The sequence below is a fragment of the Syngnathus leptorhynchus genome, unplaced genomic scaffold (genome assembly GCF_054491065.1).
Source record: "Syngnathus leptorhynchus isolate UIUO unplaced genomic scaffold, UIUO_Slep HiC_scaffold_26, whole genome shotgun sequence".
NCBI classification, from domain to species: Eukaryota; Metazoa; Chordata; class Actinopteri; order Syngnathiformes; family Syngnathidae; genus Syngnathus; species Syngnathus leptorhynchus.
In genome coordinates, this window is record NW_028231993.1 from 824,872 (window position 1) to 969,050 (window position 144,179).

The following is a 144,179-nucleotide window of genomic DNA, read 5'->3' on the forward strand; positions in this document are numbered from 1 at the left end:
TTTACAACGGCGTGTCCGCCAGGCGGCGACATTTCCCCGTTACCGGTGGCTGCGCGGCGGGTGAGTGACAGAGCTTATCCGAGCGGCTGGAACTCTGCGCCGGCGTGGTCGAGCGTGAGGCCTCGGCCCTTTGGCTGCCTGGTACCTAAAACACTTCCATTGATCCAGCCACGGAGGGTGCTGGCTGGTGGCTCCATACCTCCATAGCTCCATAGCACCAGAGCTCCATAGCTCCATAGCACCAGAGCTCCATGGCTTCAGAGCTCCATAGCACCATAGCTCCATACCTCCAGAGCTCCAGGGCTCCATAGCTCCATACCTCCAGAGCTCCATACCTCCAGAGCTCCATACCTCCAGAGCTCCATAGCACCAGAGCTCCATGGCTTCAGAGCTCCATAGCACCATAGCTCCATACCTCCAGAGCTCCAGGGCTCCATAGCTCCATACCTCCAGAGCTCCATACCTCCAGAGCTCCATACCTCCAGAGCTCCAGAGCTCCATAGCACCAGAGCTCCATGGCTTCAGAGCTCCATAGCTCCATACCTCCAGAGCTCCAGGGCTCCATAGCTCCATACCTCCAGAGCTCCATACCTCCAGAGCTCCAGAGCTCCATAGCACCAGAGCTCCATGGCTTCAGAGCTCCATAGCACCATAGCTCCATACCTCCAGAGCTCCAGGGCTCCATAGCTCCATACCTCCAGAGCTCCATACCTCCAGAGCTCCATACCTCCAGAGCTCCATAGCTCCATAGCACCAGAGCTCCATAGCTCCATAGCACCAGAGCTCCATAGCACCAGAGCTCCATAGCACCAGAGCTCCATAGCTCCATAGCACCAGAGCTCCATAGCTCCATAGCACCAGAGCTCCATAGCTCCATAGCACCAGAGCTCCATACTTCCAGAGCTCCATAGCTCCATAGCTCCATAGCACCAGAGCTCCATAGCTCCATAGCACCAGAGCTCCATAGCTCCATAGCACCAGAGCTCCATACTTCCATAGCTCCATAGCTCCATACCTCCAGAGCTCCATAGCTCCATAGCTGCATACCTCCAGAGCTCCATAGCTCCAGAGCTCCATAGCTCCATAGCTCCATAGCACCAGAGCTCCATAGCTCCATAGCACCAGAGCTCCATACTTCCATAGCTCCAGGGCTCCATAGCTCCAGGGCTCCATACCTCCAGAGCTCCATAGCTCCATACTTCCAGAGCTCCATAGCTCCATACTTCCATAGCTCCATACTTCCATACCTCCATAGCTCCATACTTCCATAGCACCAGAGCTCCATACTTCCATAGCACCAGAGCTCCATACCTCCAGAGCTCCAGAGCTCCAGCCTGGGTGGCTGGTGGCTCCATAGCTCCATACTTCCATAGCTCTAAGTCAGAGAGTTGGCGAAAATTGCACTAAGTGCGAAAGCCCATTCATTTACAACGGCGTGTCCACAAGGCGGCGACATTTCCCCGTTACCGGTGGCTGCGCGGCGGGTGAGTGACAGAGCTTATCCGAGCGGCTGGAACTCTGCGCCGGCGTGGTCGAGCGTGAGGCCTCGGCCCTTTGGCTGCCTGGTACCTAAAACACTTCCATTGATCCAGCCACGGAGGGTGCTGGCTGGTGGCTCCATACCTCCATAGCTCCATAGCACCAGAGCTCCATAGCTCCATAGCACCAGAGCTCCATGGCTTCAGAGCTCCATAGCACCATAGCTCCATACCTCCAGAGCTCCAGGGCTCCATAGCTCCATATTTCCAGAGCTCCATACCTCCAGAGCTCCATACCTCCAGAGCTCCATAGCACCAGAGCTCCATGGCTTCAGAGCTCCATAGCACCATAGCTCCATACCTCCAGAGCTCCAGGGCTCCATAGCTCCATACCTCCAGAGCTCCATACCTCCAGAGCTGCATACCTCCAGAGCTCCAGAGCTCCATAGCACCAGAGCTCCATGGCTTCAGAGCTCCATAGCACCATAGCTCCATACCTCCAGAGCTCCAGGGCTCCATAGCTCCATACCTCCAGAGCTCCATACCTCCAGAGCTCCAGAGCTCCATAGCACCAGAGCTCCATGGCTTCAGAGCTCCATAGCACCATAGCTCCATACCTCCAGAGCTCCAGGGCTCCATAGCTCCATACCTCCAGAGCTCCATACCTCCAGAGCTCCAGAGCTCCATAGCACCAGAGCTCCATGGCTTCAGAGCTCCATAGCACCATAGCTCCATACCTCCAGAGCTCCAGGGCTCCAAAGCTCCATACCTCCAGAGCTCCATACCTCCAGAGCTCCATACCTCCAGAGCTCCATAGCTCCATAGCACCAGAGCTCCATAGCTCCATAGCACCAGAGCTCCATAGCACCAGAGCTCCATAGCTCCATAGCACCAGAGCTCCATAGCTCCATAGCACCAGAGCTCCATAGCTCCATAGCACCAGAGCTCCATACTTCCAGAGCTCCATAGCTCCATAGCTCCATAGCACCAGAGCTCCATAGCTCCATAGCACCAGAGCTCCATAGCTCCATAGCACCAGAGCTCCATACTTCCATAGCTCCATAGCTCCATACCTCCAGAGCTCCATAGCTCCATACCTCCAGAGCTCCATAGCTCCAGAGCTCCATAGCTCCATAGCACCAGAGCTCCATAGCTCCATAGCACCAGAGCTCCATACTTCCATAGCTCCAGGGCTCCATAGCTCCAGGGCTCCATAGCTCCATACCTCCAGAGCTCCATAGCTCCATACTTCCAGAGCTCCATAGCTCCATACTTCCATAGCTCCATACTTCCATACCTCCATAGCTCCATACTTCCATAGCACCAGAGCTCCATACTTCCATAGCACCAGAGCTCCATACCTCCAGAGCTCCAGAGCTCCAGCCTGGGTGGCTGGTGTCTCCATAGCTCCATACTTCCATAGCTCTAAGTCAGAGAGTTGGCGAAAATTGCACTAAGTGCGAAAGCCCATTCATTTACAACGGCGTGTCCGCCAGGCGGCGACATTTCCCCGTTACCGGTGGCTGCGCGGCGGGTGAGTGACAGAGCTTATCCGAGCGGCTGGAACTCTGCGCCGGCGTGGTCGAGCGTGAGGCCTCGGCCCTTTGGCTGCCTGGTACCTAAAACACTTCCATTGATCCAGCCACGGAGGGTGCTGGCTGGTGGCTCCATACCTCCATAGCTCCATAGCACCAGAGCTCCATAGCTCCATAGCACCAGAGCTCCATGGCTTCAGAGCTCCATAGCACCATAGCTCCATACCTCCAGAGCTCCAGGGCTCCATAGCTCCATACCTCCAGAGCTCCATACCTCCAGAGCTCCATACCTCCAGAGCTCCATAGCACCAGAGCTCCATGGCTTCAGAGCTCCATAGCACCATAGCTCCATACCTCCAGAGCTCCAGGGCTCCATAGCTCCATACCTCCAGAGCTCCATACCTCCAGAGCTCCATACCTCCAGAGCTCCATAGCACCAGAGCTCCATGGCTTCAGAGCTCCATAGCACCATAGCTCCATACCTCCAGAGCTCCAGGGCTCCATAGCTCCATACCTCCAGAGCTCCATACCTCCAGAGCTCCATACCTCCAGAGCTCCATAGCACCAGAGCTCCATGGCTTCAGAGCTCCATAGCACCATAGCTCCATACCTCCAGAGCTCCAGGGCTCCATAGCTCCATACCTCCAGAGCTCCATACCTCCAGAGCTCCAGAGCTCCATAGCACCAGAGCTCCATGGCTTCAGAGCTCCATAGCACCATAGCTCCATACCTCCAGAGCTCCAGGGCTCCATAGCTCCATACCTCCAGAGCTCAGTACCTCCAGAGCTCCATACCTCCAGAGCTCCATAGCTCCATAGCACCAGAGCTCCATAGCTCCATAGCACCAGAGCTCCATAGCACCAGAGCTCCATAGCACCAGAGCTCCATAGCTCCATAGCACCAGAGCTCCATAGCTCCATAGCACCAGAGCTCCATAGCTCCATAGCACCAGAGCTCCATACTTCCAGAGCTCCATAGCTCCATAGCTCCATAGCACCAGAGCTCCATAGCTCCATAGCACCAGAGCTCCATGGCTTCAGAGCTCCATAGCACCATAGCTCCATACCTCCAGAGCTCCAGGGCTCCATAGCTCCATACCTCCAGAGCTCCATACCTCCAGAGCTCCATACCTCCAGAGCTCCATAGCACCAGAGCTCCATAGCTCCATAGCACCAGAGCTCCATAGCACCAGAGCTCCATAGCACCAGAGCTCCATAGCTCCATAGCACCAGAGCTCCATAGCTCCATAGCACCAGAGCTCCATACTTCCAGAGCTCCATAGCTCCATAGCTCCATAGCACCAGAGCTCCATAGCTCCATAGCACCAGAGCTCCATAGCTCCATAGCACCAGAGCTCCATACTTCCATAGCTCCATAGCTCCATACCTCCAGAGCTCCATAGCTCCATAGCTCCATACCTCCAGAGCTCCATAGCTCCAGAGCTCCATAGCTCCATAGCTCCATAGCACCAGAGCTCCATAGCTCCATAGCACCAGAGCTCCATACTTCCATAGCTCCAGGGCTCCATAGCTCCAGGGCTCCATACCTCCAGAGCTCCATAGCTCCATACTTCCAGAGCTCCATAGCTCCATACTTCCATAGCTCCATACTTCCATACCTCCATAGCTCCATACTTCCATAGCACCAGAGCTCCATACTTCCATAGCACCAGAGCTCCATACCTCCAGAGCTCCAGAGCTCCAGCCTGGGTGGCTGGTGGCTCCATAGCTCCATACTTCCATAGCTCTAAGTCAGAGAGTTGGCGAAAATTGCACTAAGTGCGAAAGCCCATTCATTTACAACGGCGTGTCCACAAGGCGGCGACATTTCCCCGTTACCGGTGGCTGCGCGGCGGGTGAGTGACAGAGCTTATCCGAGCGGCTGGAACTCTGCGCCGGCGTGGTCGAGCGTGAGGCCTCGGCCCTTTGGCTGCCTGGTACCTAAAACACTTCCATTGATCCAGCCACGGAGGGTGCTGGCTGGTGGCTCCATACCTCCATAGCTCCATAGCACCAGAGCTCCATAGCTCCATAGCACCAGAGCTCCATGGCTTCAGAGCTCCATAGCACCATAGCTCCATACCTCCAGAGCTCCAGGGCTCCATAGCTCCATACCTCCAGAGCTCCATACCTCCAGAGCTCCAGAGCTCCATAGCACCAGAGCTCCATGGCTTCAGAGCTCCATAGCACCATAGCTCCATACCTCCAGAGCTCCAGGGCTCCATAGCTCCATACCTCCAGAGCTCCATACCTCCAGAGCTCCAGAGCTCCATAGCACCAGAGCTCCATGGCTTCAGAGCTCCATAGCACCATAGCTCCATACCTCCAGAGCTCCAGGGCTCCATAGCTCCATACCTCCATAGCTCCATAGCACCAGAGCTCCATAGCTCCATAGCACCAGAGCTCCATGGCTTCAGAGCTCCATAGCACCATAGCTCCATACCTCCAGAGCTCCAGGGCTCCAAAGCTCCATACCTCCAGAGCTCCATACCTCCAGAGCTCCATACCTCCAGAGCTCCATAGCTCCATAGCACCAGAGCTCCATAGCTCCATAGCACCAGAGCTCCATAGCACCATAGCTCCATAGCACCAGAGCTCCATAGCTCCATAGCACCAGAGCTCCATAGCTCCATAGCTCCATAGCTCCATAGCACCAGAGCTCCATAGCTCCATAGCACCAGAGCTCCATAGCACCAGAGCTCCAGGGCTCCATAGCTCCATACCTCCAGAGCTCAGTACCTCCAGAGCTCCATACCTCCAGAGCTCCATAGCTCCATAGCACCATAGCTCCATACCTCCAGAGCTCCAGGGCTCCATAGCTCCATATTTCCAGAGCTCCATACCTCCAGAGCTCCATACCTCCAGAGCTCCATAGCACCAGAGCTCCATGGCTTCAGAGCTCCATAGCACCATAGCTCCATACCTCCAGAGCTCCAGGGCTCCATAGCTCCATACCTCCAGAGCTCCATACCTCCAGAGCTGCATACCTCCAGAGCTCCAGAGCTCCATAGCACCAGAGCTCCATGGCTTCAGAGCTCCATAGCACCATAGCTCCATACCTCCAGAGCTCCAGGGCTCCATAGCTCCATACCTCCAGAGCTCCATACCTCCAGAGCTCCAGAGCTCCATAGCACCAGAGCTCCATGGCTTCAGAGCTCCATAGCACCATAGCTCCATACCTCCAGAGCTCCAGGGCTCCATAGCTCCATACCTCCAGAGCTCCATACCTCCAGAGCTCCAGAGCTCCATAGCACCAGAGCTCCATGGCTTCAGAGCTCCATAGCACCATAGCTCCATACCTCCAGAGCTCCAGGGCTCCAAAGCTCCATACCTCCAGAGCTCCATACCTCCAGAGCTCCATACCTCCAGAGCTCCATAGCTCCATAGCACCAGAGCTCCATAGCTCCATAGCACCAGAGCTCCATAGCACCAGAGCTCCATAGCTCCATAGCACCAGAGCTCCATAGCTCCATAGCACCAGAGCTCCATAGCTCCATAGCACCAGAGCTCCATACTTCCAGAGCTCCATAGCTCCATAGCTCCATAGCACCAGAGCTCCATAGCTCCATAGCACCAGAGCTCCATAGCTCCATAGCACCAGAGCTCCATACTTCCATAGCTCCATAGCTCCATACCTCCAGAGCTCCATAGCTCCATACCTCCAGAGCTCCATAGCTCCAGAGCTCCATAGCTCCATAGCACCAGAGCTCCATAGCTCCATAGCACCAGAGCTCCATACTTCCATAGCTCCAGGGCTCCATAGCTCCAGGGCTCCATAGCTCCATACCTCCAGAGCTCCATAGCTCCATACTTCCAGAGCTCCATAGCTCCATACTTCCATAGCTCCATACTTCCATACCTCCATAGCTCCATACTTCCATAGCACCAGAGCTCCATACTTCCATAGCACCAGAGCTCCATACCTCCAGAGCTCCAGAGCTCCAGCCTGGGTGGCTGGTGTCTCCATAGCTCCATACTTCCATAGCTCTAAGTCAGAGAGTTGGCGAAAATTGCACTAAGTGCGAAAGCCCATTCATTTACAACGGCGTGTCCGCCAGGCGGCGACATTTCCCCGTTACCGGTGGCTGCGCGGCGGGTGAGTGACAGAGCTTATCCGAGCGGCTGGAACTCTGCGCCGGCGTGGTCGAGCGTGAGGCCTCGGCCCTTTGGCTGCCTGGTACCTAAAACACTTCCATTGATCCAGCCACGGAGGGTGCTGGCTGGTGGCTCCATACCTCCATAGCTCCATAGCACCAGAGCTCCATAGCTCCATAGCACCAGAGCTCCATGGCTTCAGAGCTCCATAGCACCATAGCTCCATACCTCCAGAGCTCCAGGGCTCCATAGCTCCATACCTCCAGAGCTCCATACCTCCAGAGCTCCATACCTCCAGAGCTCCATAGCACCAGAGCTCCATGGCTTCAGAGCTCCATAGCACCATAGCTCCATACCTCCAGAGCTCCAGGGCTCCATAGCTCCATACCTCCAGAGCTCCATACCTCCAGAGCTCCATACCTCCAGAGCTCCATAGCACCAGAGCTCCATGGCTTCAGAGCTCCATAGCACCATAGCTCCATACCTCCAGAGCTCCAGGGCTCCATAGCTCCATACCTCCAGAGCTCCATACCTCCAGAGCTCCATACCTCCAGAGCTCCATAGCACCAGAGCTCCATGGCTTCAGAGCTCCATAGCACCATAGCTCCATACCTCCAGAGCTCCAGGGCTCCATAGCTCCATACCTCCAGAGCTCCATACCTCCAGAGCTCCAGAGCTCCATAGCACCAGAGCTCCATGGCTTCAGAGCTCCATAGCACCATAGCTCCATACCTCCAGAGCTCCAGGGCTCCATAGCTCCATACCTCCAGAGCTCAGTACCTCCAGAGCTCCATACCTCCAGAGCTCCATAGCTCCATAGCACCAGAGCTCCATAGCTCCATAGCACCAGAGCTCCATAGCACCAGAGCTCCATAGCACCAGAGCTCCATAGCTCCATAGCACCAGAGCTCCATAGCTCCATAGCACCAGAGCTCCATAGCTCCATAGCACCAGAGCTCCATACTTCCAGAGCTCCATAGCTCCATAGCTCCATAGCACCAGAGCTCCATAGCTCCATAGCACCAGAGCTCCATGGCTTCAGAGCTCCATAGCACCATAGCTCCATACCTCCAGAGCTCCAGGGCTCCATAGCTCCATACCTCCAGAGCTCCATACCTCCAGAGCTCCATACCTCCAGAGCTCCATAGCACCAGAGCTCCATAGCTCCATAGCACCAGAGCTCCATAGCACCAGAGCTCCATAGCACCAGAGCTCCATAGCTCCATAGCACCAGAGCTCCATAGCTCCATAGCACCAGAGCTCCATACTTCCAGAGCTCCATAGCTCCATAGCTCCATAGCACCAGAGCTCCATAGCTCCATAGCACCAGAGCTCCATAGCTCCATAGCACCAGAGCTCCATACTTCCATAGCTCCATAGCTCCATACCTCCAGAGCTCCATAGCTCCATAGCTCCATACCTCCAGAGCTCCATAGCTCCAGAGCTCCATAGCTCCATAGCTCCATAGCACCAGAGCTCCATAGCTCCATAGCACCAGAGCTCCATACTTCCATAGCTCCAGGGCTCCATAGCTCCAGGGCTCCATACCTCCAGAGCTCCATAGCTCCATACTTCCAGAGCTCCATAGCTCCATACTTCCATAGCTCCATACTTCCATACCTCCATAGCTCCATACTTCCATAGCACCAGAGCTCCATACTTCCATAGCACCAGAGCTCCATACCTCCAGAGCTCCAGAGCTCCAGCCTGGGTGGCTGGTGGCTCCATAGCTCCATACTTCCATAGCTCTAAGTCAGAGAGTTGGCGAAAATTGCACTAAGTGCGAAAGCCCATTCATTTACAACGGCGTGTCCACAAGGCGGCGACATTTCCCCGTTACCGGTGGCTGCGCGGCGGGTGAGTGACAGAGCTTATCCGAGCGGCTGGAACTCTGCGCCGGCGTGGTCGAGCGTGAGGCCTCGGCCCTTTGGCTGCCTGGTACCTAAAACACTTCCATTGATCCAGCCACGGAGGGTGCTGGCTGGTGGCTCCATACCTCCATAGCTCCATAGCACCAGAGCTCCATAGCTCCATAGCACCAGAGCTCCATGGCTTCAGAGCTCCATAGCACCATAGCTCCATACCTCCAGAGCTCCAGGGCTCCATAGCTCCATACCTCCAGAGCTCCATACCTCCAGAGCTCCAGAGCTCCATAGCACCAGAGCTCCATGGCTTCAGAGCTCCATAGCACCATAGCTCCATACCTCCAGAGCTCCAGGGCTCCATAGCTCCATACCTCCAGAGCTCCATACCTCCAGAGCTCCAGAGCTCCATAGCACCAGAGCTCCATGGCTTCAGAGCTCCATAGCACCATAGCTCCATACCTCCAGAGCTCCAGGGCTCCATAGCTCCATACCTCCATAGCTCCATAGCACCAGAGCTCCATAGCTCCATAGCACCAGAGCTCCATGGCTTCAGAGCTCCATAGCACCATAGCTCCATACCTCCAGAGCTCCAGGGCTCCAAAGCTCCATACCTCCAGAGCTCCATACCTCCAGAGCTCCATACCTCCAGAGCTCCATAGCTCCATAGCACCAGAGCTCCATAGCTCCATAGCACCAGAGCTCCATAGCACCATAGCTCCATAGCACCAGAGCTCCATAGCTCCATAGCACCAGAGCTCCATAGCTCCATAGCTCCATAGCTCCATAGCACCAGAGCTCCATAGCTCCATAGCACCAGAGCTCCATAGCACCAGAGCTCCAGGGCTCCATAGCTCCATACCTCCAGAGCTCAGTACCTCCAGAGCTCCATACCTCCAGAGCTCCATAGCTCCATAGCACCAGAGCTCCATAGCACCAGAGCTCCATAGCACCAGAGCTCCATAGCTCCATAGCACCAGAGCTCCATAGCTCCATAGCACCAGAGCTCCATAGCTCCATAGCACCAGAGCTCCATACTTCCAGAGCTCCATAGCTCCATAGCTCCATAGCACCAGAGCTCCATAGCTCCATAGCACCAGAGCTCCATGGCTTCAGAGCTCCATAGCACCATAGCTCCATACCTCCAGAGCTCCAGGGCTCCATAGCTCCATACCTCCAGAGCTCCATAAACAAGGCGGCGACATTTCCCCGTTACCGGTGGCTGCGCGGCGGGTGAGTGACAGAGCTTATCCGAGCGGCTGGAACTCTGCGCCGGCGTGGTCGAGCGTGAGGCCTCGGCCCTTTGGCTGCCTGGTACCTAAAACACTTCCATTGATCCAGCCACGGAGGGTGCTGGCTGGTGGCTCCATACCTCCATAGCTCCATAGCACCAGAGCTCCATAGCTCCATAGCACCAGAGCTCCATGGCTTCAGAGCTCCATAGCACCATAGCTCCATACCTCCAGAGCTCCAGGGCTCCATAGCTCCATACCTCCAGAGCTCCATACCTCCAGAGCTCCATACCTCCAGAGCTCCATAGCACCAGAGCTCCATGGCTTCAGAGCTCCATAGCACCATAGCTCCATACCTCCAGAGCTCCAGGGCTCCATAGCTCCATACCTCCAGAGCTCCATACCTCCAGAGCTCCATACCTCCAGAGCTCCAGAGCTCCATAGCACCAGAGCTCCATGGCTTCAGAGCTCCATAGCACCATAGCTCCATACCTCCAGAGCTCCAGGGCTCCATAGCTCCATACCTCCAGAGCTCCATACCTCCAGAGCTCCATAGCACCAGAGCTCCATGGCTTCAGAGCTCCATAGCACCATAGCTCCATACCTCCAGAGCTCCAGGGCTCCATAGCTCCATACCTCCATAGCTCCATAGCACCAGAGCTCCATAGCTCCATAGCACCAGAGCTCCATGGCTTCAGAGCTCCATAGCACCATAGCTCCATACCTCCAGAGCTCCAGGGCTCCAAAGCTCCATACCTCCAGAGCTCCATACCTCCAGAGCTCCATACCTCCAGAGCTCCATAGCTCCATAGCACCAGAGCTCCATAGCTCCATAGCACCAGAGCTCCATAGCACCATAGCTCCATAGCACCAGAGCTCCATAGCTCCATAGCACCAGAGCTCCATAGCTCCATAGCACCAGAGCTCCATAGCTCCATAGCACCAGAGCTCCATACTTCCAGAGCTCCATAGCTCCATAGCTCCATAGCACCAGAGCTCCATAGCTCCATAGCACCAGAGCTCCATAGCTCCATAGCACCAGAGCTCCATACTTCCATAGCTCCATAGCTCCATACCTCCAGAGCTCCATAGCTCCATACCTCCAGAGCTCCATAGCTCCAGAGCTCCATAGCACCAGAGCTCCATACTTCCATAGCTCCATAGCTCCATACCTCCAGAGCTCCATAGCTCCATACCTCCAGAGCTCCATAGCTCCAGAGCTCCATAGCTCCATAGCACCAGAGCTCCATAGCTCCATAGCACCAGAGCTCCATACTTCCATAGCTCCAGGGCTCCATAGCTCCAGGGCTCCATAGCTCCATACCTCCAGAGCTCCATAGCTCCATACCTCCAGAGCTCCATAGCTCCATACTTCCAGAGCTCCATAGCTCCATAGCACCAGAGCTCCATAGCTCCATAGCACCAGAGCTCCATAGCTCCATAGCACCAGAGCTCCATAGCTCCATAGCACCAGAGCTCCATAGCTCCATAGCTCCAGGGCTCCATAGCTCCATAGCTCCAGGGCTCCATAGCTCCATAGCTCCAGGGCTCCATAGCTCCAGGGCTCCAGGGCTCCATAGCTCCATACCTCCAGAGCTCCATAGCTCCATACTTCCAGAGCTCCATAGCTCCATAGCTCCATACTTCCATAGCTCCATAGCTCCATACTTCCATAGCTCCATACCTCCAGAGCTCCAGGGCTCCATAGCTCCATACCTCCAGAGCTCCATACCTCCAGAGCTCCAGAGCTCCATAGCACCAGAGCTCCATGGCTTCAGAGCTCCATAGCACCATAGCTCCATACCTCCAGAGCTCCAGGGCTCCATAGCTCCATACCTCCAGAGCTCCATACCTCCAGAGCTCCAGAGCTCCATAGCACTAGAGCTCCATGGCTTCAGAGCTCCATAGCACCATAGCTCCATACCTCCAGAGCTCCAGGGCTCCAAAGCTCCATACCTCCAGAGCTCCATACCTCCAGAGCTCCATACCTCCAGAGCTCCATAGCTCCATAGCACCAGAGCTCCATAGCTCCATAGCACCAGAGCTCCATAGCACCAGAGCTCCATAGCACCAGAGCTCCATAGCTCCATAGCACCAGAGCTCCATAGCTCCATAGCACCAGAGCTCCATAGCTCCATAGCACCAGAGCTCCATACTTCCAGAGCTCCATAGCTCCATAGCTCCATAGCACCAGAGCTCCATAGCTCCATAGCACCAGAGCTCCATAGCTCCATAGCACCAGAGCTCCATACTTCCATAGCTCCATAGCTCCATACCTCCAGAGCTCCATAGCTCCATAGCTCCATACCTCCAGAGCTCCATAGCTCCAGAGCTCCATAGCTCCATAGCACCAGAGCTCCATAGCACCAGAGCTCCATACTTCCATAGCTCCAGGGCTCCATAGCTCCAGGGCTCCATAGCTCCATACCTCCAGAGCTCCATAGCTCCATACTTCCAGAGCTCCATAGCTCCATAGCACCAGAGCTCCATAGCTCCATAGCACCAGAGCTCCATAGCTCCATAGCACCAGAGCTCCATAGCTCCATAGCACCAGAGCTCCATAGCTCCATAGCTCCAGGGCTCCATAGCTCCATAGCTCCAGGGCTCCATAGCTCCATAGCTCCAGGGCTCCATAGCTCCATAGCTCCATACCTCCAGAGCTCCATACCTCCAGAGCTCCATACCTCCATAGCACCAGAGCTCCATAGCTCCAGGGCTCCAGGGCTCCATAGCTCCATACCTCCAGAGCTCCATAGCTCCATACTTCCAGAGCTCCATAGCTCCATAGCTCCATACTTCCATAGCTCCATAGCTCCATACTTCCATAGCACCTGAGCTCCATACCTCCAGAGCTCCATAGCTCCAGCCTGGGTGGCTGGTGCCTCCATAGCTCCATACTTCCATAGCTCTAAGTCAGAGAGTTGGCGAAAATTGCACTAAGTGCGAAAGCCCATTCATTTACAACGGCGTGTCCGCCAGGCGGCGACATTTCCCCGTTACCGGTGGCTGCGCGGCGGGTGAGTGACAGAGCTTATCCGAGCGGCTGGAACTCTGCGCCGGCGTGGTCGAGCGTGAGGCCTCGGCCCTTTGGCTGCCTGGTACCTAAAACACTTCCATTGATCCAGCCACGGAGGGTGCTGGCTGGTGGCTCCATACCTCCATAGCTCCATAGCACCAGAGCTCCATAGCTCCATAGCACCAGAGCTCCATGGCTTCAGAGCTCCATAGCACCATAGCTCCATACCTCCAGAGCTCCAGGGCTCCATAGCTCCATACCTCCAGAGCTCCATACCTCCAGAGCTCCATACCTCCGGAGCTCCATAGCACCAGAGCTCCATGGCTTCAGAGCTCCATAGCACCATAGCTCCATACCTCCAGAGCTCCAGGGCTCCATAGCTCCATACCTCCAGAGCTCCATACCTCCAGAGCTCCATACCTCCAGAGCTCCATAGCACCAGAGCTCCATGGCTTCAGAGCTCCATAGCACCATAGCTCCATACCTCCAGAGCTCCAGGGCTCCATAGCTCCATACCTCCAGAGCTCCATACCTCCAGAGCTCCATACCTCCAGAGCTCCAGAGCTCCATATCACCAGAGCTCCATGGCTTCAGAGCTCCATAGCTCCATACCTCCAGAGCTCCAGGGCTCCATAGCTCCATACCTCCAGAGCTCCATACCTCCAGAGCTCCAGAGCTCCATAGCACCAGAGCTCCATGGCTTCAGAGCTCCATAGCACCATAGCTCCATACCTCCAGAGCTCCAGGGCTCCATAGCTCCATACCTCCAGAGCTCCATACCTCCAGAGCTCCATACCTCCAGAGCTCCATAGCTCCATAGCACCAGAGCTCCATAGCTCCATAGCACCAGAGCTCCATAGCACCAGAGCTCCATAGCACCAGAGCTCCATAGCTCCATAGCACCAGAGCTCCATACTTCCATAGCTCCAGGGCTCCATAGCTCCAGGGCTCCATACCTCCAGAGCTCCATAGCTCCATACTTCCAGAGCTCCATAGCTCCATACTTCCATAGCTCCATACTTCCATACCTCCATAGCTCCATACTTCCATAGCACCAGAGCTCCATACTTCCATAGCACCAGAGCTCCATACCTCCAGAGCTCCAGAGCTCCAGCCTGGGTGGCTGGTGGCTCCATAGCTCCATACTTCCATAGCTCTAAGTCAGAGAGTTGGCGAAAATTGCACTAAGTGCGAAAGCCCATTCATTTACAACGGCGTGTCCACAAGGCGGCGACATTTCCCCGTTACCGGTGGCTGCGCGGCGGGTGAGTGACAGAGCTTATCCGAGCGGCTGGAACTCTGCGCCGGCGTGGTCGAGCGTGAGGCCTCGGCCCTTTGGCTGCCTGGTACCTAAAACACTTCCATTGATCCAGCCACGGAGGGTGCTGGCTGGTGGCTCCATACCTCCATAGCTCCATAGCACCAGAGCTCCATAGCTCCATAGCACCAGAGCTCCATGGCTTCAGAGCTCCATAGCACCATAGCTCCATACCTCCAGAGCTCCAGGGCTCCATAGCTCCATACCTCCAGAGCTCCATACCTCCAGAGCTCCATACCTCCAGAGCTCCATAGCACCAGAGCTCCATGGCTTCAGAGCTCCATAGCACCATAGCTCCATACCTCCAGAGCTCCAGGGCTCCATAGCTCCATACCTCCAGAGCTCCATACCTCCAGAGCTCCATACCTCCAGAGCTCCAGAGCTCCATAGCACCAGAGCTCCATGGCTTCAGAGCTCCATAGCACCATAGCTCCATACCTCCAGAGCTCCAGGGCTCCATAGCTCCATACCTCCAGAGCTCCATACCTCCAGAGCTCCAGAGCTCCATAGCACCAGAGCTCCATGGCTTCAGAGCTCCATAGCACCATAGCTCCATACCTCCAGAGCTCCAGGGCTCCATAGCTCCATACCTCCATAGCTCCATAGCACCAGAGCTCCATAGCTCCATAGCACCAGAGCTCCATGGCTTCAGAGCTCCATAGCACCATAGCTCCATACCTCCAGAGCTCCAGGGCTCCAAAGCTCCATACCTCCAGAGCTCCATACCTCCAGAGCTCCATACCTCCAGAGCTCCATAGCTCCATAGCACCAGAGCTCCATAGCTCCATAGCACCAGAGCTCCATAGCACCATAGCTCCATAGCACCAGAGCTCCATAGCTCCATAGCACCAGAGCTCCATAGCTCCATAGCACCAGAGCTCCATAGCTCCATAGCACCAGAGCTCCATACTTCCAGAGCTCCATAGCTCCATAGCTCCATAGCACCAGAGCTCCATAGCTCCATAGCACCAGAGCTCCATAGCTCCATAGCACCAGAGCTCCATACTTCCATAGCTCCATAGCTCCATACCTCCAGAGCTCCATAGCTCCATACCTCCAGAGCTCCATAGCTCCAGAGCTCCATAGCACCAGAGCTCCATACTTCCATAGCTCCATAGCTCCATACCTCCAGAGCTCCATAGCTCCATACCTCCAGAGCTCCATAGCTCCAGAGCTCCATAGCTCCATAGCACCAGAGCTCCATAGCTCCATAGCACCAGAGCTCCATACTTCCATAGCTCCAGGGCTCCATAGCTCCAGGGCTCCATAGCTCCATACCTCCAGAGCTCCATAGCTCCATACCTCCAGAGCTCCATAGCTCCATACTTCCAGAGCTCCATAGCTCCATAGCACCAGAGCTCCATAGCTCCATAGCACCAGAGCTCCATAGCTCCATAGCACCAGAGCTCCATAGCTCCATAGCACCAGAGCTCCATAGCTCCATAGCTCCAGGGCTCCATAGCTCCATAGCTCCAGGGCTCCATAGCTCCATAGCTCCAGGGCTGCATAGCTCCAGGGCTCCAGGGCTCCATAGCTCCATACCTCCAGAACTCCATAGCTCCATACTTCCAGAGCTCCATAGCTCCATAGCTCCATACTTCCATAGCTCCATAGCTCCATACTTCCATAGCTCCATACCTCCAGAGCTCCAGGGCTCCATAGCTCCATACCTCCAGAGCTCCAGAGCTCCATAGCACCAGAGCTCCATGGCTTCAGAGCTCCATAGCACCATAGCTCCATACCTCCAGAGCTCCAGGGCTCCATAGCTCCATACCTCCAGAGCTCCATACCTCCAGAGCTCCAGAGCTCCATAGCACCAGAGCTCCATGGCTTCAGAGCTCCATAGCACCATAGCTCCATACCTCCAGAGCTCCAGGGCTCCAAAGCTCCATACCTCCAGAGCTCCATACCTCCAGAGCTCCATACCTCCAGAGCTCCATAGCTCCATAGCACCAGAGCTCCATAGCTCCATAGCACCAGAGCTCCATAGCACCAGAGCTCCATAGCACCAGAGCTCCATAGCTCCATAGCACCAGAGCTCCATAGCTCCATAGCACCAGAGCTCCATAGCTCCATAGCACCAGAGCTCCATACTTCCAGAGCTCCATAGCTCCATAGCTCCATAGCACCAGAGCTCCATAGCTCCATAGCACCAGAGCTCCATAGCTCCATAGCACCAGAGCTCCATACTTCCATAGCTCCATAGCTCCATACCTCCAGAGCTCCATAGCTCCATAGCTCCATACCTCCAGAGCTCCATAGCTCCAGAGCTCCATAGCTCCATAGCACCAGAGCTCCATAGCACCAGAGCTCCATACTTCCATAGCTCCAGGGCTCCATAGCTCCAGGGCTCCATAGCTCCATACCTCCAGAGCTCCATAGCTCCATACTTCCAGAGCTCCATAGCTCCATAGCACCAGAGCTCCATAGCTCCATAGCACCAGAGCTCCATAGCTCCATAGCACCAGAGCTCCATAGCTCCATAGCACCAGAGCTCCATAGCTCCATAGCTCCAGGGCTCCATAGCTCCATAGCTCCAGGGCTCCATAGCTCCATAGCTCCAGGGCTCCATAGCTCCAGGGCTCCAGGGCTCCATAGCTCCATACCTCCAGAGCTCCATAGCTCCATACTTCCAGAGCTCCATAGCTCCATAGCTCCATACTTCCATAGCTCCATAGCTCCATACTTCCATAGCACCAGAGCTCCATACCTCCAGAGCTCCATAGCTCCAGCCTGGGTGGCTGGTGGCTCCATAGCTCCATACTTCCATAGCTCCAGTCAGAGAGTTGGCGAAAATTGCACTAAGTGCGAAAGCCCATTCATTTACAACGGCGTGTCCACAAGGCGGCGACATTTCCCCGTTACCGGTGGCTGCGCGGCGGGTGAGTGACAGAGCTTATCCGAGCGGCTGGAACTCTGCGCCGGCGTGGTCGAGCGTGAGGCCTCGGCCCTTTGGCTGCCTGGTACCTAAAACACTTCCATTGATCCAGCCACGGAGGGTGCTGGCTGGTGGCTCCATACCTCCATAGCTCCATAGCACCAGAGCTCCATAGCTCCATAGCACCAGAGCTCCATGGCTTCAGAGCTCCATAGCACCATAGCTCCATACCTCCAGAGCTCCAGGGCTCCATAGCTCCATACCTCCAGAGCTCCATACCTCCAGAGCTCCATACCTCCATACCTCCAGAGCTCCATAGCACCAGAGCTCCATGGCTTCAGAGCTCCATAGCACCATAGCTCCATACCTCCAGAGCTCCAGGGCTCCATAGCTCCATACCTCCAGAGCTCCATACCTCCAGAGCTCCATACCTCCAGAGCTCCATAGCACCAGAGCTCCATGGCTTCAGAGCTCCATAGCACCATAGCTCCATACCTCCAGAGCTCCAGGGCTCCATAGCTCCATACCTCCAGAGCTCCATAGCTCCAGAGCTCCATAGCTCCATAGCACCAGAGCTCCATAGCTCCATAGCACCAGAGCTCCATACTTCCATAGCTCCAGGGCTCCATAGCTCCATACCTCCAGAGCTCCATACCTCCAGAGCTCCATAGCTCCATACTTCCAGAGCTCCATAGCTCCATAGCACCAGAGCTCCATAGCTCCATAGCACCAGAGCTCCATAGCTCCATAGCACCAGAGCTCCATAGCTCCATAGCACCAGAGCTCCATAGCTCCATAGCTCCAGGGCTCCATAGCTCCATAGCTCCAGGGCTCCATAGCTCCATAGCTCCATACCTCCAGAGCTCCATACCTCCAGAGCTCCATACCTCCATAGCACCAGAGCTCCATAGCTCCAGGGCTCCAGGGCTCCATAGCTCCATACCTCCAGAGCTCCATAGCTCCATACTTCCAGAGCTCCATAGCTCCATAGCTCCATACTTCCATAGCTCCATAGCTCCATACTTCCATAGCACCTGAGCTCCATACCTCCAGAGCTCCATAGCTCCAGCCTGGGTGGCTGGTGGCTCCATAGCTCCATACTTCCATAGCTCTAAGTCAGAGAGTTGGCGAAAATTGCACTAAGTGCGAAAGCCCATTCATTTACAACGGCGTGTCCGCCAGGCGGCGACATTTCCCCGTTACCGGTGGCTGCGCGGCGGGTGAGTGACAGAGCTTATCCGAGCGGCTGGAACTCTGCGCCGGCGTGGTCGAGCGTGAGGCCTCGGCCCTTTGGCTGCCTGGTACCTAAAACACTTCCATTGATCCAGCCACGGAGGGTGCTGGCTGGTGGCTCCATACCTCCATAGCTCCATAGCACCAGAGCTCCATAGCTCCATAGCACCAGAGCTCCATGGCTTCAGAGCTCCATAGCACCATAGCTCCATACCTCCAGAGCTCCAGGGCTCCATAGCTCCATACCTCCAGAGCTCCATACCTCCAGAGCTCCATACCTCCAGAGCTCCATAGCACCAGAGCTCCATGGCTTCAGAGCTCCATAGCACCATAGCTCCATACCTCCAGAGCTCCAGGGCTCCATAGCTCCATACCTCCAGAGCTCCATACCTCCAGAGCTCCATACCTCCAGAGCTCCATAGCACCAGAGCTCCATGGCTTCAGAGCTCCATAGCACCATAGCTCCATACCTCCAGAGCTCCAGGGCTCCATAGCTCCATACCTCCAGAGCTCCATACCTCCAGAGCTCCATACCTCCAGAGCTCCAGAGCTCCATAGCACCAGAGCTCCATGGCTTCAGAGCTCCATAGCTCCATACCTCCAGAGCTCCAGGGCTCCATAGCTCCATACCTCCAGAGCTCCATACCTCCAGAGCTCCAGAGCTCCATAGCACCAGAGCTCCATGGCTTCAGAGCTCCATAGCACCATAGCTCCATACCTCCAGAGCTCCAGGGCTCCATAGCTCCATACCTCCAGAGCTCCATACCTCCAGAGCTCCATACCTCCAGAGCTCCATAGCTCCATAGCACCAGAGCTCCATAGCTCCATAGCACCAGAGCTCCATAGCACCAGAGCTCCATAGCTCCATAGCACCAGAGCTCCATAGCTCCATAGCACCAGAGCTCCATAGCTCCATAGCACCAGAGCTCCATACTTCCAGAGCTCCATAGCTCCATAGCTCCATAGCACCAGAGCTCCATAGCTCCATAGCACCAGAGCTCCATAGCTCCATAGCACCAGAGCTCCATACTTCCATAGCTCCATAGCTCCATACCTCCAGAGCTCCATAGCTCCATAGCTGCATACCTCCAGAGCTCCATAGCTCCAGAGCTCCATAGCTCCATAGCTCCATAGCACCAGAGCTCCATAGCTCCATAGCACCAGAGCTCCATACTTCCATAGCTCCAGGGCTCCATAGCTCCAGGGCTCCATACCTCCAGAGCTCCATAGCTCCATACTTCCAGAGCTCCATAGCTCCATACTTCCATAGCTCCATACTTCCATACCTCCATAGCTCCATACTTCCATAGCACCAGAGCTCCATACTTCCATAGCACCAGAGCTCCATACCTCCAGAGCTCCAGAGCTCCAGCCTGGGTGGCTGGTGGCTCCATAGCTCCATACTTCCATAGCTCTAAGTCAGAGAGTTGGCGAAAATTGCACTAAGTGCGAAAGCCCATTCATTTACAACGGCGTGTCCACAAGGCGGCGACATTTCCCCGTTACCGGTGGCTGCGCGGCGGGTGAGTGACAGAGCTTATCCGAGCTGCTGGAACTCTGCGCCGGCGTGGTCGAGCGTGAGGCCTCGGCCCTTTGGCTGCCTGGTACCTAAAACACTTCCATTGATCCAGCCACGGAGGGTGCTGGCTGGTGGCTCCATACCTCCATAGCTCCATAGCACCAGAGCTCCATAGCTCCATAGCACCAGAGCTCCATGGCTTCAGAGCTCCATAGCACCATAGCTCCATACCTCCAGAGCTCCAGGGCTCCATAGCTCCATACCTCCAGAGCTCCATACCTCCAGAGCTCCATACCTCCAGAGCTCCATAGCACCAGAGCTCCATAGCACCAGAGCTCCATAGCACCAGAGCTCCATAGCTCCATAGCACCAGAGCTCCATAGCTCCATAGCACCAGAGCTCCATAGCTCCATAGCACCAGAGCTCCATACTTCCAGAGCTCCATAGCTCCATAGCTCCATAGCACCAGAGCTCCATAGCTCCATAGCACCAGAGCTCCATGGCTTCAGAGCTCCATAGCACCATAGCTCCATACCTCCAGAGCTCCAGGGCTCCATAGCTCCATACCTCCAGAGCACCATACCTCCAGAGCTCCATACCTCCAGAGCTCCATAGCACCAGAGCTCCATAGCTCCATAGCACCAGAGCTCCATAGCACCAGAGCTCCATAGCACCAGAGCTCCATAGCTCCATAGCACCAGAGCTCCATAGCTCCATAGCACCAGAGCTCCATACTTCCAGAGCTCCATAGCTCCATAGCACCAGAGCTCCATAGCTCCATAGCACCAGAGCTCCATAGCTCCATAGCACCAGAGCTCCATACTTCCATAGCTCCATAGCTCCATACCTCCAGAGCTCCATAGCTCCATAGCTCCATACCTCCAGAGCTCCATAGCTCCAGAGCTCCATAGCTCCATAGCTCCATAGCACCAGAGCTCCATAGCTCCATAGCACCAGAGCTCCATACTTCCATAGCTCCAGGGCTCCATAGCTCCAGGGCTCCATACCTCCAGAGCTCCATAGCTCCATACTTCCAGAGCTCCATAGCTCCATACTTCCATAGCTCCATACTTCCATACCTCCATAGCTCCATACTTCCATAGCACCAGAGCTCCATACTTCCATAGCACCAGAGCTCCATACCTCCAGAGCTCCAGAGCTCCAGCCTGGGTGGCTGGTGGCTCCATAGCTCCATACTTCCATAGCTCTAAGTCAGAGAGTTGGCGAAAATTGCACTAAGTGCGAAAGCCCATTCATTTACAACGGCGTGTCCACAAGGCGGCGACATTTCCCCGTTACCGGTGGCTGCGCGGCGGGTGAGTGACAGAGCTTATCCGAGCGGCTGGAACTCTGCGCCGGCGTGGTCGAGCGTGAGGCCTCGGCCCTTTGGCTGCCTGGTACCTAAAACACTTCCATTGATCCAGCCACGGAGGGTGCTGGCTGGTGGCTCCATACCTCCATAGCTCCATAGCACCAGAGCTCCATAGCTCCATAGCACCAGAGCTCCATGGCTTCAGAGCTCCATAGCACCATAGCTCCATACCTCCAGAGCTCCAGGGCTCCAAAGCACCAGAGCTCCATACTTCCATAGCTCCATAGCTCCATACCTCCAGAGCTCCATAGCTCCATACCTCCAGAGCTCCATAGCTCCAGAGCTCCATAGCTCCATAGCACCAGAGCTCCATAGCTCCATAGCACCAGAGCTCCATACTTCCATAGCTCCAGGGCTCCATAGCTCCAGGGCTCCATAGCTCCATACCTCCAGAGCTCCATAGCTCCATACCTCCAGAGCTCCATAGCTCCATACTTCCAGAGCTCCATAGCTCCATAGCACCAGAGCTCCATAGCTCCATAGCACCAGAGCTCCATAGCTCCATAGCACCAGAGCTCCATAGCTCCATAGCACCAGAGCTCCATAGCTCCATAGCTCCAGGGCTCCATAGCTCCATAGCTCCAGGGCTCCATAGCTCCATAGCTCCAGGGCTCCATAGCTCCAGGGCTCCAGGGCTCCATAGCTCCATACCTCCAGAGCTCCATAGCTCCATACTTCCAGAGCTCCATAGCTCCATAGCTCCATACTTCCATAGCTCCATAGCTCCATACTTCCATAGCACCAGAGCTCCATACCTCCAGAGCTCCATAGCTCCAGCCTGGGTGGCTGGTGGCTCCATAGCTCCATACTTCCATAGCTCCAGTCAGAGAGTTGGCGAAAATTGCACTAAGTGCGAAAGCCCATTCATTTACAACAGCGTGTCCACAAGGCGGCGACATTTCCCCGTTACCGGTGGCTGCGCGGCGGGTGAGTGACAGAGCTTATCCGAGCGGCTGGAACTCTGCGCCGGCGTGGTCGAGCGTGAGGCCTCGGCCCTTTGGCTGCCTGGTACCTAAAACACTTCCATTGATCCAGCCACGGAGGGTGCTGGCTGGTGGCTCCATACCTCCATAGCTCCATAGCACCAGAGCTCCATAGCTCCATAGCACCAGAGCTCCATGGCTTCAGAGCTCCATAGCACCATAGCTCCATACCTCCAGAGCTCCAGGGCTCCATAGCTCCATACCTCCAGAGCTCCATACCTCCAGAGCTCCATACCTCCAGAGCTCCATAGCACCAGAGCTCCATGGCTTCAGAGCTCCATAGCACCATAGCTCCATACCTCCAGAGCTCCACGGCTCCATAGCTCCATACCTCCAGAGCTCCATACCTCCAGAGCTCCATACCTCCAGAGCTCCATAGCACCAGAGCTCCATGGCTTCAGAGCTCCATAGCACCATAGCTCCATACCTCCAGAGCTCCATAGCTCCATAGCACCAGAGCTCCATAGCTCCATAGCACCAGAGCTCCATAGCTCCATAGCACCAGAGCTCCATACTTCCAGAGCTCCATAGCTCCATAGCTCCATAGCACCAGAGCTCCATAGCTCCATAGCACCAGAGCTCCATGGCTTCAGAGCTCCATAGCACCATAGCTCCATACCTCCAGAGCTCCAGGGCTCCATAGCTCCATACCTCCAGAGCACCATACCTCCAGAGCTCCATACCTCTAGAGCTCCATAGCACCAGAGCTCCATAGCTCCATAGCACCAGAGCTCCATAGCACCAGAGCTCCATAGCACCAGAGCTCCATAGCTCCATAGCACCAGAGCTCCATAGCTCCATAGCACCAGAGCTCCATACTTCCAGAGCTCCATAGCTCCATAGCACCAGAGCTCCATAGCTCCATAGCACCAGAGCTCCATAGCTCCATAGCACCAGAGCTCCATACTTCCATAGCTCCATAGCTCCATACCTCCAGAGCTCCATAGCTCCATAGCTCCATACCTCCAGAGCTCCATAGCTCCAGAGCTCCATAGCTCCATAGCTCCATAGCACCAGAGCTCCATAGCTCCATAGCACCAGAGCTCCATACTTCCATAGCTCCAGGGCTCCATAGCTCCAGGGCTCCATACCTCCAGAGCTCCATAGCTCCATACTTCCAGAGCTCCATAGCTCCATACTTCCATAGCTCCATACTTCCATACCTCCATAGCTCCATACTTCCATAGCACCAGAGCTCCATACTTCCATAGCACCAGAGCTCCATACCTCCAGAGCTCCAGAGCTCCAGCCTGGGTGGCTGGTGGCTCCATAGCTCCATACTTCCATAGCTCTAAGTCAGAGAGTTGGCGAAAATTGCACTAAGTGCGAAAGCCCATTCATTTACAACGGCGTGTCAACAAGGCGGCGACATTTCCCCGTTACCGGTGGCTGCGCGGCGGGTGAGTGACAGAGCTTATCCGAGCGGCTGGAACTCTGCGCCGGCGTGGTCGAGCGTGAGGCCTCGGCCCTTTGGCTGCCTGGTACCTAAAACACTTCCATTGATCCAGCCACGGAGGGTGCTGGCTGGTGGCTCCATACCTCCATAGCTCCATAGCACCAGAGCTCCATAGCTCCATAGCACCAGAGCTCCATGGCTTCAGAGCTCCATAGCACCATAGCTCCATACCTCCAGAGCTCCAGGGCTCCATAGCTCCATACCTCCAGAGCTCCATACCTCCAGAGCTCCATACCTCCAGAGCTCCATAGCACCAGAGCTCCATGGCTTCAGAGCTCCATAGCACCATAGCTCCATACCTCCAGAGCTCCAGGGCTCCATAGCTCCATACCTCCAGAGCTCCATACCTCCAGAGCTCCATACCTCCAGAGCTCCAGAGCTCCATAGCACCAGAGCTCCATGGCTTCAGAGCTCCATAGCACCATAGCACCAGAGCTCCATAGCTCCATAGCACCAGAGCTCCATAGCTCCATAGCACCAGAGCTCCATAGCTCCATAGCACCAGAGCTCCATACTTCCAGAGCTCCATAGCTCCATAGCTCCATAGCACCAGAGCTCCATAGCTCCATAGCACCAGAGCTCCATACCTCCAGAGCTCCATACCTCCAGAGCTCCAGAGCTCCATAGCACCAGAGCTCCATGGCTTCAGAGCTCCATAGCACCATAGCTCCATACCTCCAGAGCTCCAGGGCTCCATAGCTCCATACCTCCAGAGCTCCATACCTCCAGAGCTCCATAGCACCAGAGCTCCATGGCTTCAGAGCTCCATAGCACCATAGCTCCATACCTCCAGAGCTCCAGGGCTCCAAAGCTCCATACCTCCAGAGCTCCATACCTCCAGAGCTCCATAGCACCAGAGTTCCATGGCTTCAGAGCTCCATAGCACCATAGCTCCATACCTCCAGAGCTCCAGGGCTCCAAAGCTCCATACCTCCAGAGCTCCATACCTCCAGAGCTCCATACCTCCAGAGCTCCATAGCTCCATAGCACCAGAGCTCCATAGCTCCATAGCACCAGAGCTCCATAGCACCAGAGCTCCATAGCACCAGAGCTCCATAGCTCCATAGCACCAGAGCTCCATAGCTCCATAGCACCAGAGCTCCATAGCTCCATAGCACCAGAGCTCCATACTTCCAGAGCTCCATAGCTCCATAGCTCCATAGCACCAGAGCTCCATAGCTCCATAGCACCAGAGCTCCATAGCTCCATAGCACCAGAGCTCCATACTTCCATAGCTCCATAGCTCCATACCTCCAGAGCTCCATAGCTCCATAGCTCCATACCTCCAGAGCTCCATAGCTCCAGAGCTCCATAGCTCCATAGCACCAGAGCTCCATAGCTCCATAGCACCAGAGCTCCATACTTCCATAGCTCCAGGGCTCCATAGCTCCAGGGCTCCATAGCTCCATACCTCCAGAGCTCCATAGCTCCATACTTCCAGAGCTCCATAGCTCCATAGCACCAGAGCTCCAGAGCTCCATAGCTCCATAGCACCAGAGCTCCATAGCTCCATAGCACCAGAGCTCCATAGCTCCATAGCACCAGAGCTCCATAGCTCCATAGCTCCAGGGCTCCATAGCTCCATAGCTCCAGGGCTCCATAGCTCCATAGCTCCATACCTCCAGAGCTCCATACCTCCAGAGCTCCATACCTCCATAGCACCAGAGCTCCATAGCTCCAGGGCTCCAGGGCTCCATAGCTCCATACCTCCAGAGCTCCATAGCTCCATACTTCCAGAGCTCCATAGCTCCATAGCTCCATACTTCCATAGCTCCATAGCTCCATACTTCCATAGCACCTGAGCTCCATACCTCCAGAGCTCCATAGCTCCAGCCTGGGTGGCTGGTGGCTCCATAGCTCCATACTTCCATAGCTCTAAGTCAGAGAGTTGGCGAAAATTGCACTAAGTGCGAAAGCCCATTCATTTACAACGGCGTGTCCGCCAGGCGGCGACATTTCCCCGTTACCGGTGGCTGCGCGGCGGGTGAGTGACAGAGCTTATCCGAGCGGCTGGAACTCTGCGCCGGCGTGGTCGAGCGTGAGGCCTCGGCCCTTTGGCTGCCTGGTACCTAAAACACTTCCATTGATCCAGCCACGGAGGGTGCTGGCTGGTGGCTCCATACCTCCATAGCTCCATAGCACCAGAGCTCCATAGCTCCATAGCACCAGAGCTCCATGGCTTCAGAGCTCCATAGCACCATAGCTCCATACCTCCAGAGCTCCAGGGCTCCATAGCTCCATACCTCCAGAGCTCCATACCTCCAGAGCTCCATACCTCCAGAGCTCCATAGCACCAGAGCTCCATGGCTTCAGAGCTCCATAGCACCATACCTCCATACCTCCAGAGCTCCAGGGCTCCATAGCTCCATACCTCCAGAGCTCCATACCTCCAGAGCTCCATACCTCCAGAGCTCCATAGCACCAGAGCTCCATGGCTTCAGAGCTCCATAGCACCATAGCTCCATACCTCCAGAGCTCCAGGGCTCCATAGCTCCATACCTCCAGAGCTCCATACCTCCAGAGCTCCATACCTCCAGAGCTCCAGAGCTCCAGAGCTCCATAGCACCAGAGCTCCATGGCTTCAGAGCTCCATAGCTCCATACCTCCAGAGCTCCAGGGCTCCATAGCTCCATACCTCCAGAGCTCCATACCTCCAGAGCTCCAGAGCTCCATAGCACCAGAGCTCCATGGCTTCAGAGCTCCATAGCACCATAGCTCCATACCTCCAGAGCTCCAGGGCTCCATAGCTCCATACCTCCAGAGCTCCATACCTCCAGAGCTCCATACCTCCAGAGCTCCATAGCTCCATAGCACCAGAGCTCCATAGCTCCATAGCACCAGAGCTCCATAGCACCAGAGCTCCATAGCACCAGAGCTCCATAGCTCCATAGCACCAGAGCTCCATAGCTCCATAGCACCAGAGCTCCATAGCTCCATAGCACCAGAGCTCCATACTTCCAGAGCTCCATAGCTCCATAGCTCCATAGCACCAGAGCTCCATAGCTCCATAGCACCAGAGCTCCATAGCTCCATAGCACCAGAGCTCCATACTTCCATAGCTCCATAGCTCCATACCTCCAGAGCTCCATAGCTCCATAGCTGCATACCTCCAGAGCTCCATAGCTCCAGAGCTCCATAGCTCCATAGCTCCATAGCACCAGAGCTCCATAGCTCCATAGCACCAGAGCTCCATACTTCCATAGCTCCAGGGCTCCATAGCTCCAGGGCTCCATACCTCCAGAGCTCCATAGCTCCATACTTCCAGAGCTCCATAGCTCCATACTTCCATAGCTCCATACTTCCATACCTCCATAGCTCCATACTTCCATAGCACCAGAGCTCCATACTTCCATAGCACCAGAGCTCCATACCTCCAGAGCTCCAGAGCTCCAGCCTGGGTGGCTGGTGGCTCCATAGCTCCATACTTCCATAGCTCTAAGTCAGAGAGTTGGCGAAAATTGCACTAAGTGCGAAAGCCCATTCATTTACAACGGCGTTTCCACAAGGCGGCGACATTTCCCCGTTACCGGTGGCTGCGCGGCGGGTGAGTGACAGAGCTTATCCGAGCTGCTGGAACTCTGCGCCGGCGTGGTGGAGCGTGAGGCCTCGGCCCTTTGGCTGCCTGGTACCTAAAACACTTCCATTGATCCAGCCACGGAGGGTGCTGGCTGGTGGCTCCATACCTCCATAGCTCCATAGCACCAGAGCTCCATAGCTCCATAGCACCAGAGCTCCATGGCTTCAGAGCTCCATAGCACCATAGCTCCATACCTCCAGAGCTCCAGGGCTCCATAGCTCCATACCTCCAGAGCTCCATACCTCCAGAGCTCCATACCTCCAGAGCTCCATAGCACCAGAGCTCCATAGCACCAGAGCTCCATAGCACCAGAGCTCCATAGCTCCATAGCACCAGAGCTCCATAGCTCCATAGCACCAGAGCTCCATACTTCCAGAGCTCCATAGCTCCATAGCTCCATAGCACCAGAGCTCCATAGCTCCATAGCACCAGAGCTCCATAGCTCCATAGCACCAGAGCTCCATACTTCCATAGCTCCATAGCTCCATACCTCCAGAGCTCCATAGCTCCATAGCTCCATACCTCCAGAGCTCCATAGCTCCAGAGCTCCATAGCTCCATAGCACCAGAGCTCCATAGCTCCATAGCACCAGAGCTCCATACTTCCATAGCTCCAGGGCTCCATAGCTCCAGGGCTCCATAGCTCCATACCTCCAGAGCTCCATAGCTCCATACTTCCAGAGCTCCATAGCTCCATAGCACCAGAGCACCAGAGCTCCATAGCTCCATAGCACCAGAGCTCCATAGCTCCATAGCACCAGAGCTCCATAGCTCCATAGCTCCAGGGCTCCATAGCTCCATAGCTCCAGGGCTCCATAGCTCCATAGCTCCAGGGCTCCATAGCTCCATAGCTCCATACCTCCAGAGCTCCATACCTCCAGAGCTCCATACCTCCATAGCACCAGAGCTCCATAGCTCCAGGGCTCCAGGGCTCCATAGCTCCATACCTCCAGAGCTCCATAGCTCCATACTTCCAGAGCTCCATAGCTCCATAGCTCCATACTTCCATAGCTCCATAGCTCCATACTTCCATAGCACCTGAGCTCCATACCTCCAGAGCTCCATAGCTCCAGCCTGGGTGGCTGGTGGCTCCATAGCTCCATACTTCCATAGCTCTAAGTCAGAGAGTTGGCGAAAATTGCACTAAGTGCGAAAGCCCATTCATTTACAACGGCGTGTCCGCCAGGCGGCGACATTTCCCCGTTACCGGTGGCTGCGCGGCGGGTGAGTGACAGAGCTTATCCGAGCGGCTGGAACTCTGCGCCGGCGTGGTCGAGCGTGAGGCCTCGGCCCTTTGGCTGCCTGGTACCTAAAACACTTCCATTGATCCAGCCACGGAGGGTGCTGGCTGGTGGCTCCATACCTCCATAGCTCCATAGCACCAGAGCTCCATAGCTCCATAGCACCAGAGCTCCATGGCTTCAGAGCTCCATAGCACCATAGCTCCATACCTCCAGAGCTCCAGGGCTCCATAGCTCCATACCTCCAGAGCTCCATACCTCCAGAGCTCCATACCTCCAGAGCTCCATAGCACCAGAGCTCCATGGCTTCAGAGCTCCATAGCACCATAGCTCCATACCTCCAGAGCTCCAGGGCTCCATAGCTCCATACCTCCAGAGCTCCATACCTCCAGAGCTCCATACCTCCAGAGCTCCATAGCACCAGAGCTCCATGGCTTCAGAGCTCCATAGCACCATAGCTCCATACCTCCAGAGCTCCAGGGCTCCATAGCTCCATACCTCCAGAGCTCCATACCTCCAGAGCTCCATACCTCCAGAGCTCCAGAGCTCCATAGCACCAGAGCTCCATGGCTTCAGAGCTCCATAGCTCCATACCTCCAGAGCTCCAGGGCTCCATAGCTCCATACCTCCAGAGCTCCATACCTCCAGAGCTCCAGAGCTCCATAGCACCAGAGCTCCATGGCTTCAGAGCTCCATAGCACCATAGCTCCATACCTCCAGAGCTCCAGGGCTCCATAGCTCCATACCTCCAGAGCTCCATACCTCCAGAGCTCCATACCTCCAGAGTACCATAGCTCCATAGCACCAGAGCTCCATAGCTCCATAGCACCAGAGCTCCATAGCACCAGAGCTCCATAGCACCAGAGCTCCATAGCTCCATAGCACCAGAGCTCCATAGCTCCATAGCACCAGAGCTCCATACTTCCAGAGCTCCATAGCTCCATAGCTCCATAGCACCAGAGCTCCATAGCTCCATAGCACCAGAGCTCCATAGCTCCATAGCACCAGAGCTCCATACTTCCATAGCTCTATAGCTCCATACCTCCAGAGCTCCATAGCTCCATAGCTCCATACCTCCAGAGCTCCATAGCTCCAGAGCTCCATAGCTCCATAGCTCCATAGCACCAGAGCTCCATAGCTCCATAGCACCAGAGCTCCATACTTCCATAGCTCCAGGGCTCCATAGCTCCAGGGCTCCATACCTCCAGAGCTCCATAGCTCCATACTTCCAGAGCTCCATAGCTCCATACTTCGATAGCTCCATACTTCCATACCTCCATAGCTCCATACTTCCATAGCACCAGAGCTCCATACTTCCATAGCACCAGAGCTCCATACCTCCAGAGCTCCAGAGCTCCAGCCTGGGTGGCTGGTGGCTCCATAGCTCCATACTTCCATAGCTCTAAGTCAGAGAGTTGGCGAAAATTGCACTAAGTGCGAAAGCCCATTCATTTACAACGGCGTGTCCACAAGGCGGCGACATTTCCCCGTTACCGGTGGCTGCGCGTCGGGTGAGTGACAGAGCTTATCCGAGCGGCTGGAACTCTGCGCCGGCGTGGTCGAGCGTGAGGCCTCGGCCCTTTGGCTGCCTGGTACCTAAAACACTTCCATTGATCCAGCCACGGAGGGTGCTGGCTGGTGGCTCCATACCTCCATAGCTCCATAGCACCAGAGCTCCATAGCTCCATAGCACCAGAGCTCCATGGCTTCAGAGCTCCATAGCACCATAGCTCCATACCTCCAGAGCTCCAGGGCTCCAAAGCACCAGAGCTCCATACTTCCATAGCTCCATAGCTCCATACCTCCAGAGCTCCATAGCTCCATACCTCCAGAGCTCCATAGCTCCAGAGCTCCATAGCTCCATAGCACCAGAGCTCCATAGCTCCATAGCACCAGAGCTCCATACTTCCATAGCTCCAGGGCTCCATAGCTCCAGGGCTCCATAGCTCCATACCTCCAGAGCTCCATAGCTCCATACCTCCAGAGCTCCATAGCTCCATACTTCCAGAGCTCCATAGCTCCATAGCACCAGAGCTCCATAGCTCCATAGCACCAGAGCTCCATAGCTCCATAGCACCAGAGCTCCATAGCTCCATAGCACCAGAGCTCCATAGCTCCATAGCTCCAGGGCTCCATAGCTCCATAGCTCCAGGGCTCCATAGCTCCATAGCTCCAGGGCTCCATAGCTCCAGGGCTCCAGGGCTCCATAGCTCCATACCTCCAGAGCTCCATAGCTCCATACTTCCAGAGCTCCATAGCTCCATAGCTCCATACTTCCATAGCTCCATAGCTCCATACTTCCATAGCACCAGAGCTCCATACCTCCAGAGCTCCATAGCTCCAGCCTGGGTGGCTGGTGGCTCCATAGCTCCATACTTCCATAGCTCCAGTCAGAGAGTTGGCGAAAATTGCACTAAGTGCGAAAGCCCATTCATTTACAACGGCGTGTCCACAAGGCGGCGACATTTCCCCGTTACCGGTGGCTGCGCGGCGGGTGAGTGACAGAGCTTATCCGAGCGGCTGGAACTCTGCGCCGGCGTGGTCGAGCGTGAGGCCTCGGCCCTTTGGCTGCCTGGTACCTAAAACACTTCCATTGATCCAGCCACGGAGGGTGCTGGCTGGTGGCTCCATACCTCCATAGCTCCATAGCACCAGAGCTCCATAGCTCCATAGCACCAGAGCTCCATGGCTTCAGAGCTCCATAGCACCATAGCTCCATACCTCCAGAGCTCCAGGGCTCCATAGCTCCATACCTCCAGAGCTCCATACCTCCAGAGCTCCATACCTCCAGAGCTCCATAGCACCAGAGCTCCATGGCTTCAGAGCTCCATAGCACCATAGCTCCATACCTCCAGAGCTCCAGGGCTCCATAGCTCCATACCTCCAGAGCTCCATACTTCCAGAGCTCCATAGCTCCATAGCTCCATAGCACCAGAGCTCCATAGCTCCATAGCACCAGAGCTCCATAGCTCCATAGCACCAGAGCTCCATACTTCCATAGCTCCATAGCTCCATACCTCCAGAGCTCCATAGCTCCATAGCTCCATACCTCCAGAGCTCCATAGCTCCAGAGCTCCATAGCTCCATAGCTCCATAGCACCAGAGCTCCATAGCTCCATAGCACCAGAGCTCCATACTTCCATAGCTCCAGGGCTCCATAGCTCCAGGGCTCCATACCTCCAGAGCTCCATAGCTCCATACTTCCAGAGCTCCATAGCTCCATACTTCCATAGCTCCATACTTCCATACCTCCATAGCTCCATACTTCCATAGCACCAGAGCTCCATACTTCCATAGCACCAGAGCTCCATACCTCCAGAGCTCCAGAGCTCCAGCCTGGGTGGCTGGTGGCTCCATAGCTCCATACTTCCATAGCTCTAAGTCAGAGAGTTGGCGAAAATTGCACTAAGTGCGAAAGCCCATTCATTTACAACGGCGTGTCCACAAGGCGGCGACATTTCCCCGTTACCGGTGGCTGCGCGGCGGGTGAGTGACAGAGCTTATCCGAGCGGCTGGAACTCTGCGCCGGCGTGGTCGAGCGTGAGGCCTCGGCCCTTTGGCTGCCTGGTACCTAAAACACTTCCATTGATCCAGCCACGGAGGGTGCTGGCTGGTGGCTCCATACCTCCATAGCTCCATAGCACCAGAGCTCCATAGCTCCATAGCACCAGAGCTCCATGGCTTCAGAGCTCCATAGCACCATAGCTCCATACCTCCAGAGCTCCAGGGCTCCATAGCTCCATACCTCCAGAGCTCCATACCTCCAGAGCTCCATACCTCCAGAGCTCCATAGCACCAGAGCTCCATGGCTTCAGAGCTCCATAGCACCATAGCTCCATACCTCCAGAGCTCCAGGGCTCCATAGCTCCATACCTCCAGAGCTCCATACCTCCAGAGCTCCATACCTCCAGAGCTCCAGAGCTCCATAGCACCAGAGCTCCATGGCTTCAGAGCTCCATAGCACCATAGCTCCATACCTCCAGAGCTCCAGGGCTCCATAGCTCCATACCTCCAGAGCTCCATACCTCCAGAGCTCCAGAGCTCCATAGCACCAGAGCTCCATGGCTTCAGAGCTCCATAGCACCATAGCTCCATACCTCCAGAGCTCCAGGGCTCCATAGCTCCATACCTCCATAGCTCCATAGCACCAGAGCTCCATAGCTCCATAGCACCAGAGCTCCATGGCTTCAGAGCTCCATAGCACCATAGCTCCATACCTCCAGAGCTCCAGGGCTCCAAAGCTCCATACCTCCAGAGCTCCATACCTCCAGAGCTCCATACCTCCAGAGCTCCATAGCTCCATAGCACCAGAGCTCCATAGCTCCATAGCACCAGAGCTCCATAGCACCATAGCTCCATAGCACCAGAGCTCCATAGCTCCATAGCACCAGAGCTCCATAGCTCCATAGCACCAGAGCTCCATAGCTCCATAGCACCAGAGCTCCATACTTCCAGAGCTCCATAGCTCCATAGCTCCATAGCACCAGAGCTCCATAGCTCCATAGCACCAGAGCTCCATAGCTCCATAGCACCAGAGCTCCATACTTCCATAGCTCCATAGCTCCATACCTCCAGAGCTCCATAGCTCCATACCTCCAGAGCTCCATAGCTCCAGAGCTCCATAGCACCAGAGCTCCATACTTCCATAGCTCCATAGCTCCATACCTCCAGAGCTCCATAGCTCCATACCTCCAGAGCTCCATAGCTCCAGAGCTCCATAGCTCCATAGCACCAGAGCTCCATAGCTCCATAGCACCAGAGCTCCATACTTCCATAGCTCCAGGGCTCCATAGCTCCAGGGCTCCATAGCTCCATACCTCCAGAGCTCCATAGCTCCATACCTCCAGAGCTCCATAGCTCCATACTTCCAGAGCTCCATAGCTCCATAGCACCAGAGCTCCATAGCTCCATAGCACCAGAGCTCCATAGCTCCATAGCACCAGAGCTCCATAGCTCCATAGCACCAGAGCTCCATAGCTCCATAGCTCCAGGGCTCCATAGCTCCATAGCTCCAGGGCTCCATAGCTCCATAGCTCCAGGGCTCCATAGCTCCAGGGCTCCAGGGCTCCATAGCTCCATACCTCCAGAGCTCCATAGCTCCATACTTCCAGAGCTCCATAGCTCCATAGCTCCATACTTCCATAGCTCCATAGCTCCATACTTCCATAGCTCCATACCTCCAGAGCTCCAGGGCTCCATAGCTCCATACCTCCAGAGCTCCATACCTCCAGAGCTCCAGAGCTCCATAGCACCAGAGCTCCATGGCTTCAGAGCTCCATAGCACCATAGCTCCATACCTCCAGAGCTCCAGGGCTCCATAGCTCCATACCTCCAGAGCTCCATACCTCCAGAGCTCCAGAGCTCCATAGCACCAGAGCTCCATGGCTTCAGAGCTCCATAGCACCATAGCTCCATACCTCCAGAGCTCCAGGGCTCCAAAGCTCCATACCTCCAGAGCTCCATACCTCCAGAGCTCCATACCTCCAGAGCTCCATAGCTCCATAGCACCAGAGCTCCATAGCTCCATAGCACCAGAGCTCCATAGCACCAGAGCTCCATAGCACCAGAGCTCCATAGCTCCATAGCACCAGAGCTCCATAGCTCCATAGCACCAGAGCTCCATAGCTCCATAGCACCAGAGCTCCATACTTCCAGAGCTCCATAGCTCCATAGCTCCATAGCACCAGAGCTCCATAGCTCCATAGCACCAGAGCTCCATAGCTCCATAGCACCAGAGCTCCATACTTCCATAGCTCCATAGCTCCATACCTCCAGAGCTCCATAGCTCCATAGCTCCATACCTCCAGAGCTCCATAGCTCCAGAGCTCCATAGCTCCATAGCACCAGAGCTCCATAGCACCAGAGCTCCATACTTCCATAGCTCCAGGGCTCCATAGCTCCAGGGCTCCATAGCTCCATACCTCCAGAGCTCCATAGCTCCATACTTCCAGAGCTCCATAGCTCCATAGCACCAGAGCTCCATAGCTCCATAGCACCAGAGCTCCATAGCTCCATAGCACCAGAGCTCCATAGCTCCATAGCACCAGAGCTCCATAGCTCCATAGCTCCAGGGCTCCATAGCTCCATAGCTCCAGGGCTCCATAGCTCCATAGCTCCAGGGCTCCATAGCTCCATAGCTCCATACCTCCAGAGCTCCATACCTCCAGAGCTCCATACCTCCATAGCACCAGAGCTCCATAGCTCCAGGGCTCCAGGGCTCCATAGCTCCATACCTCCAGAGCTCCATAGCTCCATACTTCCAGAGCTCCATAGCTCCATAGCTCCATACTTCCATAGCTCCATAGCTCCATACTTCCATAGCACCTGAGCTCCATACCTCCAGAGCTCCATAGCTCCAGCCTGGGTGGCTGGTGCCTCCATAGCTCCATACTTCCATAGCTCTAAGTCAGAGAGTTGGCGAAAATTGCACTAAGTGCGAAAGCCCATTCATTTACAACGGCGTGTCCGCCAGGCGGCGACATTTCCCCGTTACCGGTGGCTGCGCGGCGGGTGAGTGACAGAGCTTATCCGAGCGGCTGGAACTCTGCGCCGGCGTGGTCGAGCGTGAGGCCTCGGCCCTTTGGCTGCCTGGTACCTAAAACACTTCCATTGATCCAGCCACGGAGGGTGCTGGCTGGTGGCTCCATACCTCCATAGCTCCATAGCACCAGAGCTCCATAGCTCCATAGCACCAGAGCTCCATGGCTTCAGAGCTCCATAGCACCATAGCTCCATACCTCCAGAGCTCCAGGGCTCCATAGCTCCATACCTCCAGAGCTCCATACCTCCAGAGCTCCATACCTCCGGAGCTCCATAGCACCAGAGCTCCATGGCTTCAGAGCTCCATAGCACCATAGCTCCATACCTCCAGAGCTCCAGGGCTCCATAGCTCCATACCTCCAGAGCTCCATACCTCCAGAGCTCCATACCTCCAGAGCTCCATAGCACCAGAGCTCCATGGCTTCAGAGCTCCATAGCACCATAGCTCCATACCTCCAGAGCTCCAGGGCTCCATAGCTCCATACCTCCAGAGCTCCATACCTCCAGAGCTCCATACCTCCAGAGCTCCAGAGCTCCATAGCACCAGAGCTCCATGGCTTCAGAGCTCCATAGCTCCATACCTCCAGAGCTCCAGGGCTCCATAGCTCCATACCTCCAGAGCTCCATACCTCCAGAGCTCCAGAGCTCCATAGCACCAGAGCTCCATGGCTTCAGAGCTCCATAGCACCATAGCTCCATACCTCCAGAGCTCCAGGGCTCCATAGCTCCATACCTCCAGAGCTCCATACCTCCAGAGCTCCATACCTCCAGAGCTCCATAGCTCCATAGCACCAGAGCTCCATAGCTCCATAGCACCAGAGCTCCATAGCACCAGAGCTCCATAGCACCAGAGCTCCATAGCTCCATAGCACCAGAGCTCCATACTTCCATAGCTCCAGGGCTCCATAGCTCCAGGGCTCCATACCTCCAGAGCTCCATAGCTCCATACTTCCAGAGCTCCATAGCTCCATACTTCCATAGCTCCATACTTCCATACCTCCATAGCTCCATACTTCCATAGCACCAGAGCTCCATACTTCCATAGCACCAGAGCTCCATACCTCCAGAGCTCCAGAGCTCCAGCCTGGGTGGCTGGTGGCTCCATAGCTCCATACTTCCATAGCTCTAAGTCAGAGAGTTGGCGAAAATTGCACTAAGTGCGAAAGCCCATTCATTTACAACGGCGTGTCCACAAGGCGGCGACATTTCCCCGTTACCGGTGGCTGCGCGGCGGGTGAGTGACAGAGCTTATCCGAGCGGCTGGAACTCTGCACCGGCGTGGTCGAGCGTGAGGCCTCGGCCCTTTGGCTGCCTGGTACCTAAAACACTTCCATTGATCCAGCCACGGAGGGTGCTGGCTGGTGGCTCCATACCTCCATAGCTCCATAGCACCAGAGCTCCATAGCTCCATAGCTCCATAGCACCAGAGCTCCATGGCTTCAGAGCTCCATAGCACCATAGCTCCATACCTCCAGAGCTCCAGGGCTCCATAGCTCCATACCTCCAGAGCTCCATACCTCCAGAGCTCCATACCTCCAGAGCTCCATAGCACCAGAGCTCCATGGCTTCAGAGCTCCATAGCACCATAGCTCCATACCTCCAGAGCTCCAGGGCTCCATAGCTCCATACCTCCAGAGCTCCATACCTCCAGAGCTCCATACCTCCAGAGCTCCAGAGCTCCATAGCACCAGAGCTCCATGGCTTCAGAGCTCCATAGCACCATAGCTCCATACCTCCAGAGCTCCAGGGCTCCATAGCTCCATACCTCCAGAGCTCCATACCTCCAGAGCTCCAGAGCTCCATAGCACCAGAGCTCCATGGCTTCAGAGCTCCATAGCACCATAGCTCCATACCTCCAGAGCTCCAGGGCTCCATAGCTCCATACCTCCATAGCTCCATAGCACCAGAGCTCCATAGCTCCATAGCACCAGAGCTCCATGGCTTCAGAGCTCCATAGCACCATAGCTCCATACCTCCAGAGCTCCAGGGCTCCAAAGCTCCATACCTCCAGAGCTCCATACCTCCAGAGCTCCATACCTCCAGAGCTCCATAGCTCCATAGCACCAGAGCTCCATAGCTCCATAGCACCAGAGCTCCATAGCACCATAGCTCCATAGCACCAGAGCTCCATAGCTCCATAGCACCAGAGCTCCATAGCTCCATAGCACCAGAGCTCCATAGCTCCATAGCACCAGAGCTCCATACTTCCAGAGCTCCATAGCTCCATAGCTCCATAGCACCAGAGCTCCATAGCTCCATAGCACCAGAGCTCCATAGCTCCATAGCACCAGAGCTCCATACTTCCATAGCTCCATAGCTCCATACCTCCAGAGCTCCATACCTCCAGAGCTCCATAGCTCCATAGCACCAGAGCTCCATAGCTCCATAGCACCAGAGCTCCATAGCACCATAGCTCCATAGCACCAGAGCTCCATAGCTCCATAGCACCAGAGCTCCATAGCTCCATAGCACCAGAGCTCCATAGCTCCATAGCACCAGAGCTCCATACTTCCAGAGCTCCATAGCTCCATAGCTCCATAGCACCAGAGCTCCATAGCTCCATAGCACCAGAGCTCCATAGCTCCATAGCACCAGAGCTCCATACTTCCATAGCTCCATAGCTCCATACCTCCAGAGCTCCATAGCTCCATACCTCCAGAGCTCCATAGCTCCAGAGCTCCATAGCACCAGAGCTCCATACTTCCATAGCTCCATAGCTCCATACCTCCAGAGCTCCATAGCTCCATACCTCCAGAGCTCCATAGCTCCAGAGCTCCATAGCTCCATAGCACCAGAGCTCCATAGCTCCATAGCACCAGAGCTCCATACTTCCATAGCTCCAGGGCTCCATAGCTCCAGGGCTCCATAGCTCCATACCTCCAGAGCTCCATAGCTCAATACCTCCAGAGCTCCATAGCTCCATACTTCCAGAGCTCCATAGCTCCATAGCACCAGAGCTCCATAGCTCCATAGCACCAGAGCTCCATAGCTCCATAGCACCAGAGCTCCATAGCTCCATAGCACCAGAGCTCCATAGCTCCATAGCTCCAGGGCTCCATAGCTCCATAGCTCCAGGGCTCCATAGCTCCATAGCTCCAGGGCTCCATAGCTCCAGGGCTCCAGGGCTCCATAGCTCCATACCTCCAGAACTCCATAGCTCCATACTTCCAGAGCTCCATAGCTCCATAGCTCCATACTTCCATAGCTCCATAGCTCCATACTTCCATAGCTCCATACCTCCAGAGCTCCAGGGCTCCATAGCTCCATACCTCCAGAGCTCCAGAGCTCCATAGCACCAGAGCTCCATGGCTTCAGAGCTCCATAGCACCATAGCTCCATACCTCCAGAGCTCCAGGGCTCCATAGCTCCATACCTCCAGAGCTCCATACCTCCAGAGCTCCAGAGCTCCATAGCACCAGAGCTCCATGGCTTCAGAGCTCCATAGCACCATAGCTCCATACCTCCAGAGCTCCAGGGCTCCAAAGCTCCATACCTCCAGAGCTCCATACCTCCAGAGCTCCATACCTCCAGAGCTCCATAGCTCCATAGCACCAGAGCTCCATAGCTCCATAGCACCAGAGCTCCATAGCACCAGAGCTCCATAGCACCAGAGCTCCATAGCTCCATAGCACCAGAGCTCCATAGCTCCATAGCACCAGAGCTCCATAGCTCCATAGCACCAGAGCTCCATACTTCCAGAGCTCCATAGCTCCATAGCTCCATAGCACCAGAGCTCCATAGCTCCATAGCACCAGAGCTCCATAGCTCCATAGCACCAGAGCTCCATACTTCCATAGCTCCATAGCTCCATACCTCCAGAGCTCCATAGCTCCATAGCTCCATACCTCCAGAGCTCCATAGCTCCAGAGCTCCATAGCTCCATAGCACCAGAGCTCCATAGCACCAGAGCTCCATACTTCCATAGCTCCAGGGCTCCATAGCTCCAGGGCTCCATAGCTCCATACCTCCAGAGCTCCATAGCTCCATACTTCCAGAGCTCCATAGCTCCATAGCACCAGAGCTCCATAGCTCCATAGCACCAGAGCTCCATAGCTCCATAGCACCAGAGCTCCATAGCTCCATAGCACCAGAGCTCCATAGCTCCATAGCTCCAGGGCTCCATAGCTCCATAGCTCCAGGGCTCCATAGCTCCATAGCTCCAGGGCTCCATAGCTCCATAGCTCCATACCTCCAGAGCTCCATACCTCCAGAGCTCCATACCTCCATAGCACCAGAGCTCCATAGCTCCAGGGCTCCAGGGCTCCATAGCTCCATACCTCCAGAGCTCCATAGCTCCATACTTCCAGAGCTCCATAGCTCCATAGCTCCATACTTCCATAGCTCCATAGCTCCATACTTCCATAGCACCTGAGCTCCATACCTCCAGAGCTCCATAGCTCCAGCCTGGGTGGCTGGTGCCTCCATAGCTCCATACTTCCATAGCTCTAAGTCAGAGAGTTGGCGAAAATTGCACTAAGTGCGAAAGCCCATTCATTTACAACGGCGTTTCCGCCAGGCGGCGACATTTCCCCGTTACCGGTGGCTGCGCGGCGGGTGAGTGACAGAGCTTATCCGAGCGGCTGGAACTCTGCGCCGGCGTGGTCGAGCGTGAGGCCTCGGCCCTTTGGCTGCCTGGTACCTAAAACACTTCCATTGATCCAGCCACGGAGGGTGCTGGCTGGTGGCTCCATACCTCCATAGCTCCATAGCACCAGAGCTCCATAGCTCCATAGCACCAGAGCTCCATGGCTTCAGAGCTCCATAGCACCATAGCTCCATACCTCCAGAGCTCCAGGGCTCCATAGCTCCATACCTCCAGAGCTCCATACCTCCAGAGCTCCATACCTCCAGAGCTCCATAGCACCAGAGCTCCATGGCTTCAGAGCTCCATAGCACCATAGCTCCATACCTCCAGAGCTCCAGGGCTCCATAGCTCCATACCTCCAGAGCTCCATACCTCCAGAGCTCCATACCTCCAGAGCTCCATAGCACCAGAGCTCCATGGCTTCAGAGCTCCATAGCACCATAGCTCCATACCTCCAGAGCTCCAGGGCTCCATAGCTCCATACCTCCAGAGCTCCATACCTCCAGAGCTCCATACCTCCAGAGCTCCAGAGCTCCATAGCACCAGAGCTCCATGGCTTCAGAGCTCCATAGCTCCATACCTCCAGAGCTCCAGGGCTCCATAGCTCCATACCTCCAGAGCTCCATACCTCCAGAGCTCCAGAGCTCCATAGCACCAGAGCTCCATGGCTTCAGAGCTCCATAGCACCATAGCTCCATACCTCCAGAGCTCCAGGGCTCCATAGCTCCATACCTCCAGAGCTCCATACCTCCAGAGCTCCATACCTCCAGAGCTCCATAGCTCCATAGCACCAGAGCTCCATAGCTCCATAGCACCAGAGCTCCATAGCACCAGAGCTCCATAGCACCAGAGCTCCATAGCTCCATAGCACCAGAGCTCCATAGCTCCATAGCACCAGAGCTCCATAGCTCCATAGCACCAGAGCTCCATACTTCCAGAGCTCCATAGCTCCATAGCTCCATAGCACCAGAGCTCCATAGCTCCATAGCACCAGAGCTCCATAGCTCCATAGCACCAGAGCTCCATACTTCCATAGCTCCATAGCTCCATACCTCCAGAGCTCCATAGCTCCATAGCTGCATACCTCCAGAGCTCCATAGCTCCAGAGCTCCATAGCTCCATAGCTCCATAGCACCAGAGCTCCATAGCTCCATAGCACCAGAGCTCCATACTTCCATAGCTCCAGGGCTCCATAGCTCCAGGGCTCCATACCTCCAGAGCTCCATAGCTCCATACTTCCAGAGCTCCATAGCTCCATACTTCCATAGCTCCATACTTCCATACCTCCATAGCTCCATACTTCCATAGCACCAGAGCTCCATACTTCCATAGCACCAGAGCTCCATACCTCCAGAGCTCCAGAGCTCCAGCCTGGGTGGCTGGTGGCTCCATAGCTCCATACTTCCATAGCTCTAAGTCAGAGAGTTGGCGAAAATTGCACTAAGTGCGAAAGCCCATTCATTTACAACGGCGTGTCCACAAGGCGGCGACATTTCCCCGTTACCGGTGGCTGCGCGGCGGGTGAGTGACAGAGCTTATCCGAGCGGCTGGAACTCTGCGCCGGCGTGGTCGAGCGTGAGGCCTCGGCCCTTTGGCTGCCTGGTACCTAAAACACTTCCATTGATCCAGCCACGGAGGGTGCTGGCTGGTGGCTCCATACCTCCATAGCTCCATAGCACCAGAGCTCCATAGCTCCATAGCACCAGAGCTCCATGGCTTCAGAGCTCCATAGCACCATAGCTCCATACCTCCAGAGCTCCAGGGCTCCATAGCTCCATACCTCCAGAGCTCCATACCTCCAGAGCTCCATACCTCCAGAGCTCCATAGCACCAGAGCTCCATGGCTTCAGAGCTCCATAGCACCATAGCTCCATACCTCCAGAGCTCCAGGGCTCCATAGCTCCATACCTCCAGAGCTCCATACCTCCAGAGCTCCATACCTCCAGAGCTCCATAGCACCAGAGCTCCATGGCTTCAGAGCTCCATAGCACCATAGCTCCATACCTCCAGAGCTCCAGGGCTCCATAGCTCCATACCTCCAGAGCTCCATACCTCCAGAGCTCCATACCTCCAGAGCTCCATAGCACCAGAGCTCCATGGCTTCAGAGCTCCATAGCACCATAGCTCCATACCTCCAGAGCTCCAGGGCTCCATAGCTCCATACCTCCAGAGCTCCATACCTCCAGAGCTGCATACCTCCAGAGCTCCAGAGCTCCATAGCACCAGAGCTCCATGGCTTCAGAGCTCCATAGCACCATAGCTCCATACCTCCAGAGCTCCAGGGCTCCATAGCTCCATACCTCCAGAGCTCCATACCTCCAGAGCTCCAGAGCTCCATAGCACCAGAGCTCCATGGCTTCAGAGCTCCATAGCACCATAGCTCCATACCTCCAGAGCTCCAGGGCTCCATAGCTCCATACCTCCAGAGCTCCATACCTCCAGAGCTCCAGAGCTCCATAGCACCAGAGCTCCATGGCTTCAGAGCTCCATAGCACCATAGCTCCATACCTCCAGAGCTCCAGGGCTCCAAAGCTCCATACCTCCAGAGCTCCATACCTCCAGAGCTCCATACCTCCAGAGCTCCATAGCTCCATAGCACCAGAGCTCCATAGCTCCATAGCACCAGAGCTCCATAGCACCAGAGCTCCATAGCTCCATAGCACCAGAGCTCCATAGCTCCATAGCACCAGAGCTCCATAGCTCCATAGCACCAGAGCTCCATACTTCCAGAGCTCCATAGCTCCATAGCTCCATAGCACCAGAGCTCCATAGCTCCATAGCACCAGAGCTCCATAGCTCCATAGCACCAGAGCTCCATACTTCCATAGCTCCATAGCTCCATACCTCCAGAGCTCCATAGCTCCATACCTCCAGAGCTCCATAGCTCCAGAGCTCCATAGCTCCATAGCACCAGAGCTCCATAGCTCCATAGCACCAGAGCTCCATACTTCCATAGCTCCAGGGCTCCATAGCTCCAGGGCTCCATAGCTCCATACCTCCAGAGCTCCATAGCTCCATACTTCCAGAGCTCCATAGCTCCATACTTCCATAGCTCCATACTTCCATACCTCCATAGCTCCATACTTCCATAGCACCAGAGCTCCATACTTCCATAGCACCAGAGCTCCATACCTCCAGAGCTCCAGAGCTCCAGCCTGGGTGGCTGGTGCCTCCATAGCTCCATACTTCCATAGCTCTAAGTCAGAGAGTTGGCGAAAATTGCACTAAGTGCGAAAGCCCATTCATTTACAACGGCGTGTCCGCCAGGCGGCGACATTTCCCCGTTACCGGTGGCTGCGCGGCGGGTGAGTGACAGAGCTTATCCGAGCGGCTGGAACTCTGCGCCGGCGTGGTCGAGCGTGAGGCCTCGGCCCTTTGGCTGCCTGGTACCTAAAACACTTCCATTGATCCAGCCACGGAGGGTGCTGGCTGGTGGCTCCATACCTCCATAGCTCCATAGCACCAGAGCTCCATAGCTCCATAGCACCAGAGCTCCATGGCTTCAGAGCTCCATAGCACCATAGCTCCATACCTCCAGAGCTCCAGGGCTCCATAGCTCCATACCTCCAGAGCTCCATACCTCCAGAGCTCCATACCTCCAGAGCTCCATAGCACCAGAGCTCCATGGCTTCAGAGCTCCATAGCACCATAGCTCCATACCTCCAGAGCTCCAGGGCTCCATAGCTCCATACCTCCAGAGCTCCATACCTCCAGAGCTCCATACCTCCAGAGCTCCATAGCACCAGAGCTCCATGGCTTCAGAGCTCCATAGCACCATAGCTCCATACCTCCAGAGCTCCAGGGCTCCATAGCTCCATACCTCCAGAGCTCCATACCTCCAGAGCTCCATACCTCCAGAGCTCCATAGCACCAGAGCTCCATGGCTTCAGAGCTCCATAGCACCATAGCTCCATACCTCCAGAGCTCCAGGGCTCCATAGCTCCATACCTCCAGAGCTCCATACCTCCAGAGCTCCAGAGCTCCATAGCACCAGAGCTCCATGGCTTCAGAGCTCCATAGCACCATAGCTCCATACCTCCAGAGCTCCAGGGCTCCATAGCTCCATACCTCCAGAGCTCAGTACCTCCAGAGCTCCATACCTCCAGAGCTCCATAGCTCCATAGCACCAGAGCTCCATAGCTCCATAGCACCAGAGCTCCATAGCACCAGAGCTCCATAGCACCAGAGCTCCATAGCTCCATAGCACCAGAGCTCCATAGCTCCATAGCACCAGAGCTCCATAGCTCCATAGCACCAGAGCTCCATACTTCCAGAGCTCCATAGCTCCATAGCTCCATAGCACCAGAGCTCCATAGCTCCATAGCACCAGAGCTCCATGGCTTCAGAGCTCCATAGCACCATAGCTCCATACCTCCAGAGCTCCAGGGCTCCATAGCTCCATACCTCCAGAGCTCCATACCTCCAGAGCTCCATACCTCCAGAGCTCCATAGCACCAGAGCTCCATAGCTCCATAGCACCAGAGCTCCATAGCACCAGAGCTCCATAGCACCAGAGCTCCATAGCTCCATAGCACCAGAGCTCCATAGCTCCATAGCACCAGAGCTCCATACTTCCAGAGCTCCATAGCTCCATAGCTCCATAGCACCAGAGCTCCATAGCTCCATAGCACCAGAGCTCCATAGCTCCATAGCACCAGAGCTCCATACTTCCATAGCTCCATAGCTCCATACCTCCAGAGCTCCATAGCTCCATAGCTCCATACCTCCAGAGCTCCATAGCTCCAGAGCTCCATAGCTCCATAGCTCCATAGCACCAGAGCTCCATAGCTCCATAGCACCAGAGCTCCATACTTCCATAGCTCCAGGGCTCCATAGCTCCAGGGCTCCATACCTCCAGAGCTCCATAGCTCCATACTTCCAGAGCTCCATAGCTCCATACTTCCATAGCTCCATACTTCCATACCTCCATAGCTCCATACTTCCATAGCACCAGAGCTCCATACTTCCATAGCACCAGAGCTCCATACCTCCAGAGCTCCAGAGCTCCAGCCTGGGTGGCTGGTGGCTCCATAGCTCCATACTTCCATAGCTCTAAGTCAGAGAGTTGGCGAAAATTGCACTAAGTGCGAAAGCCCATTCATTTACAACGGCGTGTCCACAAGGCGGCGACATTTCCCCGTTACCGGTGGCTGCGCGGCGGGTGAGTGACAGAGCTTATCCGAGCGGCTGGAACTCTGCGCCGGCGTGGTCGAGCGTGAGGCCTCGGCCCTTTGGCTGCCTGGTACCTAAAACACTTCCATTGATCCAGCCACGGAGGGTGCTGGCTGGTGGCTCCATACCTCCATAGCTCCATAGCACCAGAGCTCCATAGCTCCATAGCACCAGAGCTCCATGGCTTCAGAGCTCCATAGCACCATAGCTCCATACCTCCAGAGCTCCAGGGCTCCATAGCTCCATACCTCCAGAGCTCCATACCTCCAGAGCTCCATACCTCCAGAGCTCCATAGCACCAGAGCTCCATGGCTTCAGAGCTCCATAGCACCATAGCTCCATACCTCCAGAGCTCCAGGGCTCCATAGCTCCATACCTCCAGAGCTCCATACCTCCAGAGCTCCATACCTCCAGAGCTCCAGAGCTCCATAGCACCAGAGCTCCATGGCTTCAGAGCTCCATAGCACCATAGCTCCATACCTCCAGAGCTCCAGGGCTCCATAGCTCCATACCTCCAGAGCTCCATACCTCCAGAGCTCCAGAGCTCCATAGCACCAGAGCTCCATGGCTTCAGAGCTCCATAGCACCATAGCTCCATACCTCCAGAGCTCCAGGGCTCCATAGCTCCATACCTCCATAGCTCCATAGCACCAGAGCTCCATAGCTCCATAGCACCAGAGCTCCATGGCTTCAGAGCTCCATAGCACCATAGCTCCATACCTCCAGAGCTCCAGGGCTCCAAAGCTCCATACCTCCAGAGCTCCATACCTCCAGAGCTCCATACCTCCAGAGCTCCATAGCTCCATAGCACCAGAGCTCCATAGCTCCATAGCACCAGAGCTCCATAGCACCATAGCTCCATAGCACCAGAGCTCCATAGCTCCATAGCACCAGAGCTCCATAGCTCCATAGCTCCATAGCTCCATAGCACCAGAGCTCCATAGCTCCATAGCACCAGAGCTCCATAGCACCAGAGCTCCAGGGCTCCATAGCTCCATACCTCCAGAGCTCAGTACCTCCAGAGCTCCATACCTCCAGAGCTCCATAGCTCCATAGCACCAGAGCTCCATAGCTCCATAGCACCAGAGCTCCATAGCACCAGAGCTCCATAGCACCAGAGCTCCATAGCTCCATAGCACCAGAGCTCCATAGCTCCATAGCACCAGAGCTCCATAGCTCCATAGCACCAGAGCTCCATACTTCCAGAGCTCCATAGCTCCATAGCTCCATAGCACCAGAGCTCCATAGCTCCATAGCACCAGAGCTCCATGGCTTCAGAGCTCCATAGCACCATAGCTCCATACCTCCAGAGCTCCAGGGCTCCATAGCTCCATACCTCCAGAGCTCCATAAACAAGGCGGCGACATTTCCCCGTTACCGGTGGCTGCGCGGCGGGTGAGTGACAGAGCTTATCCGAGCGGCTGGAACTCTGCGCCGGCGTGGTCGAGCGTGAGGCCTCGGCCCTTTGGCTGCCTGGTACCTAAAACACTTCCATTGATCCAGCCACGGAGGGTGCTGGCTGGTGGCTCCATACCTCCATAGCTCCATAGCACCAGAGCTCCATAGCTCCATAGCACCAGAGCTCCATGGCTTCAGAGCTCCATAGCACCATAGCTCCATACCTCCAGAGCTCCAGGGCTCCATAGCTCCATACCTCCAGAGCTCCATACCTCCAGAGCTCCATACCTCCAGAGCTCCATAGCACCAGAGCTCCATGGCTTCAGAGCTCCATAGCACCATAGCTCCATACCTCCAGAGCTCCAGGGCTCCATAGCTCCATACCTCCAGAGCTCCATACCTCCAGAGCTCCATACCTCCAGAGCTCCAGAGCTCCATAGCACCAGAGCTCCATGGCTTCAGAGCTCCATAGCACCATAGCTCCATACCTCCAGAGCTCCAGGGCTCCATAGCTCCATACCTCCAGAGCTCCATACCTCCAGAGCTCCATAGCACCAGAGCTCCATGGCTTCAGAGCTCCATAGCACCATAGCTCCATACCTCCAGAGCTCCAGGGCTCCATAGCTCCATACCTCCATAGCTCCATAGCACCAGAGCTCCATAGCTCCATAGCACCAGAGCTCCATGGCTTCAGAGCTCCATAGCACCATAGCTCCATACCTCCAGAGCTCCAGGGCTCCAAAGCTCCATACCTCCAGAGCTCCATACCTCCAGAGCTCCATACCTCCAGAGCTCCATAGCTCCATAGCACCAGAGCTCCATAGCTCCATAGCACCAGAGCTCCATAGCACCATAGCTCCATAGCACCAGAGCTCCATAGCTCCATAGCACCAGAGCTCCATAGCTCCATAGCACCAGAGCTCCATAGCTCCATAGCACCAGAGCTCCATACTTCCAGAGCTCCATAGCTCCATAGCTCCATAGCACCAGAGCTCCATAGCTCCATAGCACCAGAGCTCCATAGCTCCATAGCACCAGAGCTCCATACTTCCATAGCTCCATAGCTCCATACCTCCAGAGCTCCATAGCTCCATACCTCCAGAGCTCCATAGCTCCAGAGCTCCATAGCACCAGAGCTCCATACTTCCATAGCTCCATAGCTCCATACCTCCTGAGCTCCATAGCTCCATACCTCCAGAGCTCCATAGCTCCAGAGCTCCATAGCTCCATAGCACCAGAGCTCCATAGCTCCATAGCACCAGAGCTCCATACTTCCATAGCTCCAGGGCTCCATAGCTCCAGGGCTCCATAGCTCCATACCTCCAGAGCTCCATAGCTCCATACCTCCAGAGCTCCATAGCTCCATACTTCCAGAGCTCCATAGCTCCATAGCACCAGAGCTCCATAGCTCCATAGCACCAGAGCTCCATAGCTCCATAGCACCAGAGCTCCATAGCTCCATAGCACCAGAGCTCCATAGCTCCATAGCTCCAGGGCTCCATAGCTCCATAGCTCCAGGGCTCCATAGCTCCATAGCTCCAGGGCTCCATAGCTCCAGGGCTCCAGGGCTCCATAGCTCCATACCTCCAGAGCTCCATAGCTCCATACTTCCAGAGCTCCATAGCTCCAAAGCTCCATACTTCCATAGCTCCATAGCTCCATACTTCCATAGCTCCATACCTCCAGAGCTCCAGGGCTCCATAGCTCCATACCTCCAGAGCTCCATACCTCCAGAGCTCCAGAGCTCCATAGCACCAGAGCTCCATGGCTTCAGAGCTCCATAGCACCATAGCTCCATACCTCCAGAGCTCCAGGGCTCCATAGCTCCATACCTCCAGAGCTCCATACCTCCAGAGCTCCAGAGCTCCATAGCACCAGAGCTCCATGGCTTCAGAGCTCCATAGCACCATAGCTCCATACCTCCAGAGCTCCAGGGCTCCAAAGCTCCATACCTCCAGAGCTCCATACCTCCAGAGCTCCATACCTCCAGAGCTCCATAGCTCCATAGCACCAGAGCTCCATAGCTCCATAGCACCAGAGCTCCATAGCACCAGAGCTCCATAGCACCAGAGCTCCATAGCTCCATAGCACCAGAGCTCCATAGCTCCATAGCACCAGAGCTCCATAGCTCCATAGCACCAGAGCTCCATACTTCCAGAGCTCCATAGCTCCATAGCTCCATAGCACCAGAGCTCCATAGCTCCATAGCACCAGAGCTCCATAGCTCCATAGCACCAGAGCTCCATACTTCCATAGCTCCATAGCTCCATACCTCCAGAGCTCCATAGCTCCATAGCTCCATACCTCCAGAGCTCCATAGCTCCAGAGCTCCATAGCTCCATAGCACCAGAGCTCCATAGCACCAGAGCTCCATACTTCCATAGCTCCAGGGCTCCATAGCTCCAGGGCTCCATAGCTCCATACCTCCAGAGCTCCATAGCTCCATACTTCCAGAGCTCCATAGCTCCATAGCACCAGAGCTCCATAGCTCCATAGCACCAGAGCTCCATAGCTCCATAGCACCAGAGCTCCATAGCTCCATAGCACCAGAGCTCCATAGCTCCATAGCTCCAGGGCTCCATAGCTCCATAGCTCCAGGGCTCCATAGCTCCATAGCTCCAGGGCTCCATAGCTCCATAGCTCCATACCTCCAGAGCTCCATACCTCCAGAGCTCCATACCTCCATAGCACCAGAGCTCCATAGCTCCAGGGCTCCAGGGCTCCATAGCTCCATACCTCCAGAGCTCCATAGCTCCATACTTCCAGAGCTCCATAGCTCCATAGCTCCATACTTCCATAGCTCCATAGCTCCATACTTCCATAGCACCTGAGCTCCATACCTCCAGAGCTCCATAGCTCCAGCCTGGGTGGCTGGTGCCTCCATAGCTCCATACTTCCATAGCTCTAAGTCAGAGAGTTGGCGAAAATTGCACTAAGTGCGAAAGCCCATTCATTTACAACGGCGTTTCCGCCAGGCGGCGACATTTCCCCGTTACCGGTGGCTGCGCGGCGGGTGAGTGACAGAGCTTATCCGAGCGGCTGGAACTCTGCGCCGGCGTGGTCGAGCGTGAGGCCTCGGCCCTTTGGCTGCCTGGTACCTAAAACACTTCCATTGATCCAGCCACGGAGGGTGCTGGCTGGTGGCTCCATACCTCCATAGCTCCATAGCACCAGAGCTCCATAGCTCCATAGCACCAGAGCTCCATGGCTTCAGAGCTCCATAGCACCATAGCTCCATACCTCCAGAGCTCCAGGGCTCCATAGCTCCATACCTCCAGAGCTCCATACCTCCAGAGCTCCATACCTCCAGAGCTCCATAGCACCAGAGCTCCATGGCTTCAGAGCTCCATAGCACCATAGCTCCATACCTCCAGAGCTCCAGGGCTCCATAGCTCCATACCTCCAGAGCTCCATACCTCCAGAGCTCCATACCTCCAGAGCTCCAGAGCTCCATAGCACCAGAGCTCCATGGCTTCAGAGCTCCATAGCACCATAGCTCCATACCTCCAGAGCTCCAGGGCTCCATAGCTCCATACCTCCAGAGCTCCATACCTCCAGAGCTCCAGAGCTCCATAGCACCAGAGCTCCATGGCTTCAGAGCTCCATTGCACCATAGCTCCATACCTCCAGAGCTCCAGGGCTCCATAGCTCCATACCTCCATAGCTCCATAGCACCAGAGCTCCATAGCTCCATAGCACCAGAGCTCCATGGCTTCAGAGCTCCATAGCACCATAGCTCCATACCTCCAGAGCTCCAGGGCTCCAAAGCTCCATACCTCCAGAGCTCCATACCTCCAGAGCTCCATACCTCCAGAGCTCCATAGCTCCATAGCACCAGAGCTCCATAGCTCCATAGCACCAGAGCTCCATAGCACCATAGCTCCATAGCACCAGAGCTCCATAGCTCCATAGCACCAGAGCTCCATAGCTCCATAGCACCAGAGCTCCATAGCTCCATAGCACCAGAGCTCCATACTTCCAGAGCTCCATAGCTCCATAGCTCCATAGCACCAGAGCTCCATAGCTCCATAGCACCAGAGCTCCATAGCTCCATAGCACCAGAGCTCCATACTTCCATAGCTCCATAGCTCCATACCTCCAGAGCTCCATAGCTCCATACCTCCAGAGCTCCATAGCTCCAGAGCTCCATAGCACCAGAGCTCCATACTTCCATAGCTCCATAGCTCCATACCTCCAGAGCTCCATAGCTCCATACCTCCAGAGCTCCATAGCTCCAGAGCTCCATAGCTCCATAGCACCAGAGCTCCATAGCTCCATAGCACCAGAGCTCCATACTTCCATAGCTCCAGGGCTCCATAGCTCCAGGGCTCCATAGCTCCATACCTCCAGAGCTCCATAGCTCAATACCTCCAGAGCTCCATAGCTCCATACTTCCAGAGCTCCATAGCTCCATAGCACCAGAGCTCCATAGCTCCATAGCACCAGAGCTCCATAGCTCCATAGCACCAGAGCTCCATAGCTCCATAGCACCAGAGCTCCATAGCTCCATAGCTCCAGGGCTCCATAGCTCCATAGCTCCAGGGCTCCATAGCTCCATAGCTCCAGGGCTCCATAGCTCCAGGGCTCCAGGGCTCCATAGCTCCATACCTCCAGAACTCCATAGCTCCATACTTCCAGAGCTCCATAGCTCCATAGCTCCATACTTCCATAGCTCCATAGCTCCATACTTCCATAGCTCCATACCTCCAGAGCTCCAGGGCTCCATAGCTCCATACCTCCAGAGCTCCAGAGCTCCATAGCACCAGAGCTCCATGGCTTCAGAGCTCCATAGCACCATAGCTCCATACCTCCAGAGCTCCAGGGCTCCATAGCTCCATACCTCCAGAGCTCCATACCTCCAGAGCTCCAGAGCTCCATAGCACCAGAGCTCCATGGCTTCAGAGCTCCATAGCACCATAGCTCCATACCTCCAGAGCTCCAGGGCTCCAAAGCTCCATACCTCCAGAGCTCCATACCTCCAGAGCTCCATACCTCCAGAGCTCCATAGCTCCATAGCACCAGAGCTCCATAGCTCCATAGCACCAGAGCTCCATAGCACCAGAGCTCCATAGCACCAGAGCTCCATAGCTCCATAGCACCAGAGCTCCATAGCTCCATAGCACCAGAGCTCCATAGCTCCATAGCACCAGAGCTCCATACTTCCAGAGCTCCATAGCTCCATAGCTCCATAGCACCAGAGCTCCATAGCTCCATAGCACCAGAGCTCCATAGCTCCATAGCACCAGAGCTCCATACTTCCATAGCTCCATAGCTCCATACCTCCAGAGCTCCATAGCTCCATAGCTCCATACCTCCAGAGCTCCATAGCTCCAGAGCTCCATAGCTCCATAGCACCAGAGCTCCATAGCACCAGAGCTCCATACTTCCATAGCTCCAGGGCTCCATAGCTCCAGGGCTCCATAGCTCCATACCTCCAGAGCTCCATAGCTCCATACTTCCAGAGCTCCATAGCTCCATAGCACCAGAGCTCCATAGCTCCATAGCACCAGAGCTCCATAGCTCCATAGCACCAGAGCTCCATAGCTCCATAGCACCAGAGCTCCATAGCTCCATAGCTCCAGGGCTCCATAGCTCCATAGCTCCAGGGCTCCATAGCTCCATAGCTCCAGGGCTCCATAGCTCCATAGCTCCATACCTCCAGAGCTCCATACCTCCAGAGCTCCATACCTCCATAGCACCAGAGCTCCATAGCTCCAGGGCTCCAGGGCTCCATAGCTCCATACCTCCAGAGCTCCATAGCTCCATACTTCCAGAGCTCCATAGCTCCATAGCTCCATACTTCCATAGCTCCATAGCTCCATACTTCCATAGCACCTGAGCTCCATACCTCCAGAGCTCCATAGCTCCAGCCTGGGTGGCTGGTGCCTCCATAGCTCCATACTTCCATAGCTCTAAGTCAGAGAGTTGGCGAAAATTGCACTAAGTGCGAAAGCCCATTCATTTACAACGGCGTTTCCGCCAGGCGGCGACATTTCCCCGTTACCGGTGGCTGCGCGGCGGGTGAGTGACAGAGCTTATCCGAGCGGCTGGAACTCTGCGCCGGCGTGGTCGAGCGTGAGGCCTCGGCCCTTTGGCTGCCTGGTACCTAAAACACTTCCATTGATCCAGCCACGGAGGGTGCTGGCTGGTGGCTCCATACCTCCATAGCTCCATAGCACCAGAGCTCCATAGCTCCATAGCACCAGAGCTCCATGGCTTCAGAGCTCCATAGCACCATAGCTCCATACCTCCAGAGCTCCAGGGCTCCATAGCTCCATACCTCCAGAGCTCCATACCTCCAGAGCTCCATACCTCCAGAGCTCCATAGCACCAGAGCTCCATGGCTTCAGAGCTCCATAGCACCATAGCTCCATACCTCCAGAGCTCCAGGGCTCCATAGCTCCATACCTCCAGAGCTCCATACCTCCAGAGCTCCATACCTCCAGAGCTCCATAGCACCAGAGCTCCATGGCTTCAGAGCTCCATAGCACCATAGCTCCATACCTCCAGAGCTCCAGGGCTCCATAGCTCCATACCTCCAGAGCTCCATACCTCCAGAGCTCCATACCTCCAGAGCTCCAGAGCTCCATAGCACCAGAGCTCCATGGCTTCAGAGCTCCATAGCTCCATACCTCCAGAGCTCCAGGGCTCCATAGCTCCATACCTCCAGAGCTCCATACCTCCAGAGCTCCAGAGCTCCATAGCACCAGAGCTCCATGGCTTCAGAGCTCCATAGCACCATAGCTCCATACCTCCAGAGCTCCAGGGCTCCATAGCTCCATACCTCCAGAGCTCCATACCTCCAGAGCTCCATACCTCCAGAGCTCCATAGCTCCATAGCACCAGAGCTCCATAGCTCCATAGCACCAGAGCTCCATAGCACCAGAGCTCCATAGCACCAGAGCTCCATAGCTCCATAGCACCAGAGCTCCATAGCTCCATAGCACCAGAGCTCCATAGCTCCATAGCACCAGAGCTCCATACTTCCAGAGCTCCATAGCTCCATAGCTCCATAGCACCAGAGCTCCATAGCTCCATAGCACCAGAGCTCCATAGCTCCATAGCACCAGAGCTCCATACTTCCATAGCTCCATAGCTCCATACCTCCAGAGCTCCATAGCTCCATAGCTGCATACCTCCAGAGCTCCATAGCTCCAGAGCTCCATAGCTCCATAGCTCCATAGCACCAGAGCTCCATAGCTCCATAGCACCAGAGCTCCATACTTCCATAGCTCCAGGGCTCCATAGCTCCAGGGCTCCATACCTCCAGAGCTCCATAGCTCCATACTTCCAGAGCTCCATAGCTCCATACTTCCATAGCTCCATACTTCCATACCTCCATAGCTCCATACTTCCATAGCACCAGAGCTCCATACTTCCATAGCACCAGAGCTCCATACCTCCAGAGCTCCAGAGCTCCAGCCTGGGTGGCTGGTGGCTCCATAGCTCCATACTTCCATAGCTCTAAGTCAGAGAGTTGGCGAAAATTGCACTAAGTGCGAAAGCCCATTCATTTACAACGGCGTGTCCACAAGGCGGCGACATTTCCCCGTTACCGGTGGCTGCGCGGCGGGTGAGTGACAGAGCTTATCCGAGCGGCTGGAACTCTGCGCCGGCGTGGTCGAGCGTGAGGCCTCGGCCCTTTGGCTGCCTGGTACCTAAAACACTTCCATTGATCCAGCCACGGAGGGTGCTGGCTGGTGGCTCCATACCTCCATAGCTCCATAGCACCAGAGCTCCATAGCTCCATAGCACCAGAGCTCCATGGCTTCAGAGCTCCATAGCACCATAGCTCCATACCTCCAGAGCTCCAGGGCTCCATAGCTCCATATTTCCAGAGCTCCATACCTCCAGAGCTCCATACCTCCAGAGCTCCATAGCACCAGAGCTCCATGGCTTCAGAGCTCCATAGCACCATAGCTCCATACCTCCAGAGCTCCAGGGCTCCATAGCTCCATACCTCCAGAGCTCCATACCTCCAGAGCTCCATACCTCCAGAGCTCCATAGCACCAGAGCTCCATGGCTTCAGAGCTCCATAGCACCATAGCTCCATACCTCCAGAGCTCCAGGGCTCCATAGCTCCATACCTCCAGAGCTCCATACCTCCAGAGCTCCATACCTCCAGAGCTCCATAGCACCAGAGCTCCATGGCTTCAGAGCTCCATAGCACCATAGCTCCATACCTCCAGAGCTCCAGGGCTCCATAGCTCCATACCTCCAGAGCTCCATACCTCCAGAGCTGCATACCTCCAGAGCTCCAGAGCTCCATAGCACCAGAGCTCCATGGCTTCAGAGCTCCATAGCACCATAGCTCCATACCTCCAGAGCTCCAGGGCTCCATAGCTCCATACCTCCAGAGCTCCATACCTCCAGAGCTCCAGAGCTCCATAGCACCAGAGCTCCATGGCTTCAGAGCTCCATAGCACCATAGCTCCATACCTCCAGAGCTCCAGGGCTCCATAGCTCCATACCTCCAGAGCTCCATACCTCCAGAGCTCCAGAGCTCCATAGCACCAGAGCTCCATGGCTTCAGAGCTCCATAGCACCATAGCTCCATACCTCCAGAGCTCCAGGGCTCCAAAGCTCCATACCTCCAGAGCTCCATACCTCCAGAGCTCCATACCTCCAGAGCTCCATAGCTCCATAGCACCAGAGCTCCATAGCTCCATAGCACCAGAGCTCCATAGCACCAGAGCTCCATAGCTCCATAGCACCAGAGCTCCATAGCTCCATAGCACCAGAGCTCCATAGCTCCATAGCACCAGAGCTCCATACTTCCAGAGCTCCATAGCTCCATAGCTCCATAGCACCAGAGCTCCATAGCTCCATAGCACCAGAGCTCCATAGCTCCATAGCACCAGAGCTCCATACTTCCATAGCTCCATAGCTCCATACCTCCAGAGCTCCATAGCTCCATACCTCCAGAGCTCCATAGCTCCAGAGCTCCATAGCTCCATAGCACCAGAGCTCCATAGCTCCATAGCACCAGAGCTCCATACTTCCATAGCTCCAGGGCTCCATAGCTCCAGGGCTCCATAGCTCCATACCTCCAGAGCTCCATAGCTCCATACTTCCAGAGCTCCATAGCTCCATACTTCCATAGCTCCATACTTCCATACCTCCATAGCTCCATACTTCCATAGCACCAGAGCTCCATACTTCCATAGCACCAGAGCTCCATACCTCCAGAGCTCCAGAGCTCCAGCCTGGGTGGCTGGTGCCTCCATAGCTCCATACTTCCATAGCTCTAAGTCAGAGAGTTGGCGAAAATTGCACTAAGTGCGAAAGCCCATTCATTTACAACGGCGTGTCCGCCAGGCGGCGACATTTCCCCGTTACCGGTGGCTGCGCGGCGGGTGAGTGACAGAGCTTATCCGAGCGGCTGGAACTCTGCGCCGGCGTGGTCGAGCGTGAGGCCTCGGCCCTTTGGCTGCCTGGTACCTAAAACACTTCCATTGATCCAGCCACGGAGGGTGCTGGCTGGTGGCTCCATACCTCCATAGCTCCATAGCACCAGAGCTCCATAGCTCCATAGCACCAGAGCTCCATGGCTTCAGAGCTCCATAGCACCATAGCTCCATACCTCCAGAGCTCCAGGGCTCCATAGCTCCATACCTCCAGAGCTCCATACCTCCAGAGCTCCATACCTCCAGAGCTCCATAGCACCAGAGCTCCATGGCTTCAGAGCTCCATAGCACCATAGCTCCATACCTCCAGAGCTCCAGGGCTCCATAGCTCCATACCTCCAGAGCTCCATACCTCCAGAGCTCCATACCTCCAGAGCTCCAGAGCTCCATAGCACCAGAGCTCCATGGCTTCAGAGCTCCATAGCTCCATACCTCCAGAGCTCCAGGGCTCCATAGCTCCATACCTCCAGAGCTCCATACCTCCAGAGCTCCAGAGCTCCATAGCACCAGAGCTCCATGGCTTCAGAGCTCCATAGCACCATAGCTCCATACCTCCAGAGCTCCAGGGCTCCATAGCTCCATACCTCCAGAGCTCCATACCTCCAGAGCTCCATACCTCCAGAGCTCCATAGCTCCATAGCACCAGAGCTCCATAGCTCCATAGCACCAGAGCTCCATAGCACCAGAGCTCCATAGCACCAGAGCTCCATAGCTCCATAGCACCAGAGCTCCATAGCTCCATAGCACCAGAGCTCCATAGCTCCATAGCACCAGAGCTCCATACTTCCAGAGCTCCATAGCTCCATAGCTCCATAGCACCAGAGCTCCATAGCTCCATAGCACCAGAGCTCCATAGCTCCATAGCACCAGAGCTCCATACTTCCATAGCTCCATAGCTCCATACCTCCAGAGCTCCATAGCTCCATAGCTGCATACCTCCAGAGCTCCATAGCTCCAGAGCTCCATAGCTCCATAGCTCCATAGCACCAGAGCTCCATAGCTCCATAGCACCAGAGCTCCATACTTCCATAGCTCCAGGGCTCCATAGCTCCAGGGCTCCATACCTCCAGAGCTCCATAGCTCCATACTTCCAGAGCTCCATAGCTCCATACTTCCATAGCTCCATACTTCCATACCTCCATAGCTCCATACTTCCATAGCACCAGAGCTCCATACTTCCATAGCACCAGAGCTCCATACCTCCAGAGCTCCAGAGCTCCAGCCTGGGTGGCTGGTGGCTCCATAGCTCCATACTTCCATAGCTCTAAGTCAGAGAGTTGGCGAAAATTGCACTAAGTGCGAAAGCCCATTCATTTACAACGGCGTGTCCACAAGGCGGCGACATTTCCCCGTTACCGGTGGCTGCGCGGCGGGTGAGTGACAGAGCTTATCCGAGCGGCTGGAACTCTGCGCCGGCGTGGTCGAGCGTGAGGCCTCGGCCCTTTGGCTGCCTGGTACCTAAAACACTTCCATTGATCCAGCCACGGAGGGTGCTGGCTGGTGGCTCCATACCTCCATAGCTCCATAGCACCAGAGCTCCATAGCTCCATAGCACCAGAGCTCCATGGCTTCAGAGCTCCATAGCACCATAGCTCCATACCTCCAGAGCTCCAGGGCTCCATAGCTCCATATTTCCAGAGCTCCATACCTCCAGAGCTCCATACCTCCAGAGCTCCATAGCACCAGAGCTCCATGGCTTCAGAGCTCCATAGCACCATAGCTCCATACCTCCAGAGCTCCAGGGCTCCATAGCTCCATACCTCCAGAGCTCCATACCTCCAGAGCTGCATACCTCCAGAGCTCCAGAGCTCCATAGCACCAGAGCTCCATGGCTTCAGAGCTCCATAGCACCATAGCTCCATACCTCCAGAGCTCCAGGGCTCCATAGCTCCATACCTCCAGAGCTCCATACCTCCAGAGCTCCAGAGCTCCATAGCACCAGAGCTCCATGGCTTCAGAGCTCCATAGCACCATAGCTCCATACCTCCAGAGCTCCAGGGCTCCATAGCTCCATACCTCCAGAGCTCCATACCTCCAGAGCTCCAGAGCTCCATAGCACCAGAGCTCCATGGCTTCAGAGCTCCATAGCACCATAGCTCCATACCTCCAGAGCTCCAGGGCTCCAAAGCTCCATACCTCCAGAGCTCCATACCTCCAGAGCTCCATACCTCCAGAGCTCCATAGCTCCATAGCACCAGAGCTCCATAGCTCCATAGCACCAGAGCTCCATAGCACCAGAGCTCCATAGCTCCATAGCACCAGAGCTCCATAGCTCCATAGCACCAGAGCTCCATAGCTCCATAGCACCAGAGCTCCATACTTCCAGAGCTCCATAGCTCCATAGCTCCATAGCACCAGAGCTCCATAGCTCCATAGCACCAGAGCTCCATAGCTCCATAGCACCAGAGCTCCATACTTCCATAGCTCCATAGCTCCATACCTCCAGAGCTCCATAGCTCCATACCTCCAGAGCTCCATAGCTCCAGAGCTCCATAGCTCCATAGCACCAGAGCTCCATAGCTCCATAGCACCAGAGCTCCATACTTCCATAGCTCCAGGGCTCCATAGCTCCAGGGCTCCATAGCTCCATACCTCCAGAGCTCCATAGCTCCATACTTCCAGAGCTCCATAGCTCCATACTTCCATAGCTCCATACTTCCATACCTCCATAGCTCCATACTTCCATAGCACCAGAGCTCCATACTTCCATAGCACCAGAGCTCCATACCTCCAGAGCTCCAGAGCTCCAGCCTGGGTGGCTGGTGTCTCCATAGCTCCATACTTCCATAGCTCTAAGTCAGAGAGTTGGCGAAAATTGCACTAAGTGCGAAAGCCCATTCATTTACAACGGCGTGTCCGCCAGGCGGCGACATTTCCCCGTTACCGGTGGCTGCGCGGCGGGTGAGTGACAGAGCTTATCCGAGCGGCTGGAACTCTGCGCCGGCGTGGTCGAGCGTGAGGCCTCGGCCCTTTGGCTGCCTGGTACCTAAAACACTTCCATTGATCCAGCCACGGAGGGTGCTGGCTGGTGGCTCCATACCTCCATAGCTCCATAGCACCAGAGCTCCATAGCTCCATAGCACCAGAGCTCCATGGCTTCAGAGCTCCATAGCACCATAGCTCCATACCTCCAGAGCTCCAGGGCTCCATAGCTCCATACCTCCAGAGCTCCATACCTCCAGAGCTCCATACCTCCAGAGCTCCATAGCACCAGAGCTCCATGGCTTCAGAGCTCCATAGCACCATAGCTCCATACCTCCAGAGCTCCAGGGCTCCATAGCTCCATACCTCCAGAGCTCCATACCTCCAGAGCTCCATACCTCCAGAGCTCCATAGCACCAGAGCTCCATGGCTTCAGAGCTCCATAGCACCATAGCTCCATACCTCCAGAGCTCCAGGGCTCCATAGCTCCATACCTCCAGAGCTCCATACCTCCAGAGCTCCATACCTCCAGAGCTCCATAGCACCAGAGCTCCATGGCTTCAGAGCTCCATAGCACCATAGCTCCATACCTCCAGAGCTCCAGGGCTCCATAGCTCCATACCTCCAGAGCTCCATACCTCCAGAGCTCCAGAGCTCCATAGCACCAGAGCTCCATGGCTTCAGAGCTCCATAGCACCATAGCTCCATACCTCCAGAGCTCCAGGGCTCCATAGCTCCATACCTCCAGAGCTCAGTACCTCCAGAGCTCCATACCTCCAGAGCTCCATAGCTCCATAGCACCAGAGCTCCATAGCTCCATAGCACCAGAGCTCCATAGCACCAGAGCTCCATAGCACCAGAGCTCCATAGCTCCATAGCACCAGAGCTCCATAGCTCCATAGCACCAGAGCTCCATAGCTCCATAGCACCAGAGCTCCATACTTCCAGAGCTCCATAGCTCCATAGCTCCATAGCACCAGAGCTCCATAGCTCCATAGCACCAGAGCTCCATGGCTTCAGAGCTCCATAGCACCATAGCTCCATACCTCCAGAGCTCCAGGGCTCCATAGCTCCATACCTCCAGAGCTCCATACCTCCAGAGCTCCATACCTCCAGAGCTCCATAGCACCAGAGCTCCATAGCTCCATAGCACCAGAGCTCCATAGCACCAGAGCTCCATAGCACCAGAGCTCCATAGCTCCATAGCACCAGAGCTCCATAGCTCCATAGCACCAGAGCTCCATACTTCCAGAGCTCCATAGCTCCATAGCTCCATAGCACCAGAGCTCCATAGCTCCATAGCACCAGAGCTCCATAGCTCCATAGCACCAGAGCTCCATACTTCCATAGCTCCATAGCTCCATACCTCCAGAGCTCCATAGCTCCATAGCTCCATACCTCCAGAGCTCCATAGCTCCAGAGCTCCATAGCTCCATAGCTCCATAGCACCAGAGCTCCATAGCTCCATAGCACCAGAGCTCCATACTTCCATAGCTCCAGGGCTCCATAGCTCCAGGGCTCCATACCTCCAGAGCTCCATAGCTCCATACTTCCAGAGCTCCATAGCTCCATACTTCCATAGCTCCATACTTCCATACCTCCATAGCTCCATACTTCCATAGCACCAGAGCTCCATACTTCCATAGCACCAGAGCTCCATACCTCCAGAGCTCCAGAGCTCCAGCCTGGGTGGCTGGTGGCTCCATAGCTCCATACTTCCATAGCTCTAAGTCAGAGAGTTGGCGAAAATTGCACTAAGTGCGAAAGCCCATTCATTTACAACGGCGTGTCCACAAGGCGGCGACATTTCCCCGTTACCGGTGGCTGCGCGGCGGGTGAGTGACAGAGCTTATCCGAGCGGCTGGAACTCTGCGCCGGCGTGGTCGAGCGTGAGGCCTCGGCCCTTTGGCTGCCTGGTACCTAAAACACTTCCATTGATCCAGCCACGGAGGGTGCTGGCTGGTGGCTCCATACCTCCATAGCTCCATAGCACCAGAGCTCCATAGCTCCATAGCACCAGAGCTCCATGGCTTCAGAGCTCCATAGCACCATAGCTCCATACCTCCAGAGCTCCAGGGCTCCATAGCTCCATACCTCCAGAGCTCCATACCTCCAGAGCTCCAGAGCTCCATAGCACCAGAGCTCCATGGCTTCAGAGCTCCATAGCACCATAGCTCCATACCTCCAGAGCTCCAGGGCTCCATAGCTCCATACCTCCAGAGCTCCATACCTCCAGAGCTCCAGAGCTCCATAGCACCAGAGCTCCATGGCTTCAGAGCTCCATAGCACCATAGCTCCATACCTCCAGAGCTCCAGGGCTCCATAGCTCCATACCTCCATAGCTCCATAGCACCAGAGCTCCATAGCTCCATAGCACCAGAGCTCCATGGCTTCAGAGCTCCATAGCACCATAGCTCCATACCTCCAGAGCTCCAGGGCTCCAAAGCTCCATACCTCCAGAGCTCCATACCTCCAGAGCTCCATACCTCCAGAGCTCCATAGCTCCATAGCACCAGAGCTCCATAGCTCCATAGCACCAGAGCTCCATAGCACCATAGCTCCATAGCACCAGAGCTCCATAGCTCCATAGCACCAGAGCTCCATAGCTCCATAGCTCCATAGCTCCATAGCACCAGAGCTCCATAGCTCCATAGCACCAGAGCTCCATAGCACCAGAGCTCCAGGGCTCCATAGCTCCATACCTCCAGAGCTCAGTACCTCCAGAGCTCCATACCTCCAGAGCTCCATAGCTCCATAGCACCATAGCTCCATACCTCCAGAGCTCCAGGGCTCCATAGCTCCATATTTCCAGAGCTCCATACCTCCAGAGCTCCATACCTCCAGAGCTCCATAGCACCAGAGCTCCATGGCTTCAGAGCTCCATAGCACCATAGCTCCATACCTCCAGAGCTCCAGGGCTCCATAGCTCCATACCTCCAGAGCTCCATACCTCCAGAGCTGCATACCTCCAGAGCTCCAGAGCTCCATAGCACCAGAGCTCCATGGCTTCAGAGCTCCATAGCACCATAGCTCCATACCTCCAGAGCTCCAGGGCTCCATAGCTCCATACCTCCAGAGCTCCATACCTCCAGAGCTCCAGAGCTCCATAGCACCAGAGCTCCATGGCTTCAGAGCTCCATAGCACCATAGCTCCATACCTCCAGAGCTCCAGGGCTCCATAGCTCCATACCTCCAGAGCTCCATACCTCCAGAGCTCCAGAGCTCCATAGCACCAGAGCTCCATGGCTTCAGAGCTCCATAGCACCATAGCTCCATACCTCCAGAGCTCCAGGGCTCCAAAGCTCCATACCTCCAGAGCTCCATACCTCCAGAGCTCCATACCTCCAGAGCTCCATAGCTCCATAGCACCAGAGCTCCATAGCTCCATAGCACCAGAGCTCCATAGCACCAGAGCTCCATAGCTCCATAGCACCAGAGCTCCATAGCTCCATAGCACCAGAGCTCCATAGCTCCATAGCACCAGAGCTCCATACTTCCAGAGCTCCATAGCTCCATAGCTCCATAGCACCAGAGCTCCATAGCTCCATAGCACCAGAGCTCCATAGCTCCATAGCACCAGAGCTCCATACTTCCATAGCTCCATAGCTCCATACCTCCAGAGCTCCATAGCTCCATACCTCCAGAGCTCCATAGCTCCAGAGCTCCATAGCTCCATAGCACCAGAGCTCCATAGCTCCATAGCACCAGAGCTCCATACTTCCATAGCTCCAGGGCTCCATAGCTCCAGGGCTCCATAGCTCCATACCTCCAGAGCTCCATAGCTCCATACTTCCAGAGCTCCATAGCTCCATACTTCCATAGCTCCATACTTCCATACCTCCATAGCTCCATACTTCCATAGCACCAGAGCTCCATACTTCCATAGCACCAGAGCTCCATACCTCCAGAGCTCCAGAGCTCCAGCCTGGGTGGCTGGTGTCTCCATAGCTCCATACTTCCATAGCTCTAAGTCAGAGAGTTGGCGAAAATTGCACTAAGTGCGAAAGCCCATTCATTTACAACGGCGTGTCCGCCAGGCGGCGACATTTCCCCGTTACCGGTGGCTGCGCGGCGGGTGAGTGACAGAGCTTATCCGAGCGGCTGGAACTCTGCGCCGGCGTGGTCGAGCGTGAGGCCTCGGCCCTTTGGCTGCCTGGTACCTAAAACACTTCCATTGATCCAGCCACGGAGGGTGCTGGCTGGTGGCTCCATACCTCCATAGCTCCATAGCACCAGAGCTCCATAGCTCCATAGCACCAGAGCTCCATGGCTTCAGAGCTCCATAGCACCATAGCTCCATACCTCCAGAGCTCCAGGGCTCCATAGCTCCATACCTCCAGAGCTCCATACCTCCAGAGCTCCATACCTCCAGAGCTCCATAGCACCAGAGCTCCATGGCTTCAGAGCTCCATAGCACCATAGCTCCATACCTCCAGAGCTCCAGGGCTCCATAGCTCCATACCTCCAGAGCTCCATACCTCCAGAGCTCCATACCTCCAGAGCTCCATAGCACCAGAGCTCCATGGCTTCAGAGCTCCATAGCACCATAGCTCCATACCTCCAGAGCTCCAGGGCTCCATAGCTCCATACCTCCAGAGCTCCATACCTCCAGAGCTCCATACCTCCAGAGCTCCATAGCACCAGAGCTCCATGGCTTCAGAGCTCCATAGCACCATAGCTCCATACCTCCAGAGCTCCAGGGCTCCATAGCTCCATACCTCCAGAGCTCCATACCTCCAGAGCTCCAGAGCTCCATAGCACCAGAGCTCCATGGCTTCAGAGCTCCATAGCACCATAGCTCCATACCTCCAGAGCTCCAGGGCTCCATAGCTCCATACCTCCAGAGCTCAGTACCTCCAGAGCTCCATACCTCCAGAGCTCCATAGCTCCATAGCACCAGAGCTCCATAGCTCCATAGCACCAGAGCTCCATAGCACCAGAGCTCCATAGCACCAGAGCTCCATAGCTCCATAGCACCAGAGCTCCATAGCTCCATAGCACCAGAGCTCCATAGCTCCATAGCACCAGAGCTCCATACTTCCAGAGCTCCATAGCTCCATAGCTCCATAGCACCAGAGCTCCATAGCTCCATAGCACCAGAGCTCCATGGCTTCAGAGCTCCATAGCACCATAGCTCCATACCTCCAGAGCTCCAGGGCTCCATAGCTCCATACCTCCAGAGCTCCATACCTCCAGAGCTCCATACCTCCAGAGCTCCATAGCACCAGAGCTCCATAGCTCCATAGCACCAGAGCTCCATAGCACCAGAGCTCCATAGCACCAGAGCTCCATAGCTCCATAGCACCAGAGCTCCATAGCTCCATAGCACCAGAGCTCCATACTTCCAGAGCTCCATAGCTCCATAGCTCCATAGCACCAGAGCTCCATAGCTCCATAGCACCAGAGCTCCATAGCTCCATAGCACCAGAGCTCCATACTTCCATAGCTCCATAGCTCCATACCTCCAGAGCTCCATAGCTCCATAGCTCCATACCTCCAGAGCTCCATAGCTCCAGAGCTCCATAGCTCCATAGCTCCATAGCACCAGAGCTCCATAGCTCCATAGCACCAGAGCTCCATACTTCCATAGCTCCAGGGCTCCATAGCTCCAGGGCTCCATACCTCCAGAGCTCCATAGCTCCATACTTCCAGAGCTCCATAGCTCCATACTTCCATAGCTCCATACTTCCATACCTCCATAGCTCCATACTTCCATAGCACCAGAGCTCCATACTTCCATAGCACCAGAGCTCCATACCTCCAGAGCTCCAGAGCTCCAGCCTGGGTGGCTGGTGGCTCCATAGCTCCATACTTCCATAGCTCTAAGTCAGAGAGTTGGCGAAAATTGCACTAAGTGCGAAAGCCCATTCATTTACAACGGCGTGTCCACAAGGCGGCGACATTTCCCCGTTACCGGTGGCTGCGCGGCGGGTGAGTGACAGAGCTTATCCGAGCGGCTGGAACTCTGCGCCGGCGTGGTCGAGCGTGAGGCCTCGGCCCTTTGGCTGCCTGGTACCTAAAACACTTCCATTGATCCAGCCACGGAGGGTGCTGGCTGGTGGCTCCATACCTCCATAGCTCCATAGCACCAGAGCTCCATAGCTCCATAGCACCAGAGCTCCATGGCTTCAGAGCTCCATAGCACCATAGCTCCATACCTCCAGAGCTCCAGGGCTCCATAGCTCCATACCTCCAGAGCTCCATACCTCCAGAGCTCCAGAGCTCCATAGCACCAGAGCTCCATGGCTTCAGAGCTCCATAGCACCATAGCTCCATACCTCCAGAGCTCCAGGGCTCCATAGCTCCATACCTCCAGAGCTCCATACCTCCAGAGCTCCAGAGCTCCATAGCACCAGAGCTCCATGGCTTCAGAGCTCCATAGCACCATAGCTCCATACCTCCAGAGCTCCAGGGCTCCATAGCTCCATACCTCCATAGCTCCATAGCACCAGAGCTCCATAGCTCCATAGCACCAGAGCTCCATGGCTTCAGAGCTCCATAGCACCATAGCTCCATACCTCCAGAGCTCCAGGGCTCCAAAGCTCCATACCTCCAGAGCTCCATACCTCCAGAGCTCCATACCTCCAGAGCTCCATAGCTCCATAGCACCAGAGCTCCATAGCTCCATAGCACCAGAGCTCCATAGCACCATAGCTCCATAGCACCAGAGCTCCATAGCTCCATAGCACCAGAGCTCCATAGCTCCATAGCTCCATAGCTCCATAGCACCAGAGCTCCATAGCTCCATAGCACCAGAGCTCCATAGCACCAGAGCTCCAGGGCTCCATAGCTCCATACCTCCAGAGCTCAGTACCTCCAGAGCTCCATACCTCCAGAGCTCCATAGCTCCATAGCACCAGAGCTCCATAGCACCAGAGCTCCATAGCACCAGAGCTCCATAGCTCCATAGCACCAGAGCTCCATAGCTCCATAGCACCAGAGCTCCATAGCTCCATAGCACCAGAGCTCCATACTTCCAGAGCTCCATAGCTCCATAGCTCCATAGCACCAGAGCTCCATAGCTCCATAGCACCAGAGCTCCATGGCTTCAGAGCTCCATAGCACCATAGCTCCATACCTCCAGAGCTCCAGGGCTCCATAGCTCCATACCTCCAGAGCTCCATAAACAAGGCGGCGACATTTCCCCGTTACCGGTGGCTGCGCGGCGGGTGAGTGACAGAGCTTATCCGAGCGGCTGGAACTCTGCGCCGGCGTGGTCGAGCGTGAGGCCTCGGCCCTTTGGCTGCCTGGTACCTAAAACACTTCCATTGATCCAGCCACGGAGGGTGCTGGCTGGTGGCTCCATACCTCCATAGCTCCATAGCACCAGAGCTCCATAGCTCCATAGCACCAGAGCTCCATGGCTTCAGAGCTCCATAGCACCATAGCTCCATACCTCCAGAGCTCCAGGGCTCCATAGCTCCATACCTCCAGAGCTCCATACCTCCAGAGCTCCATACCTCCAGAGCTCCATAGCACCAGAGCTCCATGGCTTCAGAGCTCCATAGCACCATAGCTCCATACCTCCAGAGCTCCAGGGCTCCATAGCTCCATACCTCCAGAGCTCCATACCTCCAGAGCTCCATACCTCCAGAGCTCCAGAGCTCCATAGCACCAGAGCTCCATGGCTTCAGAGCTCCATAGCACCATAGCTCCATACCTCCAGAGCTCCAGGGCTCCATAGCTCCATACCTCCAGAGCTCCATACCTCCAGAGCTCCATAGCACCAGAGCTCCATGGCTTCAGAGCTCCATAGCACCATAGCTCCATACCTCCAGAGCTCCAGGGCTCCATAGCTCCATACCTCCATAGCTCCATAGCACCAGAGCTCCATAGCTCCATAGCACCAGAGCTCCATGGCTTCAGAGCTCCATAGCACCATAGCTCCATACCTCCAGAGCTCCAGGGCTCCAAAGCTCCATACCTCCAGAGCTCCATACCTCCAGAGCTCCATACCTCCAGAGCTCCATAGCTCCATAGCACCAGAGCTCCATAGCTCCATAGCACCAGAGCTCCATAGCACCATAGCTCCATAGCACCAGAGCTCCATAGCTCCATAGCACCAGAGCTCCATAGCTCCATAGCACCAGAGCTCCATAGCTCCATAGCACCAGAGCTCCATACTTCCAGAGCTCCATAGCTCCATAGCTCCATAGCACCAGAGCTCCATAGCTCCATAGCACCAGAGCTCCATAGCTCCATAGCACCAGAGCTCCATACTTCCATAGCTCCATAGCTCCATACCTCCAGAGCTCCATAGCTCCATACCTCCAGAGCTCCATAGCTCCAGAGCTCCATAGCACCAGAGCTCCATACTTCCATAGCTCCATAGCTCCATACCTCCAGAGCTCCATAGCTCCATACCTCCAGAGCTCCATAGCTCCAGAGCTCCATAGCTCCATAGCACCAGAGCTCCATAGCTCCATAGCACCAGAGCTCCATACTTCCATAGCTCCAGGGCTCCATAGCTCCAGGGCTCCATAGCTCCATACCTCCAGAGCTCCATAGCTCCATACCTCCAGAGCTCCATAGCTCCATACTTCCAGAGCTCCATAGCTCCATAGCACCAGAGCTCCATAGCTCCATAGCACCAGAGCTCCATAGCTCCATAGCACCAGAGCTCCATAGCTCCATAGCACCAGAGCTCCATAGCTCCATAGCTCCAGGGCTCCATAGCTCCATAGCTCCAGGGCTCCATAGCTCCATAGCTCCAGGGCTCCATAGCTCCAGGGCTCCAGGGCTCCATAGCTCCATACCTCCAGAGCTCCATAGCTCCATACTTCCAGAGCTCCATAGCTCCATAGCTCCATACTTCCATAGCTCCATAGCTCCATACTTCCATAGCTCCATACCTCCAGAGCTCCAGGGCTCCATAGCTCCATACCTCCAGAGCTCCATACCTCCAGAGCTCCAGAGCTCCATAGCACCAGAGCTCCATGGCTTCAGAGCTCCATAGCACCATAGCTCCATACCTCCAGAGCTCCAGGGCTCCATAGCTCCATACCTCCAGAGCTCCATACCTCCAGAGCTCCAGAGCTCCATAGCACTAGAGCTCCATGGCTTCAGAGCTCCATAGCACCATAGCTCCATACCTCCAGAGCTCCAGGGCTCCAAAGCTCCATACCTCCAGAGCTCCATACCTCCAGAGCTCCATACCTCCAGAGCTCCATAGCTCCATAGCACCAGAGCTCCATAGCTCCATAGCACCAGAGCTCCATAGCACCAGAGCTCCATAGCACCAGAGCTCCATAGCTCCATAGCACCAGAGCTCCATAGCTCCATAGCACCAGAGCTCCATAGCTCCATAGCACCAGAGCTCCATACTTCCAGAGCTCCATAGCTCCATAGCTCCATAGCACCAGAGCTCCATAGCTCCATAGCACCAGAGCTCCATAGCTCCATAGCACCAGAGCTCCATACTTCCATAGCTCCATAGCTCCATACCTCCAGAGCTCCATAGCTCCATAGCTCCATACCTCCAGAGCTCCATAGCTCCAGAGCTCCATAGCTCCATAGCACCAGAGCTCCATAGCACCAGAGCTCCATACTTCCATAGCTCCAGGGCTCCATAGCTCCAGGGCTCCATAGCTCCATACCTCCAGAGCTCCATAGCTCCATACTTCCAGAGCTCCATAGCTCCATAGCACCAGAGCTCCATAGCTCCATAGCACCAGAGCTCCATAGCTCCATAGCACCAGAGCTCCATAGCTCCATAGCACCAGAGCTCCATAGCTCCATAGCTCCAGGGCTCCATAGCTCCATAGCTCCAGGGCTCCATAGCTCCATAGCTCCAGGGCTCCATAGCTCCATAGCTCCATACCTCCAGAGCTCCATACCTCCAGAGCTCCATACCTCCATAGCACCAGAGCTCCATAGCTCCAGGGCTCCAGGGCTCCATAGCTCCATACCTCCAGAGCTCCATAGCTCCATACTTCCAGAGCTCCATAGCTCCATAGCTCCATACTTCCATAGCTCCATAGCTCCATACTTCCATAGCACCTGAGCTCCATACCTCCAGAGCTCCATAGCTCCAGCCTGGGTGGCTGGTGCCTCCATAGCTCCATACTTCCATAGCTCTAAGTCAGAGAGTTGGCGAAAATTGCACTAAGTGCGAAAGCCCATTCATTTACAACGGCGTGTCCGCCAGGCGGCGACATTTCCCCGTTACCGGTGGCTGCGCGGCGGGTGAGTGACAGAGCTTATCCGAGCGGCTGGAACTCTGCGCCGGCGTGGTCGAGCGTGAGGCCTCGGCCCTTTGGCTGCCTGGTACCTAAAACACTTCCATTGATCCAGCCACGGAGGGTGCTGGCTGGTGGCTCCATACCTCCATAGCTCCATAGCACCAGAGCTCCATAGCTCCATAGCACCAGAGCTCCATGGCTTCAGAGCTCCATAGCACCATAGCTCCATACCTCCAGAGCTCCAGGGCTCCATAGCTCCATACCTCCAGAGCTCCATACCTCCAGAGCTCCATACCTCCGGAGCTCCATAGCACCAGAGCTCCATGGCTTCAGAGCTCCATAGCACCATAGCTCCATACCTCCAGAGCTCCAGGGCTCCATAGCTCCATACCTCCAGAGCTCCATACCTCCAGAGCTCCATACCTCCAGAGCTCCATAGCACCAGAGCTCCATGGCTTCAGAGCTCCATAGCACCATAGCTCCATACCTCCAGAGCTCCAGGGCTCCATAGCTCCATACCTCCAGAGCTCCATACCTCCAGAGCTCCATACCTCCAGAGCTCCAGAGCTCCATATCACCAGAGCTCCATGGCTTCAGAGCTCCATAGCTCCATACCTCCAGAGCTCCAGGGCTCCATAGCTCCATACCTCCAGAGCTCCATACCTCCAGAGCTCCAGAGCTCCATAGCACCAGAGCTCCATGGCTTCAGAGCTCCATAGCACCATAGCTCCATACCTCCAGAGCTCCAGGGCTCCATAGCTCCATACCTCCAGAGCTCCATACCTCCAGAGCTCCATACCTCCAGAGCTCCATAGCTCCATAGCACCAGAGCTCCATAGCTCCATAGCACCAGAGCTCCATAGCACCAGAGCTCCATAGCACCAGAGCTCCATAGCTCCATAGCACCAGAGCTCCATACTTCCATAGCTCCAGGGCTCCATAGCTCCAGGGCTCCATACCTCCAGAGCTCCATAGCTCCATACTTCCAGAGCTCCATAGCTCCATACTTCCATAGCTCCATACTTCCATACCTCCATAGCTCCATACTTCCATAGCACCAGAGCTCCATACTTCCATAGCACCAGAGCTCCATACCTCCAGAGCTCCAGAGCTCCAGCCTGGGTGGCTGGTGGCTCCATAGCTCCATACTTCCATAGCTCTAAGTCAGAGAGTTGGCGAAAATTGCACTAAGTGCGAAAGCCCATTCATTTACAACGGCGTGTCCACAAGGCGGCGACATTTCCCCGTTACCGGTGGCTGCGCGGCGGGTGAGTGACAGAGCTTATCCGAGCGGCTGGAACTCTGCGCCGGCGTGGTCGAGCGTGAGGCCTCGGCCCTTTGGCTGCCTGGTACCTAAAACACTTCCATTGATCCAGCCACGGAGGGTGCTGGCTGGTGGCTCCATACCTCCATAGCTCCATAGCACCAGAGCTCCATAGCTCCATAGCACCAGAGCTCCATGGCTTCAGAGCTCCATAGCACCATAGCTCCATACCTCCAGAGCTCCAGGGCTCCATAGCTCCATACCTCCAGAGCTCCATACCTCCAGAGCTCCATACCTCCAGAGCTCCATAGCACCAGAGCTCCATGGCTTCAGAGCTCCATAGCACCATAGCTCCATACCTCCAGAGCTCCAGGGCTCCATAGCTCCATACCTCCAGAGCTCCATACCTCCAGAGCTCCATACCTCCAGAGCTCCAGAGCTCCATAGCACCAGAGCTCCATGGCTTCAGAGCTCCATAGCACCATAGCTCCATACCTCCAGAGCTCCAGGGCTCCATAGCTCCATACCTCCAGAGCTCCATACCTCCAGAGCTCCAGAGCTCCATAGCACCAGAGCTCCATGGCTTCAGAGCTCCATAGCACCATAGCTCCATACCTCCAGAGCTCCAGGGCTCCATAGCTCCATACCTCCATAGCTCCATAGCACCAGAGCTCCATAGCTCCATAGCACCAGAGCTCCATGGCTTCAGAGCTCCATAGCACCATAGCTCCATACCTCCAGAGCTCCAGGGCTCCAAAGCTCCATACCTCCAGAGCTCCATACCTCCAGAGCTCCATACCTCCAGAGCTCCATAGCTCCATAGCACCAGAGCTCCATAGCTCCATAGCACCAGAGCTCCATAGCACCATAGCTCCATAGCACCAGAGCTCCATAGCTCCATAGCACCAGAGCTCCATAGCTCCATAGCACCAGAGCTCCATAGCTCCATAGCACCAGAGCTCCATACTTCCAGAGCTCCATAGCTCCATAGCTCCATAGCACCAGAGCTCCATAGCTCCATAGCACCAGAGCTCCATAGCTCCATAGCACCAGAGCTCCATACTTCCATAGCTCCATAGCTCCATACCTCCAGAGCTCCATAGCTCCATACCTCCAGAGCTCCATAGCTCCAGAGCTCCATAGCACCAGAGCTCCATACTTCCATAGCTCCATAGCTCCATACCTCCAGAGCTCCATAGCTCCATACCTCCAGAGCTCCATAGCTCCAGAGCTCCATAGCTCCATAGCACCAGAGCTCCATAGCTCCATAGCACCAGAGCTCCATACTTCCATAGCTCCAGGGCTCCATAGCTCCAGGGCTCCATAGCTCCATACCTCCAGAGCTCCATAGCTCAATACCTCCAGAGCTCCATAGCTCCATACTTCCAGAGCTCCATAGCTCCATAGCACCAGAGCTCCATAGCTCCATAGCACCAGAGCTCCATAGCTCCATAGCACCAGAGCTCCATAGCTCCATAGCACCAGAGCTCCATAGCTCCATAGCTCCAGGGCTCCATAGCTCCATAGCTCCAGGGCTCCATAGCTCCATAGCTCCAGGGCTCCATAGCTCCAGGGCTCCAGGGCTCCATAGCTCCATACCTCCAGAACTCCATAGCTCCATACTTCCAGAGCTCCATAGCTCCATAGCTCCATACTTCCATAGCTCCATAGCTCCATACTTCCATAGCTCCATACCTCCAGAGCTCCAGGGCTCCATAGCTCCATACCTCCAGAGCTCCAGAGCTCCATAGCACCAGAGCTCCATGGCTTCAGAGCTCCATAGCACCATAGCTCCATACCTCCAGAGCTCCAGGGCTCCATAGCTCCATACCTCCAGAGCTCCATACCTCCAGAGCTCCAGAGCTCCATAGCACCAGAGCTCCATGGCTTCAGAGCTCCATAGCACCATAGCTCCATACCTCCAGAGCTCCAGGGCTCCAAAGCTCCATACCTCCAGAGCTCCATACCTCCAGAGCTCCATACCTCCAGAGCTCCATAGCTCCATAGCACCAGAGCTCCATAGCTCCATAGCACCAGAGCTCCATAGCACCAGAGCTCCATAGCACCAGAGCTCCATAGCTCCATAGCACCAGAGCTCCATAGCTCCATAGCACCAGAGCTCCATAGCTCCATAGCACCAGAGCTCCATACTTCCAGAGCTCCATAGCTCCATAGCTCCATAGCACCAGAGCTCCATAGCTCCATAGCACCAGAGCTCCATAGCTCCATAGCACCAGAGCTCCATACTTCCATAGCTCCATAGCTCCATACCTCCAGAGCTCCATAGCTCCATAGCTCCATACCTCCAGAGCTCCATAGCTCCAGAGCTCCATAGCTCCATAGCACCAGAGCTCCATAGCACCAGAGCTCCATACTTCCATAGCTCCAGGGCTCCATAGCTCCAGGGCTCCATAGCTCCATACCTCCAGAGCTCCATAGCTCCATACTTCCAGAGCTCCATAGCTCCATAGCACCAGAGCTCCATAGCTCCATAGCACCAGAGCTCCATAGCTCCATAGCACCAGAGCTCCATAGCTCCATAGCACCAGAGCTCCATAGCTCCATAGCTCCAGGGCTCCATAGCTCCATAGCTCCAGGGCTCCATAGCTCCATAGCTCCAGGGCTCCATAGCTCCATAGCTCCATACCTCCAGAGCTCCATACCTCCAGAGCTCCATACCTCCATAGCACCAGAGCTCCATAGCTCCAGGGCTCCAGGGCTCCATAGCTCCATACCTCCAGAGCTCCATAGCTCCATACTTCCATAGCTCCATAGCACCAGAGCTCCATAGCTCCATAGCACCAGAGCTCCATACTTCCATAGCTCCAGGGCTCCATAGCTCCAGGGCTCCATACCTCCAGAGCTCCATAGCTCCATACTTCCAGAGCTCCATAGCTCCATACTTCCATAGCTCCATACTTCCATACCTCCATAGCTCCATACTTCCATAGCACCAGAGCTCCATACTTCCATAGCACCAGAGCTCCATACCTCCAGAGCTCCAGAGCTCCAGCCTGGGTGGCTGGTGGCTCCATAGCTCCATACTTCCATAGCTCTAAGTCAGAGAGTTGGCGAAAATTGCACTAAGTGCGAAAGCCCATTCATTTACAACGGCGTGTCCACAAGGCGGCGACATTTCCCCGTTACCGGTGGCTGCGCGGCGGGTGAGTGACAGAGCTTATCCGAGCGGCTGGAACTCTGCGCCGGCGTGGTCGAGCGTGAGGCCTCGGCCCTTTGGCTGCCTGGTACCTAAAACACTTCCATTGATCCAGCCACGGAGGGTGCTGGCTGGTGGCTCCATACCTCCATAGCTCCATAGCACCAGAGCTCCATAGCTCCATAGCACCAGAGCTCCATGGCTTCAGAGCTCCATAGCACCATAGCTCCATACCTCCAGAGCTCCAGGGCTCCATAGCTCCATACCTCCAGAGCTCCATACCTCCAGAGCTCCATACCTCCAGAGCTCCATAGCACCAGAGCTCCATGGCTTCAGAGCTCCATAGCACCATAGCTCCATACCTCCAGAGCTCCAGGGCTCCATAGCTCCATACCTCCAGAGCTCCATACCTCCAGAGCTCCATACCTCCAGAGCTCCATAGCACCAGAGCTCCATGGCTTCAGAGCTCCATAGCACCATAGCTCCATACCTCCAGAGCTCCAGGGCTCCATAGCTCCATACCTCCAGAGCTCCATACCTCCAGAGCTCCATACCTCCAGAGCTCCATAGCACCAGAGCTCCATGGCTTCAGAGCTCCATAGCACCATAGCTCCATACCTCCAGAGCTCCAGGGCTCCATAGCTCCATACCTCCAGAGCTCCATACCTCCAGAGCTCCATACCTCCAGAGCTCCAGAGCTCCATAGCACCAGAGCTCCATGGCTTCAGAGCTCCATAGCACCATAGCTCCATACCTCCAGAGCTCCAGGGCTCCATAGCTCCATACCTCCAGAGCTCCATACCTCCAGAGCTCCAGAGCTCCATAGCACCAGAGCTCCATGGCTTCAGAGCTCCATAGCACCATAGCTCCATACCTCCAGAGCTCCAGGGCTCCATAGCTCCATACCTCCAGAGCTCCATACCTCCAGAGCTCCAGAGCTCCATAGCACCAGAGCTCCATGGCTTCAGAGCTCCATAGCACCATAGCTCCATACCTCCAGAGCTCCAGGGCTCCAAAGCTCCATACCTCCAGAGCTCCATACCTCCAGAGCTCCATACCTCCAGAGCTCCATAGCTCCATAGCACCAGAGCTCCATAGCTCCATAGCACCAGAGCTCCATAGCACCATAGCTCCATAGCTCCATAGCACCAGAGCTCCATAGCTCCATAGCACCAGAGCTCCATAGCTCCATAGCACCAGAGCTCCATACTTCCAGAGCTCCATAGCTCCATAGCTCCATAGCACCAGAGCTCCATAGCTCCATAGCACCAGAGCTCCATAGCTCCATAGCACCAGAGCTCCATACTTCCATAGCTCCATAGCTCCATACCTCCAGAGCTCCATAGCTCCATACCTCCAGAGCTCCATAGCTCCAGAGCTCCATAGCTCCATAGCACCAGAGCTCCATAGCTCCATAGCACCAGAGCTCCATACTTCCATAGCTCCAGGGCTCCATAGCTCCAGGGCTCCATAGCTCCATACCTCCAGAGCTCCATAGCTCCATACTTCCAGAGCTCCATAGCTCCATACTTCCATAGCTCCATACTTCCATACCTCCATAGCTCCATACTTCCATAGCACCAGAGCTCCATACTTCCATAGCACCAGAGCTCCATACCTCCAGAGCTCCAGAGCTCCAGCCTGGGTGGCTGGTGCCTCCATAGCTCCATACTTCCATAGCTCTAAGTCAGAGAGTTGGCGAAAATTGCACTAAGTGCGAAAGCCCATTCATTTACAACGGCGTGTCCGCCAGGCGGCGACATTTCCCCGTTACCGGTGGCTGCGCGGCGGGTGAGTGACAGAGCTTATCCGAGCGGCTGGAACTCTGCGCCGGCGTGGTCGAGCGTGAGGCCTCGGCCCTTTGGCTGCCTGGTACCTAAAACACTTCCATTGATCCAGCCACGGAGGGTGCTGGCTGGTGGCTCCATACCTCCATAGCTCCATAGCACCAGAGCTCCATAGCTCCATAGCACCAGAGCTCCATGGCTTCAGAGCTCCATAGCACCATAGCTCCATACCTCCAGAGCTCCAGGGCTCCATAGCTCCATACCTCCAGAGCTCCATACCTCCAGAGCTCCATACCTCCAGAGCTCCATAGCACCAGAGCTCCATGGCTTCAGAGCTCCATAGCACCATAGCTCCATACCTCCAGAGCTCCAGGGCTCCATAGCTCCATACCTCCAGAGCTCCATACCTCCAGAGCTCCATACCTCCAGAGCTCCATAGCACCAGAGCTCCATGGCTTCAGAGCTCCATAGCACCATAGCTCCATACCTCCAGAGCTCCAGGGCTCCATAGCTCCATACCTCCAGAGCTCCATACCTCCAGAGCTCCATACCTCCAGAGCTCCAGAGCTCCATAGCACCAGAGCTCCATGGCTTCAGAGCTCCATAGCACCATAGCTCCATACCTCCAGAGCTCCAGGGCTCCATAGCTCCATACCTCCAGAGCTCCATACCTCCAGAGCTCCAGAGCTCCATAGCACCAGAGCTCCATGGCTTCAGAGCTCCATAGCACCATAGCTCCATACCTCCAGAGCTCCAGGGCTCCATAGCTCCATACCTCCAGAGCTCCAGAGCTCCATAGCACCAGAGCTCCATGGCTTCAGAGCTCCATAGCACCATAGCTCCATACCTCCAGAGCTCCAGGGCTCCAAAGCTCCATACCTCCAGAGCTCCATACCTCCAGAGCTCCATACCTCCAGAGCTCCATAGCTCCATAGCACCAGAGCTCCATAGCTCCATAGCTTCAGAGCTCCATAGCACCAGAGCTCCATAGCTCCATAGCACCAGAGCTCCATAGCTCCATAGCACCAGAGCTCCATAGCTCCATAGCACCAGAGCTCCATACTTCCAGAGCTCCATAGCTCCATAGCTCCATAGCACCAGAGCTCCATAGCTCCATAGCACCAGAGCTCCATAGCTCCATAGCACCAGAGCTCCATACTTCCATAGCTCCATAGCTCCATACCTCCAGAGCTCCATAGCTCCATACCTCCAGAGCTCCATAGCTCCAGAGCTCCATAGCTCCATAGCACCAGAGCTCCATAGCTCCATAGCACCAGAGCTCCATACTTCCATAGCTCCAGGGCTTCATAGCTCCAGGGCTCCATAGCTCCATACCTCCAGAGCTCCATAGCTCCATACTTCCAGAGCTCCATAGCTCCATAGCACCAGAGCTCCATAGCTCCATAGCACCAGAGCTCCATAGCTCCATAGCACCAGAGCTCCATAGCTCCATAGCACCAGAGCTCCATAGCTCCATAGCTCCAGGGCTCCATAGCTCCATAGCTCCAGGGCTCCATAGCTCCATAGCTCCAGGGCTCCATAGCTCCATAGCTCCATACCTCCAGAGCTCCATACCTCCAGAGCTCCATACCTCCATAGCACCAGAGCTCCATAGCTCCAGGGCTCCAGGGCTCCATAGCTCCATACCTCCAGAGCTCCATAGCTCCATACTTCCAGAGCTCCATAGCTCCATAGCTCCATACTTCCATAGCTCCATAGCTCCATACTTCCATAGCACCTGAGCTCCATACCTCCAGAGCTCCATAGCTCCAGCCTGGGTGGCTGGTGGCTCCATAGCTCCATACTTCCATAGCTCTAAGTCAGAGAGTTGGCGAAAATTGCACTAAGTGCGAAAGCCCATTCATTTACAACGGCGTGTCCGCCAGGCGGCGACATTTCCCCGTTACCGGTGGCTGCGCGGCGGGTGAGTGACAGAGCTTATCCGAGCGGCTGGAACTCTGCGCCGGCGTGGTCGAGCGTGAGGCCTCGGCCCTTTGGCTGCCTGGTACCTAAAACACTTCCATTGATCCAGCCACGGAGGGTGCTGGCTGGTGGCTCCATACCTCCATAGCTCCATAGCACCAGAGCTCCATAGCTCCATAGCACCAGAGCTCCATGGCTTCAGAGCTCCATAGCACCATAGCTCCATACCTCCAGAGCTCCAGGGCTCCAAAGCACCAGAGCTCCATACTTCCATAGCTCCATAGCTCCATACCTCCAGAGCTCCATAGCTCCATACCTCCAGAGCTCCATAGCTCCAGAGCTCCATAGCTCCATAGCACCAGAGCTCCATAGCTCCATAGCACCAGAGCTCCATACTTCCATAGCTCCAGGGCTCCATAGCTCCAGGGCTCCATAGCTCCATACCTCCAGAGCTCCATAGCTCCATACCTCCAGAGCTCCATAGCTCCATACTTCCAGAGCTCCATAGCTCCATAGCACCAGAGCTCCATAGCTCCATAGCACCAGAGCTCCATAGCTCCATAGCACCAGAGCTCCATAGCTCCATAGCACCAGAGCTCCATAGCTCCATAGCTCCAGGGCTCCATAGCTCCATAGCTCCAGGGCTCCATAGCTCCATAGCTCCAGGGCTCCATAGCTCCAGGGCTCCAGGGCTCCATAGCTCCATACCTCCAGAGCTCCATAGCTCCATACTTCCAGAGCTCCATAGCTCCATAGCTCCATACTTCCATAGCTCCATAGCTCCATACTTCCATAGCACCAGAGCTCCATACCTCCAGAGCTCCATAGCTCCAGCCTGGGTGGCTGGTGGCTCCATAGCTCCATACTTCCATAGCTCCAGTCAGAGAGTTGGCGAAAATTGCACTAAGTGCGAAAGCCCATTCATTTACAACGGCGTGTCCACAAGGCGGCGACATTTCCCCGTTACCGGTGGCTGCGCGGCGGGTGAGTGACAGAGCTTATCCGAGCGGCTGGAACTCTGCGCCGGCGTGGTCGAGCGTGAGGCCTCGGCCCTTTGGCTGCCTGGTACCTAAAACACTTCCATTGATCCAGCCACGGAGGGTGCTGGCTGGTGGCTCCATACCTCCATAGCTCCATAGCACCAGAGCTCCATAGCTCCATAGCACCAGAGCTCCATGGCTTCAGAGCTCCATAGCACCATAGCTCCATACCTCCAGAGCTCCAGGGCTCCATAGCTCCATACCTCCAGAGCTCCATACCTCCAGAGCTCCATACCTCCAGAGCTCCATAGCACCAGAGCTCCATGGCTTCAGAGCTCCATAGCACCATAGCTCCATACCTCCAGAGCTCCAGGGCTCCATAGCTCCATACCTCCAGAGCTCCATACCTCCAGAGCTCCATACCTCCAGAGCTCCATAGCACCAGAGCTCCATGGCTTCAGAGCTCCATAGCACCATAGCTCCATACCTCCAGAGCTCCAGGGCTCCATAGCTCCATACCTCCAGAGCTCCATAGCTCCAGAGCTCCATAGCTCCATAGCACCAGAGCTCCATAGCTCCATAGCACCAGAGCTCCATACTTCCATAGCTCCAGGGCTCCATAGCTCCAGGGCTCCATAGCTCCATACCTCCAGAGCTCCATAGCTCCATACTTCCAGAGCTCCATAGCTCCATAGCACCAGAGCTCCATAGCTCCATAGCACCAGAGCTCCATAGCTCCATAGCACCAGAGCTCCATAGCTCCATAGCACCAGAGCTCCATAGCTCCATAGCACCAGAGCTCCATAGCTCCATAGCACCAGAGCTCCATAGCTCCATAGCACCAGAGCTCCATAGCTCCATAGCACCAGAGCTCCATAGCTCCATAGCTCCAGGGCTCCATAGCTCCATAGCTCCAGGGCTCCATAGCTCCATAGCTCCATACCTCCAGAGCTCCATACCTCCAGAGCTCCATACCTCCATAGCACCAGAGCTCCATAGCTCCAGGGCTCCAGGGCTCCATAGCTCCATACCTCCAGAGCTCCATAGCTCCATACTTCCAGAGCTCCATAGCTCCATAGCTCCATACTTCCATAGCTCCATAGCTCCATACTTCCATAGCACCTGAGCTCCATACCTCCAGAGCTCCATAGCTCCAGCCTGGGTGGCTGGTGGCTCCATAGCTCCATACTTCCATAGCTCTAAGTCAGAGAGTTGGCGAAAATTGCACTAAGTGCGAAAGCCCATTCATTTACAACGGCGTGTCCGCCAGGCGGCGACATTTCCCCGTTACCGGTGGCTGCGCGGCGGGTGAGTGACAGAGCTTATCCGAGCGGCTGGAACTCTGCGCCGGCGTGGTCGAGCGTGAGGCCTCGGCCCTTTGGCTGCCTGGTACCTAAAACACTTCCATTGATCCAGCCACGGAGGGTGCTGGCTGGTGGCTCCATACCTCCATAGCTCCATAGCACCAGAGCTCCATAGCTCCATAGCACCAGAGCTCCATGGCTTCAGAGCTCCATAGCACCATAGCTCCATACCTCCAGAGCTCCAGGGCTCCATAGCTCCATAGCTCCATACCTCCAGAGCTCCATACCTCCAGAGCTCCATACCTCCAGAGCTCCATAGCACCAGAGCTCCATGGCTTCAGAGCTCCATAGCACCATAGCTCCATACCTCCAGAGCTCCAGGGCTCCATAGCTCCATACCTCCAGAGCTCCATACCTCCAGAGCTCCATACCTCCAGAGCTCCATAGCACCAGAGCTCCATGGCTTCAGAGCTCCATAGCACCATAGCTCCATACCTCCAGAGCTCCAGGGCTCCATAGCTCCATACCTCCAGAGCTCCATACCTCCAGAGCTCCATACCTCCAGAGCTCCAGAGCTCCATAGCACCAGAGCTCCATGGCTTCAGAGCTCCATAGCTCCATACCTCCAGAGCTCCAGGGCTCCATAGCTCCATACCTCCAGAGCTCCATACCTCCAGAGCTCCAGAGCTCCATAGCACCAGAGCTCCATGGCTTCAGAGCTCCATAGCACCATAGCTCCATACCTCCAGAGCTCCAGGGCTCCATAGCTCCATACCTCCAGAGCTCCATACCTCCAGAGCTCCATACCTCCAGAGCTCCATAGCTCCATAGCACCAGAGCTCCATAGCTCCATAGCACCAGAGCTCCATAGCACCAGAGCTCCATAGCACCAGAGCTCCATAGCTCCATAGCACCAGAGCTCCATAGCTCCATAGCACCAGAGCTCCATAGCTCCATAGCACCAGAGCTCCATACTTCCAGAGCTCCATAGCTCCATAGCTCCATAGCACCAGAGCTCCATAGCTCCATAGCACCAGAGCTCCATAGCTCCATAGCACCAGAGCTCCATACTTCCATAGCTCCATAGCTCCATACCTCCAGAGCTCCATAGCTCCATACCTCCAGAGCTCCATAGCTCCTGAGCTCCATAGCACCAGAGCTCCATACTTCCATAGCTCCATAGCTCCATACCTCCAGAGCTCCATAGCTCCATACCTCCAGAGCTCCATAGCTCCAGAGCTCCATAGCTCCATAGCACCAGAGCTCCATAGCTCCATAGCACCAGAGCTCCATACTTCCATAGCTCCAGGGCTCCATAGCTCCAGGGCTCCATAGCTCCATACCTCCAGAGCTCCATAGCTCCATACCTCCAGAGCTCCATAGCTCCATACTTCCAGAGCTCCATAGCTCCATAGCACCAGAGCTCCATAGCTCCATAGCACCAGAGCTCCATAGCTCCATAGCACCAGAGCTCCATAGCTCCATAGCACCAGAGCTCCATAGCTCCATAGCTCCAGGGCTCCATAGCTCCATAGCTCCAGGGCTCCATAGCTCCATAGCTCCAGGGCTCCATAGCTCCAGGGCTCCAGGGCTCCATAGCTCCATACCTCCAGAGCTCCATAGCTCCATACTTCCAGAGCTCCATAGCTCCATAGCTCCATACTTCCATAGCTCCATAGCTCCATACTTCCATAGCTCCATACCTCCAGAGCTCCAGGGCTCCATAGCTCCATACCTCCAGAGCTCCATACCTCCAGAGCTCCAGAGCTCCATAGCACCAGAGCTCCATGGCTTCAGAGCTCCATAGCACCATAGCTCCATACCTCCAGAGCTCCAGGGCTCCATAGCTCCATACCTCCAGAGCTCCATACCTCCAGAGCTCCAGAGCTCCATAGCACCAGAGCTCCATGGCTTCAGAGCTCCATAGCACCATAGCTCCATACCTCCAGAGCTCCAGGGCTCCAAAGCTCCATACCTCCAGAGCTCCATACCTCCAGAGCTCCATACCTCCAGAGCTCCATAGCGCCATAGCACCAGAGCTCCATAGCTCCATAGCACCAGAGCTCCATAGCACCAGAGCTCCATAGCACCAGAGCTCCATAGCTCCATAGCACCAGAGCTCCATAGCTCCATAGCACCAGAGCTCCATAGCTCCATAGCACCAGAGCTCCATACTTCCAGAGCTCCATAGCTCCATAGCTCCATAGCACCAGAGCTCCATAGCTCCATAGCACCAGAGCTCCATAGCTCCATAGCACCAGAGCTCCATACTTCCATAGCTCCATAGCTCCATACCTCCAGAGCTCCATAGCTCCATAGCTCCATACCTCCAGAGCTCCATAGCTCCAGAGCTCCAGAGCTCCATAGCTCCATAGCACCAGAGCTCCATAGCACCAGAGCTCCATACTTCCATAGCTCCAGGGCTCCATAGCTCCAGGGCTCCATAGCTCCATACCTCCAGAGCTCCATAGCTCCATACTTCCAGAGCTCCATAGCTCCATAGCACCAGAGCTCCATAGCTCCATAGCACCAGAGCTCCATAGCTCCATAGCACCAGAGCTCCATAGCTCCATAGCACCAGAGCTCCATAGCTCCATAGCTCCAGGGCTCCATAGCTCCATAGCTCCAGGGCTCCATAGCTCCATAGCTCCAGGGCTCCATAGCTCCATAGCTCCATACCTCCAGAGCTCCATACCTCCAGAGCTCCATACCTCCATAGCACCAGAGCTCCATAGCTCCAGGGCTCCAGGGCTCCATAGCTCCATACCTCCAGAGCTCCATAGCTCCATACTTCCAGAGCTCCATAGCTCCATAGCTCCATACTTCCATAGCTCCATAGCTCCATACTTCCATAGCACCTGAGCTCCATACCTCCAGAGCTCCATAGCTCCAGCCTGGGTGGCTGGTGCCTCCATAGCTCCATACTTCCATAGCTCTAAGTCAGAGAGTTGGCGAAAATTGCACTAAGTGCGAAAGCCCATTCATTTACAACGGCGTGTCCGCCAGGCGGCGACATTTCCCCGTTACCGGTGGCTGCGCGGCGGGTGAGTGACAGAGCTTATCCGAGCGGCTGGAACTCTGCGCCGGCGTGGTCGAGCGTGAGGCCTCGGCCCTTTGGCTGCCTGGTACCTAAAACACTTCCATTGATCCAGCCACGGAGGGTGCTGGCTGGTGGCTCCATACCTCCATAGCTCCATAGCACCAGAGCTCCATAGCTCCATAGCACCAGAGCTCCATGGCTTCAGAGCTCCATAGCACCATAGCTCCATACCTCCAGAGCTCCAGGGCTCCATAGCTCCATACCTCCAGAGCTCCATACCTCCAGAGCTCCATACCTCCAGAGCTCCATAGCACCAGAGCTCCATGGCTTCAGAGCTCCATAGCACCATAGCTCCATACCTCCAGAGCTCCAGGGCTCCATAGCTCCATACCTCCAGAGCTCCATACCTCCAGAGCTCCATACCTCCAGAGCTCCATAGCACCAGAGCTCCATGGCTTCAGAGCTCCATAGCACCATAGCTCCATACCTCCAGAGCTCCAGGGCTCCATAGCTCCATACCTCCAGAGCTCCATACCTCCAGAGCTCCATACCTCCAGAGCTCCAGAGCTCCATAGCACCAGAGCTCCATGGCTTCAGAGCTCCATAGCTCCATACCTCCAGAGCTCCAGGGCTCCATAGCTCCATACCTCCAGAGCTCCATACCTCCAGAGCTCCAGAGCTCCATAGCACCAGAGCTCCATGGCTTCAGAGCTCCATAGCACCATAGCTCCATACCTCCAGAGCTCCAGGGCTCCATAGCTCCATACCTCCAGAGCTCCATACCTCCAGAGCTCCATACCTCCAGAGCTCCATAGCTCCATAGCACCAGAGCTCCATAGCTCCATAGCACCAGAGCTCCATAGCACCAGAGCTCCATAGCACCAGAGCTCCATAGCTCCATAGCACCAGAGCTCCATACTTCCATAGCTCCAGGGCTCCATAGCTCCAGGGCTCCATACCTCCAGAGCTCCATAGCTCCATACTTCCAGAGCTCCATAGCTCCATACTTCCATAGCTCCATACTTCCATACCTCCATAGCTCCATACTTCCATAGCACCAGAGCTCCATACTTCCATAGCACCAGAGCTCCATACCTCCAGAGCTCCAGAGCTCCAGCCTGGGTGGCTGGTGGCTCCATAGCTCCATACTTCCATAGCTCTAAGTCAGAGAGTTGGCGAAAATTGCACTAAGTGCGAAAGCCCATTCATTTACAACGGCGTGTCCACAAGGCGGCGACATTTCCCCGTTACCGGTGGCTGCGCGGCGGGTGAGTGACAGAGCTTATCCGAGCGGCTGGAACTCTGCGCCGGCGTGGTCGAGCGTGAGGCCTCGGCCCTTTGGCTGCCTGGTACCTAAAACACTTCCATTGATCCAGCCACGGAGGGTGCTGGCTGGTGGCTCCATACCTCCATAGCTCCATAGCACCAGAGCTCCATAGCTCCATAGCACCAGAGCTCCATGGCTTCAGAGCTCCATAGCACCATAGCTCCATACCTCCAGAGCTCCAGGGCTCCATAGCTCCATACCTCCAGAGCTCCATACCTCCAGAGCTCCATACCTCCAGAGCTCCATAGCACCAGAGCTCCATGGCTTCAGAGCTCCATAGCACCATAGCTCCATACCTCCAGAGCTCCAGGGCTCCATAGCTCCATACCTCCAGAGCTCCATACCTCCAGAGCTCCATACCTCCAGAGCTCCAGAGCTCCATAGCACCAGAGCTCCATGGCTTCAGAGCTCCATAGCACCATAGCTCCATACCTCCAGAGCTCCAGGGCTCCATAGCTCCATACCTCCAGAGCTCCATACCTCCAGAGCTCCAGAGCTCCATAGCACCAGAGCTCCATGGCTTCAGAGCTCCATAGCACCATAGCTCCATACCTCCAGAGCTCCAGGGCTCCATAGCTCCATACCTCCATAGCTCCATAGCACCAGAGCTCCATAGCTCCATAGCACCAGAGCTCCATGGCTTCAGAGCTCCATAGCACCATAGCTCCATACCTCCAGAGCTCCAGGGCTCCAAAGCTCCATACCTCCAGAGCTCCATACCTCCAGAGCTCCATACCTCCAGAGCTCCATAGCTCCATAGCACCAGAGCTCCATAGCTCCATAGCACCAGAGCTCCATAGCACCATAGCTCCATAGCACCAGAGCTCCATAGCTCCATAGCACCAGAGCTCCATAGCTCCATAGCACCAGAGCTCCATAGCTCCATAGCACCAGAGCTCCATACTTCCAGAGCTCCATAGCTCCATAGCTCCATAGCACCAGAGCTCCATAGCTCCATAGCACCAGAGCTCCATAGCTCCATAGCACCAGAGCTCCATACTTCCATAGCTCCATAGCTCCATACCTCCAGAGCTCCATAGCTCCATACCTCCAGAGCTCCATAGCTCCAGAGCTCCATAGCACCAGAGCTCCATACTTCCATAGCTCCATAGCTCCATACCTCCAGAGCTCCATAGCTCCATACCTCCAGAGCTCCATAGCTCCAGAGCTCCATAGCTCCATAGCACCAGAGCTCCATAGCTCCATAGCACCAGAGCTCCATACTTCCATAGCTCCAGGGCTCCATAGCTCCAGGGCTCCATAGCTCCATACCTCCAGAGCTCCATAGCTCCATACCTCCAGAGCTCCATAGCTCCATACTTCCAGAGCTCCATAGCTCCATAGCACCAGAGCTCCATAGCTCCATAGCACCAGAGCTCCATAGCTCCATAGCACCAGAGCTCCATAGCTCCATAGCACCAGAGCTCCATAGCTCCATAGCTCCAGGGCTCCATAGCTCCATAGCTCCAGGGCTCCATAGCTCCATAGCTCCAGGGCTCCATAGCTCCAGGGCTCCAGGGCTCCATAGCTCCATACCTCCAGAACTCCATAGCTCCATACTTCCAGAGCTCCATAGCTCCATAGCTCCATACTTCCATAGCTCCATAGCTCCATACTTCCATAGCTCCATACCTCCAGAGCTCCAGGGCTCCATAGCTCCATACCTCCAGAGCTCCATACCTCCAGAGCTCCAGAGCTCCATAGCACCAGAGCTCCATGGCTTCAGAGCTCCATAGCACCATAGCTCCATACCTCCAGAGCTCCAGGGCTCCATAGCTCCATACCTCCAGAGCTCCATACCTCCAGAGCTCCAGAGCTCCATAGCACCAGAGCTCCATGGCTTCAGAGCTCCATAGCACCATAGCTCCATACCTCCAGAGCTCCAGGGCTCCAAAGCTCCATACCTCCAGAGCTCCATACCTCCAGAGCTCCATACCTCCAGAGCTCCATAGCGCCATAGCACCAGAGCTCCATAGCTCCATAGCACCAGAGCTCCATAGCACCAGAGCTCCATAGCACCAGAGCTCCATAGCTCCATAGCACCAGAGCTCCATAGCTCCATAGCACCAGAGCTCCATAGCTCCATAGCACCAGAGCTCCATACTTCCAGAGCTCCATAGCTCCATAGCTCCATAGCACCAGAGCTCCATAGCTCCATAGCACCAGAGCTCCATAGCTCCATAGCACCAGAGCTCCATACTTCCATAGCTCCATAGCTCCATACCTCCAGAGCTCCATAGCTCCATAGCTCCATACCTCCAGAGCTCCATAGCTCCAGAGCTCCATAGCTCCATAGCACCAGAGCTCCATAGCACCAGAGCTCCATACTTCCATAGCTCCAGGGCTCCATAGCTCCAGGGCTCCATAGCTCCATACCTCCAGAGCTCCATAGCTCCATACTTCCAGAGCTCCATAGCTCCATAGCACCAGAGCTCCATAGCTCCATAGCACCAGAGCTCCATAGCTCCATAGCACCAGAGCTCCATAGCTCCATAGCACCAGAGCTCCATAGCTCCATAGCTCCAGGGCTCCATAGCTCCATAGCTCCAGGGCTCCATAGCTCCATAGCTCCAGGGCTCCATAGCTCCATAGCTCCATACCTCCAGAGCTCCATACCTCCAGAGCTCCATACCTCCATAGCACCAGAGCTCCATAGCTCCAGGGCTCCAGGGCTCCATAGCTCCATACCTCCAGAGCTCCATAGCTCCATACTTCCAGAGCTCCATAGCTCCATAGCTCCATACTTCCATAGCTCCATAGCTCCATACTTCCATAGCACCTGAGCTCCATACCTCCAGAGCTCCATAGCTCCAGCCTGGGTGGCTGGTGCCTCCATAGCTCCATACTTCCATAGCTCTAAGTCAGAGAGTTGGCGAAAATTGCACTAAGTGCGAAAGCCCATTCATTTACAACGGCGTGTCCGCCAGGCGGCGACATTTCCCCGTTACCGGTGGCTGCGCGGCGGGTGAGTGACAGAGCTTATCCGAGCGGCTGGAACTCTGCGCCGGCGTGGTCGAGCGTGAGGCCTCGGCCCTTTGGCTGCCTGGTACCTAAAACACTTCCATTGATCCAGCCACGGAGGGTGCTGGCTGGTGGCTCCATACCTCCATAGCTCCATAGCACCAGAGCTCCATAGCTCCATAGCACCAGAGCTCCATGGCTTCAGAGCTCCATAGCACCATAGCTCCATACCTCCAGAGCTCCAGGGCTCCATAGCTCCATACCTCCAGAGCTCCATACCTCCAGAGCTCCATACCTCCAGAGCTCCATAGCACCAGAGCTCCATGGCTTCAGAGCTCCATAGCACCATAGCTCCATACCTCCAGAGCTCCAGGGCTCCATAGCTCCATACCTCCAGAGCTCCATACCTCCAGAGCTCCATACCTCCAGAGCTCCATAGCACCAGAGCTCCATGGCTTCAGAGCTCCATAGCACCATAGCTCCATACCTCCAGAGCTCCAGGGCTCCATAGCTCCATACCTCCAGAGCTCCATACCTCCAGAGCTCCATACCTCCAGAGCTCCAGAGCTCCATAGCACCAGAGCTCCATGGCTTCAGAGCTCCATAGCTCCATACCTCCAGAGCTCCAGGGCTCCATAGCTCCATACCTCCAGAGCTCCATACCTCCAGAGCTCCAGAGCTCCATAGCACCAGAGCTCCATGGCTTCAGAGCTCCATAGCACCATAGCTCCATACCTCCAGAGCTCCAGGGCTCCATAGCTCCATACCTCCAGAGCTCCATACCTCCAGAGCTCCATACCTCCAGAGCTCCATAGCTCCATAGCACCAGAGCTCCATAGCTCCATAGCACCAGAGCTCCATAGCACCAGAGCTCCATAGCACCAGAGCTCCATAGCTCCATAGCACCAGAGCTCCATACTTCCATAGCTCCAGGGCTCCATAGCTCCAGGGCTCCATACCTCCAGAGCTCCATAGCTCCATACTTCCAGAGCTCCATAGCTCCATACTTCCATAGCTCCATACTTCCATACCTCCATAGCTCCATACTTCCATAGCACCAGAGCTCCATACTTCCATAGCACCAGAGCTCCATACCTCCAGAGCTCCAGAGCTCCAGCCTGGGTGGCTGGTGGCTCCATAGCTCCATACTTCCATAGCTCTAAGTCAGAGAGTTGGCGAAAATTGCACTAAGTGCGAAAGCCCATTCATTTACAACGGCGTGTCCACAAGGCGGCGACATTTCCCCGTTACCGGTGGCTGCGCGGCGGGTGAGTGACAGAGCTTATCCGAGCGGCTGGAACTCTGCGCCGGCGTGGTCGAGCGTGAGGCCTCGGCCCTTTGGCTGCCTGGTACCTAAAACACTTCCATTGATCCAGCCACGGAGGGTGCTGGCTGGTGGCTCCATACCTCCATAGCTCCATAGCACCAGAGCTCCATAGCTCCATAGCACCAGAGCTCCATGGCTTCAGAGCTCCATAGCACCATAGCTCCATACCTCCAGAGCTCCAGGGCTCCATAGCTCCATACCTCCAGAGCTCCATACCTCCAGAGCTCCATACCTCCAGAGCTCCATAGCACCAGAGCTCCATGGCTTCAGAGCTCCATAGCACCATAGCTCCATACCTCCAGAGCTCCAGGGCTCCATAGCTCCATACCTCCAGAGCTCCATACCTCCAGAGCTCCATACCTCCAGAGCTCCAGAGCTCCATAGCACCAGAGCTCCATGGCTTCAGAGCTCCATAGCACCATAGCTCCATACCTCCAGAGCTCCAGGGCTCCATAGCTCCATACCTCCAGAGCTCCATACCTCCAGAGCTCCAGAGCTCCATAGCACCAGAGCTCCATGGCTTCAGAGCTCCATAGCACCATAGCTCCATACCTCCAGAGCTCCAGGGCTCCATAGCTCCATACCTCCATAGCTCCATAGCACCAGAGCTCCATAGCTCCATAGCACCAGAGCTCCATGGCTTCAGAGCTCCATAGCACCATAGCTCCATACCTCCAGAGCTCCAGGGCTCCAAAGCTCCATACCTCCAGAGCTCCATACCTCCAGAGCTCCATACCTCCAGAGCTCCATAGCTCCATAGCACCAGAGCTCCATAGCTCCATAGCACCAGAGCTCCATAGCACCATAGCTCCATAGCACCAGAGCTCCATAGCTCCATAGCACCAGAGCTCCATAGCTCCATAGCACCAGAGCTCCATAGCTCCATAGCACCAGAGCTCCATACTTCCAGAGCTCCATAGCTCCATAGCTCCATAGCACCAGAGCTCCATAGCTCCATAGCACCAGAGCTCCATAGCTCCATAGCACCAGAGCTCCATACTTCCATAGCTCCATAGCTCCATACCTCCAGAGCTCCATAGCTCCATACCTCCAGAGCTCCATAGCTCCAGAGCTCCATAGCACCAGAGCTCCATACTTCCATAGCTCCATAGCTCCATACCTCCAGAGCTCCATAGCTCCATACCTCCAGAGCTCCATAGCTCCAGAGCTCCATAGCTCCATAGCACCAGAGCTCCATAGCTCCATAGCACCAGAGCTCCATACTTCCATAGCTCCAGGGCTCCATAGCTCCAGGGCTCCATAGCTCCATACCTCCAGAGCTCCATAGCTCCATACCTCCAGAGCTCCATAGCTCCATACTTCCAGAGCTCCATAGCTCCATAGCACCAGAGCTCCATAGCTCCATAGCACCAGAGCTCCATAGCTCCATAGCACCAGAGCTCCATAGCTCCATAGCACCAGAGCTCCATAGCTCCATAGCTCCAGGGCTCCATAGCTCCATAGCTCCAGGGCTCCATAGCTCCATAGCTCCAGGGCTCCATAGCTCCAGGGCTCCAGGGCTCCATAGCTCCATACCTCCAGAACTCCATAGCTCCATACTTCCAGAGCTCCATAGCTCCATAGCTCCATACTTCCATAGCTCCATAGCTCCATACTTCCATAGCTCCATACCTCCAGAGCTCCAGGGCTCCATAGCTCCATACCTCCAGAGCTCCATACCTCCAGAGCTCCAGAGCTCCATAGCACCAGAGCTCCATAGCACCATAGCTCCATACCTCCAGAGCTCCAGGGCTCCATAGCTCCATACCTCCAGAGCTCCATACCTCCAGAGCTCCAGAGCTCCATAGCACCAGAGCTCCATGGCTTCAGAGCTCCATAGCACCATAGCTCCATACCTCCAGAGCTCCAGGGCTCCAAAGCTCCATACCTCCAGAGCTCCATACCTCCAGAGCTCCATACCTCCAGAGCTCCATAGCGCCATAGCACCAGAGCTCCATAGCTCCATAGCACCAGAGCTCCATAGCACCAGAGCTCCATAGCACCAGAGCTCCATAGCTCCATAGCACCAGAGCTCCATAGCTCCATAGCACCAGAGCTCCATAGCTCCATAGCACCAGAGCTCCATACTTCCAGAGCTCCATAGCTCCATAGCTCCATAGCACCAGAGCTCCATAGCTCCATAGCACCAGAGCTCCATAGCTCCATAGCACCAGAGCTCCATACTTCCATAGCTCCATAGCTCCATACCTCCAGAGCTCCATAGCTCCATAGCTCCATACCTCCAGAGCTCCATAGCTCCAGAGCTCCATAGCTCCATAGCACCAGAGCTCCATAGCACCAGAGCTCCATACTTCCATAGCTCCAGGGCTCCATAGCTCCAGGGCTCCATAGCTCCATACCTCCAGAGCTCCATAGCTCCATACTTCCAGAGCTCCATAGCTCCATAGCACCAGAGCTCCATAGCTCCATAGCACCAGAGCTCCATAGCTCCATAGCACCAGAGCTCCATAGCTCCATAGCACCAGAGCTCCATAGCTCCATAGCTCCAGGGCTCCATAGCTCCATAGCTCCAGGGCTCCATAGCTCCATAGCTCCAGGGCTCCATAGCTCCATAGCTCCATACCTCCAGAGCTCCATACCTCCAGAGCTCCATACCTCCATAGCACCAGAGCTCCATAGCTCCAGGGCTCCAGGGCTCCATAGCTCCATACCTCCAGAGCTCCATAGCTCCATACTTCCAGAGCTCCATAGCTCCATAGCTCCATACTTCCATAGCTCCATAGCTCCATACTTCCATAGCACCTGAGCTCCATACCTCCAGAGCTCCATAGCTCCAGCCTGGGTGGCTGGTGCCTCCATAGCTCCATACTTCCATAGCTCTAAGTCAGAGAGTTGGCGAAAATTGCACTAAGTGCGAAAGCCCATTCATTTACAACGGCGTGTCCGCCAGGCGGCGACATTTCCCCGTTACCGGTGGCTGCGCGGCGGGTGAGTGACAGAGCTTATCCGAGCGGCTGGAACTCTGCGCCGGCGTGGTCGAGCGTGAGGCCTCGGCCCTTTGGCTGCCTGGTACCTAAAACACTTCCATTGATCCAGCCACGGAGGGTGCTGGCTGGTGGCTCCATACCTCCATAGCTCCATAGCACCAGAGCTCCATAGCTCCATAGCACCAGAGCTCCATGGCTTCAGAGCTCCATAGCACCATAGCTCCATACCTCCAGAGCTCCAGGGCTCCATAGCTCCATACCTCCAGAGCTCCATACCTCCAGAGCTCCATACCTCCAGAGCTCCATAGCACCAGAGCTCCATGGCTTCAGAGCTCCATAGCACCATAGCTCCATACCTCCAGAGCTCCAGGGCTCCATAGCTCCATACCTCCAGAGCTCCATACCTCCAGAGCTCCATACCTCCAGAGCTCCATAGCACCAGAGCTCCATGGCTTCAGAGCTCCATAGCACCATAGCTCCATACCTCCAGAGCTCCAGGGCTCCATAGCTCCATACCTCCAGAGCTCCATACCTCCAGAGCTCCATACCTCCAGAGCTCCAGAGCTCCATAGCACCAGAGCTCCATGGCTTCAGAGCTCCATAGCTCCATACCTCCAGAGCTCCAGGGCTCCATAGCTCCATACCTCCAGAGCTCCATACCTCCAGAGCTCCAGAGCTCCATAGCACCAGAGCTCCATGGCTTCAGAGCTCCATAGCACCATAGCTCCATACCTCCAGAGCTCCAGGGCTCCATAGCTCCATACCTCCAGAGCTCCATACCTCCAGAGCTCCATACCTCCAGAGCTCCATAGCTCCATAGCACCAGAGCTCCATAGCTCCATAGCACCAGAGCTCCATAGCACCAGAGCTCCATAGCACCAGAGCTCCATAGCTCCATAGCACCAGAGCTCCATACTTCCATAGCTCCAGGGCTCCATAGCTCCAGGGCTCCATACCTCCAGAGCTCCATAGCTCCATACTTCCAGAGCTCCATAGCTCCATACTTCCATAGCTCCATACTTCCATACCTCCATAGCTCCATACTTCCATAGCACCAGAGCTCCATACTTCCATAGCACCAGAGCTCCATACCTCCAGAGCTCCAGAGCTCCAGCCTGGGTGGCTGGTGGCTCCATAGCTCCATACTTCCATAGCTCTAAGTCAGAGAGTTGGCGAAAATTGCACTAAGTGCGAAAGCCCATTCATTTACAACGGCGTGTCCACAAGGCGGCGACATTTCCCCGTTACCGGTGGCTGCGCGGCGGGTGAGTGACAGAGCTTATCCGAGCGGCTGGAACTCTGCGCCGGCGTGGTCGAGCGTGAGGCCTCGGCCCTTTGGCTGCCTGGTACCTAAAACACTTCCATTGATCCAGCCACGGAGGGTGCTGGCTGGTGGCTCCATACCTCCATAGCTCCATAGCACCAGAGCTCCATAGCTCCATAGCACCAGAGCTCCATGGCTTCAGAGCTCCATAGCACCATAGCTCCATACCTCCAGAGCTCCAGGGCTCCATAGCTCCATACCTCCAGAGCTCCATACCTCCAGAGCTCCATACCTCCAGAGCTCCATAGCACCAGAGCTCCATGGCTTCAGAGCTCCATAGCACCATAGCTCCATACCTCCAGAGCTCCATAGCTCCATACCTCCAGAGCTCCATACCTCCAGAGATCCATACCTCCAGAGCTCCATAGCACCAGAGCTCCATGGCTTCAGAGCTCCATAGCACCATAGCTCCATACCTCCAGAGCTCCAGGGCTCCATAGCTCCATACCTCCAGAGCTCCATACCTCCAGAGCTCCATACCTCCAGAGCTCCATAGCACCAGAGCTCCATGGCTTCAGAGCTCCATAGCACCATAGCTCCATACCTCCAGAGCTCCAGGGCTCCATAGCTCCATACCTCCAGAGCTCCATACCTCCAGAGCTCCATACCTCCAGAGCTCCAGAGCTCCATAGCACCAGAGCTCCATGGCTTCAGAGCTCCATAGCACCATAGCTCCATACCTCCAGAGCTCCAGGGCTCCATAGCTCCATACCTCCAGAGCTCCATACCTCCAGAGCTCCAGAGCTCCATAGCACCAGAGCTCCATGGCTTCAGAGCTCCATAGCACCATAGCTCCATACCTCCAGAGCTCCAGGGCTCCATAGCTCCATACCTCCAGAGCTCCATACCTCCAGAGCTCCAGAGCTCCATAGCACCAGAGCTCCATGGCTTCAGAGCTCCATAGCACCATAGCTCCATACCTCCAGAGCTCCAGGGCTCCAAAGCTCCATACCTCCAGAGCTCCATACCTCCAGAGCTCCATACCTCCAGAGCTCCATAGCTCCATAGCACCAGAGCTCCATAGCTCCATAGCACCAGAGCTCCATAGCACCAGAGCTCCATAGCTCCATAGCACCAGAGCTCCATAGCTCCATAGCACCAGAGCTCCATAGCTCCATAGCACCAGAGCTCCATACTTCCAGAGCTCCATAGCTCCATAGCTCCATAGCACCAGAGCTCCATAGCTCCATAGCACCAGAGCTCCATAGCTCCATAGCACCAGAGCTCCATACTTCCATAGCTCCATAGCTCCATACCTCCAGAGCTCCATAGCTCCATACCTCCAGAGCTCCATAGCTCCAGAGCTCCATAGCTCCATAGCACCAGAGCTCCATAGCTCCATAGCACCAGAGCTCCATACTTCCATAGCTCCAGGGCTCCATAGCTCCAGGGCTCCATAGCTCCATACCTCCAGAGCTCCATAGCTCCATACTTCCAGAGCTCCATAGCTCCATACTTCCATAGCTCCATACTTCCATACCTCCATAGCTCCATACTTCCATAGCACCAGAGCTCCATACTTCCATAGCACCAGAGCTCCATACCTCCAGAGCTCCAGAGCTCCAGCCTGGGTGGCTGGTGCCTCCATAGCTCCATACTTCCATAGCTCTAAGTCAGAGAGTTGGCGAAAATTGCACTAAGTGCGAAAGCCCATTCATTTACAACGGCGTGTCCGCCAGGCGGCGACATTTCCCCGTTACCGGTGGCTGCGCGGCGGGTGAGTGACAGAGCTTATCCGAGCGGCTGGAACTCTGCGCCGGCGTGGTCGAGCGTGAGGCCTCGGCCCTTTGGCTGCCTGGTACCTAAAACACTTCCATTGATCCAGCCACGGAGGGTGCTGGCTGGTGGCTCCATACCTCCATAGCTCCATAGCACCAGAGCTCCATAGCTCCATAGCACCAGAGCTCCATGGCTTCAGAGCTCCATAGCACCATAGCTCCATACCTCCAGAGCTCCAGGGCTCCATAGCTCCATACCTCCAGAGCTCCATACCTCCAGAGCTCCATACCTCCAGAGCTCCATAGCACCAGAGCTCCATGGCTTCAGAGCTCCATAGCACCATAGCTCCATACCTCCAGAGCTCCAGGGCTCCATAGCTCCATACCTCCAGAGCTCCATACCTCCAGAGCTCCATACCTCCAGAGCTCCATAGCACCAGAGCTCCATGGCTTCAGAGCTCCATAGCACCATAGCTCCATACCTCCAGAGCTCCAGGGCTCCATAGCTCCATACCTCCAGAGCTCCATACCTCCAGAGCTCAATACCTCCAGAGCTCCAGAGCTCCATAGCACCAGAGCTCCATGGCTTCAGAGCTCCATAGCTCCATACCTCCAGAGCTCCAGGGCTCCATAGCTCCATACCTCCAGAGCTCCATACCTCCAGAGCTCCAGAGCTCCATAGCACCAGAGCTCCATGGCTTCAGAGCTCCATAGCACCATAGCTCCATACCTCCAGAGCTCCAGGGCTCCATAGCTCCATACCTCCAGAGCTCCATACCTCCAGAGCTCCATACCTCCAGAGCTCCATAGCTCCATAGCACCAGAGCTCCATAGCTCCATAGCACCAGAGCTCCATAGCACCAGAGCTCCATAGCACCAGAGCTCCATAGCTCCATAGCACCAGAGCTCCATAGCTCCATAGCACCAGAGCTCCATAGCTCCATAGCACCAGAGCTCCATACTTCCAGAGCTCCATAGCTCCATAGCTCCATAGCACCAGAGCTCCATAGCTCCATAGCACCAGAGCTCCATAGCTCCATAGCACCAGAGCTCCATACTTCCATAGCTCCATAGCTCCATACCTCCAGAGCTCCATAGCTCCATAGCTGCATACCTCCAGAGCTCCATAGCTCCAGAGCTCCATAGCTCCATAGCTCCATAGCACCAGAGCTCCATAGCTCCATAGCACCAGAGCTCCATACTTCCATAGCTCCAGGGCTCCATAGCTCCAGGGCTCCATACCTCCAGAGCTCCAGAGCTCCATACTTCCAGAGCTCCATAGCTCCATACTTCCATAGCTCCATACTTCCATACCTCCATAGCTCCATACTTCCATAGCACCAGAGCTCCATACTTCCATAGCACCAGAGCTCCATACCTCCAGAGCTCCAGAGCTCCAGCCTGGGTGGCTGGTGGCTCCATAGCTCCATACTTCCATAGCTCTAAGTCAGAGAGTTGGCGAAAATTGCACTAAGTGCGAAAGCCCATTCATTTACAACGGCGTGTCCACAAGGCGGCGACATTTCCCCGTTACCGGTGGCTGCGCGGCGGGTGAGTGACAGAGCTTATCCGAGCGGCTGGAACTCTGCGCCGGCGTGGTCGAGCGTGAGGCCTCGGCCCTTTGGCTGCCTGGTACCTAAAACACTTCCATTGATCCAGCCACGGAGGGTGCTGGCTGGTGGCTCCATACCTCCATAGCTCCATAGCACCAGAGCTCCATAGCTCCATAGCACCAGAGCTCCATGGCTTCAGAGCTCCATAGCACCATAGCTCCATACCTCCAGAGCTCCAGGGCTCCATAGCTCCATACCTCCAGAGCTCCATACCTCCAGAGCTCCATACCTCCAGAGCTCCATAGCACCAGAGCTCCATGGCTTCAGAGCTCCATAGCACCATAGCTCCATACCTCCAGAGCTCCAGGGCTCCATAGCTCCATACCTCCAGAGCTCCATACCTCCAGAGCTCCATACCTCCAGAGCTCCATAGCACCAGAGCTCCATGGCTTCAGAGCTCCATAGCACCATAGCTCCATACCTCCAGAGCTCCAGGGCTCCATAGCTCCATACCTCCAGAGCTCCATACCTCCAGAGCTCCATACCTCCAGAGCTCCATACCTCCATAGCACCAGAGCTCCATGGCTTCAGAGCTCCATAGCTCCATACCTCCAGAGCTCCAGGGCTCCATAGCTCCATACCTCCAGAGCTCCATACCTCCAGAGCTCCAGAGCTCCATAGCACCAGAGCTCCATGGCTTCAGAGCTCCATAGCACCATAGCTCCATACCTCCAGAGCTCCAGGGCTCCATAGCTCCATACCTCCAGAGCTCCATACCTCCAGAGCTCCATACCTCCAGAGCTCCATAGCTCCATAGCACCAGAGCTCCATAGCTCCATAGCACCAGAGCTCCATAGCACCAGAGCTCCATAGCACCAGAGCTCCATAGCTCCATAGCACCAGAGCTCCATACTTCCATAGCTCCAGGGCTCCATAGCTCCAGGGCTCCATACCTCCAGAGCTCCATAGCTCCATACTTCCAGAGCTCCATAGCTCCATACTTCCATAGCTCCATACTTCCATACCTCCATAGCTCCATACTTCCATAGCACCAGAGCTCCATACTTCCATAGCACCAGAGCTCCATACCTCCAGAGCTCCAGAGCTCCAGCCTGGGTGGCTGGTGGCTCCATAGCTCCATACTTCCATAGCTCTAAGTCAGAGAGTTGGCGAAAATTGCACTAAGTGCGAAAGCCCATTCATTTACAACGGCGTGTCCACAAGGCGGCGACATTTCCCCGTTACCGGTGGCTGCGCGGCGGGTGAGTGACAGAGCTTATCCGAGCGGCTGGAACTCTGCGCCGGCGTGGTCGAGCGTGAGGCCTCGGCCCTTTGGCTGCCTGGTACCTAAAACACTTCCATTGATCCAGCCACGGAGGGTGCTGGCTGGTGGCTCCATACCTCCATAGCTCCATAGCACCAGAGCTCCATAGCTCCATAGCACCAGAGCTCCATGGCTTCAGAGCTCCATAGCACCATAGCTCCATACCTCCAGAGCTCCAGGGCTCCATAGCTCCATACCTCCAGAGCTCCATACCTCCAGAGCTCCATACCTCCAGAGCTCCATAGCACCAGAGCTCCATGGCTTCAGAGCTCCATAGCACCATAGCTCCATACCTCCAGAGCTCCAGGGCTCCATAGCTCCATACCTCCAGAGCTCCATACCTCCAGAGCTCCATACCTCCAGAGCTCCAGAGCTCCATAGCACCAGAGCTCCATGGCTTCAGAGCTCCATAGCACCATAGCTCCATACCTCCAGAGCTCCAGGGCTCCATAGCTCCATACCTCCAGAGCTCCATACCTCCAGAGCTCCAGAGCTCCATAGCACCAGAGCTCCATGGCTTCAGAGCTCCATAGCACCATAGCTCCATACCTCCAGAGCTCCAGGGCTCCATAGCTCCATACCTCCATAGCTCCATAGCACCAGAGCTCCATAGCTCCATAGCACCAGAGCTCCATGGCTTCAGAGCTCCATAGCACCATAGCTCCATACCTCCAGAGCTCCAGGGCTCCAAAGCTCCATACCTCCAGAGCTCCATACCTCCAGAGCTCCATACCTCCAGAGCTCCATAGCTCCATAGCACCAGAGCTCCATAGCTCCATAGCACCAGAGCTCCATAGCACCATAGCTCCATAGCACCAGAGCTCCATAGCTCCATAGCACCAGAGCTCCATAGCTCCATAGCACCAGAGCTCCATAGCTCCATAGCACCAGAGCTCCATACTTCCAGAGCTCCATAGCTCCATAGCTCCATAGCACCAGAGCTCCATAGCTCCATAGCACCAGAGCTCCATAGCTCCATAGCACCAGAGCTCCATACTTCCATAGCTCCATAGCTCCATACCTCCAGAGCTCCATAGCTCCATACCTCCAGAGCTCCATAGCTCCAGAGCTCCATAGCACCAGAGCTCCATACTTCCATAGCTCCATAGCTCCATACCTCCAGAGCTCCATAGCTCCATACCTCCAGAGCTCCATAGCTCCAGAGCTCCATAGCTCCATAGCACCAGAGCTCCATAGCTCCATAGCACCAGAGCTCCATACTTCCATAGCTCCAGGGCTCCATAGCTCCAGGGCTCCATAGCTCCATACCTCCAGAGCTCCATAGCTCCATACCTCCAGAGCTCCATAGCTCCATACTTCCAGAGCTCCATAGCTCCATAGCACCAGAGCTCCATAGCTCCATAGCACCAGAGCTCCATAGCTCCATAGCACCAGAGCTCCATAGCTCCATAGCACCAGAGCTCCATAGCTCCATAGCTCCAGGGCTCCATAGCTCCATAGCTCCAGGGCTCCATAGCTCCATAGCTCCAGGGCTCCATAGCTCCAGGGCTCCAGGGCTCCATAGCTCCATACCTCCAGAACTCCATAGCTCCATACTTCCAGAGCTCCATAGCTCCATAGCTCCATACTTCCATAGCTCCATAGCTCCATACTTCCATAGCTCCATACCTCCAGAGCTCCAGGGCTCCATAGCTCCATACCTCCAGAGCTCCAGAGCTCCATAGCACCAGAGCTCCATGGCTTCAGAGCTCCATAGCACCATAGCTCCATACCTCCAGAGCTCCAGGGCTCCATAGCTCCATACCTCCAGAGCTCCATACCTCCAGAGCTCCAGAGCTCCATAGCACCAGAGCTCCATGGCTTCAGAGCTCCATAGCACCATAGCTCCATACCTCCAGAGCTCCAGGGCTCCAAAGCTCCATACCTCCATAGCTCCATACCTCCAGAGCTCCATAGCTCCAGAGCTCCATAGCTCCATAGCACCAGAGCTCCATAGCTCCATAGCACCAGAGCTCCATAGCACCAGAGCTCCATAGCACCAGAGCTCCATAGCTCCATAGCACCAGAGCTCCATAGCTCCATAGCACCAGAGCTCCATAGCTCCATAGCACCAGAGCTCCATACTTCCAGAGCTCCATAGCTCCATAGCACCAGAGCTCCATAGCTCCATAGCACCAGAGCTCCATAGCTCCATAGCACCAGAGCTCCATACTTCCATAGCTCCATAGCTCCATACCTCCAGAGCTCCATAGCTCCATAGCTCCATACCTCCAGAGCTCCATAGCTCCAGAGCTCCATAGCTCCATAGCACCAGAGCTCCATAGCACCAGAGCTCCATACTTCCATAGCTCCAGGGCTCCATAGCTCCAGGGCTCCATAGCTCCATACCTCCAGAGCTCCATAGCTCCATACTTCCAGAGCTCCATAGCTCCATAGCACCAGAGCTCCATAGCTCCATAGCACCAGAGCTCCATAGCTCCATAGCACCAGAGCTCCATAGCTCCATAGCACCAGAGCTCCATAGCTCCATAGCTCCAGGGCTCCATAGCTCCATAGCTCCAGGGCTCCATAGCTCCATAGCTCCAGGGCTCCATAGCTCCAGGGCTCCAGGGCTCCATAGCTCCATACCTCCAGAGCTCCATAGCTCCATACTTCCAGAGCTCCATAGCTCCATAGCTCCATACTTCCATAGCTCCATAGCTCCATACTTCCATAGCACCAGAGCTCCATACCTCCAGAGCTCCATAGCTCCAGCCTGGGTGGCTGGTGGCTCCATAGCTCCATACTTCCATAGCTCCAGTCAGAGAGTTGGCGAAAATTGCACTAAGTGCGAAAGCCCATTCATTTACAACGGCGTGTCCACAAGGCGGCGACATTTCCCCGTTACCGGTGGCTGCGCGGCGGGTGAGTGACAGAGCTTATCCGAGCGGCTGGAACTCTGCGCCGGCGTGGTCGAGCGTGAGGCCTCGGCCCTTTGGCTGCCTGGTACCTAAAACACTTCCATTGATCCAGCCACGGAGGGTGCTGGCTGGTGGCTCCATACCTCCATAGCTCCATAGCACCAGAGCTCCATAGCTCCATAGCACCAGAGCTCCATGGCTTCAGAGCTCCATAGCACCATAGCTCCATACCTCCAGAGCTCCAGGGCTCCATAGCTCCATACCTCCAGAGCTCCATACCTCCAGAGCTCCATACCTCCAGAGCTCCATAGCACCAGAGCTCCATGGCTTCAGAGCTCCATAGCACCATAGCTCCATACCTCCAGAGCTCCAGGGCTCCATAGCTCCATACCTCCAGAGCTCCATACCTCCAGAGCTCCATACCTCCAGAGCTCCATAGCACCAGAGCTCCATGGCTTCAGAGCTCCATAGCACCATAGCTCCATACCTCCAGAGCTCCAGGGCTCCATAGCTCCATACCTCCAGAGCTCCATACCTCCAGAGCTCCATACCTCCAGAGCTCCAGAGCTCCATAGCACCAGAGCTCCATGGCTTCAGAGCTCCATAGCACCATAGCTCCATACCTCCAGAGCTCCAGGGCTCCATAGCTCCATACCTCCAGAGCTCCATACCTCCAGAGCTCCAGAGCTCCATAGCACCAGAGCTCCATGGCTTCAGAGCTCCATAGCACCATAGCTCCATACCTCCAGAGCTCCAGGGCTCCATAGCTCCATACCTCCAGAGCTCCATACCTCCAGAGCTCCATACCTCCAGAGCTCCATAGCTCCATAGCACCAGAGCTCCATAGCTCCATAGCACCAGAGCTCCATAGCACCAGAGCTCCATAGCACCAGAGCTCCATAGCTCCATAGCACCAGAGCTCCATAGCTCCATAGCACCAGAGCTCCATAGCTCCATAGCACCAGAGCTCCATACTTCCAGAGCTCCATAGCTCCATAGCTCCATAGCACCAGAGCTCCATAGCTCCATAGCACCAGAGCTCCATGGCTTCAGAGCTCCATAGCACCATAGCTCCATACCTCCAGAGCTCCAGGGCTCCATAGCTCCATACCTCCAGAGCTCCATACCTCCAGAGCTCCATACCTCCAGAGCTCCATAGCACCAGAGCTCCATAGCTCCATAGCACCAGAGCTCCATAGCACCAGAGCTCCATAGCACCAGAGCTCCATAGCTCCATAGCACCAGAGCTCCATAGCTCCATAGCACCAGAGCTCCATACTTCCAGAGCTCCATAGCTCCATAGCTCCATAGCACCAGAGCTCCATAGCTCCATAGCACCAGAGCTCCATAGCTCCATAGCACCAGAGCTCCATACTTCCATAGCTCCATAGCTCCATACCTCCAGAGCTCCATAGCTCCATAGCTCCATACCTCCAGAGCTCCATAGCTCCAGAGCTCCATAGCTCCATAGCTCCATAGCACCAGAGCTCCATAGCTCCATAGCACCAGAGCTCCATACTTCCATAGCTCCAGGGCTCCATAGCTCCAGGGCTCCATACCTCCAGAGCTCCATAGCTCCATACTTCCAGAGCTCCATAGCTCCATACTTCCATAGCTCCATACTTCCATACCTCCATAGCTCCATACTTCCATAGCACCAGAGCTCCATACTTCCATAGCACCAGAGCTCCATACCTCCAGAGCTCCAGAGCTCCAGCCTGGGTGGCTGGTGGCTCCATAGCTCCATACTTCCATAGCTCTAAGTCAGAGAGTTGGCGAAAATTGCACTAAGTGCGAAAGCCCATTCATTTACAACGGCGTGTCCACAAGGCGGCGACATTTCCCCGTTACCGGTGGCTGCGCGGCGGGTGAGTGACAGAGCTTATCCGAGCGGCTGGAACTCTGCGCCGGCGTGGTCGAGCGTGAGGCCTCGGCCCTTTGGCTGCCTGGTACCTAAAACACTTCCATTGATCCAGCCACGGAGGGTGCTGGCTGGTGGCTCCATACCTCCATAGCTCCATAGCACCAGAGCTCCATAGCTCCATAGCACCAGAGCTCCATGGCTTCAGAGCTCCATAGCACCATAGCTCCATACCTCCAGAGCTCCAGGGCTCCAAAGCTCCATACCTCCAGAGCTCCATACCTCCAGAGCTCCATACCTCCAGAGCTCCATAGCTCCATAGCACCAGAGCTCCATAGCTCCATAGCACCAGAGCTCCATAGCACCATAGCTCCATAGCACCAGAGCTCCATAGCTCCATAGCACCAGAGCTCCATAGCTCCATAGCACCAGAGCTCCATAGCTCCATAGCACCAGAGCTCCATACTTCCAGAGCTCCATAGCTCCATAGCTCCATAGCACCAGAGCTCCATAGCTCCATAGCACCAGAGCTCCATAGCTCCATAGCACCAGAGCTCCATACTTCCATAGCTCCATAGCTCCATACCTCCAGAGCTCCATAGCTCCATACCTCCAGAGCTCCATAGCTCCAGAGCTCCATAGCTCCATAGCACCAGAGCTCCATAGCTCCATAGCACCAGAGCTCCATACTTCCATAGCTCCAGGGCTCCATAGCTCCAGGGCTCCATAGCTCCATACCTCCAGAGCTCCATAGCTCCATACCTCCAGAGCTCCATAGCTCCATACTTCCAGAGCTCCATAGCTCCATAGCACCAGAGCTCCATAGCTCCATAGCACCAGAGCTCCATAGCTCCATAGCACCAGAGCTCCATAGCTCCATAGCACCAGAGCTCCATAGCTCCATAGCTCCAGGGCTCCATAGCTCCATAGCTCCAGGGCTCCATAGCTCCATAGCTCCAGGGCTCCATAGCTCCAGGGCTCCAGGGCTCCATAGCTCCATACCTCCAGAGCTCCATAGCTCCATACTTCCAGAGCTCCATAGCTCCATAGCTCCATACTTCCATAGCTCCATAGCTCCATACTTCCATAGCACCAGAGCTCCATACCTCCAGAGCTCCATAGCTCCAGCCTGGGTGGCTGGTGGCTCCATAGCTCCATACTTCCATAGCTCCAGTCAGAGAGTTGGCGAAAATTGCACTAAGTGCGAAAGCCCATTCATTTACAACGGCGTGTCCACAAGGCGGCGACATTTCCCCGTTACCGGTGGCTGCGCGGCGGGTGAGTGACAGAGCTTATCCGAGCGGCTGGAACTCTGCGCCGGCGTGGTCGAGCGTGAGGCCTCGGCCCTTTGGCTGCCTGGTACCTAAAACACTTCCATTGATCCAGCCACGGAGGGTGCTGGCTGGTGGCTCCATACCTCCATAGCTCCATAGCACCAGAGCTCCATAGCTCCATAGCACCAGAGCTCCATGGCTTCAGAGCTCCATAGCACCATAGCTCCATACCTCCAGAGCTCCAGGGCTCCATAGCTCCATACCTCCAGAGCTCCATACCTCCAGAGCTCCATACCTCCAGAGCTCCATAGCACCAGAGCTCCATGGCTTCAGAGCTCCATAGCACCATAGCTCCATACCTCCAGAGCTCCAGGGCTCCATAGCTCCATACCTCCAGAGCTCCATACCTCCAGAGCTCCATACCTCCAGAGCTCCATAGCACCAGAGCTCCATGGCTTCAGAGCTCCATAGCACCATAGCTCCATACCTCCAGAGCTCCAGGGCTCCATAGCTCCATACCTCCAGAGCTCCATACCTCCAGAGCTCCATACCTCCAGAGCTCCAGAGCTCCATAGCACCAGAGCTCCATGGCTTCAGAGCTCCATAGCACCATAGCTCCATACCTCCAGAGCTCCAGGGCTCCATAGCTCCATACCTCCAGAGCTCCATACCTCCAGAGCTCCAGAGCTCCATAGCACCAGAGCTCCATGGCTTCAGAGCTCCATAGCAACATAGCTCCATACCTCCAGAGCTCCAGGGCTCCATAGCTCCATACCTCCAGAGCTCCATACCTCCAGAGCTCCATACCTCCAGAGCTCCATAGCTCCATAGCACCAGAGCTCCATAGCTCCATAGCACCAGAGCTCCATAGCACCAGAGCTCCATAGCACCAGAGCTCCATAGCTCCATAGCACCAGAGCTCCATAGCTCCATAGCACCAGAGCTCCATAGCTCCATAGCACCAGAGCTCCATACTTCCAGAGCTCCATAGCTCCATAGCTCCATAGCACCAGAGCTCCATAGCTCCATAGCACCAGAGCTCCATGGCTTCAGAGCTCCATAGCACCATAGCTCCATACCTCCAGAGCTCCAGGGCTCCATAGCTCCATACCTCCAGAGCTCCATACCTCCAGAGCTCCATACCTCCAGAGCTCCATAGCACCAGAGCTCCATAGCTCCATAGCACCAGAGCTCCATAGCACCAGAGCTCCATAGCTCCATAGCACCAGAGCTCCATAGCTCCATAGCACCAGAGCTCCATACTTCCAGAGCTCCATAGCTCCATAGCTCCATAGCACCAGAGCTCCATAGCTCCATAGCACCAGAGCTCCATAGCTCCATAGCACCAGAGCTCCATACTTCCATAGCTCCATAGCTCCATACCTCCAGAGCTCCATAGCTCCATACCTCCAGAGCTCCATAGCTCCAGAGCTCCATAGCTCCATAGCTCCATAGCACCAGAGCTCCATAGCTCCATAGCACCAGAGCTCCATACTTCCATAGCTCCAGGGCTCCATAGCTCCAGGGCTCCATACCTCCAGAGCTCCATAGCTCCATACTTCCAGAGCTCCATAGCTCCATACTTCCATAGCTCCATACTTCCATACCTCCATAGCTCCATACTTCCATAGCACCAGAGCTCCATACTTCCATAGCACCAGAGCTCCATACCTCCAGAGCTCCAGAGCTCCAGCCTGGGTGGCTGGTGGCTCCATAGCTCCATACTTCCATAGCTCTAAGTCAGAGAGTTGGCGAAAATTGCACTAAGTGCGAAAGCCCATTCATTTACAACGGCGTGTCCACAAGGCGGCGACATTTCCCCGTTACCGGTGGCTGCGCGGCGGGTGAGTGACAGAGCTTATCCGAGCGGCTGGAACTCTGCGCCGGCGTGGTCGAGCGTGAGGCCTCGGCCCTTTGGCTGCCTGGTACCTAAAACACTTCCATTGATCCAGCCACGGAGGGTGCTGGCTGGTGGCTCCATACCTCCATAGCTCCATAGCACCAGAGCTCCATAGCTCCATAGCACCAGAGCTCCATGGCTTCAGAGCTCCATAGCACCATAGCTCCATACCTCCAGAGCTCCAGGGCTCCATAGCTCCATACCTCCAGAGCTCCATACCTCCAGAGCTCCATACCTCCAGAGCTCCATAGCACCAGAGCTCCATGGCTTCAGAGCTCCATAGCACCATAGCTCCATACCTCCAGAGCTCCAGGGCTCCATAGCTCCATACCTCCAGAGCTCCATACCTCCAGAGCTCCAGAGCTCCATAGCACCAGAGCTCCATGGCTTCAGAGCTCCATAGCACCATAGCTCCATACCTCCAGAGCTCCAGGGCTCCATAGCTCCATACCTCCAGAGCTCCATACCTCCAGAGCTCCAGAGCTCCATAGCACCAGAGCTCCATGGCTTCAGAGCTCCATAGCACCATAGCTCCATACCTCCAGAGCTCCAGGGCTCCATAGCTCCATACCTCCAGAGCTCCATACCTCCAGAGCTCCAGAGCTCCATAGCACCAGAGCTCCATGGCTTCAGAGCTCCATAGCACCATAGCTCCATACCTCCAGAGCTCCAGGGCTCCAAAGCTCCATACCTCCAGAGCTCCATACCTCCAGAGCTCCATACCTCCAGAGCTCCATAGCTCCATAGCACCAGAGCTCCATAGCTCCATAGCACCAGAGCTCCATAGCACCAGAGCTCCATAGCACCAGAGCTCCATAGCTCCATAGCACCAGAGCTCCATAGCTCCATAGCACCAGAGCTCCATAGCTCCATAGCACCAGAGCTCCATACTTCCAGAGCTCCATAGCTCCATAGCTCCATAGCACCATAGCTCCATAGCTCCATAGCACCAGAGCTCCATAGCTCCATAGCACCAGAGCTCCATACTTCCATAGCTCCATAGCTCCATACCTCCAGAGCTCCATAGCTCCATAGCTCCATACCTCCAGAGCTCCATAGCTCCAGAGCTCCATAGCTCCATAGCACCAGAGCTCCATAGCTCCATAGCACCAGAGCTCCATACTTCCATAGCTCCAGGGCTCCATAGCTCCAGGGCTCCATAGCTCCATACCTCCAGAGCTCCATAGCTCCATACTTCCAGAGCTCCATAGCTCCATAGCACCAGAGCTCCATAGCTCCATAGCACCAGAGCTCCATAGCTCCATAGCACCAGAGCTCCATAGCTCCATAGCTCCAGGGCTCCATAGCTCCATAGCTCCAGGGCTTCATAGCTCCATAGCTCCAGGGCTCCATAGCTCCATAGCTCCATACCTCCAGAGCTCCATACCTCCAGAGCTCCATACCTCCATAGCACCAGAGCTCCATAGCTCCAGGGCTCCAGGGCTCCATAGCTCCATACCTCCAGAGCTCCATAGCTCCATACTTCCAGAGCTCCATAGCTCCATAGCTCCATACTTCCATAGCTCCATAGCTCCATACTTCCATAGCACCTGAGCTCCATACCTCCAGAGCTCCATAGCTCCAGCCTGGGTGGCTGGTGGCTCCATAGCTCCATACTTCCATAGCTCTAAGTCAGAGAGTTGGCGAAAATTGCACTAAGTGCGAAAGCCCATTCATTTACAACGGCGTGTCCGCCAGGCGGCGACATTTCCCCGTTACCGGTGGCTGCGCGGCGGGTGAGTGACAGAGCTTATCCGAGCGGCTGGAACTCTGCGCCGGCGTGGTCGAGCGTGAGGCCTCGGCCCTTTGGCTGCCTGGTACCTAAAACACTTCCATTGATCCAGCCACGGAGGGTGCTGGCTGGTGGCTCCATACCTCCATAGCTCCATAGCACCAGAGCTCCATAGCTCCATAGCACCAGAGCTCCATGGCTTCAGAGCTCCATAGCACCATAGCTCCATACCTCCAGAGCTCCAGGGCTCCATACCTCCAGAGCTCCATACCTCCAGAGCTCCATACCTCCAGAGCTCCATAGCACCAGAGCTCCATGGCTTCAGAGCTCCATAGCACCATAGCTCCATACCTCCAGAGCTCCAGGGCTCCATAGCTCCATACCTCCAGAGCTCCATACCTCCAGAGCTCCATACCTCCAGAGCTCCATAGCACCAGAGCTCCATGGCTTCAGAGCTCCATAGCACCATAGCTCCATACTTTCAGAGCTCCAGGGCTCCATAGCTCCATACCTCCAGAGCTCCATACCTCCAGAGCTCCATACCTCCAGAGCTCCAGAGCTCCATAGCACCAGAGCTCCATGGCTTCAGAGCTCCATAGCTCCATACCTCCAGAGCTCCAGGGCTCCATAGCTCCATACCTCCAGAGCTCCATACCTCCAGAGCTCCAGAGCTCCATAGCACCAGAGCTCCATGGCTTCAGAGCTCCATAGCACCATAGCTCCATACCTCCAGAGCTCCAGGGCTCCATAGCTCCATACCTCCAGAGCTCCATACCTCCAGAGCTCCATACCTCCAGAGCTCCATAGCTCCATAGCACCAGAGCTCCATAGCTCCATAGCACCAGAGCTCCATAGCACCAGAGCTCCATAGCACCAGAGCTCCATAGCTCCATAGCACCAGAGCTCCATAGCTCCATAGCACCAGAGCTCCATACTTCCAGAGCTCCATAGCTCCATAGCTCCATAGCACCAGAGCTCCATAGCTCCATAGCACCAGAGCTCCATAGCTCCATAGCACCAGAGCTCCATACTTCCATAGCTCCATAGCTCCATACCTCCAGAGCTCCATAGCTCCATAGCTCCATACCTCCAGAGCTCCATAGCTCCAGAGCTCCATAGCTCCATAGCTCCATAGCACCAGAGCTCCATAGCTCCATAGCACCAGAGCTCCATACTTCCATAGCTCCAGGGCTCCATAGCTCCAGGGCTCCATACCTCCAGAGCTCCATAGCTCCATACTTCCAGAGCTCCATAGCTCCATACTTCCATAGCTCCATACTTCCATACCTCCATAGCTCCATACTTCCATAGCACCAGAGCTCCATACTTCCATAGCACCAGAGCTCCATACCTCCAGAGCTCCAGAGCTCCAGCCTGGGTGGCTGGTGGCTCCATAGCTCCATACTTCCATAGCTCTAAGTCAGAGAGTTGGCGAAAATTGCACTAAGTGCGAAAGCCCATTCATTTACAACGGTGTGTCCACAAGGCGGCGACATTTCCCCGTTACCGGTGGCTGCGCGGCGGGTGAGTGACAGAGCTTATCCGAGCGGCTGGAACTCTGCGCCGGCGTGGTCGAGCGTGAGGCCTCGGCCCTTTGGCTGCCTGGTACCTAAAACACTTCCATTGATCCAGCCACGGAGGGTGCTGGCTGGTGGCTCCATACCTCCATAGCTCCATAGCACCAGAGCTCCATAGCTCCATAGCACCAGAGCTCCATGGCTTCAGAGCTCCATACCACCATAGCTCCATACCTCCAGAGCTCCAGGGCTCCATAGCTCCATACCTCCAGAGCTCCATACCTCCAGAGCTCCATACCTCCAGAGCTCCATAGCACCAGAGCTCCATGGCTTCAGAGCTCCATAGCACCATAGCTCCATACCTCCAGAGCTCCAGGGCTCCATAGCTCCATACCTCCAGAGCTCCATACCTCCAGAGCTCCATACCTCCAGAGCTCCATAGCACCAGAGCTCCATGGCTTCAGAGCTCCATAGCACCATAGCTCCATACCTCCAGAGCTCCAGGGCTCCATAGCTCCATACCTCCAGAGCTCCATACCTCCAGAGCTCCATACCTCCAGAGCTCCATAGCACCAGAGCTCCATGGCTTCAGAGCTCCATAGCACCATAGCTCCATACCTCCAGAGCTCCAGGGCTCCATAGCTCCATACCTCCAGAGCTCCATACCTCCAGAGCTCCATACCTCCAGAGCTCCAGAGCTCCATAGCACCAGAGCTCCATGGCTTCAGAGCTCCATAGCACCATAGCTCCATACCTCCAGAGCTCCAGGGCTCCATAGCTCCATACCTCCAGAGCTCCATACCTCCAGAGCTCCAGAGCTCCATAGCACCAGAGCTCCATGGCTTCAGAGCTCCATAGCACCATAGCTCCATACCTCCAGAGCTCCAGGGCTCCAAAGCTCCATACCTCCAGAGCTCCATACCTCCAGAGCTCCATACCTCCAGAGCTCCATAGCTCCATAGCACCAGAGCTCCATAGCTCCATAGCACCAGAGCTCCATAGCACCAGAGCTCCATAGCACCAGAGCTCCATAGCTCCATAGCACCAGAGCTCCATAGCTCCATAGCACCAGAGCTCCATAGCTCCATAGCACCAGAGCTCCATACTTCCAGAGCTCCATAGCTCCATAGCTCCATAGCACCAGAGCTCCATAGCTCCATAGCACCAGAGCTCCATAGCTCCATAGCACCAGAGCTCCATACTTCCATAGCTCCATAGCTCCATACCTCCAGAGCTCCATAGCTCCATAGCTCCATACCTCCAGAGCTCCATAGCTCCAGAGCTCCATAGCTCCATAGCACCAGAGCTCCATAGCTCCATAGCACCAGAGCTCCATACTTCCATAGCTCCAGGGCTCCATAGCTCCAGGGCTCCATAGCTCCATACCTCCAGAGCTCCATAGCTCCATACTTCCAGAGCTCCATAGCTCCATAGCACCAGAGCTCCATAGCTCCATAGCACCAGAGCTCCATAGCTCCATAGCACCAGAGCTCCATAGCTCCATAGCACCAGAGCTCCATAGCTCCATAGCTCCAGGGCTCCATAGCTCCATAGCTCCAGGGCTCCATAGCTCCATAGCTCCAGGGCTCCATAGCTCCATAGCTCCATACCTCCAGAGCTCCATACCTCCAGAGCTCCATACCTCCATAGCACCAGAGCTCCATAGCTCCAGGGCTCCATAGCTCCATACCTCCAGAGCTCCATAGCTCCATACTTCCAGAGCTCCATAGCTCCATAGCTCCATACTTCCATAGCTCCATAGCTCCATACTTCCATAGCACCTGAGCTCCATACCTCCAGAGCTCCATAGCTCCAGCCTGGGTGGCTGGTGGCTCCATAGCTCCATACTTCCATAGCTCTAAGTCAGAGAGTTGGCGAAAATTGCACTAAGTGCGAAAGCCCATTCATTTACAACGGCGTGTCCGCCAGGCGGCGACATTTCCCCGTTACCGGTGGCTGCGCGGCGGGTGAGTGACAGAGCTTATCCGAGCGGCTGGAACTCTGCGCCGGCGTGGTCGAGCGTGAGGCCTCGGCCCTTTGGCTGCCTGGTACCTAAAACACTTCCATTGATCCAGCCACGGAGGGTGCTGGCTGGTGGCTCCATACCTCCATAGCTCCATAGCACCAGAGCTCCATAGCTCCATAGCACCAGAGCTCCATGGCTTCAGAGCTCCATAGCACCATAGCTCCATACCTCCAGAGCTCCAGGGCTCCATAGCTCCATACCTCCAGAGCTCCATACCTCCAGAGCTCCATACCTCCAGAGCTCCATAGCACCAGAGCTCCATGGCTTCAGAGCTCCATAGCACCATAGCTCCATACCTCCAGAGCTCCAGGGCTCCATAGCTCCATACCTCCAGAGCTCCATACCTCCAGAGCTCCATACCTCCAGAGCTCCATAGCACCAGAGCTCCATGGCTTCAGAGCTCCATAGCACCATAGCTCCATACCTCCAGAGCTCCAGGGCTCCATAGCTCCATACCTCCAGAGCTCCATACCTCCAGAGCTCCATACCTCCAGAGCTCCAGAGCTCCATAGCACCAGAGCTCCATGGCTTCAGAGCTCCATAGCACCATAGCTCCATACCTCCAGAGCTCCAGGGCTCCATAGCTCCATACCTCCAGAGCTCCATACCTCCAGAGCTCCATACCTCCAGAGCTCCATAGCACCAGAGCTCCATGGCTTCAGAGCTCCATAGCACCATAGCTCCATACCTCCAGAGCTCCAGGGCTCCATAGCTCCATACCTCCAGAGCTCCATACCTCCAGAGCTCCATACCTCCAGAGCTCCAGAGCTCCATAGCACCAGAGCTCCATGGCTTCAGAGCTCCATAGCACCATAGCTCCATACCTCCAGAGCTCCAGGGCTCCATAGCTCCATACCTCCAGAGCTCCATACCTCCAGAGCTCCAGAGCTCCATAGCACCAGAGCTCCATGGCTTCAGAGCTCCATAGCACCATAGCTCCATACCTCCAGAGCTCCAGGGCTCCATAGCTCCATACCTCCAGAGCTCCATACCTCCAGAGCTCCATACCTCCAGAGCTCCATAGCTCCATAGCACCAGAGCTCCATAGCTCCATAGCACCAGAGCTCCATAGCACCAGAGCTCCATAGCACCAGAGCTCCATAGCTCCATAGCACCAGAGCTCCATAGCTCCATAGCACCAGAGCTCCATAGCTCCATAGCACCAGAGCTCCATACTTCCAGAGCTCCATAGCTCCATAGCTCCATAGCACCAGAGCTCCATAGCTCCATAGCACCAGAGCTCCATGGCTTCAGAGCTCCATAGCACCATAGCTCCATACCTCCAGAGCTCCAGGGCTCCATAGCTCCATACCTCCAGAGCTCCATACCTCCAGAGCTCCATACCTCCAGAGCTCCATAGCACCAGAGCTCCATAGCTCCATAGCACCAGAGCTCCATAGCACCAGAGCTCCATAGCACCAGAGCTCCATAGCTCCATAGCACCAGAGCTCCATAGCTCCATAGCACCAGAGCTCCATACTTCCAGAGCTCCATAGCTCCATAGCTCCATAGCTCCATAGCACCAGAGCTCCATAGCTCCATAGCACCAGAGCTCCATAGCTCCATAGCACCAGAGCTCCATACTTCCATAGCTCCATAGCTCCATACCTCCAGAGCTCCATAGCTCCATAGCTCCATACCTCCAGAGCTCCATAGCTCCAGAGCTCCATAGCTCCATAGCTCCATAGCACCAGAGCTCCATAGCTCCATAGCACCAGAGCTCCATACTTCCATAGCTCCAGGGCTCCATAGCTCCAGGGCTCCATACCTCCAGAGCTCCATAGCTCCATACTTCCAGAGCTCCATAGCTCCATACTTCCATAGCTCCATACTTCCATACCTCCATAGCTCCATACTTCCATAGCACCAGAGCTCCATACTTCCATAGCACCAGAGCTCCATACCTCCAGAGCTCCAGAGCTCCAGCCTGGGTGGCTGGTGGCTCCATAGCTCCATACTTCCATAGCTCTAAGTCAGAGAGTTGGCGAAAATTGCACTAAGTGCGAAAGCCCATTCATTTACAACGGCGTGTCCACAAGGCGGCGACATTTCCCCGTTACCGGTGGCTGCGCGGCGGGTGAGTGACAGAGCTTATCCGAGCGGCTGGAACTCTGCGCCGGCGTGGTCGAGCGTGAGGCCTCGGCCCTTTGGCTGCCTGGTACCTAAAACACTTCCATTGATCCAGCCACGGAGGGTGCTGGCTGGTGGCTCCATACCTCCATAGCTCCATAGCACCAGAGCTCCATAGCTCCATAGCACCAGAGCTCCATGGCTTCAGAGCTCCATAGCACCATAGCTCCATACCTCCAGAGCTCCAGGGCTCCATAGCTCCATACCTCCAGAGCTCCATACCTCCAGAGCTCCATACCTCCAGAGCTCCATAGCACCAGAGCTCCATGGCTTCAGAGCTCCATAGCACCATAGCTCCATACCTCCAGAGCTCCAGGGCTCCATAGCTCCATACCTCCAGAGCTCCATACCTCCAGAGCTCCATACCTCCAGAGCTCCAGAGCTCCATAGCACCAGAGCTCCATGGCTTCAGAGCTCCATAGCACCATAGCTCCATACCTCCAGAGCTCCAGGGCTCCATAGCTCCATACCTCCAGAGCTCCATACCTCCAGAGCTCCAGAGCTCCATAGCACCAGAGCTCCATGGCTTCAGAGCTCCATAGCACCATAGCTCCATACCTCCAGAGCTCCAGGGCTCCATAGCTCCATACCTCCAGAGCTCCATACCTCCAGAGCTCCAGAGCTCCATAGCACCAGAGCTCCATGGCTTCAGAGCTCCATAGCACCATAGCTCCATACCTCCAGAGCTCCAGGGCTCCAAAGCTCCATACCTCCAGAGCTCCATACCTCCAGAGCTCCATACCTCCAGAGCTCCATAGCTCCATAGCACCAGAGCTCCATAGCTCCATAGCACCAGAGCTCCATAGCACCAGAGCTCCATAGCACCAGAGCTCCATAGCTCCATAGCACCAGAGCTCCATAGCTCCATAGCACCAGAGCTCCATAGCTCCATAGCACCAGAGCTCCATACTTCCAGAGCTCCATAGCTCCATAGCTCCATAGCACCAGAGCTCCATAGCTCCATAGCACCAGAGCTCCATAGCTCCATAGCACCAGAGCTCCATACTTCCATAGCTCCATAGCTCCATACCTCCAGAGCTCCATAGCTCCATAGCTCCATACCTCCAGAGCTCCATAGCTCCAGAGCTCCATAGCTCCATAGCACCAGAGCTCCATAGCTCCATAGCACCAGAGCTCCATACTTCCATAGCTCCAGGGCTCCATAGCTCCAGGGCTCCATAGCTCCATACCTCCAGAGCTCCATAGCTCCATACTTCCAGAGCTCCATAGCTCCATAGCACCAGAGCTCCATAGCTCCATAGCACCAGAGCTCCATAGCTCCATAGCACCAGAGCTCCATAGCTCCATAGCACCAGAGCTCCATAGCTCCATAGCTCCAGGGCTCCATAGCTCCATAGCTCCAGGGCTCCATAGCTCCATAGCTCCAGGGCTCCATAGCTCCATAGCTCCATACCTCCAGAGCTCCATACCTCCAGAGCTCCATACCTCCATAGCACCAGAGCTCCATAGCTCCAGGGCTCCATAGCTCCATACCTCCAGAGCTCCATAGCTCCATACTTCCAGAGCTCCATAGCTCCATAGCTCCATACTTCCATAGCTCCATAGCTCCATACTTCCATAGCACCTGAGCTCCATACCTCCAGAGCTCCATAGCTCCAGCCTGGGTGGCTGGTGGCTCCATAGCTCCATACTTCCATAGCTCTAAGTCAGAGAGTTGGCGAAAATTGCACTAAGTGCGAAAGCCCATTCATTTACAACGGCGTGTCCGCCAGGCGGCGACATTTCCCCGTTACCGGTGGCTGCGCGGCGGGTGAGTGACAGAGCTTATCCGAGCGGCTGGAACTCTGCGCCGGCGTGGTCGAGCGTGAGGCCTCGGCCCTTTGGCTGCCTGGTACCTAAAACACTTCCATTGATCCAGCCACGGAGGGTGCTGGCTGGTGGCTCCATACCTCCATAGCTCCATAGCACCAGAGCTCCATAGCTCCATAGCACCAGAGCTCCATGGCTTCAGAGCTCCATAGCACCATAGCTCCATACCTCCAGAGCTCCAGGGCTCCATAGCTCCATACCTCCAGAGCTCCATACCTCCAGAGCTCCATACCTCCAGAGCTCCATAGCACCAGAGCTCCATGGCTTCAGAGCTCCATAGCACCATAGCTCCATACCTCCAGAGCTCCAGGGCTCCATAGCTCCATACCTCCAGAGCTCCATACCTCCAGAGCTCCATACCTCCAGAGCTCCATAGCACCAGAGCTCCATGGCTTCAGAGCTCCATAGCACCATAGCTCCATACCTCCAGAGCTCCAGGGCTCCATAGCTCCATACCTCCAGAGCTCCATACCTCCAGAGCTCCATACCTCCAGAGCTCCAGAGCTCCATAGCACCAGAGCTCCATGGCTTCAGAGCTCCATAGCACCATAGCTCCATACCTCCAGAGCTCCAGGGCTCCATAGCTCCATACCTCCAGAGCTCCATACCTCCAGAGCTCCAGAGCTCCATAGCACCAGAGCTCCATGGCTTCAGAGCTCCATAGCACCATAGCTCCATACCTCCAGAGCTCCAGGGCTCCATAGCTCCATACCTCCAGAGCTCCATACCTCCAGAGCTCCATACCTCCAGAGCTCCATAGCTCCATAGCACCAGAGCTCCATAGCTCCATAGCACCAGAGCTCCATAGCACCAGAGCTCCATAGCACCAGAGCTCCATAGCTCCATAGCACCAGAGCTCCATAGCTCCATAGCACCAGAGCTCCATAGCTCCATAGCACCAGAGCTCCATACTTCCAGAGCTCCATAGCTCCATAGCTCCATAGCACCAGAGCTCCATAGCTCCATAGCACCAGAGCTCCATGGCTTCAGAGCTCCATAGCACCATAGCTCCATACCTCCAGAGCTCCAGGGCTCCATAGCTCCATACCTCCAGAGCTCCATACCTCCAGAGCTCCATACCTCCAGAGCTCCATAGCACCAGAGCTCCATAGCTCCATAGCACCAGAGCTCCATAGCACCAGAGCTCCATAGCACCAGAGCTCCATAGCTCCATAGCACCAGAGCTCCATAGCTCCATAGCACCAGAGCTCCATACTTCCAGAGCTCCATAGCTCCATAGCTCCATAGCACCAGAGCTCCATAGCTCCATAGCACCAGAGCTCCATAGCTCCATAGCACCAGAGCTCCATACTTCCATAGCTCCATAGCTCCATACCTCCAGAGCTCCATAGCTCCATAGCTCCATACCTCCAGAGCTCCATAGCTCCAGAGCTCCATAGCTCCATAGCTCCATAGCACCAGAGCTCCATAGCTCCATAGCACCAGAGCTCCATACTTCCATAGCTCCAGGGCTCCATAGCTCCAGGGCTCCATACCTCCAGAGCTCCATAGCTCCATACTTCCAGAGCTCCATAGCTCCATACTTCCATAGCTCCATACTTCCATACCTCCATAGCTCCATACTTCCATAGCACCAGAGCTCCATACTTCCATAGCACCAGAGCTCCATACCTCCAGAGCTCCAGAGCTCCAGCCTGGGTGGCTGGTGGCTCCATAGCTCCATACTTCCATAGCTCTAAGTCAGAGAGTTGGCGAAAATTGCACTAAGTGCGAAAGCCCATTCATTTACAACGGCGTGTCCACAAGGCGGCGACATTTCCCCGTTACCGGTGGCTGCGCGGCGGGTGAGTGACAGAGCTTATCCGAGCGGCTGGAACTCTGCGCCGGCGTGGTCGAGCGTGAGGCCTCGGCCCTTTGGCTGCCTGGTACCTAAAACACTTCCATTGATCCAGCCACGGAGGGTGCTGGCTGGTGGCTCCATACCTCCATAGCTCCATAGCACCAGAGCTCCATAGCTCCATAGCACCAGAGCTCCATGGCTTCAGAGCTCCATAGCACCATAGCTCCATACCTCCAGAGCTCCAGGGCTCCATAGCTCCATACCTCCAGAGCTCCATACCTCCAGAGCTCCATACCTCCAGAGCTCCATAGCACCAGAGCTCCATGGCTTCAGAGCTCCATAGCACCATAGCTCCATACCTCCAGAGCTCCAGGGCTCCATAGCTCCATACCTCCAGAGCTCCATACCTCCAGAGCTCCATACCTCCAGAGCTCCATAGCACCAGAGCTCCATGGCTTCAGAGCTCCATAGCACCATAGCTCCATACCTCCAGAGCTCCAGGGCTCCATAGCTCCATACCTCCAGAGCTCCATACCTCCAGAGCTCCATACCTCCAGAGCTCCAGAGCTCCATAGCACCAGAGCTCCATGGCTTCAGAGCTCCATAGCACCATAGCTCCATACCTCCAGAGCTCCAGGGCTCCATAGCTCCATACCTCCAGAGCTCCATACCTCCAGAGCTCCAGAGCTCCATAGCACCAGAGCTCCATGGCTTCAGAGCTCCATAGCACCATAGCTCCATACCTCCAGAGCTCCAGGGCTCCATAGCTCCATACCTCCAGAGCTCCATACCTCCAGAGCTCCAGAGCTCCATAGCACCAGAGCTCCATGGCTTCAGAGCTCCATAGCACCATAGCTCCATACCTCCAGAGCTCCAGGGCTCCAAAGCTCCATACCTCCAGAGCTCCATACCTCCAGAGCTCCATACCTCCAGAGCTCCATAGCTCCATAGCACCAGAGCTCCATAGCTCCATAGCACCAGAGCTCCATAGCACCAGAGCTCCATAGCACCAGAGCTCCATAGCTCCATAGCACCAGAGCTCCATAGCTCCATAGCACCAGAGCTCCATAGCTCCATAGCACCAGAGCTCCATACTTCCAGAGCTCCATAGCTCCATAGCACCAGAGCTCCATAGCTCCATAGCACCAGAGCTCCATAGCTCCATAGCACCAGAGGTCCATACTTCCATAGCTCCATAGCTCCATACCTCCAGAGCTCCATAGCTCCATAGCTCCATACCTCCAGAGCTCCATAGCTCCAGAGCTCCATAGCTCCATAGCACCAGAGCTCCATAGCTCCATAGCACCAGAGCTCCATAGCTCCATAGCACCAGAGCTCCATAGCTCCATAGCACCAGAGCTCCATACTTCCATAGCTCCATAGCTCCATACCTCCAGAGCTCCATAGCTCCATAGCTCCATACCTCCAGAGCTCCATAGCTCCAGAGCTCCATAGCTCCATAGCACCAGAGCTCCATAGCTCCATAGCACCAGAGCTCCATACTTCCATAGCTCCAGGGCTCCATAGCTCCAGGGCTCCATAGCTCCATACCTCCAGAGCTCCATAGCTCCATACTTCCAGAGCTCCATAGCTCCATAGCACCAGAGCTCCATAGCTCCATAGCACCAGAGCTCCATAGCTCCATAGCACCAGAGCTCCATAGCTCCATAGCACCAGAGCTCCATAGCTCCATAGCTCCAGGGCTCCATAGCTCCATAGCTCCAGGGCTCCATAGCTCCATAGCTCCAGGGCTCCATAGCTCCATAGCTCCATACCTCCAGAGCTCCATACCTCCAGAGCTCCATACCTCCATAGCACCAGAGCTCCATAGCTCCAGGGCTCCAGGGCTCCATAGCTCCATACCTCCAGAGCTCCATAGCTCCTTACTTCCAGAGCTCCATAGCTCCATAGCTCCATACTTCCATAGCTCCATAGCTCCATACTTCCATAGCACCTGAGCTCCATACCTCCAGAGCTCCATAGCTCCAGCCTGGGTGGCTGGTGGCTCCATAGCTCCATACTTCCATAGCTCTAAGTCAGAGAGTTGGCGAAAATTGCACTAAGTGCGAAAGCCCATTCATTTACAACGGCGTGTCCGCCAGGCGGCGACATTTCCCCGTTACCGGTGGCTGCGCGGCGGTTGAGTGACAGAGCTTATCCGAGCGGCTGGAACTCTGCGCCGGCGTGGTCGAGCGTGAGGCCTCGGCCCTTTGGCTGCCTGGTACCTAAAACACTTCCATTGATCCAGCCACGGAGGGTGCTGGCTGGTGGCTCCATACCTCCATAGCTCCATAGCACCAGAGCTCCATAACTCCATAGCACCAGAGCTCCATGGCTTCAGAGCTCCATAGCACCATAGCTCCATACCTCCAGAGCTCCAGGGCTCCATAGCTCCATACCTCCAGAGCTCCATACCTCCAGAGCTCCATACCTCCAGAGCTCCATAGCACCAGAGCTCCATGGCTTCAGAGCTCCATAGCACCATAGCTCCATACCTCCAGAGCTCCAGGGCTCCATAGCTCCATACCTCCAGAGCTCCATACCTCCAGAGCTCCATACCTCCAGAGCTCCATAGCACCAGAGCTCCATGGCTTCAGAGCTCCATAGCACCATAGCTCCATACCTCCAGAGCTCCAGGGCTCCATAGCTCCATACCTCCAGAGCTCCATACCTCCAGAGCTCCATACCTCCAGAGCTCCAGAGCTCCATAGCACCAGAGCTCCATGGCTTCAGAGCTCCATAGCACCATAGCTCCATACCTCCAGAGCTCCAGGGCTCCATAGCTCCATACCTCCAGAGCTCCATACCTCCAGAGCTCCAGAGCTCCATAGCACCAGAGCTCCATGGCTTCAGAGCTCCATAGCACCATAGCTCCATACCTCCAGAGCTCCAGGGCTCCATAGCTCCATACCTCCAGAGCTCCATACCTCCAGAGCTCCAGAGCTCCATAGCACCAGAGCTCCATGGCTTCAGAGCTCCATAGCACCATAGCTCCATACCTCCAGAGCTCCAGGGCTCCAAAGCTCCATACCTCCAGAGCTCCATACCTCCAGAGCTCCATACCTCCAGAGCTCCATAGCTCCATAGCACCAGAGCTCCATAGCTCCATAGCACCAGAGCTCCATAGCACCAGAGCTCCATAGCTCCATAGCACCAGAGCTCCATAGCTCCATAGCACCAGAGCTCCATAGCTCCATAGCACCAGAGCTCCATACTTCCAGAGCTCCATAGCTCCATAGCTCCATAGCACCAGAGCTCCATAGCTCCATAGCACCAGAGCTCCATAGCTCCATAGCACCAGAGCTCCATACTTCCATAGCTCCATAGCTCCATACCTCCAGAGCTCCATAGCTCCATACCTCCAGAGCTCCATAGCTCCAGAGCTCCATAGCTCCATAGCACCAGAGCTCCATAGCTCCATAGCACCAGAGCTCCATACTTCCATAGCTCCAGGGCTCCATAGCTCCAGGGCTCCATAGCTCCATACCTCCAGAGCTCCATAGCTCCATACTTCCAGAGCTCCATAGCTCCATACTTCCATAGCTCCATACTTCCATACCTCCATAGCTCCATACTTCCATAGCACCAGAGCTCCATACTTCCATAGCACCAGAGCTCCATACCTCCAGAGCTCCAGAGCTCCAGCCTGGGTGGCTGGTGCCTCCATAGCTCCATACTTCCATAGCTCTAAGTCAGAGAGTTGGCGAAAATTGCACTAAGTGCGAAAGCCCATTCATTTACAACGGCGTGTCCGCCAGGCGGCGACATTTCCCCGTTACCGGTGGCTGCGCGGCGGGTGAGTGACAGAGCTTATCCGAGCGGCTGGAACTCTGCGCCGGCGTGGTCGAGCGTGAGGCCTCGGCCCTTTGGCTGCCTGGTACCTAAAACACTTCCATTGATCCAGCCACGGAGGGTGCTGGCTGGTGGCTCCATACCTCCATAGCTCCATAGCACCAGAGCTCCATAGCTCCATAGCACCAGAGCTCCATGGCTTCAGAGCTCCATAGCACCATAGCTCCATACCTCCAGAGCTCCAGGGCTCCATAGCTCCATACCTCCAGAGCTCCATACCTCCAGAGCTCCATACCTCCAGAGCTCCATAGCACCAGAGCTCCATGGCTTCAGAGCTCCATAGCACCATAGCTCCATACCTCCAGAGCTCCAGGGCTCCATAGCTCCATACCTCCAGAGCTCCATACCTCCAGAGCTCCATACCTCCAGAGCTCCAGAGCTCCATAGCACCAGAGCTCCATGGCTTCAGAGCTCCATAGCTCCATACCTCCAGAGCTCCAGGGCTCCATAGCTCCATACCTCCAGAGCTCCATACCTCCAGAGCTCCAGAGCTCCATAGCACCAGAGCTCCATGGCTTCAGAGCTCCATAGCACCATAGCTCCATACCTCCAGAGCTCCAGGGCTCCATAGCTCCATACCTCCAGAGCTCCATACCTCCAGAGCTCCATACCTCCAGAGCTCCATAGCTCCATAGCACCAGAGCTCCATAGCTCCATAGCACCAGAGCTCCATAGCACCAGAGCTCCATAGCACCAGAGCTCCATAGCTCCATAGCACCAGAGCTCCATAGCTCCATAGCACCAGAGCTCCATAGCTCCATAGCACCAGAGCTCCATACTTCCAGAGCTCCATAGCTCCATAGCTCCATAGCACCAGAGCTCCATAGCTCCATAGCACCAGAGCTCCATAGCTCCATAGCACCAGAGCTCCATACTTCCATAGCTCCATAGCTCCATACCTCCAGAGCTCCATAGCTCCATAGCTGCATACCTCCAGAGCTCCATAGCTCCAGAGCTCCATAGCTCCATAGCTCCATAGCACCAGAGCTCCATAGCTCCATAGCACCAGAGCTCCATACTTCCATAGCTCCAGGGCTCCATAGCTCCAGGGCTCCATACCTCCAGAGCTCCATAGCTCCATACTTCCAGAGCTCCATAGCTCCATACTTCCATAGCTCCATACTTCCATACCTCCATAGCTCCATACTTCCATAGCACCAGAGCTCCATACTTCCATAGCACCAGAGCTCCATACCTCCAGAGCTCCAGAGCTCCAGCCTGGGTGGCTGGTGGCTCCATAGCTCCATACTTCCATAGCTCTAAGTCAGAGAGTTGGCGAAAATTGCACTAAGTGCGAAAGCCCATTCATTTACAACGGCGTGTCCACAAGGCGGCGACATTTCCCCGTTACCGGTGGCTGCGCGGCGGGTGAGTGACAGAGCTTATCCGAGCGGCTGGAACTCTGCGCCGGCGTGGTCGAGCGTGAGGCCTCGGCCCTTTGGCTGCCTGGTACCTAAAACACTTCCATTGATCCAGCCACGGAGGGTGCTGGCTGGTGGCTCCATACCTCCATAGCTCCATAGCACCAGAGCTCCATAGCTCCATAGCACCAGAGCTCCATGGCTTCAGAGCTCCATAGCACCATAGCTCCATACCTCCAGAGCTCCAGGGCTCCATAGCTCCATATTTCCAGAGCTCCATACCTCCAGAGCTCCATACCTCCAGAGCTCCATAGCACCAGAGCTCCATGGCTTCAGAGCTCCATAGCACCATAGCTCCATACCTCCAGAGCTCCAGGGCTCCATAGCTCCATACCTCCAGAGCTCCATACCTCCAGAGCTCCATACCTCCAGAGCTCCATAGCACCAGAGCTCCATGGCTTCAGAGCTCCATAGCACCATAGCTCCATACCTCCAGAGCTCCAGGGCTCCATAGCTCCATACCTCCAGAGCTCCATACCTCCAGAGCTCCAGAGCTCCATAGCACCAGAGCTCCATGGCTTCAGAGCTCCATAGCACCATAGCTCCATACCTCCAGAGCTCCAGGGCTCCATAGCTCCATACCTCCAGAGCTCAGTACCTCCAGAGCTCCATACCTCCAGAGCTCCATAGCTCCATAGCACCAGAGCTCCATAGCTCCATAGCACCAGAGCTCCATAGCACCAGAGCTCCATAGCACCAGAGCTCCATAGCTCCATAGCACCAGAGCTCCATAGCTCCATAGCACCAGAGCTCCATAGCTCCATAGCACCAGAGCTCCATACTTCCAGAGCTCCATAGCTCCATAGCTCCATAGCACCAGAGCTCCATAGCTCCATAGCACCAGAGCTCCATGGCTTCAGAGCTCCATAGCACCATAGCTCCATACCTCCAGAGCTCCAGGGCTCCATAGCTCCATACCTCCAGAGCTCCATACCTCCAGAGCTCCATACCTCCAGAGCTCCATAGCACCAGAGCTCCATAGCTCCATAGCACCAGAGCTCCATAGCACCAGAGCTCCATAGCACCAGAGCTCCATAGCTCCATAGCACCAGAGCTCCATAGCTCCATAGCACCAGAGCTCCATACTTCCAGAGCTCCATAGCTCCATAGCTCCATAGCACCAGAGCTCCATAGCTCCATAGCACCAGAGCTCCATAGCTCCATAGCACCAGAGCTCCATACTTCCATAGCTCCATAGCTCCATACCTCCAGAGCTCCATAGCTCCATAGCTCCATACCTCCAGAGCTCCATAGCTCCAGAGCTCCATAGCTCCATAGCTCCATAGCACCAGAGCTCCATAGCTCCATAGCACCAGAGCTCCATACTTCCATAGCTCCAGGGCTCCATAGCTCCAGGGCTCCATACCTCCAGAGCTCCATAGCTCCATACTTCCAGAGCTCCATAGCTCCATACTTCCATAGCTCCATACTTCCATACCTCCATAGCTCCATACTTCCATAGCACCAGAGCTCCATACTTCCATAGCACCAGAGCTCCATACCTCCAGAGCTCCAGAGCTCCAGCCTGGGTGGCTGGTGGCTCCATAGCTCCATACTTCCATAGCTCTAAGTCAGAGAGTTGGCGAAAATTGCACTAAGTGCGAAAGCCCATTCATTTACAACGGCGTGTCCACAAGGCGGCGACATTTCCCCGTTACCGGTGGCTGCGCGGCGGGTGAGTGACAGAGCTTATCCGAGCGGCTGGAACTCTGCGCCGGCGTGGTCGAGCGTGAGGCCTCGGCCCTTTGGCTGCCTGGTACCTAAAACACTTCCATTGATCCAGCCACGGAGGGTGCTGGCTGGTGGCTCCATACCTCCATAGCTCCATAGCACCAGAGCTCCATAGCTCCATAGCACCAGAGCTCCATGGCTTCAGAGCTCCATAGCACCATAGCTCCATACCTCCAGAGCTCCAGGGCTCCATAGCTCCATACCTCCAGAGCTCCATACCTCCAGAGCTCCAGAGCTCCATAGCACCAGAGCTCCATGGCTTCAGAGCTCCATAGCACCATAGCTCCATACCTCCAGAGCTCCAGGGCTCCATAGCTCCATACCTCCAGAGCTCCATACCTCCAGAGCTCCAGAGCTCCATAGCACCAGAGCTCCATGGCTTCAGAGCTCCATAGCACCATAGCTCCATACCTCCAGAGCTCCAGGGCTCCATAGCTCCATACCTCCATAGCTCCATAGCACCAGAGCTCCATAGCTCCATAGCACCAGAGCTCCATGGCTTCAGAGCTCCATAGCACCATAGCTCCATACCTCCAGAGCTCCAGGGCTCCAAAGCTCCATACCTCCAGAGCTCCATACCTCCAGAGCTCCATACCTCCAGAGCTCCATAGCTCCATAGCACCAGAGCTCCATAGCTCCATAGCACCAGAGCTCCATAGCACCATAGCTCCATAGCACCAGAGCTCCATAGCTCCATAGCACCAGAGCTCCATAGCTCCATAGCTCCATAGCTCCATAGCACCAGAGCTCCATAGCTCCATAGCACCAGAGCTCCATAGCACCAGAGCTCCAGGGCTCCATAGCTCCATACCTCCAGAGCTCAGTACCTCCAGAGCTCCATACCTCCAGAGCTCCATAGCTCCATAGCACCATAGCTCCATACCTCCAGAGCTCCAGGGCTCCATAGCTCCATATTTCCAGAGCTCCATACCTCCAGAGCTCCATACCTCCAGAGCTCCATAGCACCAGAGCTCCATGGCTTCAGAGCTCCATAGCACCATAGCTCCATACCTCCAGAGCTCCAGGGCTCCATAGCTCCATACCTCCAGAGCTCCATACCTCCAGAGCTGCATACCTCCAGAGCTCCAGAGCTCCATAGCACCAGAGCTCCATGGCTTCAGAGCTCCATAGCACCATAGCTCCATACCTCCAGAGCTCCAGGGCTCCATAGCTCCATACCTCCAGAGCTCCATACCTCCAGAGCTCCAGAGCTCCATAGCACCAGAGCTCCATGGCTTCAGAGCTCCATAGCACCATAGCTCCATACCTCCAGAGCTCCAGGGCTCCATAGCTCCATACCTCCAGAGCTCCATACCTCCAGAGCTCCAGAGCTCCATAGCACCAGAGCTCCATGGCTTCAGAGCTCCATAGCACCATAGCTCCATACCTCCAGAGCTCCAGGGCTCCAAAGCTCCATACCTCCAGAGCTCCATACCTCCAGAGCTCCATACCTCCAGAGCTCCATAGCTCCATAGCACCAGAGCTCCATAGCTCCATAGCACCAGAGCTCCATAGCACCAGAGCTCCATAGCTCCATAGCACCAGAGCTCCATAGCTCCATAGCACCAGAGCTCCATAGCTCCATAGCACCAGAGCTCCATACTTCCAGAGCTCCATAGCTCCATAGCTCCATAGCACCAGAGCTCCATAGCTCCATAGCACCAGAGCTCCATAGCTCCATAGCACCAGAGCTCCATACTTCCATAGCTCCATAGCTCCATACCTCCAGAGCTCCATAGCTCCATACCTCCAGAGCTCCATAGCTCCAGAGCTCCATAGCTCCATAGCACCAGAGCTCCATAGCTCCATAGCACCAGAGCTCCATACTTCCATAGCTCCAGGGCTCCATAGCTCCAGGGCTCCATAGCTCCATACCTCCAGAGCTCCATAGCTCCATACTTCCAGAGCTCCATAGCTCCATACTTCCATAGCTCCATACTTCCATACCTCCATAGCTCCATACTTCCATAGCACCAGAGCTCCATACTTCCATAGCACCAGAGCTCCATACCTCCAGAGCTCCAGAGCTCCAGCCTGGGTGGCTGGTGTCTCCATAGCTCCATACTTCCATAGCTCTAAGTCAGAGAGTTGGCGAAAATTGCACTAAGTGCGAAAGCCCATTCATTTACAACGGCGTGTCCGCCAGGCGGCGACATTTCCCCGTTACCGGTGGCTGCGCGGCGGGTGAGTGACAGAGCTTATCCGAGCGGCTGGAACTCTGCGCCGGCGTGGTCGAGCGTGAGGCCTCGGCCCTTTGGCTGCCTGGTACCTAAAACACTTCCATTGATCCAGCCACGGAGGGTGCTGGCTGGTGGCTCCATACCTCCATAGCTCCATAGCACCAGAGCTCCATAGCTCCATAGCACCAGAGCTCCATGGCTTCAGAGCTCCATAGCACCATAGCTCCATACCTCCAGAGCTCCAGGGCTCCATAGCTCCATACCTCCAGAGCTCCATACCTCCAGAGCTCCATACCTCCAGAGCTCCATAGCACCAGAGCTCCATGGCTTCAGAGCTCCATAGCACCATAGCTCCATACCTCCAGAGCTCCAGGGCTCCATAGCTCCATACCTCCAGAGCTCCATACCTCCAGAGCTCCATACCTCCAGAGCTCCATAGCACCAGAGCTCCATGGCTTCAGAGCTCCATAGCACCATAGCTCCATACCTCCAGAGCTCCAGGGCTCCATAGCTCCATACCTCCAGAGCTCCATACCTCCAGAGCTCCATACCTCCAGAGCTCCATAGCACCAGAGCTCCATGGCTTCAGAGCTCCATAGCACCATAGCTCCATACCTCCAGAGCTCCAGGGCTCCATAGCTCCATACCTCCAGAGCTCCATACCTCCAGAGCTCCAGAGCTCCATAGCACCAGAGCTCCATGGCTTCAGAGCTCCATAGCACCATAGCTCCATACCTCCAGAGCTCCAGGGCTCCATAGCTCCATACCTCCAGAGCTCAGTACCTCCAGAGCTCCATACCTCCAGAGCTCCATAGCTCCATAGCACCAGAGCTCCATAGCTCCATAGCACCAGAGCTCCATAGCACCAGAGCTCCATAGCACCAGAGCTCCATAGCTCCATAGCACCAGAGCTCCATAGCTCCATAGCACCAGAGCTCCATAGCTCCATAGCACCAGAGCTCCATACTTCCAGAGCTCCATAGCTCCATAGCTCCATAGCACCAGAGCTCCATAGCTCCATAGCACCAGAGCTCCATGGCTTCAGAGCTCCATAGCACCATAGCTCCATACCTCCAGAGCTCCAGGGCTCCATAGCTCCATACCTCCAGAGCTCCATACCTCCAGAGCTCCATACCTCCAGAGCTCCATAGCACCAGAGCTCCATAGCTCCATAGCACCAGAGCTCCATAGCACCAGAGCTCCATAGCACCAGAGCTCCATAGCTCCATAGCACCAGAGCTCCATAGCTCCATAGCACCAGAGCTCCATACTTCCAGAGCTCCATAGCTCCATAGCTCCATAGCACCAGAGCTCCATAGCTCCATAGCACCAGAGCTCCATAGCTCCATAGCACCAGAGCTCCATACTTCCATAGCTCCATAGCTCCATACCTCCAGAGCTCCATAGCTCCATAGCTCCATACCTCCAGAGCTCCATAGCTCCAGAGCTCCATAGCTCCATAGCTCCATAGCACCAGAGCTCCATAGCTCCATAGCACCAGAGCTCCATACTTCCATAGCTCCAGGGCTCCATAGCTCCAGGGCTCCATACCTCCAGAGCTCCATAGCTCCATACTTCCAGAGCTCCATAGCTCCATACTTCCATAGCTCCATACTTCCATACCTCCATAGCTCCATACTTCCATAGCACCAGAGCTCCATACTTCCATAGCACCAGAGCTCCATACCTCCAGAGCTCCAGAGCTCCAGCCTGGGTGGCTGGTGGCTCCATAGCTCCATACTTCCATAGCTCTAAGTCAGAGAGTTGGCGAAAATTGCACTAAGTGCGAAAGCCCATTCATTTACAACGGCGTGTCCACAAGGCGGCGACATTTCCCCGTTACCGGTGGCTGCGCGGCGGGTGAGTGACAGAGCTTATCCGAGCGGCTGGAACTCTGCGCCGGCGTGGTCGAGCGTGAGGCCTCGGCCCTTTGGCTGCCTGGTACCTAAAACACTTCCATTGATCCAGCCACGGAGGGTGCTGGCTGGTGGCTCCATACCTCCATAGCTCCATAGCACCAGAGCTCCATAGCTCCATAGCACCAGAGCTCCATGGCTTCAGAGCTCCATAGCACCATAGCTCCATACCTCCAGAGCTCCAGGGCTCCATAGCTCCATACCTCCAGAGCTCCATACCTCCAGAGCTCCAGAGCTCCATAGCACCAGAGCTCCATGGCTTCAGAGCTCCATAGCACCATAGCTCCATACCTCCAGAGCTCCAGGGCTCCATAGCTCCATACCTCCAGAGCTCCATACCTCCAGAGCTCCAGAGCTCCATAGCACCAGAGCTCCATGGCTTCAGAGCTCCATAGCACCATAGCTCCATACCTCCAGAGCTCCAGGGCTCCATAGCTCCATACCTCCATAGCTCCATAGCACCAGAGCTCCATAGCTCCATAGCACCAGAGCTCCATGGCTTCAGAGCTCCATAGCACCATAGCTCCATACCTCCAGAGCTCCAGGGCTCCAAAGCTCCATACCTCCAGAGCTCCATACCTCCAGAGCTCCATACCTCCAGAGCTCCATAGCTCCATAGCACCAGAGCTCCATAGCTCCATAGCACCAGAGCTCCATAGCACCATAGCTCCATAGCACCAGAGCTCCATAGCTCCATAGCACCAGAGCTCCATAGCTCCATAGCTCCATAGCTCCATAGCACCAGAGCTCCATAGCTCCATAGCACCAGAGCTCCATAGCACCAGAGCTCCAGGGCTCCATAGCTCCATACCTCCAGAGCTCAGTACCTCCAGAGCTCCATACCTCCAGAGCTCCATAGCTCCATAGCACCAGAGCTCCATAGCACCAGAGCTCCATAGCACCAGAGCTCCATAGCTCCATAGCACCAGAGCTCCATAGCTCCATAGCACCAGAGCTCCATAGCTCCATAGCACCAGAGCTCCATACTTCCAGAGCTCCATAGCTCCATAGCTCCATAGCACCAGAGCTCCATAGCTCCATAGCACCAGAGCTCCATGGCTTCAGAGCTCCATAGCACCATAGCTCCATACCTCCAGAGCTCCAGGGCTCCATAGCTCCATACCTCCAGAGCTCCATAAACAAGGCGGCGACATTTCCCCGTTACCGGTGGCTGCGCGGCGGGTGAGTGACAGAGCTTATCCGAGCGGCTGGAACTCTGCGCCGGCGTGGTCGAGCGTGAGGCCTCGGCCCTTTGGCTGCCTGGTACCTAAAACACTTCCATTGATCCAGCCACGGAGGGTGCTGGCTGGTGGCTCCATACCTCCATAGCTCCATAGCACCAGAGCTCCATAGCTCCATAGCACCAGAGCTCCATGGCTTCAGAGCTCCATAGCACCATAGCTCCATACCTCCAGAGCTCCAGGGCTCCATAGCTCCATACCTCCAGAGCTCCATACCTCCAGAGCTCCATACCTCCAGAGCTCCATAGCACCAGAGCTCCATGGCTTCAGAGCTCCATAGCACCATAGCTCCATACCTCCAGAGCTCCAGGGCTCCATAGCTCCATACCTCCAGAGCTCCATACCTCCAGAGCTCCATACCTCCAGAGCTCCAGAGCTCCATAGCACCAGAGCTCCATGGCTTCAGAGCTCCATAGCACCATAGCTCCATACCTCCAGAGCTCCAGGGCTCCATAGCTCCATACCTCCAGAGCTCCATACCTCCAGAGCTCCATAGCACCAGAGCTCCATGGCTTCAGAGCTCCATAGCACCATAGCTCCATACCTCCAGAGCTCCAGGGCTCCATAGCTCCATACCTCCATAGCTCCATAGCACCAGAGCTCCATAGCTCCATAGCACCAGAGCTCCATGGCTTCAGAGCTCCATAGCACCATAGCTCCATACCTCCAGAGCTCCAGGGCTCCAAAGCTCCATACCTCCAGAGCTCCATACCTCCAGAGCTCCATACCTCCAGAGCTCCATAGCTCCATAGCACCAGAGCTCCATAGCTCCATAGCACCAGAGCTCCATAGCACCATAGCTCCATAGCACCAGAGCTCCATAGCTCCATAGCACCAGAGCTCCATAGCTCCATAGCACCAGAGCTCCATAGCTCCATAGCACCAGAGCTCCATACTTCCAGAGCTCCATAGCTCCATAGCTCCATAGCACCAGAGCTCCATAGCTCCATAGCACCAGAGCTCCATAGCTCCATAGCACCAGAGCTCCATACTTCCATAGCTCCATAGCTCCATACCTCCAGAGCTCCATAGCTCCATACCTCCAGAGCTCCATAGCTCCAGAGCTCCATAGCACCAGAGCTCCATACTTCCATAGCTCCATAGCTCCATACCTCCAGAGCTCCATAGCTCCATACCTCCAGAGCTCCATAGCTCCAGAGCTCCATAGCTCCATAGCACCAGAGCTCCATAGCTCCATAGCACCAGAGCTCCATACTTCCATAGCTCCAGGGCTCCATAGCTCCAGGGCTCCATAGCTCCATACCTCCAGAGCTCCATAGCTCCATACCTCCAGAGCTCCATAGCTCCATACTTCCAGAGCTCCATAGCTCCATAGCACCAGAGCTCCATAGCTCCATAGCACCAGAGCTCCATAGCTCCATAGCACCAGAGCTCCATAGCTCCATAGCACCAGAGCTCCATAGCTCCATAGCTCCAGGGCTCCATAGCTCCATAGCTCCAGGGCTCCATAGCTCCATAGCTCCAGGGCTCCATAGCTCCAGGGCTCCAGGGCTCCATAGCTCCATACCTCCAGAGCTCCATAGCTCCATACTTCCAGAGCTCCATAGCTCCATAGCTCCATACTTCCATAGCTCCATAGCTCCATACTTCCATAGCTCCATACCTCCAGAGCTCCAGGGCTCCATAGCTCCATACCTCCAGAGCTCCATACCTCCAGAGCTCCAGAGCTCCATAGCACCAGAGCTCCATGGCTTCAGAGCTCCATAGCACCATAGCTCCATACCTCCAGAGCTCCAGGGCTCCATAGCTCCATACCTCCAGAGCTCCATACCTCCAGAGCTCCAGAGCTCCATAGCACTAGAGCTCCATGGCTTCAGAGCTCCATAGCACCATAGCTCCATACCTCCAGAGCTCCAGGGCTCCAAAGCTCCATACCTCCAGAGCTCCATACCTCCAGAGCTCCATACCTCCAGAGCTCCATAGCTCCATAGCACCAGAGCTCCATAGCTCCATAGCACCAGAGCTCCATAGCACCAGAGCTCCATAGCACCAGAGCTCCATAGCTCCATAGCACCAGAGCTCCATAGCTCCATAGCACCAGAGCTCCATAGCTCCATAGCACCAGAGCTCCATACTTCCAGAGCTCCATAGCTCCATAGCTCCATAGCACCAGAGCTCCATAGCTCCATAGCACCAGAGCTCCATAGCTCCATAGCACCAGAGCTCCATACTTCCATAGCTCCATAGCTCCATACCTCCAGAGCTCCATAGCTCCATAGCTCCATACCTCCAGAGCTCCATAGCTCCAGAGCTCCATAGCTCCATAGCACCAGAGCTCCATAGCACCAGAGCTCCATACTTCCATAGCTCCAGGGCTCCATAGCTCCAGGGCTCCATAGCTCCATACCTCCAGAGCTCCATAGCTCCATACTTCCAGAGCTCCATAGCTCCATAGCACCAGAGCTCCATAGCTCCATAGCACCAGAGCTCCATAGCTCCATAGCACCAGAGCTCCATAGCTCCATAGCACCAGAGCTCCATAGCTCCATAGCTCCAGGGCTCCATAGCTCCATAGCTCCAGGGCTCCATAGCTCCATAGCTCCAGGGCTCCATAGCTCCATAGCTCCATACCTCCAGAGCTCCATACCTCCAGAGCTCCATACCTCCATAGCACCAGAGCTCCATAGCTCCAGGGCTCCAGGGCTCCATAGCTCCATACCTCCAGAGCTCCATAGCTCCATACTTCCAGAGCTCCATAGCTCCATAGCTCCATACTTCCATAGCTCCATAGCTCCATACTTCCATAGCACCTGAGCTCCATACCTCCAGAGCTCCATAGCTCCAGCCTGGGTGGCTGGTGCCTCCATAGCTCCATACTTCCATAGCTCTAAGTCAGAGAGTTGGCGAAAATTGCACTAAGTGCGAAAGCCCATTCATTTACAACGGCGTGTCCGCCAGGCGGCGACATTTCCCCGTTACCGGTGGCTGCGCGGCGGGTGAGTGACAGAGCTTATCCGAGCGGCTGGAACTCTGCGCCGGCGTGGTCGAGCGTGAGGCCTCGGCCCTTTGGCTGCCTGGTACCTAAAACACTTCCATTGATCCAGCCACGGAGGGTGCTGGCTGGTGGCTCCATACCTCCATAGCTCCATAGCACCAGAGCTCCATAGCTCCATAGCACCAGAGCTCCATGGCTTCAGAGCTCCATAGCACCATAGCTCCATACCTCCAGAGCTCCAGGGCTCCATAGCTCCATACCTCCAGAGCTCCATACCTCCAGAGCTCCATACCTCCGGAGCTCCATAGCACCAGAGCTCCATGGCTTCAGAGCTCCATAGCACCATAGCTCCATACCTCCAGAGCTCCAGGGCTCCATAGCTCCATACCTCCAGAGCTCCATACCTCCAGAGCTCCATACCTCCAGAGCTCCATAGCACCAGAGCTCCATGGCTTCAGAGCTCCATAGCACCATAGCTCCATACCTCCAGAGCTCCAGGGCTCCATAGCTCCATACCTCCAGAGCTCCATACCTCCAGAGCTCCATACCTCCAGAGCTCCAGAGCTCCATATCACCAGAGCTCCATGGCTTCAGAGCTCCATAGCTCCATACCTCCAGAGCTCCAGGGCTCCATAGCTCCATACCTCCAGAGCTCCATACCTCCAGAGCTCCAGAGCTCCATAGCACCAGAGCTCCATGGCTTCAGAGCTCCATAGCACCATAGCTCCATACCTCCAGAGCTCCAGGGCTCCATAGCTCCATACCTCCAGAGCTCCATACCTCCAGAGCTCCATACCTCCAGAGCTCCATAGCTCCATAGCACCAGAGCTCCATAGCTCCATAGCACCAGAGCTCCATAGCACCAGAGCTCCATAGCACCAGAGCTCCATAGCTCCATAGCACCAGAGCTCCATACTTCCATAGCTCCAGGGCTCCATAGCTCCAGGGCTCCATACCTCCAGAGCTCCATAGCTCCATACTTCCAGAGCTCCATAGCTCCATACTTCCATAGCTCCATACTTCCATACCTCCATAGCTCCATACTTCCATAGCACCAGAGCTCCATACTTCCATAGCACCAGAGCTCCATACCTCCAGAGCTCCAGAGCTCCAGCCTGGGTGGCTGGTGGCTCCATAGCTCCATACTTCCATAGCTCTAAGTCAGAGAGTTGGCGAAAATTGCACTAAGTGCGAAAGCCCATTCATTTACAACGGCGTGTCCACAAGGCGGCGACATTTCCCCGTTACCGGTGGCTGCGCGGCGGGTGAGTGACAGAGCTTATCCGAGCGGCTGGAACTCTGCGCCGGCGTGGTCGAGCGTGAGGCCTCGGCCCTTTGGCTGCCTGGTACCTAAAACACTTCCATTGATCCAGCCACGGAGGGTGCTGGCTGGTGGCTCCATACCTCCATAGCTCCATAGCACCAGAGCTCCATAGCTCCATAGCACCAGAGCTCCATGGCTTCAGAGCTCCATAGCACCATAGCTCCATACCTCCAGAGCTCCAGGGCTCCATAGCTCCATACCTCCAGAGCTCCATACCTCCAGAGCTCCATACCTCCAGAGCTCCATAGCACCAGAGCTCCATGGCTTCAGAGCTCCATAGCACCATAGCTCCATACCTCCAGAGCTCCAGGGCTCCATAGCTCCATACCTCCAGAGCTCCATACCTCCAGAGCTCCATACCTCCAGAGCTCCAGAGCTCCATAGCACCAGAGCTCCATGGCTTCAGAGCTCCATAGCACCATAGCTCCATACCTCCAGAGCTCCAGGGCTCCATAGCTCCATACCTCCAGAGCTCCATACCTCCAGAGCTCCAGAGCTCCATAGCACCAGAGCTCCATGGCTTCAGAGCTCCATAGCACCATAGCTCCATACCTCCAGAGCTCCAGGGCTCCATAGCTCCATACCTCCATAGCTCCATAGCACCAGAGCTCCATAGCTCCATAGCACCAGAGCTCCATGGCTTCAGAGCTCCATAGCACCATAGCTCCATACCTCCAGAGCTCCAGGGCTCCAAAGCTCCATACCTCCAGAGCTCCATACCTCCAGAGCTCCATACCTCCAGAGCTCCATAGCTCCATAGCACCAGAGCTCCATAGCTCCATAGCACCAGAGCTCCATAGCACCATAGCTCCATAGCACCAGAGCTCCATAGCTCCATAGCACCAGAGCTCCATAGCTCCATAGCACCAGAGCTCCATAGCTCCATAGCACCAGAGCTCCATACTTCCAGAGCTCCATAGCTCCATAGCTCCATAGCACCAGAGCTCCATAGCTCCATAGCACCAGAGCTCCATAGCTCCATAGCACCAGAGCTCCATACTTCCATAGCTCCATAGCTCCATACCTCCAGAGCTCCATAGCTCCATACCTCCAGAGCTCCATAGCTCCAGAGCTCCATAGCACCAGAGCTCCATACTTCCATAGCTCCATAGCTCCATACCTCCAGAGCTCCATAGCTCCATACCTCCAGAGCTCCATAGCTCCAGAGCTCCATAGCTCCATAGCACCAGAGCTCCATAGCTCCATAGCACCAGAGCTCCATACTTCCATAGCTCCAGGGCTCCATAGCTCCAGGGCTCCATAGCTCCATACCTCCAGAGCTCCATAGCTCAATACCTCCAGAGCTCCATAGCTCCATACTTCCAGAGCTCCATAGCTCCATAGCACCAGAGCTCCATAGCTCCATAGCACCAGAGCTCCATAGCTCCATAGCACCAGAGCTCCATAGCTCCATAGCACCAGAGCTCCATAGCTCCATAGCTCCAGGGCTCCATAGCTCCATAGCTCCAGGGCTCCATAGCTCCATAGCTCCAGGGCTCCATAGCTCCAGGGCTCCAGGGCTCCATAGCTCCATACCTCCAGAACTCCATAGCTCCATACTTCCAGAGCTCCATAGCTCCATAGCTCCATACTTCCATAGCTCCATAGCTCCATACTTCCATAGCTCCATACCTCCAGAGCTCCAGGGCTCCATAGCTCCATACCTCCAGAGCTCCAGAGCTCCATAGCACCAGAGCTCCATGGCTTCAGAGATCCATAGCACCATAGCTCCATACCTCCAGAGCTCCAGGGCTCCATAGCTCCATACCTCCAGAGCTCCATACCTCCAGAGCTCCAGAGCTCCATAGCACCAGAGCTCCATGGCTTCAGAGCTCCATAGCACCATAGCTCCATACCTCCAGAGCTCCAGGGCTCCAAAGCTCCATACCTCCAGAGCTCCATACCTCCAGAGCTCCATACCTCCAGAGCTCCATAGCTCCATAGCACCAGAGCTCCATAGCTCCATAGCACCAGAGCTCCATAGCACCAGAGCTCCATAGCACCAGAGCTCCATAGCTCCATAGCACCAGAGCTCCATAGCTCCATAGCACCAGAGCTCCATAGCTCCATAGCACCAGAGCTCCATACTTCCAGAGCTCCATAGCTCCATAGCTCCATAGCACCAGAGCTCCATAGCTCCATAGCACCAGAGCTCCATAGCTCCATAGCACCAGAGCTCCATACTTCCATAGCTCCATAGCTCCATACCTCCAGAGCTCCATAGCTCCATAGCTCCATACCTCCAGAGCTCCATAGCTCCAGAGCTCCATAGCTCCATAGCACCAGAGCTCCATAGCACCAGAGCTCCATACTTCCATAGCTCCAGGGCTCCATAGCTCCAGGGCTCCATAGCTCCATACCTCCAGAGCTCCATAGCTCCATACTTCCAGAGCTCCATAGCTCCATAGCACCAGAGCTCCATAGCTCCATAGCACCAGAGCTCCATAGCTCCATAGCACCAGAGCTCCATAGCTCCATAGCACCAGAGCTCCATAGCTCCATAGCTCCAGGGCTCCATAGCTCCATAGCTCCAGGGCTCCATAGCTCCATAGCTCCAGGGCTCCATAGCTCCATAGCTCCATACCTCCAGAGCTCCATACCTCCAGAGCTCCATACCTCCATAGCACCAGAGCTCCATAGCTCCAGGGCTCCAGGGCTCCATAGCTCCATACCTCCAGAGCTCCATAGCTCCATACTTCCATAGCTCCATAGCACCAGAGCTCCATAGCTCCATAGCACCAGAGCTCCATACTTCCATAGCTCCAGGGCTCCATAGCTCCAGGGCTCCATACCTCCAGAGCTCCATAGCTCCATACTTCCAGAGCTCCATAGCTCCATACTTCCATAGCTCCATACTTCCATACCTCCATAGCTCCATACTTCCATAGCACCAGAGCTCCATACTTCCATAGCACCAGAGCTCCATACCTCCAGAGCTCCAGAGCTCCAGCCTGGGTGGCTGGTGGCTCCATAGCTCCATACTTCCATAGCTCTAAGTCAGAGAGTTGGCGAAAATTGCACTAAGTGCGAAAGCCCATTCATTTACAACGGCGTGTCCACAAGGCGGCGACATTTCCCCGTTACCGGTGGCTGCGCGGCGGGTGAGTGACAGAGCTTATCCGAGCGGCTGGAACTCTGCGCCGGCGTGGTCGAGCGTGAGGCCTCGGCCCTTTGGCTGCCTGGTACCTAAAACACTTCCATTGATCCAGCCACGGAGGGTGCTGGCTGGTGGCTCCATACCTCCATAGCTCCATAGCACCAGAGCTCCATAGCTCCATAGCACCAGAGCTCCATGGCTTCAGAGCTCCATAGCACCATAGCTCCATACCTCCAGAGCTCCAGGGCTCCATAGCTCCATACCTCCAGAGCTCCATACCTCCAGAGCTCCATACCTCCAGAGCTCCATAGCACCAGAGCTCCATGGCTTCAGAGCTCCATAGCACCATAGCTCCATACCTCCAGAGCTCCAGGGCTCCATAGCTCCATACCTCCAGAGCTCCATACCTCCAGAGCTCCATACCTCCAGAGCTCCATAGCACCAGAGCTCCATGGCTTCAGAGCTCCATAGCACCATAGCTCCATACCTCCAGAGCTCCAGGGCTCCATAGCTCCATACCTCCAGAGCTCCATACCTCCAGAGCTCCATACCTCCAGAGCTCCATAGCACCAGAGCTCCATGGCTTCAGAGCTCCATAGCACCATAGCTCCATACCTCCAGAGCTCCAGGGCTCCATAGCTCCATACCTCCAGAGCTCCATACCTCCAGAGCTCCATACCTCCAGAGCTCCAGAGCTCCATAGCACCAGAGCTCCATGGCTTCAGAGCTCCATAGCACCATAGCTCCATACCTCCAGAGCTCCAGGGCTCCATAGCTCCATACCTCCAGAGCTCCATACCTCCAGAGCTCCAGAGCTCCATAGCACCAGAGCTCCATGGCTTCAGAGCTCCATAGCACCATAGCTCCATACCTCCAGAGCTCCAGGGCTCCATAGCTCCATACCTCCAGAGCTCCATACCTCCAGAGCTCCAGAGCTCCATAGCACCAGAGCTCCATGGCTTCAGAGCTCCATAGCACCATAGCTCCATACCTCCAGAGCTCCAGGGCTCCAAAGCTCCATACCTCCAGAGCTCCATACCTCCAGAGCTCCATACCTCCAGAGCTCCATAGCTCCATAGCACCAGAGCTCCATAGCTCCATAGCACCAGAGCTCCATAGCACCATAGCTCCATAGCTCCATAGCACCAGAGCTCCATAGCTCCATAGCACCAGAGCTCCATAGCTCCATAGCACCAGAGCTCCATACTTCCAGAGCTCCATAGCTCCATAGCTCCATAGCACCAGAGCTCCATAGCTCCATAGCACCAGAGCTCCATAGCTCCATAGCACCAGAGCTCCATACTTCCATAGCTCCATAGCTCCATACCTCCAGAGCTCCATAGCTCCATACCTCCAGAGCTCCATAGCTCCAGAGCTCCATAGCTCCATAGCACCAGAGCTCCATAGCTCCATAGCACCAGAGCTCCATACTTCCATAGCTCCAGGGCTCCATAGCTCCAGGGCTCCATAGCTCCATACCTCCAGAGCTCCATAGCTCCATACTTCCAGAGCTCCATAGCTCCATACTTCCATAGCTCCATACTTCCATACCTCCATAGCTCCATACTTCCATAGCACCAGAGCTCCATACTTCCATAGCACCAGAGCTCCATACCTCCAGAGCTCCAGAGCTCCAGCCTGGGTGGCTGGTGCCTCCATAGCTCCATACTTCCATAGCTCTAAGTCAGAGAGTTGGCGAAAATTGCACTAAGTGCGAAAGCCCATTCATTTACAACGGCGTGTCCGCCAGGCGGCGACATTTCCCCGTTACCGGTGGCTGCGCGGCGGGTGAGTGACAGAGCTTATCCGAGCGGCTGGAACTCTGCGCCGGCGTGGTCGAGCGTGAGGCCTCGGCCCTTTGGCTGCCTGGTACCTAAAACACTTCCATTGATCCAGCCACGGAGGGTGCTGGCTGGTGGCTCCATACCTCCATAGCTCCATAGCACCAGAGCTCCATAGCTCCATAGCACCAGAGCTCCATGGCTTCAGAGCTCCATAGCACCATAGCTCCATACCTCCAGAGCTCCAGGGCTCCATAGCTCCATACCTCCAGAGCTCCATACCTCCAGAGCTCCATACCTCCAGAGCTCCATAGCACCAGAGCTCCATGGCTTCAGAGCTCCATAGCACCATAGCTCCATACCTCCAGAGCTCCAGGGCTCCATAGCTCCATACCTCCAGAGCTCCATACCTCCAGAGCTCCATACCTCCAGAGCTCCATAGCACCAGAGCTCCATGGCTTCAGAGCTCCATAGCACCATAGCTCCATACCTCCAGAGCTCCAGGGCTCCATAGCTCCATACCTCCAGAGCTCCATACCTCCAGAGCTCCATACCTCCAGAGCTCCAGAGCTCCATAGCACCAGAGCTCCATGGCTTCAGAGCTCCATAGCACCATAGCTCCATACCTCCAGAGCTCCAGGGCTCCATAGCTCCATACCTCCAGAGCTCCATACCTCCAGAGCTCCAGAGCTCCATAGCACCAGAGCTCCATGGCTTCAGAGCTCCATAGCACCATAGCTCCATACCTCCAGAGCTCCAGGGCTCCATAGCTCCATACCTCCAGAGCTCCATACCTCCAGAGCTCCAGAGCTCCATAGCACCAGAGCTCCATGGCTTCAGAGCTCCATAGCACCATAGCTCCATACCTCCAGAGCTCCAGGGCTCCAAAGCTCCATACCTCCAGAGCTCCATACCTCCAGAGCTCCATACCTCCAGAGCTCCATAGCTCCATAGCACCAGAGCTCCATAGCTCCATAGCACCAGAGCTCCATAGCACCAGAGCTCCATAGCTCCATAGCACCAGAGCTCCATAGCTCCATAGCACCAGAGCTCCATAGCTCCATAGCACCAGAGCTCCATACTTCCAGAGCTCCATAGCTCCATAGCTCCATAGCACCAGAGCTCCATAGCTCCATAGCACCAGAGCTCCATAGCTCCATAGCACCAGAGCTCCATACTTCCATAGCTCCATAGCTCCATACCTCCAGAGCTCCATAGCTCCATACCTCCAGAGCTCCATAGCTCCAGAGCTCCATAGCTCCATAGCACCAGAGCTCCATAGCTCCATAGCACCAGAGCTCCATACTTCCATAGCTCCAGGGCTTCATAGCTCCAGGGCTCCATAGCTCCATACCTCCAGAGCTCCATAGCTCCATACTTCCAGAGCTCCATAGCTCCATAGCACCAGAGCTCCATAGCTCCATAGCACCAGAGCTCCATAGCTCCATAGCACCAGAGCTCCATAGCTCCATAGCACCAGAGCTCCATAGCTCCATAGCTCCAGGGCTCCATAGCTCCATAGCTCCAGGGCTCCATAGCTCCATAGCTCCAGGGCTCCATAGCTCCATAGCTCCATACCTCCAGAGCTCCATACCTCCAGAGCTCCATACCTCCATAGCACCAGAGCTCCATAGCTCCAGGGCTCCAGGGCTCCATAGCTCCATACCTCCAGAGCTCCATAGCTCCATACTTCCAGAGCTCCATAGCTCCATAGCTCCATACTTCCATAGCTCCATAGCTCCATACTTCCATAGCACCTGAGCTCCATACCTCCAGAGCTCCATAGCTCCAGCCTGGGTGGCTGGTGGCTCCATAGCTCCATACTTCCATAGCTCTAAGTCAGAGAGTTGGCGAAAATTGCACTAAGTGCGAAAGCCCATTCATTTACAACGGCGTGTCCGCCAGGCGGCGACATTTCCCCGTTACCGGTGGCTGCGCGGCGGGTGAGTGACAGAGCTTATCCGAGCGGCTGGAACTCTGCGCCGGCGTGGTCGAGCGTGAGGCCTCGGCCCTTTGGCTGCCTGGTACCTAAAACACTTCCATTGATCCAGCCACGGAGGGTGCTGGCTGGTGGCTCCATACCTCCATAGCTCCATAGCACCAGAGCTCCATAGCTCCATAGCACCAGAGCTCCATGGCTTCAGAGCTCCATAGCACCATAGCTCCATACCTCCAGAGCTCCAGGGCTCCAAAGCACCAGAGCTCCATACTTCCATAGCTCCATAGCTCCATACCTCCAGAGCTCCATAGCTCCATACCTCCAGAGCTCCATAGCTCCAGAGCTCCATAGCTCCATAGCACCAGAGCTCCATAGCTCCATAGCACCAGAGCTCCATACTTCCATAGCTCCAGGGCTCCATAGCTCCAGGGCTCCATAGCTCCATACCTCCAGAGCTCCATAGCTCCATACCTCCAGAGCTCCATAGCTCCATACTTCCAGAGCTCCATAGCTCCATAGCACCAGAGCTCCATAGCTCCATAGCACCAGAGCTCCATAGCTCCATAGCACCAGAGCTCCATAGCTCCATAGCACCAGAGCTCCATAGCTCCATAGCTCCAGGGCTCCATAGCTCCATAGCTCCAGGGCTCCATAGCTCCATAGCTCCAGGGCTCCATAGCTCCAGGGCTCCAGGGCTCCATAGCTCCATACCTCCAGAGCTCCATAGCTCCATACTTCCAGAGCTCCATAGCTCCATAGCTCCATACTTCCATAGCTCCATAGCTCCATACTTCCATAGCACCAGAGCTCCATACCTCCAGAGCTCCATAGCTCCAGCCTGGGTGGCTGGTGGCTCCATAGCTCCATACTTCCATAGCTCCAGTCAGAGAGTTGGCGAAAATTGCACTAAGTGCGAAAGCCCATTCATTTACAACGGCGTGTCCACAAGGCGGCGACATTTCCCCGTTACCGGTGGCTGCGCGGCGGGTGAGTGACAGAGCTTATCCGAGCGGCTGGAACTCTGCGCCGGCGTGGTCGAGCGTGAGGCCTCGGCCCTTTGGCTGCCTGGTACCTAAAACACTTCCATTGATCCAGCCACGGAGGGTGCTGGCTGGTGGCTCCATACCTCCATAGCTCCATAGCACCAGAGCTCCATAGCTCCATAGCACCAGAGCTCCATGGCTTCAGAGCTCCATAGCACCATAGCTCCATACCTCCAGAGCTCCAGGGCTCCATAGCTCCATACCTCCAGAGCTCCATACCTCCAGAGCTCCATACCTCCAGAGCTCCATAGCACCAGAGCTCCATGGCTTCAGAGCTCCATAGCACCATAGCTCCATACCTCCAGAGCTCCAGGGCTCCATAGCTCCATACCTCCAGAGCTCCATACCTCCAGAGCTCCATACCTCCAGAGCTCCATAGCACCAGAGCTCCATGGCTTCAGAGCTCCATAGCACCATAGCTCCATACCTCCAGAGCTCCAGGGCTCCATAGCTCCATACCTCCAGAGCTCCATAGCTCCAGAGCTCCATAGCTCCATAGCACCAGAGCTCCATAGCTCCATAGCACCAGAGCTCCATACTTCCATAGCTCCAGGGCTCCATAGCTCCAGGGCTCCATAGCTCCATACCTCCAGAGCTCCATAGCTCCATACTTCCAGAGCTCCATAGCTCCATAGCACCAGAGCTCCATAGCTCCATAGCACCAGAGCTCCATAGCTCCATAGCACCAGAGCTCCATAGCTCCATAGCACCAGAGCTCCATAGCTCCATAGCACCAGAGCTCCATAGCTCCATAGCACCAGAGCTCCATAGCTCCATAGCACCAGAGCTCCATAGCTCCATAGCACCAGAGCTCCATAGCTCCATAGCTCCAGGGCTCCATAGCTCCATAGCTCCAGGGCTCCATAGCTCCATAGCTCCATACCTCCAGAGCTCCATACCTCCAGAGCTCCATACCTCCATAGCACCAGAGCTCCATAGCTCCAGGGCTCCAGGGCTCCATAGCTCCATACCTCCAGAGCTCCATAGCTCCATACTTCCAGAGCTCCATAGCTCCATAGCTCCATACTTCCATAGCTCCATAGCTCCATACTTCCATAGCACCTGAGCTCCATACCTCCAGAGCTCCATAGCTCCAGCCTGGGTGGCTGGTGGCTCCATAGCTCCATACTTCCATAGCTCTAAGTCAGAGAGTTGGCGAAAATTGCACTAAGTGCGAAAGCCCATTCATTTACAACGGCGTGTCCGCCAGGCGGCGACATTTCCCCGTTACCGGTGGCTGCGCGGCGGGTGAGTGACAGAGCTTATCCGAGCGGCTGGAACTCTGCGCCGGCGTGGTCGAGCGTGAGGCCTCGGCCCTTTGGCTGCCTGGTACCTAAAACACTTCCATTGATCCAGCCACGGAGGGTGCTGGCTGGTGGCTCCATACCTCCATAGCTCCATAGCACCAGAGCTCCATAGCTCCATAGCACCAGAGCTCCATGGCTTCAGAGCTCCATAGCACCATAGCTCCATACCTCCAGAGCTCCAGGGCTCCATAGCTCCATAGCTCCATACCTCCAGAGCTCCATACCTCCAGAGCTCCATACCTCCAGAGCTCCATAGCACCAGAGCTCCATGGCTTCAGAGCTCCATAGCACCATAGCTCCATACCTCCAGAGCTCCAGGGCTCCATAGCTCCATACCTCCAGAGCTCCATACCTCCAGAGCTCCATACCTCCAGAGCTCCATAGCACCAGAGCTCCATGGCTTCAGAGCTCCATAGCACCATAGCTCCATACCTCCAGAGCTCCAGGGCTCCATAGCTCCATACCTCCAGAGCTCCATACCTCCAGAGCTCCATACCTCCAGAGCTCCAGAGCTCCATAGCACCAGAGCTCCATGGCTTCAGAGCTCCATAGCTCCATACCTCCAGAGCTCCAGGGCTCCATAGCTCCATACCTCCAGAGCTCCATACCTCCAGAGCTCCAGAGCTCCATAGCACCAGAGCTCCATGGCTTCAGAGCTCCATAGCACCATAGCTCCATACCTCCAGAGCTCCAGGGCTCCATAGCTCCATACCTCCAGAGCTCCATACCTCCAGAGCTCCATACCTCCAGAGCTCCATAGCTCCATAGCACCAGAGCTCCATAGCTCCATAGCACCAGAGCTCCATAGCACCAGAGCTCCATAGCACCAGAGCTCCATAGCTCCATAGCACCAGAGCTCCATAGCTCCATAGCACCAGAGCTCCATAGCTCCATAGCACCAGAGCTCCATACTTCCAGAGCTCCATAGCTCCATAGCTCCATAGCACCAGAGCTCCATAGCTCCATAGCACCAGAGCTCCATAGCTCCATAGCACCAGAGCTCCATACTTCCATAGCTCCATAGCTCCATACCTCCAGAGCTCCATAGCTCCATACCTCCAGAGCTCCATAGCTCCTGAGCTCCATAGCACCAGAGCTCCATACTTCCATAGCTCCATAGCTCCATACCTCCAGAGCTCCATAGCTCCATACCTCCAGAGCTCCATAGCTCCAGAGCTCCATAGCTCCATAGCACCAGAGCTCCATAGCTCCATAGCACCAGAGCTCCATACTTCCATAGCTCCAGGGCTCCATAGCTCCAGGGCTCCATAGCTCCATACCTCCAGAGCTCCATAGCTCCATACCTCCAGAGCTCCATAGCTCCATACTTCCAGAGCTCCATAGCTCCATAGCACCAGAGCTCCATAGCTCCATAGCACCAGAGCTCCATAGCTCCATAGCACCAGAGCTCCATAGCTCCATAGCACCAGAGCTCCATAGCTCCATAGCTCCAGGGCTCCATAGCTCCATAGCTCCAGGGCTCCATAGCTCCATAGCTCCAGGGCTCCATAGCTCCAGGGCTCCAGGGCTCCATAGCTCCATACCTCCAGAGCTCCATAGCTCCATACTTCCAGAGCTCCATAGCTCCATAGCTCCATACTTCCATAGCTCCATAGCTCCATACTTCCATAGCTCCATACCTCCAGAGCTCCAGGGCTCCATAGCTCCATACCTCCAGAGCTCCATACCTCCAGAGCTCCAGAGCTCCATAGCACCAGAGCTCCATGGCTTCAGAGCTCCATAGCACCATAGCTCCATACCTCCAGAGCTCCAGGGCTCCATAGCTCCATACCTCCAGAGCTCCATACCTCCAGAGCTCCAGAGCTCCATAGCACCAGAGCTCCATGGCTTCAGAGCTCCATAGCACCATAGCTCCATACCTCCAGAGCTCCAGGGCTCCAAAGCTCCATACCTCCAGAGCTCCATACCTCCAGAGCTCCATACCTCCAGAGCTCCATAGCGCCATAGCACCAGAGCTCCATAGCTCCATAGCACCAGAGCTCCATAGCACCAGAGCTCCATAGCACCAGAGCTCCATAGCTCCATAGCACCAGAGCTCCATAGCTCCATAGCACCAGAGCTCCATAGCTCCATAGCACCAGAGCTCCATACTTCCAGAGCTCCATAGCTCCATAGCTCCATAGCACCAGAGCTCCATAGCTCCATAGCACCAGAGCTCCATAGCTCCATAGCACCAGAGCTCCATACTTCCATAGCTCCATAGCTCCATACCTCCAGAGCTCCATAGCTCCATAGCTCCATACCTCCAGAGCTCCATAGCTCCAGAGCTCCAGAGCTCCATAGCTCCATAGCACCAGAGCTCCATAGCACCAGAGCTCCATACTTCCATAGCTCCAGGGCTCCATAGCTCCAGGGCTCCATAGCTCCATACCTCCAGAGCTCCATAGCTCCATACTTCCAGAGCTCCATAGCTCCATAGCACCAGAGCTCCATAGCTCCATAGCACCAGAGCTCCATAGCTCCATAGCACCAGAGCTCCATAGCTCCATAGCACCAGAGCTC